Raw genomic sequence first — 143247 nt, 5'->3', positions numbered from 1 at the left:
CAGTAGTTGTGGCGCATGCGCTTAGTTGCTCCGTGGCATGTGGGATCTTCCCGGACCAGGGCTCGAACCCGTGTCCCCTGCATTAGCAGGCGGATTCTTAACCACTGCACCAGCAGGGAAGCCCTGGCTGTTTCTTAAGTCACTTTAATTCAAAAGAATCAATATGCCATTGAGGCACATTTGGGGGTGGCCGACTCTGGGCCCCACAACATGAATATATTTCTGCTGCAAAAATGTCAAACAGGGCTTCCCTGGTGGCACAATGGTTGAGAGTCCGCCTGCCGATGCAGGGGACACGGGTTCGTGCCCCTGTCCGGGAAGCTCCCACGTGCCGCAGAGCGGCTGAGCCCGTGAGCCATGGCCGCTGAGCCTGCACGTCCGGAGCCTGTGCTCTGCAACGGGAGAGGCCACAACAGTGAGAGGTCCGCGTACCGCAAAAATAAATAAATAAATAAAATGTCAAACAATATCCACCTTCTACTCAGAAGTATCCACTGTAGCCAATTTGGTATTTTGTGTATTTTGAGCCTTTTGTTTTGTGGGGAAGGTTGTTTTTGTTGTTTTCCTACACAGGATCATATTCTATGTATTACTCTATAACATGCTTTTCTCTTTTAACATTTTGTCTTGGCCTTATTTCCCTTTCCGGGTATGCAGATCTACTTTGTTCTCTGTAACCACCACATTCTAATTCCACTGTATGGGTGTATCATAGTTTATGGAAGGATTTTCCTCTGAATAAACATGTGGGTTGTTTCTGACTTTTTGTTATTACACCCAATGCTGTATGTGAAAACTATGCACAGTCAAAAAATAATTTCTCTAAAATAGAGAAGAGGAATTTTTGAGGTAAAGCATATACACATTTAAAATTTTAAGAGATACTCCCGAATTACCCTCCAAAAAGAAAGTTCAGGGATCTCCACTAAGCAGTGACATGGGTACAGGACTGCTATGTATGTACCTTTGGAGATTGTGGCCTAAAACTGATATAGTGTTCACAAGCAAAAAGAGGCATGCAAATCCATAGGATAATACAAACTCTAAAAAACAAATAAAGCACCATTTGCACTGCCATCGGGGATTGGGGGTAGAGAGAGAATGGTGAGCATAGAGGACTTCTCAGGAGAGCAGCCCCCTCCTCACCCTTCCCTCCTCCAGGCCCCGCCCCTCTTCCTTCCCATCCTCTGGTTGAATAAAGCAGCACTGAAGGGAGAGAGAGAGGACTTCAGATGGAGCAATGGAGAAGGAAAATTGGTCTGTGCTCTAACACAGACTTCAGGAGGCTGCCATCACCAGATCCCACGAACAAAGTACTGATGGCTAATTGTACGGACCCCAGTGGAAGTTTGCATTCCACCGGGCTTCTCTCTGGAGATGCTCTGTTCCTCAGCTTGTGATGTAATAATATCATGAGCAGCCTACTTCCCCAAGTCTTCCAGCCTTCAGACAGTACCCTTCCCTTCAATAACAAAATAAAATGGCTGCTTTTCCTACTTCACAACCTACGGCAAGGCCATCTCCCTCCCCAGGATTACTGTGGATTCCAGGGTTACTTATGTGTCCCTGGTCACTTCCTGTCCCTGTCCTGTTCTTGAATCTGCTACTGGCCTCTCTGTTCTCACACCTCTCTCCACACTCATCATCGCTGCTATTCCTTCTTTAGTTCTCCCACACATCAATGTTTTTCTGCGGTTTGTGGGTAAAGGAGAGGGGTCACAACACAGTGCTGAACAGGAAGCATTACAGCGAATACCAGGCATCACTCTTCTGAACAACTCCTTGACTGCAGTACCCTGGGGGGAGCCACTGGCTGAACTTCTCAGGCCCTGGACTCATGGCAACTTGCCAGGTCACCTCCTCTCTCTTAGGGGCCCTTTGCCATCTCCCCAGATTTCTTCCCATTTCACTGTCCAGGGAACAGCTCCTCAGTTCCCATTGCTTTCTTATTCAGCCCAGCAGCTGACCTCTCTTGGTCTTGTGGAGTGGTGGATAGGCCCCCTCTGTCCACATCGGGGCTCCGCTACTGCTGCCTGCATGGCCTTCGGCATGGTACTCATTCTCTCTCAGCTCCAGTTTCTTAATGTGTGACAGGGGTAACACCAGAATGTATTTAAAGGGGTTAGCACCGTCCCTCGTACATTTGTGCTAGGCATCCGTGACAGTACCACCTCTCACGCCAGGAAATGACCCATCAGGTCCCTTACTGCTCAAAAGGGCTGTTATGGCCCTGAGTTTTGCCCACCCTAGCACATCTGGCGGTTGGCTTTTGAAATATGACTTTCTTCCCTGTTAGTGGGTTGTAGGAAAGCTTCCTTTCAGCCTAGCTCCTTAGAGATGTTGCTTGTGAAATGTACTCGTTCTCGGGGGTTTCATGGTGAATATGGGAAAAGAGGTGCTTGGGCAACTTGAACTCCCTTCCTCCAGGTCACAAGGCAGAGATTCAGTGCAACCCCTCCCCTTGGCCCTCTGCTACCCCTCCCTCCACGGATGGCACCTGCACCCACCCAGGGGCTCAAGGAAGACATTTGGGAGTCATTGTGAAGCCGCCTTTCCCTTATCTCCGCCTGTCAGTCCCCCAGTAAGCCCTCGTTGGGGTTACCTACAGATTCTCTATACACCGCTCCGCACAAGCCAGGCCCATGCACCTGGGTCACTGCAGCCATCTCCCTGCTGGAATCCCTGCTTCCACTCTTGCCTTCCTACAGTCCATCGTCCAGCAGGAGAGCAGAGCCATTTAAAAACATGGCAGGGACTTCCCTGGTGGTGCAGTGGATAAGAACTTGCCAATGCAGGGGACACAGGTTCGATCCCTGGTCTGGAAAGATCCCACATGCTGCGGAGCAACTAAGCCCGTGCACCACAGTTACTGAGCCTGCACTCTAGAGCCCGTGAGCCACAACTACTGAAGCCTGTGTGCCACGACTACTGAAGCTCGCGCGCCCTAGAGTCCGTGCTCTGCAATAAGAGAAGCCACCGCAATGAGAAGCCTGTGCACCGCAACAAAGAGTAGCCCCTGCTGGCCGCATCTAGAGAAAGCCCACGCGCAGCAACAAAGACCCAACACAGCCAAAAATAAATAAATAAATAAAGTTATTTATATATTTTTAAAAAGTAAAAAATAATAACATAAGTCAGATCACTTCCCTCTCTTGCTTAAAACCCATCAGCGCTTCCTGTTGCCTTCAGAGCAAAATCCAGGCTCCACGGTGAGGCCCAAGGCCGTGATCCCACTGCTGCCTCTCCAGCTCCATCCCCCGCTGCCCTCACAACTTGCTTCCTTCCTCCTCCTCTAAATCCACATCCCTGGAACACTCCTCACACCTGGGCAACTCCATGGCTCCTTCTCAGCTTGCCAATTTCGGCACAGAAAGACCTACACTGACCACCCACTCCAATTTCTCTGCATCATCCTGCCCTGTGTACCACCCTCCGAGTCTCCCTCTACTCAGTTGTTACTGTTTTCTCCCCACAAAACTGTGAGCTCCCTGAGGGCAGGCGCTCTGTCTGTCTTGTTTGCTGTTTTGCCCCCAGCCCCTGGCACAGCAGGTGCACAGTATGTACTTATCGAATGAATGAGCAAACAGATGAATGAATACATCAACCAGGAAAATGAAGGAGGAAACCTCCAGGAGAACGTGTGGTGTGAGGAGACACTCCAAGGGAGGGGTCCCCAGGGAGCTCTCTCTCCACACAGGAGCCTGCTTCCTCACTGGGACACAGGTGTAGATCGGAGCCAGGAGCGACAGCCCTGAAGTCTCAGGGGCCTCCTGAGGCTTCCTGAGATGGGAGAGGGAACGGCTCTCCATCACTGAGAAACGCCTTGACTGCCGCAGCGAAAGGGCAGAGCTGCTGCCTCCAATGCTGATTTCCACACAGCGGCTGCCTTCCTCCACCCACCAGCGAGCCCACTGAGTTGCCGTAGCAACAGAGGATGGTGCCAGAGTCCAAATAGGGATGTCTGCATCTCCCAGCACATCTTCTGGGGAGGGCGAGAAGGAGGGGGGCCGGTCCACAGTCGTGCCCTGGCTCTGTCTGCCTCTGGTCTGTCCTGGTGTCTAAGCAAAACACCTCCTCTGCCCCTCACCCCCACATCCCTTGAACATCGGAGGAAGATCTCGCTTCAGAGCCTTCTCCTCTGTGTTCTCTCTCCTGCTGTGGAAGGCAAGGAAAGGGATGGCCTCATCTTTGTATCCTGTTCAGGCCCGCAAATTGGCCAGAAGAACAAAGGACAAGGGCTCTCTGCTGGCTCACGGCTCTCAAGACGGCCTTAAGAATGTTTTCTTTTTGGGGCTTCCCTGGTGGCACAGTGGTTGAAAATCCGCCTGCCAGTGCAGGGGACAGGGGTTTGAGCCCTGGTCCGGGAAGATTCCACATGCTGTGAAACAACTAAGCCCGTGCGCCACAACTACTGAGCCCACAAGCCACAACTACTGAAGCCCACACGCCTAAAGCCCATGCTCTGCAACATGAGAGGCACCACAACGAAGAGTAACCCCCACTCGCCACAACTAGAGAAAGCCCGTGTGCAGCAACGAAGACCTAACATAGACAAAAATTAAATAAATAAAAAAATTAATAAAAAAAGAATGTTTTCTTTCTTTTTTTTTTTTTTAAGAATGTTTTCTTTTTAAATACCACTTTGTTAGTCTAACTTGTCACGTCCTGGAGTTTTTGAGGCTCTGTTGGCTGCCTTTTTGGTATCCCTAAAGAAGCAAAACCTGGCTTTTACTCCCCAGACGTTAAATGCCCTTTGGGGAAGCTGCTGAGAAGCAGTTTGTGTCATTTGTCAAGAATGACAATAGTATCTACCACTCACTGAGTGTGTGACATGCATCACTTCTCTCAATCCTCACAACTGCCCTGGAGAAAAGGTATTATAGTCCCTCTTTACATGTAAGGAAACTGAGGCTCCCTCGTTCCTGGGGTCACACAGCTGCTAAGGGGCCAAACTGCGATCCAAACACTGCACTCTCAGATGCTGAAACCCAAGCCATTGGCCACTGCTCTATACTGGGAAGTACCAGCAGCTACAGAACATGACTACAGTGAGCTTCCCCAGCCTCAGCCAGCCCTCTTGGGTCCTCATGTGGCCTCATCCTGGCCACAGTGGCCAGCACTTGTTGGCTCAGGCCCCAAGCGGCATCACCCCCACAGGGATCTAACAGCAACTCGCTCAGAGTGGGAACAAAGGCAGCTTTTTCAGCCCCTTCTTTAGAAACCTTCACTCCACGCCGCAGAAGCAGCCCCTCGGATTGGCTGTTACCATGGCAACTGGCTGCTGATCTCTGTCCAATTATGTCAGCCCAGAACTGCAGTGCCTCCGTGTCCATTTCCTGCCCAAGCTTCCCAGCCCGCCAGCCCAGCCCCTCTGACCTCCAGGCAGCTTTGAATGCCTAGGCTTTCTAATTACAGCTGCCTTTCAGTTCCCTAGTCCTGTTGGGAAACCTTTGTAATCTGCATTGAACTTCTCCTCCCAAGAGCCCATTTATCATACCCAGCCTCTGGCTCTTTATCTGGGGTTTATGAAGCACTGATTGTGTTATCCAGCCTTGCCCCCAGCATATGTACTCAACCGACTTGCAGAGAGCTTGGACACACACATTTCAGACATCTGGGACTTAGTGTCTGGCACCAAGATCTTTCCGCTGCAACCATGACTTTGTATGCGGTCTACAGTGGCCTGATTTCAAGTCTGATTTCTTCATTCATTCATTCATTTATTCATTCAATGACTCATGAGCACCTACTATGTTCCAAGTGCTCGGGACACCATGTTAAACAAGAGAGAATGGAACTTTACATTTCCCCAGGGGAGAGGGGTGATAAAGTAAACAGGTAAACAAACAAATAAATATGATCTGCGGTATCTGTAAGTGTGGTGCAGATAAAGGAGCTGAGGGGCTCCGATCCTAGGCTGGACATTTTCCTCTGTCCTCATCTAAGTTCCCCACTTGCAGAGGGAGGGGCACACCAGATGAGGGGTGAGTAGATGGTGCTTGATGTCCAGTGGGCACTTTTGGATGCAAGTGGCAAAGACCAAACTTAGGGAGAAGTGTTCTTTAGGCAGTGACGCAGCTGGGGATCTGAGGTCTGAAAGTCATCAGGACTCCATCCCCATCTCTTGTCCCTCTCAGGACATCAGCAATCTTCCTTCCCCTTGCAGTGGCTTTTCCCACAAGATGGGAAGCGTGGCTGCTGACAGATCCTATGAGTTTTAATTTTCACAGCCTCAGTCATGGAAGACAGCCTGACCTCAAGCACTCTCCCATTCCCAGACCAAAACACCAAGGGGAGAGACTCATTGACCCAGGTTGGAGGTTCCCAGGCCTGGGCTAACAAGTAAAGGCCAAGGATGGGATCAGAGTACTAATAAGGGTTAGTGCTCTGGGGGAAGGCAGACCATCCCAGGGTCTAGACCACCCCTACAAAGTGAGACCCATCGCGGTGTGTGCCCCCTGCCACTCCCCCACCCTCACCTCACCCCACCCCTACTCCTGCTTTCATACCTTAATGGTCTAACTTCTGTTTCAGAGAGGCAGCTTTGTGGCCTGTACCCCAGTTCAGTCCCAGTTCTTAAGGTCACCCTCTGCTCTGGGGTCTTCTCTGCCCACCTCACCTGTGTCACCCTCATGTGGAATCCTAACCACTCCATGCACGAGTCCAGGTCACCATCAACACTGGGCAGGTACAGCAGGTTTTACTGAAGGTCTGGAGGTGACAGAGGGCGAACACCCCATAGCTCAGAACAAGACCAACTTGTGGTCCGTTTCTCACCATCTTCTATCCTTAGAGCTGAGACCCGAGGGTCTTATCTGGTTTCCCTCCCTCCTGACCTCACACCCCACCCCCAACTCACAGCAGGCGCCTGGAAATTCCTTATTACGTTCTACTGCAGAGGTATTCACCTGTCTGTCTCCACTCAAATCAGGTTCCCGTGCCAACACTGGCATATCCTAAAAACACATTAAGGTGCTTTGCTCAACTAAAGAATCTTCATGCTGAACCTACAAAGGACAGGAGAAACTTTGGAACTATAGTCACTGGTTTAACTTATCCACTCTCAAATGCTTAGGGCTCCCATTCCCAAGGACCAGAGCCAGGACAGGAGGTGGGGGCAGAGGAGTTCATGCACAGACTCTGATTTGGGCCCAGGATAAAGCGGTGTCTTCCTCGATGCGGAACCCTTGTCAGGCTGACCGGGAAAACTTACACACAGTGTATTCCACCACGCCTACTTTGAGGTTAGATGGGTTCGTGTTTTTGGATCCCTGAGAGTTCCTCCGAGGGGTGGGCTAGCAGGTCACACACTACCCAACACCCAGAAGGTGACACAGAGGAAGAACAAGTGGCTCCCAGACTGCAGAGGTCGGGGATGCTTCAGCAAGGGACACAAGATACCATTCAGGGAAGAGAAATAGTAATATGGCTCTGTTACCAAGCCTATCGCCCCAGAATCATACCTCTGTCCCTCCCTCAAACAGAAACCAACTACTCTTATCTAAGTTTCAGGAGGAAGCTACAAAGAGAAAAAAACAACTGGTTGGAACCAACTAGGCCCAAGATGGTGCAAGATTTGACTTCCAATAGACCTTGAGCCTCGTTATAGTCTCACTTAATACGTTAGCATGCTAAATGACACGCCCGCCAGCGCCAGGACAGTCCACAATTGCCATGACAACAACTGGAAAAGCCCATACAAGGACTGAAAAGGAGAGTTGGATTTCTGGGTCCAAACCACACCCCTGTTCTTGGATAACTCACGAATATTCCCTCCATTCTTTCCAATTTCCTCCCTTTTACCTCGACCCTCCTATATATTTGATGTCTCCACCCGAATTGGGTTGAGAAGTTGATTTGTGAACTAGGTTCCTGCTTCTCCATTCTTTGGCTGTTGAATAAAGCTTGTGCTTTTCCCGTCTCAGCATCAGTTTTGTATTGGCTGTGCGAATCTGATCGGAAAAAGAACCTCCCTGGCAGAGACAGGGGTCTTGGTCTGGGCTAGGACCCCAGCACGAGTGCAGTCAACCGATTCAGTAACAGATCCTCTCTCCCATGCTCAGTTACATTACCTTGCAGCTGAAAAAGTTCAAGTGCCTGCATTTCCAGTGCCTGCTCTTTTCACTCAATGCCATGGGGCTCAGCAAATGCTAGACTCCTAACAGGGTGTCTCCTCCACAGCTCCCTGTTGGATCTGTGAAGATTCAAAGATGACAGTCATCTGGGAAGCTGTGCCCTGACATGTTTCCAGCTGCCTGACGCTATCTCTGTGAACAATCAGAGCCCTCCCTGCGACCTCAGAAAAACCTGTGCAGAGGTAGACTGCCCACAAAGGGCACTCATGCCTTCTAGTGCCTTAACGTAGAGGCTATTTTTAATCTTCTGGAAGGATGAGGGACAGGGATGGGGAAACCAGCTGCCCGTTCTACGTCTGTCCTCTTCTCCCCCAGAGAGTTCATATGAGGAGAGTTACCAAGATCTTGGTGCTCCTTCCTTAGAAGGCTGGTTCCTTCTCATTAACTCAGATTTCCTGGAGCCTGGTCCTATTATGGACTCCTCCTGACTTCATGGTCTGAGCAAACTGCAGGTGGTTTCTGCAAATGCATTTGACTTTGAATCTAGGGGCTACGCTACATGGCCTTGAGATCACTTTCCCTCCTCACAGGAGGGAAGAGCACATTAGTGACATGGCCAGGAACCAGGTAACTTGGGTGAGCTGGTCCTGGCTCTGAGGAAGTCTGACTACTGCAAGCAGGTCACTTGCATCCTGGCACCTTGGTTTGCTCATGTCAAACGCATGGCTTGATAGTTTTCTGAACCACAGTCACTCATCTCCACCTTCATATCTTTTGTCACACTTGTGTATTACCTGTCTTATTATATACTTAATCTTTTTCTGAAAATTCATTAATCTTTATAACTTGGCTCCATGCTAAGCAATACATCCATGAAATCACATATTTACGGTGCTAGTTTTATTTTTTCGACTATGTGCTGAAACAAATATTTATTTTTAATCACACTCATCTGTATAATCCCTGAAACCATCCTGACTACCATGCACGTGGACCCCCCTTTGGAAACGCTGGATTAGAGCACCACTTCAGCTCCCAATGTCTTCACCCCTACTGTGAAATTCTAATAATCCCAAAAAGGAGAAGCAATTTCAGAAAAAAAAAATTATTCCCCAGCCAACAGCCAGCATGACCCTTCAAACAAAATTGCTGTGTCTTGACAGGTTCTCCTCTCCCATCACAGTTTACAGAACCCAACACTGACTCCAATTTCCTGAGCCTTTGAGGAGTCTACTGGGCCCTGGCCACTGCACTTCTCTTAGAGTTCCATGTGGTCACTGAAGGCCTCAGTCCCAAACTGCCCCAGGCCTGGCTCTGTGTCAGGTGGTGGGGTTGCTGTGGCCCAGAAGGAAATGGCCTTCCTTTCCCACCCCAAGTGACTGCAGGGTTGGCCTTTCATCCTAAGCAAGCGATCCCAAGGTTAGAGCAAGTCTTTGTTGGGTTGGCAGCCTCATCTGATGCCCTTCACACCCTCCGTGTTTCCTGGAACTCTTTGGATGACACATGGAGAAATTCACGGGGATCCTTGGCTTGGAACTCTCTTCTCTGGTAAGAAATTGGCAAGCGGCGGAAAAAAGAGCTGGGTAGCCAAGAGAGGGGCAACACAAGATGTTTCCCTGGTGAAAGAAGTCGTTCCTGACACCTGCACAGCGACACAAAAGCTGAACAAATCATCAGCCGAATCATCACGGTTGATCTTTCTCTTCCTTAGGGGTCCCCAAATCTGGCTGATCATCAGAATCATTTGAAGCGCTTTTAAAAATAAAGTAAAAATAAAGTTAAACGCCCTTACGCAGCAATTATACCCCTAGGTATTTACCTATGATAAATGAAAACATATTTATAGCAGCTTTATACATAATAGCCAAAAACAATCCTAAAAGTCCTCTCAGTAGGTGAAGAGAGAAACAAATTGAGGTACAAACATGTGGTGGATACTACTCAGCAATAAAAAGGAATGAACTGTTGATGTGATCCATGCAACAACATGGATGGATCTGGAAAACACTATGGGAAGCAAAAGAAACCAGATCCAAATAAGTGAATCCTGTATGATTCTGCTGATATTCAAGAATGGGCAAAACTCACCTATGGTGGCAGAAATCAGGACATTGGTGGTCTATGCAGGGTGGGGGTTGGTTTAACTTTCTGGGGCCATGGAAATGTTCTATATACATTTGTCAAAACTCATCCAATTATACTCTGAAGATTCGTGTAATTCGCTGTAGATAAATTTTACCTGAATTTCAAAACAAAACTAAAAAATATATCCTCTGACCCCATCCCATTCCTACTGAATCAGAATCTCCAGAGGCAGAATCTGGAAATTTATATTTTAAAAAACTCCCCAGGTGATTCTGCTACACAGCCAGATGTGGGAACCTGCGGCTCTAGAAGCTCTGGCTGACTCTCTCATTGTTTACCAGATTTGAGGAAGTTCTAGGGCTGTTACTAGAAAGAAAGACTAGCTATGATAATAGCTATTGCTCACGGAGCACTTATTATGTTCTCAAATTCTTCCAATAACCCAGCAAAGCAGGTGTCATTTTACAGATTAAAAAAAACTGAGAGCAAGAAACTTGCTCAAATCACACAGCTGATAAGTAGCAAAACCACTTAGCCCAGTCTTCCTTACTACAAGTACCTCATTCTTCCCACCATTCATTCATTCATTCATTCATTCAAACAATCAAAAACAAATAAGTATTGTGTACCTTCCCAGAGCCAGCCCATCTGCTGGCATGATGTTGTACCAACCTCCCTGAGAAGTCTCTAAGGAGGAGTAATGCGTGAGCGAGATGGAGTCTGTAAGGCAGCATTTCCCTTTGATTTGAAGAACTTGAGGAGGTAAAGGGATCCCAGGCCTCTTTTGATTTTAATTATTCAGGTGGTTTGGGGAAAGGCAGGAGGTTTATGGTTATATAAGCATTGCTAAAGGAAGCCTCTCTGTTGCTTACTTTGGGAACTTTCCAGAAGCTAACACCAATAGCAGGTCATGATAAAAATGGGTTCAAACCATTATCGGATTATGAATAATTCACAAGGTACCCCCTGTTACCCATTACATTTTGTTCTACATAATTGCCTTCTGGAAATCTGCTCCCAGTGAAGGGAATTGGGAGTATGCATGAAATTGAATATTTCTGCCTTTGACAAATAAATTTAAACAAAATTGTGAATTAGTTTCAGTCCACTGCTGCCTATCCCCTTTGAGTTGATAAGACTGGTCTTGTATCCCAGCAAAATAACTGAGCAAGGAGAAAAGGGTCTAGCTTCTTTGAAGGGGAAGTCAGTCCTAGCTCCTATTCATGGCAGGCAGTGTCCCAAGGGTTCTAAATATTGTGGAGGATTCAGGGTGGGATGGGGAGCTCTAGGTCTGGGGAGAATCAGAGCCAAACCACAAAATGAACTCTGGATGGTATGATGCAAAGATGGGAATGACCAGAATAATAAGAGTAATCTTTTCTAAAAAATTGAGATGTAATTCATCCTTTTAAAGTATACAAGTCACTGTACACCAGCCTCTGGCAACCATTAATCTACTTTCTATCTCTATAGATTTGCCTGTTCCAGACATTTCATATAGATGGAATCACATAACATGTGGCCTTTAGTGACAAGTTCCTTTAACTTAGCGTAATATTTCCAAAGTTCATCCATGTTGTAGCATGTATCAGTACTTCATTCCTTTTTATCGGTGAATAATATTCCATTGTACAGATATACTATATTTTGCTTATCCACTCATCACTTAATGGAAATTGGTTTGTTTCTCCTTTTTGGCTATTATGAATAATGCTACTATGAACATTCACGTACAGGATTTCGTGCGAACGTATGTTTTCAATTCTCTTTGGTACATACGTAGGAGTAGAATTGCTGGGTCATAAGGTAACATATATTCAATTTTTTGAGGAAGTGTCAAACTGTTTTCCACTGTGGCTGCACCATTTTACGTTATTACCCCCAGCAGCATACAAGGGTTCTGCCCTTTTCTAGCACTACCTTTCTCTAGCAATACCCTTACTTTATCTTCCTGGTCAAAATGCTATCTATTCTATGTACCAGTCACAGCTTATCTGAAAACCTAATCTACATTACTGGCTTCATGTGTCATCCCTCTGGACAACACATTCACAGTTTAAGAAAAGCTTCCCGGAGATACAATAATACATTATTCAGGACACGTCCAAATTCAAGACATCTGAAGCAGAAAGAGGATTTATTTGCTTATGTAGCTGGGAAGATAGCAGAGCAGCTTACAGACTCTAAGGGGGAGTTACAGGAACCAAAGCTTCAGCTTCACGGTGAATCAGTAAATCTCTCTCTCTCTCTTTCTCTCTCTCTGTTTCATCACCCCCACCTTTCTGAACCTCCCTTTTGTTTCTTTGGTTCCCTCTTTCCATGATACTCTCTCCATATCTCATCTCTGTAGCCTCATCTTGGCCTCATTCCACATCAGGTTCTTTCCATGTAGAAGAATGATGGCTGCCAGCAGTTCAGACTTACATCCTCCCAGCTTAGTAGCCCCCAGGGATAGTTTTAGATCTGGGGACAGGGACCCTCTCTCTCCCAGAATCGTGTGTCATGCCCATCTGGATCAATCATGTGTCTAGGAAAATGAAAGCTAATGTTCGGTCTACACTAGCTACCCCACCTACATCTGTGGCCAGATCAGAAGAAGGGGCATAGGTGGACTAGGGTAGATGGTGAGAGGGACATGCTGAGCAGCCAGAAATAATCACTGCCAATACCTTAATCCAAAGGGGAGGAGCTAGTGTTAGAAATTTCTGACATCATGGACATTCCAAAATCATAGGCAAATAGAAGGCCATTTGGGGCAGGACAACAACCCCAGAGCTTATTCTGTCTGTGTCTGGAGCCAGCCCTGGTCTGGACAGTCTCCTGGGGTAACAGAGGACACTGAGTCCCTGGAAAGCCAACAGGCACTTTTCAAATTATAGGGCAACACATATCACCGCAGCACACATGGGGACTGGAGCAGACCCACCACCTAACTTGATTACTGCCTCCTTAGCTATTTAATTCTGTTGCAGTTTTACTTTGTCCATATGAGTGGAACGGAATCTTTCTTAGAAAATGGAGGAACAACTTCAGTAAATGAAAGCATTTTCTACTTTACTCTCGGTGGGTTCCAAAATCTGAAAAGGACTCTCCAGGGACTTCCAAAACTTCTCAAATAAGGTTAAATGGCTATTAGGACCCACACATTCAAGAGACAAAATGAGCTGAATCCTTAGACGTTAGAATTGGAAGACCCTGTGGGGACCACCTAGTCCCCCCACTCGTTTTACACAGGGAGCAATTGAGCCCCAGGGATGGAAGAGGCCTGTCTGGTCGCACAGATAAGAAGTGGCAGAGCTACTACCTCCAGATTTCCCAGTGCATCATGCCCATTCTTCTTGACCAGGCCTCTTCTTGTCTGTACTCTCCCTTATGAGCACAGACTTAAATTAAAAAAAAAAAAAAGTAAATATGGCTCCAGATACATAGTAAGGGCATAAGAAAGAGGTGCTGAATGGTTGCAAAGACTTTCCAGTTTAGTTCACTCTTTGGGCATTGCAGGAACCCAGCCTATGCCTGGGGGAGGATTTCTTGCTGAAATCAGCACTGCGGGTACCATAATCCAGCTGTGAGTCACAAACTGCACAGGAAGCATTTTAATGAGATTTTTCTGAGTGAGAGAGGAGAGTCTTTACATGTGAGGAAGGGAAAGAGGTGCAGACAGTTTTGAAACTGCAATAAACAGCTGAAATCAACAGACTCCACCTGAGTACTTACCATGTATAATGCCCCGTGGGCAGAACAAAGACATTTCAGACACAATTCTCTCCTTGCACATTTACAGTCCAGTCTCCCAGGAGAGAAGACATGCTTCTGGGACGTGTTTTGGAGTGTGTGTGTGTGTGTGTGTGTGTGTGTGTGTGCGTGCTCTCACGCACATGAATTTGTAAGAGCTCTTAGTTCCTGTCTGTCTCAGAAGTTGCAAATATTTCTCTCCTGCTTTCGTCTTTTAACTTGTTTTTCTCTTCTGAAGTATTTCATTTTCATACACGATCATATCCATCAATCATTTCTTTTGTGTTGCCTACGCTTTTGTGTCATGACTCAGTATCCTGCTCTACTTCAGTTTTCTTCTAATTTTTTTAAAATAAATTTATTTATTTATTTTTAATTTTGGCTGTGTTGGGTCTCTGTGGCTGCACACAGGCTTCCTCTAGTTGCGGTGGGGGGGGGGGCTACTCTTCTTCTCCCTTCACAGAGCAAATATCCCACATAAATGGATGGAGACCGATGTGGGGTGACTGGGGATGTGGATTGTCAGCAAGAACAATGCTCTGCTAGCCCCATCCCTTTTTCTAGACCTAACCTGAGAGCATGTCTGGTCTCTCTAATTCACCTAGTTAGCACTTGCCTTCTCACAGATATAGCTTTCCTATCCTTGTTCCAAATATCTCCTCCTTGGGAACCCAACAGCTCTCCCTCTGCCCCAGAGGAACGAGACCTGCCTGTGCTTTTTTTTTTTTTTTTTTTTTTAATGAGGCTACTGGATATTTTCTGAGGGGTGAGGTCTCCTGATTTAAATATTTCTCTCAGGGCTTTTTTTTTTTTTTAAATATTTATTTATTTATTATTTACTTGGTTGTGCCGGGTCTTAGCTGTCACAGTCAGGCTCCTTAGTTGCAGCTCATTGGCTCCTTAGTTGCAGCAGGCAAACTCATAGTTGCAGCACGCATGTGGGATTTAGTTCCCAGACCAGGGATTGAACCCGGGCCCCCTGCATTGGGAGCGCAGAGTCCTAACCACTGCGCCACCAGGGAAGTCCCAACCTGCCTATGCTTTTGCATTATAGATGACCTAGTATTCTTAGGGAAGCAGTGCCTTCTGCACTTTAGATCTAGGAAGGAGTGAGTCTGTGTTCTAGAGAGGATTCTTTTCCCTCTAACCTTCAAACTGGCATTCACCAGTAAGAGGTTTTTGTTGTCAAGGGTGGGGAGGGGGACAATCTGGCAGCCTTCAAATCACACATCTCAGTCTTTTAACAAGCAACTCCATGGTTAGAAAAATTTTAAGGACATAGCAAAGATTTAATGGCAAGGGTGTGCATTATTTTTTTTTAATTGAAATATAGTTGATTTACAATATTGTGTTAGTTTCAGGTCTACAGCATAGTGATTCATTTTTGCTGTTGTTGTTGTTTTGCAGATTATATTGCATTATAGGTTATTTACAAGATATTGGGTATAATTTCCTGTGCTATACAGCAGGGGTCCCCAACCCCTGGACCACGGAGCGGTAGCAGTTTGTGGTCTGTTAGGAACCGGACTTCACAACAGGAGGTGAGTGGCAGGCAAGAGAGTGAAGCTTCATCTGCCGCTCCCCACCACTCACATTACCGCCTGAACCATCCCCCACCCCATCCATGGAAAAATTGTCTTCCACGAAACCCATCCCTGGTGCCAAAAAGGTTGGGGACCGCGGCTATACAGTAAATCCTTGTTGTTTATCTATTTTATGTATAGTAGTTTTTATCTGTTAATCCCATACTAATAATTTGTCCCACCCCAACCCCCCTCTTCCCTTCGGTAACTATAAGTTTGTTTTCTATGTCTGTGAGTCTGTTTCTGTTTCGTATGTAGATTCATTTGGACATAGATCTATTTTTTAGATTCCACATGTAAGTGATATTATATAGTATTTGTCTTTCTCTGTCTGACTTATTTCACCAAGCATAGTATTCTCTAGGTCAAGGATGCCCATTATAACATAGTTTATAATAGTGAAAAACTGGCAAGAGCCTAAAGGCTCAAGAGTAAGGGGATTCACACACCTATGGTTTAATCTTCAACAAAGGAGGCAAGAATATACAATGGGGAAAAGACAGTCTTCTCAGCAAGTGGTGTTGGGAAAGCTGAACAGCTGCATGCAAATCAATGAAGTTAGAACACACCCTCACACCGTACACAAAAATAAACTCCAAATGGCTTAAAGACTTAACTATAAGACATAACAACATAAAACTCCTAGAAAAGAACAGAGGCAAAACATTCTCTGACATAAATCGTACCAATGTTTTCTTAGGTCAGTCTCCCAAGGCAATAGAAATAAAAGCAAAAAAAAAAAAAAAACAGATGGGACCTAATAAAACTTTATAAGCTTTTGCATAGCAAAGGAAACCATAAATAAAGTGAAAAGACAACCCATAGAATGGGAGAAAACACTTGCAAACGATGCGACCGACAAGGGTTTTATTTCCAAAATATACAAACAGCTCATACACTCAATGACAAAAAAACAAACAACCCAATCGAAAAATGGGCAGCAGACCTAAATAGACATTTCTGCAAAGACATACAGATGGCCAATAGACATATGAAAAGATGTTCATCATTGCTAATTATTAGAGAAATGCAAATTAAAACTACAATGAGTTACCACCTCACACCGGTCAGAACGGCCATCATTAAAAAGTCTACAAATAACAAATGCTGGAGAGGGTGTGGAGAAAAGGGAACCCTCCTACCCTGTTGGTGGGAATGTAAGTTGGTGCAGTCACTATGGAAAACAGTATGGTGGTTCCTCAAAAAACTAAAAACAGAGCTGCCATATGATCCAGCAATCCCATTCCTGGACATACATCCGGAGAAAATATACATGCACCCCTGTGTTCATAGCAGCACTATTTACATAGCCAAGACAAGGAAACAACCTAAATGTCCATCGCCAGAGGAATGGATAAAGAAGATGTGGTACATATATACAATGGAATACTACTCAGCCATTAAAAGAACAAAGTAATGCCATTTGCAGCAACATAGATGCAACTAGAGATTATCATACTAAGTGAAGTCAGAAAGAGAAAGACAAATCCATAGGATATTACTTATACGTGGAATCTAAAATACAACACAAATGAACATATCTATGAAACAGAAACAGACTCACAGACATAGAGAACAGACTTGTGGTTGCCAAGGTGGTGGTGGAGGGGGAGGCTGGGGAAGGGAAGGATTGTGAGCTTGGGATCAGCAGATGCAAACTATTATATATAGGATGGATAAACGATAAAGTCCTACTGTATAGCACAGGGGACTATATTCAATATCCTGTGATAAACCATAATGGAAAAGAATATGAAATAGAATACATATATATGTACAACTGAAGCACTTTGCTGTACAGCAGAAACGAACACAACATTGTAAATCAGCTATACCTCAATTTTTTAAAAAAAAAGAATATGGGGTTTATTAAATTATGGCACATCCATAAACTAGAACATTATTTACCTTGTAAAACTATGCTGTAGATGAATACTCATAGACATGGACAGATGGGTACAGTACAATAAACTGTTAGAAAAAAATATAATTGTAGTATGATGCCATTTTTGCCAGTATACATACAGATAAATGTACAGATGGATATATGTATTTCAAGTGTTAACAGCAGTTGACTTGAAATGGTGGGTATGTTTATTATCTTCATTTTGCCTAAGTGTAGGTTCTACATATCTTCTAGGGGTTACCTTTAGAGATGGTATTGAAGAAAAAGGAACATGAGGAAGATTTCTGGCGTGCTGGGAATGTTCTAAATCAGTGCTATCCAAAAGAAATATAATGTAAGCTGCATATGTAAATTAAAATTCACAGGTGAAATTAATTTTAAGGATATATTTGTATTTAATATAATATATCCAAAATACTGTCATTTGGGTATTTAATTACTATAAACAAACCACCAATGACATATGTTCCCTTTTATTGTACTAAGTTGTTGGAAGTGTATTTTACACTCACAGCACATCTCAATTCCAACTAGCCAGACTTGAACTGCTTAGTAGACAGAGTGGCTAGTAGTTACTGTATCGAATAGTGCAAGACTATATCTTGATTTGAGCGGTGTCTTCATGGATATTCATATAAAAATTCATCATGCTGTACATTTAAGATATAAGCGTTGGGGACTTCCCCAGTGGTGCAGTGGTTAAGAATCCGCCTGCCAATGCAGGGGAGCCGGGTTCCAGCCCTGGTACGGGAAGATCCCACATGCCGCGGAGCAACTAAGCCCGTGAGCCACAACTACTGAGCCTGCGCTCTAGAGCCCGCGAACCACGACTGCTGAAGCCCGCACGCCTAGAGCCCGTGCTCCGCAACAAGAAAAGCCACCGCAATGAGAAACCTGCGCACCGCAACGAAGAGTAGCCTCCCTCGCCACAACTAGAGAAAGCCTGCGCGCAGCAACGAAAAGCCAACGCAGCCAAAAATAAATAAAATAAAGACTTGACCTTTAAAAAAAAAATCTTAAAAAAAAAGGTATAGGGCTTCTCTGGTGGCGCAGTGGTTGAGAATCTGCCTGCCAATGCAGGGGACACAGGTTCGAGCCCTGATCTGGGAAGGTCCCACATGCCGCGGAGCAGCTGGGCCCGTGAGCCACAACTACTGAGCCTGCGCGTCTGGAGCCTGTGCTCCGCAACAAGAGAGGCCGCGACAGTGAGAGGCCTGCGCACCGCGATGAAGAGTGGCCCCCGCTGGCCGCAACTAGAGAAAACCCTCGCACAGAAACGAAGATCCAACACAGCCAAAAATAAATAAATAAAAATTTAAAAAATGTATAAGCGTTGTATCAATACTTCAATAAAATAAATTTTAAAAAATTTAAATGAACCTTTAAAAAAGAGGGTTAGGAGACATATCAAGCAAAGAAAAGCAGCCTCTAGAGACTCAGCAGAGCTGAGCATTCCTCTCTGGGACCGAGGACACCATTCAGAGTTCCAGGGGCAACGCCCTCAAGTCAGCTGATTTGCCTACACAACAGAGGCTCAGCCCAGGGCCAGGCAGAGCAGGGCGAATCAGCTCCACTAAGAGAAGGAAGAACAGAAACTTGGGGAGAATGCCCTAATGCTAGTAGGAGTGTGGAGTGAGTCTAAAGGTTTACACACAGCACCTTCTAGCTGCCCTTGCCCCCAGAGATGAAGAGAATGTTCTGGGACTCATGTAGAGAAGAGGCGGGTGAGATCCCAACCCACTGGCCAGGAAGGCTCCCAAGGCCACAGCTGACCCGTGCTCCATGCAAGCCTGAGAGAATCTACCTCCATTCTGCTCTGAGCACTGCAGGTTAGGTCAGTGTTCCTGAGGTAGGGTACATGCACCCGATAATTTTAGTGGTATGTCGGAAAATTTTTTTAATTGTTATGTATTTATTTAAAATTGTGTGTGTGTGTGTAAGTACATGCGTGTATAATGGAACATAAAATCCATAACTTCATAGATAACAATTGGTTAGGGTAATGCTAAAGTTAAAAAAATGACCATAGGGAGTCCCCTGGTGGTCCAGCGGTTAGGACTCTGCGCTTCCACTGCAGGGGGCCCGGGTTCGCTCCCTGGTCAGGGAACTGAGATCCCACAAGCTGCATAGAGCAGCCAAGAAATAAAATAATAAAATAAAATAAATGAATAAAATAAAAGGTGACTGTAAATAAAAATATTAAGCATGTAACAACACAGATGGTACATGGATATAGCAGCAACAGCAACAAATTATAAAGTGGTAGGCAAATCTTTGAATTTTTGATCAACCACTGTCCCTCCATGAAATGATCCTGGAGACCCAGGCTTTTTGGGGTGGGGCAGGGGGAGGTACTTAAGGGACTGGTCTATGCAGGTGAATCAGGAGGAAAAGAAAAGCAACAGTTAGTTCAGAATCTCTTCAAGAGGCGTCAGAAATTGGCTGGTTGGAAGTCAAGAGACCATTTGCTAGAAAAAGCAAGACCTTGAAGGAAACACAGTGCAGGTTTCTCCAAAGGGACTCATATTGCGGTCATAGTAGAGATTCTTCTTCTTTGTTCCCCTGGGGCAAAGGGGAAAGGCCCCCACTCCTCACCCAGGCGGCATCCCAGAGCCATGCACTCCTGGGTCAGCAGATCTCCCAAGGGGGCACTTCCTGTCTGTGGGGTTCACAGGCAAGTGGCTGCCTGCAGGGCTGACCAAGGGCCAGGACAGCTGCCAGGATGAAGGACTGACAGAGAGGAAAGCCGTGGGGAAGTGCACATCCGTGAATATTGAATTTGTTGAACAAAAAAAGATAATGGACCAGTTCCCTAACTCTGGGTGGCGCTCTCTTTCTTAGGTCTATGAGTAGATCTGTTTTGGGAATTTGTCTTTCCTATCAATATCCCCAAAGTCCTTTCTTTCTTTCCTTTTTACCTGTTTCTGACCAGAATGCTTCCCAACTTGGATAGAACTACCTTTGGACGCCAGAGCTAAGGGTCAGGGTCCTGCCAGCAGAGCAGGAAGTAAGGGCTTTGTCTGCCCTTGAGTTCCTGGGGGCCACAGGGCCCGCTGAAGAGAAGCCACACACATACCCATTCAGCAAGCATGTGGGTTTCCTGAAGAAACCAAAAGGTTTCTTTTGGGTCCTTTGAGCCTAAAGCCTGTGTGTGGCACCTGTGGAGCAGACGCAAAGATTTCACCATCTTGTTCTTAATGTACTCAGTCCATCTGGGAGTAGAGAGGAGCAAAAGCATTAAAAAGGTAGAAGGAAGCCAAGAAGGAGAGATGCCTAGGAGTGCACTGAGGAAGAAACAAGCCAGGCTCACAGAACGGGGTGGGGGGTGAATTATAACCCTCCTCAGAGCTCCCAGCCATATGGATGGGCCCATGATGGTAATAATTGTTTCTATTTATGGACAGCTGACAACGTGCCAGGACTGTGCTGAGCTCTCTCTCCATGTGTTACCCCACTTAGCAGAGTGGCTGACAGCACAGGCTCTGGAGTTATTCAGTCAGCACATTTTATTAAGAGCCTACTATGTGCCAGGTGCTGTTCTAGGTACTGGAGAAACAGCAGTGCCAAGTCCAAGTCCCTACTCTAAGAAGTTACCTAAGCCAGAGGCTTCACTTGGACCAGATTTGGGTTTTAAACCTACCTTTCGCTAGATGATCGACCAGTAGCCCCTGTGGGCCTTAGTCTCTCCAGCTACGAAATTTAAAAAGAATTTACCTTAAAGGTTTGTGTGAGGATTAAATGAAACAAAACGTGTCAAGTTCTTAGAGCAGTGCACAAGACCCAGTAAAGGCTCAATAAATACTGGCCGTTATTTGTAATGCTTCAGGTAGGCACCCTTATTGTCCCCATTCTTTTTTTTTTTTTTGCTGTGGTGGTGAAATATACATAACATAAAATTTATCATTTTTACCATTTTAGAGTATATAGTTCAATGGCATTAAGTACATTCACGTTGGTGGGCAGCCATCACCACCATCCATGTCCAGAATTTTTTCCACCTTCCCAAACTGAAATTTCATACCCATTAAAAGTAACTCCCCATTTCTCCCTTCCTCTGGTCCCTGGCAACCACCATACTACTTTCTATGAATTTAACTACTGTTAAGTACCTAATATAAATGGAATCATACAATATTTATCCTTTTGTGGCTGGCTTATTTCACTTAGCATAATATCCTCAAGGATCATCCATGTTGTAGCATGTGTCAGAATTTCCTTCCTTTTTTTTTTCTATTTCTATTTTTTCAAACATCTTTATTGGAGTATAACTGCTTTACATTGTTGTGTTAGTTTCTGCTGTATAACAAAGTGAATCACCTATACATATACACATATCCCCATATCCCCTCCCTCTTGCCTCTCCCTCCCACCCTACCTATCCCACCCCTCTTGGTGGTCACAAACCACCAAGCTGATCTCCCTGTGCTATGCGGCTGCTCCCCACTAGCTATCTATTTTACATTTGGTAGTGTGGTAGTGTATGTATGTCAATGCCACTCTCTCACTTCGTCCCAGCTTACCCTTTCCCTTCACCGAGTCCTCAAGTTCATTGTCTGCGTCTTTATTCCTGTCCTGCTCCAAGGTTCTTCATGACCTTTTTTTTTTTTAGATTCCATATATATGTGTTAGCATACAGTATTTATTTTTCTCTTTCTGACTTACTTCACTCTGTATGACAGACTCTAGGTCCATCCACCTCACTACAAATAACTCAATTTCATTTCCTTTTATGGCTGAGTAATATTCCATGGTATATATGTGCCACATCTTCTTTATCCATTCATCTGTCAGTGGATACTTAGGTTGCTTCCATGTCCTGGTTATTGTAAATAGTGCTGCAATGAACATTGTGGTACATGACTCTTTTTGAATTATGGTTTTCTCAGGGTATATGCCCAGTAGTGGGATTGCTGGGTCAGATGGTAGTTCTATTTTTCGTTTTTTAAGGATCCTCCATACTGTTCTCCATAGTGGCTGTATCAATTTACATTCCCACCAACAGTGCAAAAGGGTTCCCTTTTCTCCACACCCTCTCCAGCATTTATTGTTTGTAGATTTTTTGATGATGGCCATTCTGACTGGTGTGAGGTGATACCTCATTATAGTTTTGATTTGCATTTCTCTAATGATTATTGATGTTGAGCATCCTTTCATGTGTTTGTTGGCAACCTGTATATCTTCTTTGGAGAAATGTCTATTTAGGTCTTCTGCCCATTTTTGGATTGGGTTGTTTTTTTGATATTGAGCTGCATGAGTTGCTTGTGTATTTCGAAGATTAATCCTTTGTCAGTTGCTTCATTTGCAAATATTTTCTCCCATTCTGAGGGTTGTCTTTTCGTCTTGCTTATGGTTTCCTTTGCTGTGCAAAAGCTTTTAAGTTTCATTATGTCCCATTTATTTATTTTCGTTATTTCCATTTCTCTAGGAGGTTGGTCAAAAAGGATCTTGCTGTGATTTATGTCACAGAGTGTTCTGCCTATATTTTCCTCTAAGACTTTTATGGTGTCTGGCCTTACATTTAGGTCTTTAATCTATTTTGAATTTATTTTTGTGTATGGTGTTAGGGAGTGTTCTAATTTCATTCTTTTACATGTAGCTGTCCAGTTTTCCCAGCACCACTTATTGAAGAGGCTGTCTTTTCTCCATTGTATACTCTTGCCTCCTCTATCAAAGATAAGGTGACCATATGTGCATAGGTTTATCTCTTGGCTTTCTATCCTGTTCCATCGATCTATGTTTCTGTTTTTGTGCCAGTACCATACTGTATTGATTACTGTAGCTTTGTAGTATAAAGTCAGGGAGCCTGATTCCGTCAGCTCTGTGTTTCTTTCTCAAGATTGCTTTGGCTATTTGGGGTCTTTTGTGTTTCCATACAAATTGTGAAATTTTTTTGTTCTAGTTCTGTGAAAAATGCCATTGGTAGTTTGATAGGGATTGCGCTGACTGCTTTGGGTAGTACAGTCATTTTCACAATGCTGATTCTTCCAATCCAAGAACATGGTATATCTCTCAATCTGTTTCTATTATCTTTAATTTCTTTCATCAGTGTCCTATAGTTTTCTGCATGCAGGTCTTTTTCTCCTTAGGTAGGTTGTTTTTTTTTTTTTTTGCGGTACGCAGGCCTCTCACTGTTGTGGCCTCTCCCGTTATGGAGCACAGGCTCCAGACGCTCAGGCTCAGTGGCCATGGCTCACAGGCCCAGCTGCTCCACGGCATGTGGGATCTTCCCAGACCAGGGCACGAACCCACGTCCCCTGCATTGGCAGGCGGACTCTCAACCACTGCGCCACCAGGGAAGCCCTTAGGTAGGTTTATTCCTAGCTGTTTTATTCTTCTCGTTGCAATGGTAAATGGGAGTGTTTCCTTAATTTCTTTTTCAGATTTTTCATCATTAGTGTACAGAAATGCAAGAGATTTCTGTGCATTAATTTTGTATCCTGATACTTTACCAAATTCATTGATTAGCTCTAGTAGTTTTCTGGTAGTATCTTTAGGATTTTCTATGTATAGCATCATGTCATCTGCAAACACTGACAATTTTATTTCTTCTTTTCCAATTTGGATTCCTTTTATTTCTTTTTTGTCTCTGATTGCTGTGGCTAAAACTTCCAAAACTACGTTGAATAAGAGTGGTGTGAGTGGACAACCTTGTCTTGTTCCTGATCTTAGTGGAAATGATTTCAGTTTTTCACCATTGAGAATGATGTTGGCTGTGGGTTTGTCATATATGGCCTTCATTATGTTGAGGTAAGTTCCCTCTATGCACACTTTCTGGAGGGTTTTTTATCATAAATGGGTGTTGAATTTTGTCAAAAGCTTTCTCTGCATCTATTGAGATGATCATATGGTTTTTCTCCTTCAATTTGTTAATATGGTTTATCACATTGATTGATTTGCATATATTGAAGAGTCCTTGCATTCCTGGGATAAACTCCACTTGATCATGGTGTATGATCCTTTTAATGTGCTGTTGGATTCTGTTTGCTAGTATTTTGCTGAGGATTTTTGCATCTATGTTCATCAGTGATATTGGCCTGTAGTTTTTTTTGTGTGTGACATCTTTGTCTGGTTTTGTTATCAGGGTGATGGTGGCCTCGTAGAATGAATTTGGGAGTGTTCCTCCCTCTGCTATATTTTGGAAGAGTTTGAGAAGCATAGGTGTTAGCTCTTCTCTAAATGTGTGATAGAATTCACCTGTGAAGCCATTTGGTCCTGGGCTTTTGTTTGTTGGAAGATTTTTAATCACAGTTTCAATTTCAGTGCTTGTGATTGGTCTGTTCATATTTTCTGTTTCTTCCTGATTCAGTCTTGGAAGGTTGTGCTTTTCTAAGAATTTGTCCATTTCTTCCAGGTTGTCCATTTTATTGGCATATGGTGCTTGTAGTAATCTCTCACGATCCTTTGTATTTCTGCAGGGTCAGTTGTTACCTCTCCTTTTTCATTTCTAATTCTATTGATTTGAATCTTCTCCCTTTTTTTCTTGATGAGTCTGGCTAATGGTTTATCAATTTTGTTTATCTTCTCAAAGAACCAGCTTTTAGTTTTACTGACCTTTGCTATCGTTTCTTTCATTTCTTTTTCATTTATTTCTGATATGATCTTTATGATTTCTTTCCTTCTGCTAACTTTGGGGTTTTTTTGTTCTTCTTTCTCTAATTGCTTTAGGTGTAAGGTTAGGTTGTTTATTTGAGATTTTTCTTGTTTCTTGAGGTAGGATTGTATTGCTATAAACTTCCCTCTTAGAACTGCTTTTGCTGCATCCCATAGGTTTTGGGTTGTTGTGTTTTCATTGTCTTTTGTTTCCAGGTATTTTCTGATTTCCTCTTTGATTTCTTCCGTGATCTCTTGGTTTTTAGTAGTGTATTGTTTAGCCTCCATGTGTTGGTAATTTTTACAGTTTTTTTCCTGTAATTGATATCTAGTCTCATAGCATTGGGGTAGGAAAAGATACTTGATACGATTTCAATTTTCTTAAATTTACCAAGGCTTGATTTGTGACCCAAGGTATGATCTATCCTGGAGAATGTTCCACGAGCACTTGAGAAGAAAGTGTATTCTGTTGTTTTTGGATGGAATGTCCTATAAATATCAATTAAGTCCATCTTGTTTAATGTGCCATTTAAAGCTTGTGTTTCCTTATTTACTTTCATTTTGGTTGATCTGTCCATTGGTGAAAGTGGGGTGTTAAAGTCTCCTACTATGATTGTGTTACTGTTGATTTTCCCTTTTATGGCTGTTAGCATTTGTCTTATGTATTGAGGTGCTCCTATGTTGGGGTCATAAATGTTTATAATTGTTATATCTTCTTCTTGGATTGATCCCTTGATCATTATGTACTGTCCTTCTTTGTCTCTTGTAATAGTCTTTAAAGTGTTTTGTCTGATATGAGAATTGCTACTCCAGCTTTCTTTTGATTTCCATTTGCATGGAATATCTTTTTCCATCCCCTCACTTCCAGTCTGTATGTGTCCCTAGGTCTGAAATGCATCTCTTGTAGACAGCATATGTACAGGTTTTGTTTTTGTATCCATTCAGCCAGTCTTTGTCTTTTGGTTGGAGCACTTAATCCATTTACATTTAAGGTAATTATCAATATGTATATTCCTGTTATCATTTTCTTAATTGTTTTGGGTTTGTTATTGTAGGTCTTTTCCTTCTCTTGTGTTTCCTGCCTAGAGAAGTTCCTTTAGCATTTGTTGTAAAGCTGGTTTGGTGGTGATGAATTCTCTTAGCTTTTGCTTGTCTGTAAAGGTTTTAATTTCTCTGTCGAACCTGAATGAAATCCTTGCTGGGTAGAGTAATCTTGGTTGTAGGTTTTTCCCTTTCATCACTTTAAATATGTCCTACCACTCCCTTCTGGCTTGCAGAGTTTCTGCTGAAAGATCAGCTGTTAACCTTATGGGGATTCCCTTGTTATTGTTTTTCTTACCTTGTATGTTATTTGTTGCTTTTCCCTTGCTGCTTTTAATATTTTTTCTTTATATTTAATTTTTGATTGTTTGAGTAATATGTTTTGGTGTGTTTCTCCTTGGATTTATCCTGTATGGGACTCTCTGAGCTTCCTGGACTTGATTGACTATTTCCTTTCCCATATTAGGGAAGTTTTCAACTATAATCTCTTCAAATATTTTCTCAGTCCCTTCTTTTTTTTTTTCTCTTCTTCTTCTAGGATCCCTATCATTTGAATGTTGTTGTGCTTAGTATTGTCCCAGAGGTCTCTGAGACTGCCCTCAATTATTTTCATTCTTTTCTCTTTACTCTGCTCTGCAGTAGTTATTTCCACTATTTTATCTTCCAGGTCACTTATCCGTTCTTCTGCCTCAGTTATTCTACTATTCTGTCTAGAGAATTTTAAATTTCATTTATTGTGCTGTTCATCATTGTTTGTTTGCTCTTTAGTTCTTCGAGGTCCTTGTTAAACGTTTCGTGTATTTTTTCCATTCTATTTCCAAGATTTTGGAGCATCTTTACTATCATTACTCTGAATTCTTTTTCAGGTAGACTGCCTGTTTCCTCTTCATTTGTTTGGTCTGGTGGGTTTTTACCTTGCTCCTTCATCTGCTGCATATTTCTCTGTCTTCTCATTTTGCTTAACTTATTGTGTTTGGGGTCTCCTTTTCACAGGTTGCAGGTTCATAGTTCCCGTTGTTTTTGGTGTCTGTCCCCAGTGGGTAAGGTTGGTTCAGTGGGTCGTGTAGGCTTACTGGTGGAGGGGACTGGTGCCTGTGTTCTGGTGGATGAAGCTGGATCTTGTCTTTCTGGTGGGCAGGACTGTGTCCAGTGGTGTATTTTGGGATGTCTGAGAACTTATTATGATTTTAGGCAGCCTCTCTGCTAACGGGTGGGGTTGTGTTCCTGTCTTGCTAGTTGTTTGGCATGGGGTATCCAGCACTGGAGCTTGCTGGTCATTGAGTGCAGCTGGGTCTTAGCGTTGAGACAGAGATCTGTGGCAGAGCTCTCACCGATTGACATTACGCTGGGTCAGGAGGTCTCTGGTGGTCCAATGTCCTGAACTCAGCTCTCCCACCTCAGAGGCTCAGGCCTGACACCTGGCCGGAGCACCAAGACCATGTCAGCCACACAGCCAGGTACATGGGGAGTTTCTTGCCTATTGGGAAGTCTGAGGTCTTCTGCCAATGTTCAGTAGGTGTTCTGTAGGAGCTGTTCCACATGTAGATGTATTTTTGATGTATTTGTGGGGAGGAAGGTTATCTCCACATCTTACTCCTCTGCCATCTTGAATGTCCTCTTCCTCCTTCCTTTTTAAGGTTGAGTAATATGCCATTATATGTATATACCATATTTTGTTTATCCATGGACACTTGGGTAGTTTCTACCTTTTGACCATTGTGAATAATGCTGCTATGAACACGGGTGAACAACTATCATTTCGAATCCTTGCGTTTGGATATACACCCAGAAGTGGAATTGCTAGTTCATACAGTAATTCCATTTTTTATTTTTTGAGGAGCTGCCATACTGCATTTCCACAGCAATGCACCATTTTACATTCCCACCACAAGAGTTCTAATTTCTCCACATCCTCACCAACACTTATTATCAGTTTTCTTTTTTTTATAATAGCCATTCTAATGGGTGTGAAGTGGTATCTCACTGTAGTATTTATTTATTTACTTACTTACTTAGTTATTTATTTAGCTGCACTGGGTCTTAGTTGCAGCACACAGGGTCTTCATTGTGGCATGTAGGCTCTTTAGTTGCAGCATGCGAGCTCTTAGTTGTGGCACGCGGGATCTAGTTTCCTGACCAGGGATTGAAGCCGGGGCCCCTGCATTGGGAGCACAGAGTCTTAACCACTGGACCACCAGAGAAGTCCCCTCATTGTGGTTTTGATTTGCATTTTCCTACTGGTCAGTGATGTTGAACATCTTTTCAGGTGCTTCTTGGCTATTTGCATACCTTCCTTGGAGAAATGTGTATCTAAGTCATCTTTGAATTTGAGCTGTTTGTGTTGTTGTTGAGTACAGCAAGGTGTTTTACACGAGTTTAGTCCTTTCTTCCCACAATGCTCCCAGAGCCTCCTCTTTATTTATTTATTTATTTATGGCTGTGTTGCGTCTTCGTTTCTGTGCGAGGGCTTTCTGTAGTTGTGGCAAGCGGGGGTCACTCTTCATCGCGGTGTGCGGGCCTCTCACTACCGCGGCCTCTCTTGTTGCGGTGCACAGGCTCCAGACGCGCAGGCTCAGTAATTGTGGCTCACAGGCCCAGTTGCTCTGTGGCATGTGGGATCTTCCCAGACCAGGGCTCGAACCCGTGTCCCCTGCATTGGCAGGCAGATTCTCAACCACTGCACCACCAGGAAAGCCCCAGAGCCTCCTCTTAATGCCCCCGCCAGGCACAGACTCAGGCCCCGCCTCCTCTGCTGGCCTACCAAGGCACCTCAGCCTGATAAATGAAACCTGCAACAGCAGCTAGACAAGAAATAACCAAATGCAGAAAGGAGGGAGGGGAAGACCAACTAAGAGGATAAACAAGTAGCCTCCAATTCTCTCAATCCGGTCCTTACTAAATTGGGCACAAAATACCAGTGCCTCAGATCCAAATGTGAAGTGAGTCATATGAATTTCACCTTTGAGCTTCACAAAGGGAATGTGTCTTTGCACATTCTAGGAGCATCCTCCCTGCATCCCCTCACAATGGAGCGGCAGCAGCAAGGAGCAGAAGACATAAGAAAAAGAGGGGCCTGGAAGGATGGTAGGTCCTGTGCAAGCAGCCTTTGGGGAGCAGAAACGTGTCTGGGGGAAGCAGCAGCAAGAGTGATTGCTCCCCCAGCACATTCTCCAGAGGTGGAATTTTAGAACAATAGTGTAATAAATAAGTTGATGTTAAAAAGGCAGTTGCAGCCATGATGAAAAGTTGTGTAGGGAAGACATGTGAGAGCAAAATCAGGAGACCTCCTAAAATGGCAGCCATCCATGAGCCACTTTTTAAGCATACTTGCTCCTCTGACAGTGACCCCAGCCTCATCCCAGGTTCCTTCCCCTAGACATTAGAATAAGACTATAGCTCTTCACCAGGAAACACTACATGCAGGTTCCCAGGCGCCATCTCTGGAGATGTGTCCTCAGTGGGTCTGGGGCAGGCCCTGGGAACCTGAATTTTGGCCCCGCTGCCCACGATGATGGCAATACTAATGGCTAGAGCCCATACCTCGAACCCCGCTGGCTACTCTCAGTGGCAGAGACTCCCCTGGGCTGTCCCCAGTCTGTGAGACAGCCACCATAGTCTCTATTCCCCCTTTCCCTTCCCCAGTACTGGGAATGATTCCTGATTTCCTAAACAGAAATGATTTCCTAAACAGAAAAATTAGGGGTCAATGACTTATTACCCCAAGACAACAGGATTCTTCCCTCCCCAAAAGAATTTGCTAAGGGATGCTTTCACTTTTCAGGTGCTTGCTCTTAGGTGTTTGTTTGCCAGATTAAGAGTGTGAGAAGTTTGGCAGATGGCATTCAGGGGAGAGGTGGAGAGCATTTAAGATCCATGGCAAACTGAACATCACTGAGCAATGAAGATAAAATGAGAATCACAAGCTAAAGTTACAGAGAGATAGGATTTGGTTTTTATACTTGTCAAGAACACACCTATTTGTAACCATAATAATAATGGCTCATGAGCTAGGCCCTGTGCCAAATGTTTTATTCATTAATTCATTTAAAAATATATTTACATAAGTAAACGTGTACAAAAATATAAAGAGGCTGTATTTACAGATGGTTGCAAGTCAGTCAAGTGGTATAGCCTTCTGTTTTAGCACTTGAGTTCTAGACAGCCTCAGGTTCCAGTCCTGGCTCTGACCTTCATTAACTGTGTGACCTTAGCAAGAAGGATATCCAGACCTCAGTGTGCTCATCTGAGAAATAAGGCAGCACGTACCTCACAGGACTGTTCATCTGATTAAAGGAGATGATACATGCAAAGCTCTTAGCACAGTCCCCGGCATGTGGTAGAACAGCTTATGAGTGTTTCTAATGGTTGTTATTATCATTGTTGCTGCCAGAGTAGAGTTAGAGTCCCCCATCCTAAAGCAGGGCAAGAGTTGGGTCTAAAGCCACTTCTGACTTCACACACTCCCACCAAGATACAGAGGAAATCCAGGGGATGCTTTCAGGCTAGTGCAGTTGCCGAGGTGGTACCAGAGCCACAAACAACCTGCCACCAGCATTCATGCTGGATAACTCCTCCTGCACACACAGTATGTCCTAGAAACTGCAGAGATCTGTAAGATAGATGGGAGGCCACTCTAAGAATTAAATGAGGTAGTAGAGAGCCTAGCACACAGCAGATATTCCATCATTATTAGGCATTGTTATTATCTATCATTTTGTAAGGTATCTGCTAGAGTGTCTCTAAAAACATGACTTCATTAATAATAATTCACATTAATTGAGTACTACGCCAAGAGCCATCTCTTGGGTCTGCATGCTCAATGCCTTCACCTTTTCCTGATGACAGCATCTCATTTACCTCTGGGGACCTTCCTCCCTCCATCACAGTCCTCTGTTCCTGACAGTCAGTAATAAATCGTTCCAGCCTAACCAGCCAGAGGTGACCAAGGACAAGCCTGTGGTCTGCTGGAATCAGATTTCTTGGCTCCAAGCAGTGAGGTGGGGCACTCCAGAGGACCCACAGAAGGATGGCAGCTCTTTTGTAAGTTTTGGGTTCCAGCTCAAGGATTCCAAGGAGGGTCAAAGGGAAGTGGGAATCAGTTCTGGACTGGTTGCTGTTTTGGACTCAGGATTGAGAAAAGCAGAGATTAACTAGGGATGGAGTGCTGTCATGAGGTGAGGCCACAGAGCAGTTGGTTATCTGCAGTAAGAGATGAGAATAGCAAACCAGGCTTTTGCTTTTGTCTTCTGTCAAAAGTCAGAAAGCAGCAGTCACCCAAAGAGAGGTCCCTGTGGCATTTCACAGCTGCTGCCTGACTGTGGGAGAAACACAAAGCTGTGGCTTTGCAGCTGGCTTTATTTCCTCTGTCCTCCCAGCCGGCTTTTTTTCTTTTTCAGTCCAAGCTGATTTTCAGCGCCAACTGTGACTTTGTACAAAGACACCCTTCCTCAAGACACTTGACTGTCATTTGCTAGAAAATTGTCCTAATGAGAATTCAATCCTCTGACGACTGTGACATGAAGGAACCCCCTGGAGTGTGCAAAGCCCAAACTGCAGTGATAGGCAGAACCCTGCCACACCAGCAGAGGTTGGAGCTGGGTCATCCAAGACAGAGCCCCAGGGGAGGCCGAGCTACAAGCCTCTGGTGCTGAGACGCCCATCACTTCCTGGCCTCTTTCCAGCCTCCCAGAGGACTGATTGTTTAGCTATTCTTTCCATTCTGGGAGCTATCCCAATCTTTATCCAGTAATCCTTGTTAAACCAAGCCACTGAGTTTCTATTGCTTGCCACTCCAGAATCCTAAATGACCTATCTCTGTAAGCCCTGTGTTGGCTGCTGGGGATAGAGGAATAAGATGCAGGCCCACCTGGATGTGCTCACTGACTACTTGTGGCTAAAGGGAGCGATTATTCTCATGACAAAAAGATTCTTCCTTTTGTAAAATAATTCACTCCTGGGTCCTCCCTTCCTCCTCCCACCCCTCATTTTGTAAACTTCACGATGGCTTACTCTATCCCCAGTGCCAGGCCTGCAACAAGCCCTCAGCGGATTCATTGAATGAATGAATGAATGGATGCTGTGATCATCTCCATTTCTGCTGATAACTTATTAGCAGATGCTTTCAATAAGTGGTAGAGCAGAGATTCAAAACCAGGTCAGCTTGTGTCTTCCCTGCACTACACCACACTGTGTTTCTCCTATTCACCTGAAAAATGAGTTCTCCTTTTCTTGGATAGGAGAAAGCCAAGGTACCAAGGAGAGATTCTAATATCAAAACATCACATTCTGATTTGGCAGATCCTCTAAAAGTTAAACAGAATTCCCACATGACCCAGCAATCCATTCCTAGGTATACACCCAAAACACTGAAAACAGGTACTCAAACAAGCACACACACACAAATGTTCACAGCTGCACTACAGCCACAAGGTGGAAACAGCCCCAAAGCCCATCAATGAATGGATGGATAAACAAATTGCGGCAGATGCACACAATGGAATGTTATTCAGCCATAACAAGAAACGAAGCACTGATGCATGTTATAATGTAGAAAAACCTCAAACACACATGCTATGGGAAAGAAGCCACACACAAAAGGTCACATATAGTATGATTCGATTTATATGAAATATCCAGAATACATAAATCCACAGAGACAGAACACATATTTGGTGGTTATCAGAGGTTGGAGGGAGGGGGAAATGGAGAGAAACTGCTTAACGGATAGAGGGTTTCCTTTTGGGGTGATGAAAATGTTTTGGAACTAAATAGAGGTGATGATTATAAAACACTGTGAGTGCACTAAATGCCACTGAATTGTTCACTTTAACATGGTTAATTTTATGTTAGGTGAATTTCACCTCAAATTTTTATTTTTTTATTTTTTTTTTTGCTGCACCATACGGTATGCGGGATCTCAGTTCCCCGACCAGGGATTGAACCCATGCCCCCTACAGTGGAAGCGTGGAGTCTTAACCACTGGACGGCCAGGGAAGTCCCTCACCTCAATTTTTAAAAAACCACATTCCAGGAGCTGTGCTGGCACTCAGGAACACCAAATGTTTCCCATGGCACCTATGCTTAATGCTGTTAATTGGTTTTTAGGTTGTGCCAGAGAAGCCCTCTTTTGGAGGCAGTATGGTCAAATGGCTGGAGTACAGACAGCCTTGGTTCAAACCCCAGATCAACTACATATGTGCCCTTGGGTGAATTTCTAAACCTCTGGTTACCAGTTTTCTCATCAGTGAAACTGGAATAAGGGTATCTACCTCATAGGGTTGTTTTAAGGACTAAGTGAGAGTATAATGCATGCAAAGCACTTGGAACAGTCCCTAGGACACGATAAATGCTCATTTAATATTAGCTGCTATAATTATGATGATGATCCCCTATAGTGGGTTCACTGTTTCCAACTCCTCCATTTTCAAAAGTTTTTGTCATACTCTCTCTTTTATACATTTTATGCTGCAGAGATCTGTTTCTGCCAGGAAAGGAGCTGTTCTCCTCAAAGCAGACTGACTCCCCAGTGAGGAGACCTCCAGCGATGAAATTCCAAGGATGTTCGGAGGGACCCTTCCTGCTTTTTATCTCCATCAGCAGTGGAGAGCTCCCAGGAAGTGAACTCGACACAGGATCATTACAGCGATCCCTGTTCCCTTTGGCTGCCTGTGCAATTTAGTGCACTTATTGTGAGCTCTGTTTCTTGGTCATTTGCTACGTGGGATGGCATTGTTCCCCTCCCAGCCCCAGGCTAGTTCCTGTGCTCTGTGGTGTGGAGACTTGGAGATGTGGGAAACATCCCACACACCTGGTTAGCCAGCCTCAGAGGTCCACCCTTGTGCAGACGGGTCACTAGGCTCAAAAAACATCCTGTCCACACCCTTAGCCTATCAAACCTGTGCCTCTCACCCATGCCCAGGTCACACATTCGATTTTTTAAAAATCATTGTTTTAAAAATAATTAAAAGTGTTCCATTTGCAAAAGGATATGCCCTGAAAAGGAAGCCTCTTCTGCTCCCTGCCCTTCAGCCTCCCAGCCTTTCAGTTCCCCTTCCCCAAGATCATCATGACTGTTTCTTGAATATCCTTCCACAGACAGTCGACACATATAGGAACATATATTTATTCCTCTCTCCATGACCCCCACACATATTCTAGCACAAATGATACCATACAGGGAATTTGCATCTTGTTTTTTTTTAAATTAACTATCTATCATGGTAGTATTCATATTAGTTCACAGAACTCCATCTCATTTTTAATGGATGCACTGTATTCCATTTTACAGGTACCCAAAGCTTTATCCAACCAGTTCCCAACTGACGGACATTTAGGTTGTTTCCAGTATTTGCCTTTAACAAGCAGGCTACAATGAATGCCCTTCTAGAAGGAAATGAGAATTCAATTTCCTTCTGTTGAGGTGAGGCTTCCTTCTCTTCCCTTAGCACTTTGCTCATAGAGTTGCCTGTACATACAGGACATGTCCTATATTTTGTCCTGCGTCCTGTATTGACTGTCAGGACACCATGAATGTCTTGCATTCAGCTTTTTTCAATAAATTACTAAAATGCGTCAGAGCTATTTTTCCTCCACAGTAACTGGTGCTTAAATCACTTAAATGGCAACACCAGCTGAAAAGCGTATCTCCACAAATAAAAATTCAACCTCTTATGATCTCCTGCAGGTTTAGCTGAGGGAAATAAAAGGGGAGACTGAGAATCAAAGGTACTTATTTTCATATTCAGGAAAGGAGAACACTGTTCTTTGGTCAAAGTCCCAAGCTGTGACCAGTAACTGCGATGATGAGAAATCACTTACGGTTTTTGTTCTGAAAATCAGCCAATCAGCGATACTCTCACTTCAGTAACTATGCTTCTGGATGTGAACAAATCCACCACCAAGCCTCTGAAAGCCAGCAAGTCAGTGACAGTCCCCACGCTCCTAGACGACAGCCAATCAGCAAGCGTCTCACTCCCAGGCCCGTGCTCGAAAGCCAGCCAGTCAAAGACAACCTTGCTCCAGGGAGCAGCTGAAAGTCCTTACATCCTTAAAGCCTTTCTCTTCTGAAAGTCCACCAGCCCCTGCGCCCAGGCTTCCCAAAACCTTCCATAAAATCAGCTCTGGCTTTGCTGGGGAGACTTTGCCTTAAAAGTGCAGTCTCACTTTCAGGCAAACAGGAAGTTCACCTTTTTTTTTTTTAATCAGATGTTAAACTCAATTTATGTTAGCTTGCAGTTGTGCAGCCCTTTCAAACTGGGTCAAGTTGGACCCAGTTTATAGTAAGTCAAGAGTTTGAACCTGTAAATGACAAATGCACTCTCACAGCTGTGAGATTATCAAATTCAATCTCTTTGATTCTTGAAGTGGTTTCTATTACTTTTTTTTAAACCTTCCTGCAATTTTTTTTATTGAGGTGTAACAGACACAACACTGTATTAGTTTCAGGTGAACAAAATATTTGATATTTGTAAATATTGCAAAATGATCACCACAATAAGCCTAGTTAACATGTCACCATACAGTTACAAAAATATTTTTTTGTGATGAGGACTTTTCAGATCTACTCCCTTAGCAGCTTTAAAATCTGCAGTAAAGTTGAACTGCAGTCACCATTACATTATCTGCAGTAAAGTTGAACTGTAGTCACCATTACATTATACCATTACATTACAGTCACATTACATCCCCATGATTTATTTACTTTATTGCTGGAAGCTTGTACCTTTTGGTCCTTTTCACCAATTTCTCCCACTCCTTACCCCCTCACCTGTGGCAACCACCAGTCTGTTCTCTGTATCTGTGAGCTTGGTTTTTTGATGTTGTTTTAAATTTCACATATAAGTGTAATCATAGGCTATTCTGTCTTTGTCTTATTTTGCTTAGCATAATGCCCTCGAGGCCCATCCATTTTGTTGCCAATGGCAAGATTTCATTCTTTTTGATGGCTGAATAGTATTCCATTGTGTAATATATACTGCATCTTCTTTTTAAAAAAATATTTATTTATTTTCTTACTTGGCTGCACCTCATCTTAGTTGTGGTAGGCGGACTCCTTAGTTGTGGCATGCAAACTCTTAGTTGTGGCATGCATGTGGGATCTAGTTCCCTGATCAGGGATCAAACTGGGGCCCCCTGCATTGGGAACATGGGGTCCTATCCACTGTGCCACCAGGGAAGTCCCTATACTGCATCTTCTTTATCTATTCATCCATTGATGGACAGACACATGGGTTGTTTCCATATCTTGGCTGTTGTAAGTAATGCTGCAGTGAACACAGCGTTGCATATATCTTTTTTAAAAAAATTGCTTTATTTGGCTGCTCCAGGTCTTAGTTGCTGCACGTGGGATCTTTGTTGTGGCATGTGGGAATCTTTTAGTTGCAGCATGTGAACTCTTAGTTGCAGCATGCATGTGGGATCTAGTTCCCTGACCAGGGATCGAACCTGGGGCCCCTGCTTTGGGAGCTCAGAGTCTTAGCCACTGGACCACCAGGGAAGTCCTAACATATATCTTTACGAATTAGTGTTTTCATTTTCTTCAGATAAATACCTAGGAGTGGAATTGCTGGATCGTATGGTAGTTCTGTTTTTAATTTTTTAGGAACTTCCATACAGTTTTCCATAGTGGCTGCACCAATTTACATTCCCACCAACAGTGCACGAGGGTTCCCTTTTCTCCACATTCTCGCCCACACTTGTCATTTGTTGTCTTTTTGGTAATAGCCATCCTGACAAGTATGAGATGATACCTCATTGTGGTTTTGATTTGCATTTCCTCATGATTAGTGATGTCGAGTATCTTTTCATGTACCTATTGGCCATCTGTATATCTTCCTTGGAAAATGTCTATTCAGATCCTCTACCTATTTTTAATTGGGATTGTTTGTTTGTTTGTTGCTATTCAGTTGTATGAGTTCCTTATATATTTTGGATATTAACACTTTATCAGAAATCTATTTTTCTGTATATATGAACCCCCAAATATAAAAGAGCAAGCATAACTTGTGCTGAACTTTCTGAGCAGTGAACATTTATTAAACAAGACAGAAATCCCTTTTGAAAGTTTCTGCAGTATGCAGTTGTTCATTTAATAAAAGATGAAAAATCAGACATAAGCCAGCATATATTAACAACTAACCATAAGAGATGTATGATTTCCTTAACTAACACTAAGGAAAGTGATAAACAATTTTTTTTTAGGAAAAATTCAGATTAAGCAGATAATACAATCACAGCAGAAATGTAATGGACTTCCACACCTGTATATCATCATCAGTCTTTCAGCTCAAGTAAGTGTTTGGATGGACTACCACCAGAAGTGTTTTCAGGTTCCAAAATTGCAAACGAATTTTCAAATGCTAGGATGAAATCTGCTGCCATAATAATATAATAGTTCCATTTATCACTACAGAGATTATCAAAGATCTAAATGTCTCACTCTTTTATGGCATTGCCAAAATGCAAATAATCACAGTGCAGAAACAAATTTTCCTTTGTGCAATATTTTTCTTGTGAAAAAGGCTTGCATATAAGGCTATTGCAAGTAGAATACCTTTCAGATGAGACTTCAGAAACAGTAAAAATTTCTGCAGACAGTCTCTTATTGAGTTAAGAGTTAATCACACACACACACACACACACACACACACACACACACGAAAACCAAAAACAAAGGGACACGGGAAACTTTTGGTGATGGATAAATCTATCACCTTGACTATGGTGATTGTTCCCCAGGGAATGCATATGCCCATACTCATCAAATTATACACATTAAATATATGTAGTATTTTGTATATATTTTAAAAAGTTAGTAGTGCAAATCAAAACCACAATGAGGGACTTCCCTGGTGGTCCAGTGGTTAAGAATCCACCTTCCAATGCAGGGGACACAGGTTCAATCCCTGATCAGGGAACTAAGATCCCACAAGCCATGGGGCAACTAAGCCCGCGCGCCACAACTACTGAGCCCGCACACTCTGGTGCCTGCGCTGCAACTGGAGAGAAGACCACGCGCCACAACAAAGAGCGCGAGTGCCGCTACGAAAGATTCCGTGTGCCGCAACTAAGACCCAACACAGCCAAATAAATAAATTAATTAAACCCCCCCCCCCACCACAATGAGATATCACTTCACACCTGTCAGAATGGCTATTACCAAAAAGACAACAAATAACAAGTGTTGGTGAGAATGTGGAGAAAAGGGAACCCTTGTGCACTGTTGGTGGGAATGTAAATTGGTGCGGCCACTATGGAAAATAGTGGCTCAAAAAATTAAAAACAGAACTACCATATGATCCAGCAATTCCACTCCTAGGTAGTTATCTGAAGAAAAGAAAAATACTAATTCAAAAAGATGTACCCCGGGCTTCCCTGGTGGTGCAGTGGTTAAGAATCCACCTGCCAATGCAGGGGACACAGGTTCGAGGCCTGGTCCGGGAAGATCCCACATACCGCGGAGCGGCTGGGCCCGTGAGCCATGGCCGCTGAGCCTGCGTGTCTGGAGCCTGTGGTCCGCAACGGGAGAGGCCACAACAGAGAGAGGCCCGCATACTGCAAAAAAAAAAAAAAATTAAATTAAAAAAAAATTTTTAAAATACAAAATATCTTCCCTCCTAAAAATAAAAAAAAGAAATTACATGTGCATCACAACCAATTCTAAGGTCATTGCTAATATCCTAATATGGTAAAAACATTTTTATCATGAAGCTGTGATTCACCAAAATATATATTTGTATTGAGACCACAGAAACAATTTTATCTTGAATGCTGGATATTTTAACTAAATTTATAATTGTGTTTACATTAATTTTGGATGTTTTACCTTTGGCAGAATGAACTTCTTAAAGCTTTATTTTGATTCCATGAATTGGTTGAATAAAAATCAAATCCCCATTGGAGTTAACTGATATACTTAAAACACTGGATGACATTGATATCAAACTGGCATTATTTAGCTGTTTGTAAGGTTGTTCTTTTGCCCATGGAGCCCACACATTAACAGTTATCACTTCTCTTTGGATATGTACAAGGAAACTTGGAATAAAAAATGAACAAGATTAAAACAAACTCACAGAAAAAGAGATGAGATTTGCAGTTACCAGAGGCAGGGGGTGGAGGGAGGGGGAGTTGGCTGAAGGTGGTCAAGAGGTACAAACTTCCTTTTAAAAGATAAATAAGTACTAGGGATGTAGTGTACAACATGATTAATATAATTAACACTGCTGTACGTTATGAATGAAAGATGTTGAGTAAATCCTAAGAGTGCTTATCTTAGGTAAAAACATTTTTTTCTTTTATTTTGTATCTATGAGATGAAGGATGTTCACTAAACTCATTGTGGTAATCATTTCATGATGAATGTAAGTCAGATCATTATGCTGTACACCTTAAACTTATACAGTGCTGTATGCCAATTATATCTTAATCAAACTGGAAGGAAAAATCTTTCCCAAATAAGTGCACCAAATACACATTTTGGCTGAATAACAATGTTTATATCAGTATTTGACCAAAGTCGAGGTCAAAATGCAATACTACAATCACAGAATGAACTTCTTGGATATCAGAATAAAGTCGAAATTTTATTTTAAAAATAAAGAGTTAATGAGAAATTTTTACTATTTTTGTTGGAGATAATACAAATATAACTTTTGGTGGATGTTTCCATAAAGGTACAAACGACGTTTATTCAAAGTTGAAGCAAAGCATGAATAATTCTATGGAAGGCGTTGGTGGTCCTGCCTGTGCTCTGCATAATGTGCTCAAGAGTACCTGATGTTGGGACTTCCCTGGTGGGCCAGTGGTTAAGACTCTGAGCTCCTAATGCAGGGAGCCTGGGTTTGATCCCTGGTCAGGGAACTAGATCCCGCATGCCTCAACAAAGATCCTGCAGTCCGTAACGAAGATCCCGCGTGCTGCAAATAAGACCTGGTGCAGTCAAATAAATAAATAAATAATTTATTTATTTATTAAAAAAAAAAAAAAGAGTACCTGATGTCTTTTCTTTTGAGATTGAAGTAACTGTCATGCAATGTTCTCCTACTTCAGCATTTACACTATTCTAACTAAGCGATTTAAAGCTTTTTGTGATTTTTTTTTGGCATTCAGTATTCTTTACTTCTCCACATTCAAAAACCACTGGCCCTCTAACAACTGCAGTTGAGAGAATCCTCCATTTATTTGAAGCACGGACATTATGCTTCAATTCTGAAGAAAAGGACCCCAAAATTCTTGTTGGCTTTTTAAATAATGCACTGAATGAAGTTTGTTCCTAGTTTTCAGTATCAATTTAGCGATAGGATTATGCAAACAGAAAGAAGAACCAACAGTGTTGCTGCAGTACTCCATTGCTTAAAGGAACTTGTTGAATGTGTTAAAGAAGAATTGATGGAAAATGTATCCCTTTTATTACCAAAGCTGTTTTTAAAAGGGACAACATTATGTAAGCAGGGAAATAAATTTCAGCCCAAAGTGGATAATTATTGCAGCACTTGTTATGATTATCTTTTGAAATGGATTTCATCCATTGACAAATTCAATTCTTTTACGTGGATGTTACTAAATACGCTTTTAGTGTGGAAACAGGTGGAATCATCAGGTGCAGGGTTGAAGAAAAAAAGAATAAACACTGATGACAATGCTCCTTTTTGTTTGTGCACATTTTAAAAAGTTATTGATCAAAAGGTACAATGTAATCCTGAAGAGTGGAAAAGCAAGTTATGCTGTGAAAGACTTTATTATGGGCTTCAACCAATGAAATTTGAAGAGTAATTCTCAGAGTTGTTAACTTTATGACAAGTTGTTAACTTTATGACCAGCCAGTTCTATATACTGGCTCATAATGCTAACGCTGAGCACGATTTCTCATTAGTGAATGTTCAACGGCCAAGAACACAATAAGTTAGACGTGACCCCTAAAGAAATCGTATCAAAATGTAAATAAAACACAGACTGTAACTCTGAGGAATTTTATAAGCAAATCCTGCAAAACAAAGATTAAGAGCTTCAGTAGTTGTGGCACGCAGGCTCTTTAGTGGCTTGCGGGCTCTAGGGCACAGGCTCAGTAGTTGTGGCGCATGGGCTTAGTTGCTCTGCGGCATGTGGGATCTTCTTGGACCAGGGATCGAATCCATGTCCCCTACACTGGCAGGCAGATTCTTAACCACTGCGCCACCAGGTAATTCCCCAAAATTTGCTTTTAGAATAAGTATGTCATGCGATATTTTTCTTTTATCTCAAAGTACATATGCACAGGCAAGTAGCCATAATTCAAATTTAACTGGATATCCTGTGTTTTTGTTTCTTAACTCTGGAAACAGTACTCACCCAGCCTCAGTCCATTCCTGCCTCTGATCATCCCTGTCTGTAATGCCACCCTCCTCCTCTTCAGCGACCAAACCCTGATTCTCTTTCAAGGACCATCTCAAAACCCTAGTAATAATAATGATCCCTTAGTGACAGCTAACTCAGTGCCAGGCACCGTTCTCAGTGCCTTACATGTATTAAATCATTTATTCCTCCCCTGAGGTAACTACTCTTGGCAATAATAGTCCATACAATAAGGTAGGTGTTATTTTTCCTATTTCATGGACGAAGCAATTAGTCAGAGAGAAATTGACTTCCCAGAAGTTAACCAATCGGTAAGTGGTAGAGCTGGAATTCAAAGCCAGTGTGGCTCTGGCATCCATTCCTGGATATGCCACCCAAGTCTGTCCGGCTCTGACCGATGTGGCTCTCTTGGGGCCGTGACCTGCTTCCCCATTTAACATTTGAACAACACAATCAAGCAGTTTATTACATTGTCTTCCCCTTGTGAAGGAGCCTGAAATTACTAAATTCGTTCATATTTCCCCATTTAAAAGGAATTCTGCAATAGCCAAGAGGTAGAAGCAACCTTAGTATCCATGGACAGATGAATGGATAAAATAATATAGTATGTACGTATGTATGTGTGTGTATGTATCTATGTATGTATGTGAGAACACTGTGCTAACTGAAGTCAGTTGCAAAAGTCAAATACCACATGATTCCACATATATGAGGGAACTAGAGTAATCGAATTCATAGAGACAGAAAGTAGAACGGTGGCTGCAGGGACTCGGGGCAGGAGGAAATGGAGAAGTTGTTGTCTAATGGGTTTAGAGTTTCAGTTTGCCAAGAGGAAAGAGTCGTGGAGATAGGTTGTACAACATGAATGTACTTAACACTATTGAGCTGGATGCTTAAAAATGGTTAAGATGGTAAACTTTGTATGTTTTTACCATAATTAAAATTTTTTTAAAAGAAAGAAGGAATTTCACCTTTGCCTTCTCAGCCTCTCCCCTCTCTTCTGCTCTCTAGGAAGCCAGTTTTGGGCAGTATCATGTCTAGGTTTTTGCAATGAGAGAGAGGAAAAGAGAGACACCTGGGAAGCCAAACCCAGGTGTCTGCATCAAAAAAGAGACATTTACTGTGAGGAAAAGAATGGAGGTAAGTTGAAGGACGGGCAAGGTAGTCACCTACTTTGGCTGGTTATGTGGGATGGGGTGTTGGGGCAGAGATTTTTTTAGTTAGGAGTTTAGAATGAGCAGTGGAAAAGGTTTCCTGGTAACAGTAAAAAGAATGAGGCAAGGAGAATTTTAAGAGGTGCTCTGGGTTCTGATTTGGATTGTCTTTAACATTCTTCTAGAGACATTACCAACAATTGTAAGTGTTTTGGGTTGCCGGACTGTTTCTTTGAATATAACTCTGGTGAAAGGATAGAAATAATAATATGAGATTAAACTATGTGAAATTGCCAATATTTAGTTTTTTGACCCAGAAAAATGACAATTTTTGTATGATTCAATCTAATAAGTGATATTTATGGAGCAGCTGCCACGTGTCAGGCATAGTTTCAAATGCTTTCCACGTGACAAGGTATTTTAATGCTCAAAACAACCCTATGAAGTAGCTACCATTACTCTCCCTATTTTACAGTTGAGGAAACTGGGGCACAGAGATTAAGAAAGTACCCCAGCTAATAAGTGGTTGGTCTAGCATCTGAACCCAATGGGCTCCAGAGCCAATGCTCTGAAACATGTGGGGCTTTGGTTTTTACGTGCAAGGTAGTGAGCTAGGTGGTATGGGAAATGCAAAGATCAGTGAGAAACAGCTACAGGGAATGAAGGTAAGACATGGCCTCAGATAATTAGAAAACAGCAAGTAACAGGAAGACAGGCTCAGCAGAAGCCTTGGCAGGGGATTCCACAGACATGGCAGAGGGCAGCACAACGTGGGAATGTGTGGTCTGAGGAATGGAGTCTCTGGTGGGTCAGATGACACACCTCCATGCACAGGGGAGAGAAACAGGGGTTGAATCCCCTGCTTAACACCTACCCCACCTATGGAATTTTCCTGAGTGTGTTATCTATTGCAGCATAACAAATGACTTTATAATTTAGCAGCTTAAAACAACAAATGTTTATTATCTCACAGCTTCTGTGGGTCAGGAATTCAGGACTGACTTAGCTGAGTGATTCTGGGTCTGGGTCTCTCATGAGATTTCACTCAATATACTGATCAGAGTGGCACACTTGTTGCAAGTGACAAACCTATACATTATAATCACCCAAAGTCCATAGTTTACATCAGAGTTCACTCTTGTACATTCCAGGGTTCAGACAAAAGTATAACCACGTGTATCCACCATTACAGTGTCATACAGGATAGTTTCACTACCCTATAACCTCTGTGCTCTACCTATTCATCCCACCCTCCCTGCTAACTCCTGGCAACCATCTTTTTATTGTCTCCATAGTTTTGCCTTTTCCAGAATGTCATAGGGTTGGAATATTACAATATGTAGCCTTTTCAGTAACACACATTTATGTTTCCTCCAGGTCTTTTCATGGCTTGACAGCGCATTTCTTTTTAGCCCTTATTGTAATTATTGCTTTCAGCCATTAAGTTTTGGGGTAATCTGTTATGCAGCAATAGATAACTCAATATTCTCCCAGAGTTTCCCCTAACTAGCCTCAGGGAAGAAAAGATATTATTTTTATACTCCCTCATTCATTCACCCAACTTAAACCCAACAGAGTATATTTGGCTTTGGACATGCTAGATCTAGGCAGCTCAAATGATGTCACAGGGCTTTGTATCACTTTTCTATTGTTTCTACTTTCCTCACTGGTAGCTCTAAGCTTTCCTGGATTTCACAGCTCAAAATTCCTGTAGAAGAAAGGTATCTCCCCACAATACCAGCATAAACCCCAAGGAAGACCTGAGTCATCTGCTGTAACAGTGAGTCATGTTTTTAATCTCAAGACACAGAAAACTCTACCAGCAGTGGCTTAAATAAATACCACACGGATATTTGTTATTTCCTTAGAGGAAGTCCAGAAGTAGAGGTCTAGCACTTGTCAAACATCAAGGACTTAAGTTCCTTCTATCCTCCACTCTACCTTCATGCTTATTGCCTCATAGTTATAATATGGCTTCCCCAGCTCCAGGCATCACATCTGCCTTCACCACAGGAAGGAAGGAAAAGGAACAGAGACTGCATAGATGAACTCACAAGCAAAAAACCTGGGGTGGGGAGGGACTCACAGTTCTTTTAGTTAGCCAACTTTAGTTCCAAAACAAGAGGATGGAAGGATGGGTATGGGTAACAGTTTAAACCGAGGCATGGAGTGGGAGGAGCCTGAGGAGGGCAGAAGGTTAGGGTAGAGAGTATTTCAGGGTTAGAGAGAGAGAGCTGTAAGGAGGGTAGGAGGAAATAAGGGGTATTGGTAACATGGCTAGCCATGCTATGATATGCTAACACAGTCAGCCATCAGTTTCCCCAGGAAATTGGTTCCAGGACGCCCACAAATACCAAAATCCATGCATGCTCAAATCTTACATAAAATGACACAGTATTTGCATATAATCTACATACATCTTCCCATATACTTTAAATCACCTCTAGACTACTTATAACACCTAATACAACGTAAATGCTATGTAAACAGTTGCCAGGCACAGAGCAAATTCAAGTTTTGCTTTTTGAGAACTTTCAGGAATTATTTTTTGAATATTTTCCATCTGAGGTTGGTTGAATCTGTGCATTTGGAACCACAGATATGGAGGGCCCACTGGTTTTCATTTAATGCTTACAACAGCTACATGAGGTCACTATTACGTAATTTCCACTCAATTCCCAAGTTCCAGATAAGAAAATGAAGAGCTGGAGAAGCTGAGTCATTGGCTTGAGTCACTCACTCAAGAAATGGATATTGGCAAGACCAGAATTTAAACCCAGGCCTTCCTGATTAGTCCGCATGCAAAATCAAGAGCCTCCAGGCTTAACAGACACCTGCATTGGTTCCCTACAGAAAGGGTAACTCTGGGGAAACAGACCCAATTAGGTCCCATGAAGTCACTTCCTGTACCATCTGAGGGCAAGTGCTGCAGACCTGAAGGTATCATCTGAAGTGTTTGGAGATTGGGATGGGAACCTCACTGTGAAACATCTGCAATCCTCAGGCTAAGATGAGATTTCTAACTGAATTTTAAAAAACAGAAAAACAAAAGACACCTACACCAACACTGAGGCCAAAGAACAAGTCCCTCTAACTGTGTTAGCTCCACCGCCCGGGCTCATCAGGGCCTCACCATTAGAAGCCCACTCTCTCAAGCTGCTCCGGAGTCGCAGCGAGGCCCAAGGAAGAGGCGAACCAAGTCACGGGAACTGCAGGATGTGGTTGCCCAGCTGACTGTGGACCACACGTGTGGTGTGTTCTCATTTCTGTAAAATACAATGTAAGGATATTCACGAAAAATCACTGAGGATGTAGTCTAACCTGTTAGCAATGATTACCTTAGGGTGGGAAGTAGAGGAGACCAGGGACCTACATTTTTCTCTAGTTCATACTGCTGCAAAGATGGATTTTTTTTTAAGGTAGAAAAAATCCAATTATATTTAAAACAAAAAAGCAGCAATAACTAGGTAAATAAATGATATCTAAAAAAATAAACTGAAGGCAGAGCCAAGCCCAGCCCTAGAGGAAGCGAGTCTGCTCTTCCTCCCGCGCCCCACCCCCAGCACTGAAAACATTGCCCCAGCCCCCGGCCTTGGGGACTGCATCTCTGGGAGCGACCTGGGACCCCCCCCAAGTCTCCCTCCTCCACCAAACCAGTCTCCAAGCCCCGCCCCCCACGGCTTTTCCGGGGCCTACACAGCCCCTGTGCTAAGAAAATGGGAGCCCCTGGCCCGCCGGGCAGAGCCCTCCCTGGAGCCGCAGCCCCTAGAAGTCAGCCCCGCGGGCAGAGCGCGGCACCGCGTGACCTGCAGCCACATGACCCACGCGGGGCGGGGCCGCCAGCGCAGTCGCTGCATCAGCCGCGGGAAGCGTCCGCGTAAGTGGGGAGCGGGGTCCGCGGGGACCCTCCTCGCGGGCGGGGGTCCGGGCGCTGCCCAGCCTCCGGCAACCTGGGGCCGGGACCCCCAGCGATCCGTTCGGGTCCCTCCCCGGGAGGGGCGATGGGATCGCCATTGGGGTGGGGGAAAAACTCCTGTACCCCACGGACCGCGGATCCGGCCACCTCAGCCTTGGCCTTCCCACTCTGATTTGACCGCAGTGCGGCGGGGAGGACTAAACGCCCTCCTTCCAGAGCGATTACCTTTGCCGCGTGTTCTTTGGGGGAAACAAGATCTGCAAAGCAAGGCAGGCCGCTGGGAGCGCCCCTCTCTGGTACTGAAAGAACACACCTCTCCAGGCCTCCACCTGCTCTAGTGAGCCAAGATGATCCCATGACCTCTCTATTTATTGAGGAAGAGTTCAACAGTAGAGTATCTAGCCAGGTGGGGGTTGTCGAGGGGTGGGGAAGGGGGGCCTGGGTCGAGCTGCAAGAGGATAGCCAACATGTTATATTGAATACTATGTGGTTTACATGCATCTTCTCATTTCACATTCACCATCATGAAATTTGTCAGGTAGGTGCTGTTGTCCCCATTTTCCCGTAAGAGAAAACAAGCTCAAAGAACTTGGGTCCTTAACCAAGGTCCTGCAGTTGATCAATGGAGGAACCGAAATTGGAACCCAGGTCTGTCCCACAGCAGCGCCTCCCGGTGGGTAGTGGAGGCACTTGGCCCAGCCTGTCAATGCTCTGTGAACTTCCCCTTCTGGGCTCAGACAGCATGGAGAGAAGGGCTTCTCCCCTCCACCCCTTTCTCCTTACCCCTTACCACTGATTCCTTTTGTCACCTACTCCTGCAGGACAAGATGAAGCTCATCATCCTGGACCACTATTCTCAGGCCAGTGAGTGGGCAGCCAAATACATCAGGAACCGCATCATCCAGTTTAACCCAGGGCCAGACAAGTACTTCACCCTGGGGCTCCCTACTGGTGCGTTGTGGGATGGGGAGGGTGGGCGAGGGCATTATGGGCTTATAAGGGGCCAGGTAGGTAGGCCCATTCAGCCAAGGGACTGCAAGGAGGGCTCTGAGGTACTGGCCCTATGAGTGAACGACTCCCCTGCCCCCGGACATACGAAAGAGGGGACCCAGCTTCCTCTGGGCTGGTTTGTTGCTGCCTGCTCCTGAAGAGTCCTGGAGTAGAAGGGATCTTGGTTAGGCAGGAAAAACTTTGATTTTTAGGCTATATCCTAAGCCAGCCCTGTCAGTCAAGTCTCCTTAACAGAATTAAGTCCTAATACCTTAAGGCATACGTTTTATGTAATGAATTAATTTCTCTTCTCTGCATCTAGAGTGCTACTAACTAAGCGCCATCCTTGGGAGAATTGAGAAGATAGTCACTCAACGCATTTTCTGTAAGGCTTAGTTAAACACAGGACCTAAGTGAAAAACAGTCCTAGTTTCTTTGGGGAAAAAATCAGAATGTTGCCTTTATGGGAGGATATTTTAAACCCAGTTTTTCAAGGCCAATGTTCTGATTCTTTCTTTCAGAAGTGGGGTGGATTTGCCTCAGTGACCAATCCACTATTGCAGGAGTCTTCAAGCTTTTTCTGTATATGGCCAAATAATAAATATTTTACACTTCACTGGCCATACACTTTCTGTTGCAGCTACTTAACTCTGCCCTTGTAGCTCAAAAGGAGCCATAGACAATCCAGAAATGAGCATGGATGTCCGCCGGCACTGACATTTGAGTTTATATAATTTTCATATATCATAATATTCTTCTGGTTTTTAAAAAGTTTTAAAGTGTAAAAACTACTCTTAATTTATGAGCTCTACAAAAACAGGCAGCAGGCCAGATCTGGCCTGTGGGCTGAAGTTTTCCGACCTCTGCTCTAGCGGTTTGTGGGAACAGTATATTCAGGTAGGTATCTGGTGAAACCACCAGCGTCTCAGACTGTGTCGGGGCTGTGCTAACATCCTGTTTTCTAACTGTGGAGCCACCCTGGGTCAGAGTCTGGGCTTCTGCTGAAACCCCTCCCCATTTCCCCATCGTCTGCAAAATTAGATCCAAGCCCCTCAGAGTGGTGTTCAGGGTCCTCCAAGACCTGGCCCCTTCCTGACTATCACACTTGAACCAGCACAGCATTTCCATATGGGTTCCTTGGAACATTCCTACTGTTAGTTGAAGCACCCTCAGGGCTCTGGGTGGAAGCCACAGAAGCCGACTCTGGCTAACTTAAGCAGAAAAGGAATTTATTGGCTAGATAGTGGAAGCTCACAGAATTGATGGGAAGGCTACACGTTTGGAAAATGGACATGATGAAGCTCAGGGGGAGGACAGGGAAGCTGTGTGGCTCAGCCATGGCTAAGACCATGTCACAGGGATAGGCTGATTATTTTGTGTGGATGGGGCTGCCACTGTCATTCATTCAGCAGGTACTTATTGAATACCTGCTGTATGCCAAGCTGTTCTAGGTGCCAGGGATACAGCAGTGAATAAAAAGAACACAAATTCCTGCCTTCCTAAAGCTTGAATTATGGTGGGAGAGACAGATAATAAACAAGTGAATTAGCAAAATATAGAGTATGTTAGATGGTGATAAGAGGGAAGGAGAAAAATGAAGCAGGGAAAGGGGCTAGAGAGTGTTTAGGCAGAGGTGGGAGTTACAGTGTTGGATATGGGGGCAGGGAAGGTCTCTCTGAGAAAGTGACATTTGAGTAAAGGCCTAAAGAGGTGAGTTAGCTATGCAGATACCTGAAGGAGAGCGTTGCAACAAACACCATGTGCAAAGGCCCTGAGGTAGAATTGCTTGAAGCAGGATTCCTAACTGGGGAGAGAGTTAGCCAGGGGCCAGGTTATATAGAGCCTTTGTTAGGACTGATTATAACTCAGAGTGAAATGAAAAGCCATTAGTGGGTTATGAAAACAATGATCTGATTTGGGTGGGGCTTTTTTCTTTCCATCTTTTCATTTTTAAAAGTTTCATGCATTCAGAAAAGCTGAAAGAATAGTACAGTACCATCTACCTAGATTCACCAATTGTTAACCTTTTGCCACATTTGCTTTCATCTCTTGTGTCTCATGTTCTGTCTGTACACACACACATACACGCACACATTTCTTATAAGCCACTGGAAAGCAAGGTCCAGAGATCCTGACACTTTACCTCTAAATCCTTTAGTACATATCTCCTCAGAATAAGGACATTCTCTTATATAACCACAATACTATTATAATACCTACGAAAATTAAAAATCATTTCATAATATCATCTAATATATAGACTATATTAAATTTTTTCCCCGAATTGTCCACATTTTTTTAGAGTTTTTAAAAAAAAATTAATCCCAGTGTCCAGTCAGGCTTCATGCATATTTAGTTTCTTAATCGACAGCAGTCCTCTTGCCTTTTTACGGGTTTTATGACTGACTTTTTAATGACACTCAGCTCGGGTTTGCTGCTCCGAGGGGAAGTCTTCCCCAAACCCACAGGCTAGCCTGTACCACAGCCGACATTACTGCTTCGTGTCCCCACTCCTAAACAGTGAGCTCTTCCAGGGTGGCTGCTCTGTCTCTCACTTCTCTGCATCCCCATCACGTACCTCTCACGTACTGGTTGCTCAGGGAATGTCATGTCAGTAATTAAGTCTGACATTCACTGAGGTGCTAATCACAGTCATTTCAATCATCAGTGTGCTGAATGCTAGGGATTCAGCCATGAACAAGACAAGACACAGCCCTTTCCCTCCTGGAGCTTACAGTCTAGGGGGGAAATAGGCATTAAACCAGCACTTAACGGATGGCAGTTGGGATTGAGCATTGGGCAGGACTTCAGATCTGATTTGTTTCTGTCAGGTCTGACAGGTTCTCCTGGTGGAGCATCCCTGATTCATTCCCGGGCGCCCTCTGGGCTTCCAGGAGCTGGGGGCTGAAGGGGGTTCATGGCTGTGGCCTCTCTTGCAGGGAGCACCCCACTTGGCTGCTACAAGAAGCTGATTGAATACTACAAGAATGGAGACCTGTCCTTCAAATATGTGAAGACTTTCAACATGGACGAGTATGTGGGTGAGTCTTGGGAGAATCGTACTCCTCCCCTCACAGGATCGGCCCAGGAGAGGACGGGGGAGGTCTCAGGGAACCAGTGGCATTTGGGGGTAGGCTCAATTGGTGGTACTGTATCTTCCAGGCCTTGGTTCACTCAGCTATGACATGAGGCTAATAAAGCTGACCTCATGGGCTGAAAGCATTAAGTGATATAACAGGTGTGGAAGCTTCTTGATCAGAGCAAGCACTTAATGAATTCCAGCATATCTCCTCCCCTGCCTCGTCCCCAACTCCATGCCATTTCTTTCCAGAACAAATGGCTGCAAAGGGGATCTGGGGTCCCATGGCTGGGGTGTGTGCTCCCCCTCACACCAGTGTCTGTGTCTGGACTTTCTCTCTACCGTTCATCTTCCAGTCCCCTTCCTGCCAAGTATACTGGGAAGGGAGCTGAGACTGGTGTCCTTTCCACTGATGAAAAGTGGCACCTTGGGCTTCTGTCACCCTCTCCACCTCCACCATCATTTTGTAATGGTTTTAATTGTGGTAAACTACACGTAACATAGAATTTACCATTTTAACCATTTTTATGTGTACAGTTCAGTGTTAAGTAGATTCACACTGTTGTGCAACCAATCTCCAGAACTCTTTTCATCTTGCAAAACTGAAACTATCCATTAAAAATCAACTGCCCATTTCCCCGCTCCTCAGGCCCCTGAAACATGCACTTTAAACACTGTTTTTCTTCTTAACTGAAAAAAATCTTTTTTTGGAAGCTCTGAGATAATTCTCTCCAACCACTTGGTGTTCCACTTGGGGTTCAGGCTGAGCAGGGTGTAATGGGGGGGTGAATGGTGAGGTGGGAGGCACAGGGTAAGGGGTGTTCTTGCTTCCTTTCCTGATGGGCCCAGCCCTCCCCCGCAGAGGCTAGCCCACCTCCAGAGGTCCAGACTGATCCTGGCCTCCAGCCATTCTCTTGTGAAAAGGAGATCAGAATGAGGGCCCAGGCCCATGGTCATGGGCACAAGGACACCAGCTCAGCTTACTCCGAGTGGCTGGGGGTGAGAGGGCTACTGCCCAAGGCTCCCCGATGGGCTCTTCCCTGAAAGTGTCTCTGGGGTCTGGGAGTATCCTGCCATCCTTGGGAGGGTGCCCTTGCTCAGCCTGGCATGACTGAGTGCAGCCATGGCCCCACAGGCCTTCGTCGAGACCACCCGGAGAGCTACCACTCCTTCATGTGGAACAACTTCTTCAAGCACATTGACATCCACCCAGAAAACACCCACATTCTGGATGGGAATGCAGCTGACCTTCAGGCTGAGTGTGATGCCTTTGAGGAGAAGATCAAGGCTGCGGGTGGGATTGAGCTGTTTGTCGGAGGTGAGCTCGACACCGCAGCAGATGTCCAGGGCAAACCCAGGGTGGCTGGAACATAGGAGAAGGGGACAAGACCCATGCCTGTCTGCAAACAGCTCCCTCTCTCTGCACCAGTGACAGTGGGGTCACTCATTAGCCTGAGGCAGCAGGGAAGGCACAGAGTGGGAGCCCTGGTGCCCTGCCCTGCCTCTGCCGCTCAGAAACTTTGTGATCTGGGGCATCTCCTCTTTCTGCAATTTGATGCCTTGTCTGTAAATCGATGGATTTGGATTTGGACTCCAAGATTCTCTCTATTCCTCAGATAAGGTTTTATGGATCAGTCATGGGACTTAGTTAAACATAATCACAGACTCATGTAGTTCCAGAAGATTCCACCATCAGCCCCTGCATGCTAAAAATAGCAATTGAACCCCAGAGAAGTTTTGTGACTTGCCCAGGGTCAGCCAGCCAGAGCAGTGGAGAGAGGGTGGGGACCTAGGGTATCCCGCTCTCAGGTTTATGCCTGTCCCTGCCCTGAGTTGCCCTCTTACACTTCCATCTGTCAAGGCCTCTGGAGTCCCCCATGGGGGGTGGGGGTGGGAGGCTGAAGTCGAACAGTCTTTGACTGCTCCAGATTTAACCCTTCTTTACTTCCAGGTGGGGAGGAAATGGCTAGGAGTGCTCATGTTCTGAGATCTTATAAACTTGGCAGCCCCTTTCCAGGCCCTGTGTATGTTTTCTTCGGTGTGACTCCATCCCAGCAGGGATAGAGAAGTGGCAGGAGAGAGAGAAGTTAGACTTGGATGATCTGGGGGCAGAAGCTTTTGGGATTGCTCCGTACTTAGCTTTCTGAGGGTGGCAGCAAGTTAACAATGTCTGTGTGTGCCTCAGCTAGAAAAGAGAGGGGAAGATCATATGCTTGGTTTTCAAGGATTTTTTTCAGACCCCAGGTGGGGAAGGAGAGATTGTCCGTTCTTGAAATCTTGGATCCCTGGGACTGACAGGGCTGCCCTGTCTCTTCTGGGCAGGCATTGGCCCTGACGGACACATCGCCTTCAACGAGCCGGGATCCAGTCTGGTGTCCAGGACCCGTGTGAAGACGCTGGCCATGGACACCATCCTGGCCAATGCTAGGTTCTTTGATGGAGATCTCGCCAAGGTGCCCACCATGGCCCTGACGGTGGGTGTGGGCACTGTCATGGATGCTAGAGAGGTAAGGGCACAAGGGGGGCTGGACTTGGCTTTTTGCTGTTAATTTCAACTATACAGGTACCACCTGAATCCATTTTATTAAAAATGAAGACATTGTAAATAAGGCTAAAATCCCAACTGACCCTATCACTGCCGTCCTTCCTCTCTGGAAGTAACCATTCTTCCCAGTGTGAGGTGAAACCTTTTCAGCACTGACTGCCCAGGAGGCCACAGGCTCCTGGTCTCTGCCTACCCAGCACCACTAATATCAGAATATGAATTTGTACCTGTCCAGGTACTGAGAGGGGCCCTCTGGTTCCCTGCAGTTGGTGGAGGCCACTGCTTGAAGGGAGCTCCCCCTGCAACCGCAGGATGCTTGTGGTTATAGCCCTGTGCTCAGGGAGTCATAAATGTGGAGAAGTGTGATTGAAATAGTGTCTTGAACTGAATTGAGTCTTTCTATAGAAATTTGGGTATCATTTGAATTTTTTGTAGTTCCAATTTCCTTACTTTCATTAGAAGCATTTTCTCTTCCTTTCTGATATATTCAGTGGGAAGCAGCTACAGACATTTTAGCTTTAGGTTTCTTTGCCCAAGTCTGTAAACAAACATGTAAATCATTGAAAAAGTTTCCCTGTCTAAAGTGATTTTTTGTGAAATAAGCAATGGCAGCAATTTCTGTTGGGTAACCTTGAATCAGTACCTAGGGAGGTCATTCTGCTGTTTTTGGCCTTGCATCTTATAAACACTACAGTTTGAGGGCTCTTCCTGTGGTGTGCAGAAAGGACCTGGGGATGGAAATCTGGAAATTCTTTTTTTTAAAACGAGCTCTGGGGTCCTGAACAAAGAGTCACATTCTTTCTATGCCTCTGTTTTCTCATTTCAAGAAAGGAACAGTAAATCCTGCTCACAACTCCATGGCAGAAGTGAATTACAATGAAAGGATATCTGGAATGCTGAGTTCTTTATAATCACTTTCTGGCACTTAACATTCTTTTTTTTTTTTAATTAAAAAAATTATTTATTTTATTTATTTATTTTTGGCTGTGCCTCACGGCTTGCAGGATCTTAGTACCCTGACCAGGGATTGAACCCAGGCCCTCGGCAGTGAAAGCAAGGAGTCCTAACCACTAGACTGCCAGGGAATTCCCACACTTAACATTCTCGATATTTTAAGTGTTGAGGGGAGTCTGTGCCTGTTTTACTTAAACAAGAAGCATTACTCCAAGTCACATGAGCAGGTCTAATACTCTGAACTGAAAGTGACCAGATTAAGGGGCAGCTTTATTGGCATTCAACCTTAGCAGCCACACAGATAACTCTCACCATTGCTTCCAAGGCCTCCCCGGAGGCGCAAATCAGGACCCGTCTTTTTCCAGTTTGCCACTGTGGAAACTCACCCAACCTAGCGGCCCCGGGACCCAGTGTCAGAACCGTTGGGATAAGGCGTGGGCCTCTGTTTGTACGGCACATCTGCTCCCAGGGCACTTTCACGGTCATCATCAAAGGTGCCAGGAGGCACTATCATGTGGTGGTCAAGAGCATGGACTCTGGGTTAGAAATGACCTGGGGCAAGTTACTGAAACCCCCATCACAGAGTCCACTCCCTTATCCTAGAATGTGGGGATAACAGTGCTCCCCATCTCAGGCTACTTGTGTGACAGAGCACACAGAGCGTGGAGCAGCGTGCCACGTGCTAACGACTTACAATGACACATAACAACAACAGTCCTTACGATTGTCCTGGGTGGCCACCAGGATTCAGGTGTCTAGACTCCCCGTTCCGCTGCTGCTTCTCCTCCATCACAGGCTTGTTTTCTGATCCCCAGGTGATGATCCTCATCACGGGTGCTCACAAGGCGTTTGCTCTATACAAGGCCATCGAGGAGGGAGTGAACCACATGTGGACCGTGTCTGCCTTCCAGCAGCATCCCCGCACGGTGTTTGTGTGCGACGAGGATGCCACCCTGGAGTTGAAAGTGAAGACCGTCAAGTATTTCAAAGGTGAGGGTGGGGTGGGTCAGGGAGTAGGTTGCCAAGTTCAGGTGTGCCAGGAGAGAGGAGTGGATCTAGCTTGCATGCTCTGGCCACTTTGACAACTATGATTTTAATAAAATCAAACCCTCCTCTCAGAATACAGTTTTCTCTTCCATCCATGACTATTTAAGGGTCCATTTCTAGAGACCTGTTTGCTCTGAGGAGGAGGAAAGAGAATGAAATGAAAGTGGTAGTTCAAGGGCAGTTTGGTAATCTCCTTGCAGCGATACTGAGCCTCAGGTTTTTTATCTTTCCAGATCTTGTACAGGCCTTTTCCTTGTAGTCAAGGCACTGAACTGTCATGCACATCTTTTTTTCTTCTACTTAAAGCGGACACTCACTGCTTTAAATAAACTTATGGGAAAATCCTCATTTACTGAGCAGGCAAATTAGGAATTTGTTCTTTGATGAAAAGATTTTTTTTTTTTTTTTTTTTTTTTTTTGCGGTACGCGGGCCTCTCACTGTTGTGGCCTCTCCCATTGCGGAGCACAGGCTCCGGACGCGCAGGCGCAGCGGCCATGGCTCACGGGCCTAGCCGCTCCGCGGCATGTGGGATCCTCCCGGACCGGGGCACGAACCCGTGTCCCCTGCATTGGCAAGCGGACTCTCAACCACTGCGCCACCAGGGAAGCCCAAGATTAACCTTATAATGGCCAACTCTCCTAGAGACGAATTTATAACAGTCCCATGGATTCTAGCATTCATTAGGAATAACAAATTCTTTTCCTATTCTTAGGGTGTTTATCGTTTGGGCCCACAGACGAAAGATGATGAGTATCAGTTCTAGGACAAAATTTGAGAGCTCCTGGATGTTACTGTTGATAATCATGGAACTCTGCCTCTACCTGCATTAATGACTTTTGTTTTTAATTTTTTGTAGGTTTAATGCTTGTTCATAACAAGTTGGTGGATCCCTTGTACAGTATCAAAGAGAAAGAAACAGAGAAAAGCCAGTCTTCTAAGAAACCATACAGTGATTAGCCTGTGCTAATCCTAGTGCCAAGTACCTCATTGGGACAGGCAGGTCTTTCTGGAAATTGTCTTTAGGAGGACAGAATTGTATTTCTTTAATCTAGTACGGTTACCCCAGATAAGTGGGTGAACTTATTATTCTTGGCTATGCAGCGTGGAGTCCAGTCATGGAGTTTAGCTACTTGGTTGTAACTTACTGTTAATCAGAAAAAAAAAAAAAAAAATCACTCCATAATTTTGATGTTGGCCCGACTAGGGGTTTTTAACTTTTTGCTCTGTCTCTGACACTGTTCACGTGTACAATACACTCCTGCTAGTAAGTTCTATCATTATGTGCACTGATTCTCAATTGGGAGGGAGTTAGGGGCTTATGTATATGGGACAAAACCTCTTTGGAGAGTCCTGAGAGCCCCTCTTGAGCAGGCCTGCCCCTTATTTGGGAATCACTGTTTTAGATTAAGGAACAAACACTCTTAATGTCTAGAACCAGTATAAGGAAGCGGTCCCTCTGGTCAGTAACAAGTGCCATGGGAAGGAAACTATCCCTTACTTTCTTTCCCCAGTTTTTACTGCTCTTTCAGTTGGCCTTTCTGTGAACTCAGAGGACTCCTTGAGGGAGGATTTGGGTGGGTAGGACTAAGAAGAAGGCTTTTGCTGATAAACTCAGAGCCTCAAGGGGCCCAGCCACGTCAAACTCCCCTCCATCAGGGACCTTCCAGCACCAGGAGGAAGGCGGAAACGCTTTTCCCACCAGAGCCCTGTGTTTTGTTCCAAGGTCTCACTGTGGCACCTCTCATACGTGCTCTTTCATAAGTCCACAGGGCCAGCAGATACTGTCAAGTTCAGCGTTGTGTTCAGTCAAGGTGATGGAGCCAGGGCAAGCAGCTTAGTTGAGTTAGAAACAACACACGAGTCACATGTTCTACATCCCTAAGAGCTGAGTGCCAAGAAACATACCAACTGTTTCTAAAGTTGCCTAATGTCCTTTCCCCACTGAAAATACCCTGCCCTTCTAACCCTCCCAGGTTCGTGTGGCATGGTCTGATGTTCCCAGAACATCAGGAAATACAGTGCTTTTGCTCCTTTATCCTTCACCCCTTGTTCACAAGCTGTCCACTGCTCTGCCTTCTTTTACTCCTCTGCCTTGATGGTTTGGATGCTGCCTCCTCCTCCCTATCTCTGTGCCCATTTGAAGCTGCTGCTGCCTCTATTTCTGGGAAAGACCTTTCGGAGCCTGGCTCAGGCCTCTCTTTAAGTGCTGTGTTTGGTACCAGCATTTCACCTTTAGCTTTTATACGTGATTGTGCTGTCATTCTGTCTTAAGCTAATGGATCAATGGACTTGTTTACAATATTTTCTATTAAATCCAGTATTTTCAAGTAAGATGTGTTGTTTGTGGACTTCCACCCCCAAAGGTCAGAAGCTGGTTTGGGTTGATATTTATGTATTTTGAGAATAGCCAGCGAGCAAAGCTTCATACTCACTCCTCACAGCAGCTCGGCAGGAAGTCACAATCATAGCAACTGTTGATCTTCTTCAATCACCCGAGGGGAAAATAATCAAAATATTTCATAAAAATGAAGTGCCTGTGTGAAAAAATGGTAGGAATGAACAGATGAGCAATAAAGTATCCGATTCTGGCTCTACTTGGCGTCCAAATGAAGATATGACTGTTAACTAGAATAAGGCAGATTTGTGACCAGGAGGGATGTATCAACTGCAAGGTATGGAAGACAGGTTTATGGTTTTTTTTTTAGTTAAAAAAGTCAATATAATGGAACATCTTGGGTCAACGTAACCAACTGAGGTATAAGTAGAAGTTGAAAGAAGGGTTTACTTTTTTAAGAACTGTATTAAGATAACTTACATTCCCATAGAATTCACCTGTTTTAAATATACATTCAATGATTTTTATTAAGTTTATGGAGTTGTACAATTCCTCACCACAGTCCCTCTCTATCATCCCCAAAGCTCCCTACTCCTACCCCAGCCCAGGTGACCACTCATCTACTTTGTCCCTATAGATTGACCTTTGCTGGACATTTCATATATAAATGGAATCATACAGCAGACATCTTTTGGATCTTCTTTGGCTTCTTTCACTAAGCATAATGTTTTTGAGGCTTACCCATATGACATGTAGCAAGCATCCATTCCTTCTTATTGCTGAAGAATATTCCATTGTATGGATATACCACATTTTGTTTATCCGGTAAAGAAGGGATTACATTTTAAGTACATATGTTAATAGGAAAAAAATCATATTAGAACGAAATGAGAAAGGATTTAGTGATGACAGCTAAGCTGGAGATGTCTGTATGAACTCAGGACCTTAAAAAGATCTGTCATGGGAAAAGAATCTTAAAAAGAGTGGATATATGTATATAACTGATTCACTTCACTGTACAGCAGAAAGTAACAACATTAAATCACCTATACGCCAATAAAAATTAAAATAATAATAATGATTAAAAAAAAAAAGATCTGTTTTTCCCAGGCCAGTTTCCCTGGTGGCCCAACAGCCATGTCGTCCTGCTACAACCAGCTCTTATGCAGATCAAGTGGGATGTATACTCCTGGGCCAGACTGGGCCTCTGATACCACTCAGGGCTTCTTGGAGAGGAGAAATTATATGTTTTGGGGGCAGGGATCACAGTGGGCCTGGAATATCTTGTTCCCAGAAAACAAGGATGCTTTCAAAAATGTCCGAGGCAGTACTGAGAGGACAAAGCAGCCTGTTTAATGAGACTCCTATTGGCCAGGTTGTGACAGTTTGATCAATAAAGAAATATTAAATACAGCTAAATGAAAGAAGACATACAGATGGCCAAAAAGCACATGTAAAGATGCTCACCACCACTAATTATCAGAGAAATGCAAATCAAAACTACAATATCACCTCACACCAGTCAGAATGGTCATCATCAAAAAGTCTACAAACAGGACTTCCCTGGTGGCACAGTGGTTAAGAATCTGCCTGCCAAAGCAGGGGGCACGGGTTCGAGCTCTGGTCTGGGAAGATCCCACATGCCGTGGAGCAACTAAGCCCATGCACCACAACTACTGAGCCTGAGCTCTAGAGCCTGTGAGCCACAACTACTGAGCCCACAAGCCACAACTACTGAAGCCCGCGACCCTAGAGCCCGTGCTCCGCAACAAGAGAAGCCACCGCAATGAGAAACCCGCACACCACACGAAGAGTAGCCCCTGCTCACTGCAACTAGAGAAAGCCCACGCACAGCAACAAAGACCCAACGCAGCCAAAAATAAATAAAACTGATTTTTAAAAAAAAGTACAAACAGTAAATGCTGGAGATGGTGTGGAGAAAAGAGAACCCTCCTACACTGTTGGTGGGAATGTCAATTGGTACAACCACTATAAAGAACAGTATGGAGGTTCCTTAAACTAAAAATAGAACTACCATATGATCCAGCAGTCCCACTCCTGGGCATAATATCTGGAGAAAACCATAATTCGAAAAGATACATGCTCCCCAGTGTTCATTGCAGCACTATTTACAATGGCCAAGACATGGAAGCAACCTAAATGTCCATCGACAGGAATATTACTCAGCCATAAAAGAAGAACAAGATAATGCCATTTTGCAGCAACATGGATGGACCTAGAGATTATCATACCAAGTGAAGTAAGTCAGACAGAGAAAGACAAATATCAAGATATCACTCATATGTGGAATCTAATTTTTAAAAATGATATAAATAAACTTATTTGCAAAACAGAAACAGACTCACAGATTTCAAAACCAAACATTATTATCAAAGGAGAAATGTTGGGGGGAGGGATAAATTAGGAGCTTGGGATTAACATACACACAGTACTATATATAAAATAGATAACTAACAAGGACCTACTACATAGCACAGGGAACTCTACTCAATATTCTATAATAACCTATATGGGAAAAGCATCTGAAGAAGAACGAATATAAGTATCTGTATTGATAAAACTGAATCACTTTGCTACACACCTGAAACTAACACAACATTGTAAATAAATCAACTATACTCCAACAAAATTTAAAAAAAATAAATAAATACAGCTAAGTGGAACAAATTGAATCTATCTGTAAAACCCCAAGTGTGACACTCAAAAAGGAAATGGTAACATTAAGTATACATGGAGTTGTATAGGAAGTTGTTCAGGAAGGGTGGATGGAATGTGCTTAAATTTTCATTACATTTAATAACAACAAGCAGCATGTTGACATAAATGGGTGTCACCTCTCCTATTAAATACGTCTGTTTATAAAGAACAGATGGATACAAGAGTCTAGCCCACTATCTACCCGCCCCTATCTATGGCTTACTCCCTTACTTCCTCAGGTCTTTGCTCAAATGTCATTTATCAGAGAGATCTTCCCTGACCCTCCAATATAAAGTAGCAATGCTGATTCTCCATCCCTCTCTGGGATAGTTTGTGATGCCTCCTTCCTGGGAACTAAAATCCCTACTGTGCTGAGATGCTAGTGAAGCATACGTAAGTTTCCAGTAAGACATATTGTGATAGAATCCTGGGTTATGAAATAATGGGTAAATAAAACAACATAGTAATTTGGATCTCAAGGGTGCCCTTAACACCAACTATTTTCCCCTAGTCCATTCGGTCTACTTAGAGAGACCTAATTCATAATGTCTCAAGACTCTAATCCCTTTTCCTCCAGTTCTTCTCTGAGCTGATGACCTTGAAAATAGAAGCAATCGGAAAGAATTTCCACAAGTTCCCACCATCACATACACCCGCCTGCCAGCCCTGCCCTCATTGTTTGCCCTTTTCTTGTCACCCTCTGTGCACTAGATCCCATCTTCTCTTGCCTCCTTGAGGGCATTGCTCCAGCAAGACTCTCCTCTCGCACCTACAGCATCAAACTCCTTCTTTCCTGGATCACCCCTACCAGAATACAAAGCAAGCTTTAAAAACAAATCTCTTTACCCTGTTTGTCCCCTCCTGTAATAGCTTCATTCTCTGATACCCTTTTCAATAAGCAAAATTTCTGGAATTACCTATACTCCGGCTCCAATCTCTCTCCCCTAGTTCTCTCTTTATTCTGGTATTCCCATTATGCACGTTACACACCTTTTGCAATTCTCACAGTTCTTAGATATTCTGTACCTATTTTTCTTTCATTCCTTTTTCTCTTTAAATTTCAGTTTGGGACATTTCAAGATATTCACATATCTTCAAGTGCAAGATTCTTTTCTCAGCTGTGTTCAGTCTACTGATGAGCTCATCAAAAGCATTCATTTCTGTTACAATGTTTTTATTTCTAGCATTTCTTTCAATTCTTAGAGTTTCTTTTGCTTACTCATCTGTTCTTGCATGTTGTCCACTTTTTCTGAGACCTTATCATATTAATCTGGGTTATTTTAAATTCCCATTATGATAACTCGAAAATCTCTGCCACGTCTGAGTTTGGTTCTGATGCTTGCTTTATCTCCTCAGATTATTTTTTTCCGCCTCTTAGCATCCTTGTAATTTTTTATTGAAAGTTGGACACGAGGTACTGGGTAATAGAAACTGAGATAAATGGGCCATTAATGTGAGGTTTTATGTTTATCTGGCTAGCAGCTAGGCTGTGTTTTAATGTCTCCTGTAGGTGTCAGATGCTTCAATTTTCTTCAGTGTCTTTTGTTTTTGTCTCCCCTGTTGTCTTTGGGTTTCCCTAGAAACTCCTTAAAATAGAGGCTGTGTCTTGCAACTCTTTCAAGAGCTGTAATCCACTGTTATAACACTGGAGCCCTATAGATGATATAGTATTAGGGAGAAGCATTCTATAATCTTATGGTTAAATCTGCTTTATTTTACTGGGCTAGAATCTCTGGGCTGAGACCTACAGAAGTTCCTTAGCCTTTTTTTCTCCCCACTTACGTGAGCAAGGAAGGCTAGAGAGGGCTCACACCATCCAAATGCCCTTCCCCTAGATCACAGAAGACTCCAGCAAAGTAATTTTCCTTGAGGGCAGGCTTCTGCCTGGAAGCAAAGCTCTGGGTGTATTTCCAAATGGTTACTCCTCCCACCCCACCCCCACCTCCTGGGGCCACCCGTTCCCCCAACAAGAGGGGATTCCTCTGCCATCTTCACAGTGGGAACATGATCCAGCTCCTGGAGGTAAAACCCACAGAAGCCTGGGGGCCCCCTAAGGAAAACTCCCAGGAGTTTTCTTGTTCCTGTTTTAAGTTGTAATAATTTGATACTTGTTACAAATTGCTCCCTAGAGTTTTAAACTCTCAAATGAATCCACACTCAGCGCCCTAGCAATTCATTTAAATCCTAATTATTGCCTCAAGCAACTTTGACTTTGGGTGAGCTGATCTGTGTTTTCTGCATTTTCCTGTCTTTCTAGTTTTTGTGGAAGTTTGCCCTGTGACCTCAGTTCTCTGATGGATCGAAGAAAAGCTGATTTTCAGTTTGTTCAGCTTTTTTTATTGTGAAGATACCCCATTCTTTCTCAAACACACTCCAGATTTTCACCTCCCCTCCAGGGAAACAGCACTCGTCAAGGCCACCAATGACCTCTACACTGATTGCCAAGTCAGTGCTCAGAGCTCATATTATTTGATCCATTTGCAGTACCTGACAAAGCCGACCCCTCCTTCCTTCAAATTTGACATGGCTTCCAGGACATCACACTGTGCTGGTTTTCTTACCTTACTGGCCACTCTCAGTCTCCTTTGCTGGTTCCTCCTCATCACCCTGAATTCTTAGCATTTGCAGTGTCCCAGGGCTCAGTCTTTGGACCTCTTCTCTCTTAAAACTCACTCTCTTGGTACTTTCATCCAGTCTCATGGCTTTAAATACAATCTATACATTGACTCCCATATTTATATCTCCAGCCCGAATCTCTCCCTTGAACCCTGGACTAGAATATCCAACTGCCTACCGAACATCTCCACTGAAATAACTATCAGACATCTCAAACTCATCTGTCCACGACTCAACTCCTGATCTTCACCGGCAAACCTCTGCTACCTATAGGTTTCTCCATCTCAACTATTCAAAAAGACCTAGAAATCGACTGTGATGCCTCACCTTCTCACATTGTATATCCAATCTATCAGCAAATCCTATTAGTTTTACCTTCAAGGAAGTACAGAATCTGAACATTTGTCAAGACTCCAAGTGCTGGTACACTTGTCCAAGCCATCTGTACTTTTCACCTGAGTCACTGCAGTAGTCTCCTAATTGGTCTGTTTCTGTCCCTGCTCACCCTGCTCCCCTGAAACGTTAAGTCAGACCCTATCACACTTTGCTCAAAGTCCTCCAAAGGCTCCCATCGCAGAGTAGAAGCCAAAGTTCACCCAAGGCCCTATGCAGTATGTAGCACCACCCACTCCCATCCCACCTCTTAAAATTCTCCCTTCCTCAGCCTGCTTAAGTCCTTACTGGCTACCACACGGTGCCTGGAGCCCTCTAACATGCTCCTATCCCAAGGGCCTTTGCCCCTGCTGTTCCCTCTGCCTCGACTCTCTTCTCACAGGTGTCCACAAGGTTCACTCCCACACTGCCAAGCCTTTGTTCAAGTGCTATGTTGATGAACTCCTCTCCACTCTTTAAGATTCCAACATCACTCTGCTTCCCCTAACACCTTATTCCTTCTCCCAGCTTCTCTCTGTGGTGCTTATTTTCTGATAAACCATATGATTTGCTTAGCGTCTGTCTCCTTCCACCAGAATTTAAGTTCTACAAGGGCAGGGAGATTTATACCTGCTTTAATCACTGTTACATTCTCAGCACCTAGAAAAATAGTAAGGCCCATTGTGAGGTGTTCAATAAATATTCGTTAAATGAGTAAATGAATACTAGGAAACGCAGTAGGTTACAAGAAGTGGAACAGGATCGAAAATAAGATACACACCTTTTAAGTTTATATGCATTTAGGTTATATTAATATTAGTTTAGTTTGTTGATTCAATGAAAAAAATTAAAAAGAGCCAAGGAAAAGCAATAACTGTGCTGACTTTATACTTACCAACTGTGGCATCAGAATCTCACTAAATTTTCAATGTGCACAATATCCTCCAAAGCAACCCCTGGCTCTGAGAAATATGGGACTACTTGGAGTGGTAAACCTTTGGGCTGCCTGAATAATTGTGCAAAGAACAGGCTATGGGTGCTGAAAGTTGATAGTACCATAAACAGCTTTCTGACCACAAACTCTCAACCTGGCCTGCAGGCCGATGTTTTTTTTAATGAGCCAAAGTTCAGGGAACAGACTATTTGGCTACTCTTACCAGTATGAGAGGGCACCACAGTGTTACAATTCCTTGTCTTACTTAGCAGCTTCAGCTATAACTTAATTTCTTTACTTCAGTGGTTGCAGGCAAGTGCTACTATCAGGAGTGACACTTTAATGTCACATCACAATTGGATGCCAACTATGGTTCAAATAGTTTTAAGTGGCCTTACAGTTTTTGGTAATACTGCTATTCCTGCCTTGCTTGTCTCATTTGATGCTATTCCACCTACCAAGGTGTGTAACAGACTATAATGACACACAATGAGGAAAATTAAAATCCCAGAAATAAACCTGTTTCTATAACAAAGTACACTCCTGTCATAACCAGTTATTGCATTTATAACATGGGAACTGTTGCCACCTGCTGGTGGTGCTTATGATAAAATTAATACTTGGTGGGCTCTCCAAAATTCCAGTCAAAATTTTAAAATTCCCTTCTAAAGCAGGCAACCACATGAATGGCTTTATGATTATCATATTTGATTAACTCCAATTTTTTTCTCTGAACAAAAAAGCAGTAAGTATATTAATGAAATTCTAATGTAAACAAGAACCCTCTACTACTAAAAAATGACTTTGCTGACAATGCTATAGGTCTGGGAGTACGGCTGCCAAGTGTTTTCTCCCTTACCCATCTCCTCAACAGGAAGGGATGTAGCCACTAGATGCTCACTCGTTGGATTCAGTATTTAGCTGAGGTGGCAGGCTAATCCTCTCACACTAGTGCAGAGCCTCCGAGAGTTCAGATGACCCACAAGTCTGATCAACTTGTCCAGTGTTTAATGATTTCCTCATGAAGCTGAGCAGGAAAATGACCATAACAGGCACACAGCCTAAAACTCCAGAGACAGCCAGTGTTCTCAAAAACACCTGATTCAAAGCTACAAAAAGACCTCAATCAAGAAAGAATTTCAGGGACTTCCCTGGTGGCACAGTGGTTAAGAATCCAACTGCCAATGCAGGGGACACGGGTTTGAGCCCTGGTGCAGGAAGACCTCACATGCCACATAACAGCTAAGCCCATGCGCCACAACTACTAAGCCTGCACTCTAGAGCCCGCAAGTCACAACTACTGAGCCTACGTGCCACAACTACCGAAGCCCGCGCGCCTAGAGCCTGTGCTCTGCAACAAGAGAAGTCACTGCAATGAGAAGCCCACACACCGCAACGAAGAGTAGCCCCCGCTCGCCACAACTAGAGAAAGCCCACGCGCAGCAACGAAGACCCAACGCAGCCAAAAATAAATAAATAAATAACTTAAAAAAAATTCAAAGGAAATTAACAGCAATTCATAGAATGAAATTTCAAATTTCCAAAAATTATACTCATTAGTAATTAATGTGTGCAAAAAATTTAATTGTGTGCCATTTTGCCCTATCAGATTGGCAAAAATAAGTTAATTTTAAAATAAAACAATAATTTTAAATGCTGGGGGGAAAAAGGCCTTCATGAAATGAAGCTAGATACACAAAACTCTTCGTTCTCTCATATACTTTCTTGATAATACCAACATTCCACAAACCTATTTATTTCACAGGTCATATAAGGGGTTACCTCAATCTTCCATTTTACTCAGAGACAGAAGTACTCTACCCAAAACTATACCATCTTAAAATTAGCTCGTAACTCATGCCTCAAAAATAAGCCCTATTGTCTTTGTGAAAATTAAGGGGTGAAGATTTTGTACCTAAGGAAGAAACACTCAGTTGAACAAACAAATCTTTAAGACTAACGACTTGTTGTGTTATTTATTTATTTATTTTATTTATTTATTTTTGGCTGCGTTGGGTCTTCGTTGCTGCGCGCAATCTTTCTCTAGTTGCGGCGAGCGGGGGCTACTCTTCGTTGCGGTGCGCGGGCTTCCCATTGCGGTGGCTTCTCTTGTTGCAGAGCATGGGCTCTAGGTGCACGGGCTTCAGTAGTTGTGGTGAGTGGGCTCAGTAGTTGTGGCTCACGGGCTCTAGGCTGCAGGCTCAGTAGTTGTGGCTCATGGGCTTAGTTGCTCCGTGGCATGTGGGATCTTCCCGGACCAAGGCTCAAACCCATGTCCCCTGCATTGGCAGGCGGATTCTTAACCACTGTGCCACCAGCGAAGCCCACGTGTTTTTTAAAATCATGGAGAAAAACCACGCCATTTGTTTCACGAAACTAAGGCTTCTTTCCTACTTCCAATACCTCATCAACATAATGTACAACAGCCTAAAATAAAATAATCTCTAGCAACGTCAACTAGCCCATGAACTAATAAAGAGCTTCTGAGTGGCTAGTAGTGAAAGATGAATTGAACTCCTATCCAGTCACTGAGAAGAAGCACTCTTCTCAAGTATGTACTGTATAATTAGTTGTTTTAATTTCCATTTCTTATCTTCAACTTATTCTTTAAGTTAACTTTCGTTCTTATATTAAATGTGCTGAATCGAAGTCCATGTAGTTCAAACAAAATATGGGTTCTAAAATCTAAGTTCAGTCACAAGCGGAGGCGCTGTACTATGACTTTCTTCTGCTCATTTTAAGAATATGTGTTATATACCATATAGTTTTTAAATGTGACCAGTTGCCTTGGTGACAGAACACAGAGCAGCAACTCTGCTTTAATTATAAGACAATTTTTAAATAATTTTTATTTTTAAGATTAAGCATCCTCATTGACAATCCAGAAACAGTCCATGCTCTTTGGATACACACACTTAAAATGGTTAAAAGTGATTCACCAATTTTCAATGACAAGGTATGAAAAAAGAACATGTTCACAGCTGCAGAAGAATTCCTCTGTCCTTTTTTTCCAAAAATCTTATTTTGCTACCAAGCCACTCACCAAACCACAAGGAAAGACAATTTTTCAAAAAGCCAGCAAAACCCAGAAACAAGGATCTAGGTATCAAGCCAAAATTATCCCCTGAAACAGCGCTGTTGCCAAAAAAAAAAAAAAAAAAAAGGATAGGAAGACAAATTTCCATAGCTCATTAGAGAAGCCCTTTAAAAAGAATTCAGAAAGTTAGGACTGGAACTATGGTGGTACAGTGTTCAAAACGCAGATAATTAAAGTTCAGTTTGCGGGCTTCCCTGGTGGCGCAGTGGTTGAGAGTCCGCCTGTCGATGCAGGGGACACGGGTTTGCGCCCCGGTCTGGGAAGATCCCACATGCCGCGGAGCGGCTGGGCCCGTGAGCCATGGCTCCTGAGCCTGCGCTTCCGGAGCCTGTGCTCCGCAACGGGAGAGGCCACAACAGTGAGAGGACCGTGTATCGCAAAAAAAAAAAAAAAAAAAAGTTCAGCTTGTTCGTCTTGGGAACGTATTAGGCTTTCTCCTATCCCAGCAGAGGAAACAGAAATATGAGCTGCTGGAGCTAATATTAAAATTGTCCTTACCAATGAAAAGCAGGGCAAGAGTCAACAGAAAGAATGCTGAACAGAAGACAAGTTGTTCTGAATCTAGGCTCTACTGCCTAGAAGAAACTGGTAAGTTGAATAGGGCTGAAATTCTTCTGAGCCAGTATCAATAAATTCTAGACTTGGCTCAAAACCAGTGGACTATAGACCACTAATAAATATATCAGGTGACCCACAGTGTTTGTGGTATCAAAAAATATTTTTAAAATTATCTATAAATTTCTATTCTGAAAATCAGATCAAAATGACACTGGGCCAGCCAATCAGTTATAGAGTAAAGGGCTTCCTCCAAAGAAAATTTAGCAGTAATTCAGGTTGGAAAGAATGTAACATGAAGTGAATAACATCAGGCTCTCGGTACAATTTTAATAAGGCTTCTACCCACCCCAGTTGTAAGCAGTACTACTGAGGGAGCTCCCACAGAATGTCTTAGAGGGATGTTTCTCAGAGATAAAAAGGACTATAAGCTTAACTCTTGACCCCTCTCTCCTTACCTAAAGCTTGGAGAAGAAAATAAATATTTAATTTTTAACTACTCAAAGCTTTGGGCACATTGTAATACTAATATTTTCTAGTTTTCATTTTCGGAACCTTTGGCTTAATATTTCCTCAATCATGTTGCAATGAAAAATGTCTGAATGTGCCTTAATCAGTAGTACCACATGAAAATATCAAACTTGTTCTTCCATATCTTCTACACAGGAAGAGGGAATCAATGGTACCCTAAATATCCTGCGAAGTTACTCTGTATACTTGACAAAAGATTAGGGCAAACCATTCCACTTCCATATCTTGAGCAGCAGAAGTTAACTAGTCTTCAAACTCATCTTCCCAAATAACTCCATTAACATCCACAGCATGGAACAACCTGGAAGCATAAAATAAGGTACATTTTAATACACCTGATAGAAACTGAATATAATTTCTTTCCTTTTCTCAAATATACTTTCTGTACTCTTCTGATAACATCTTTGTATATCTTTTCCTCTCCTTTAATCATTCCACTGGTGAGGGCTGAAATATGGGTCCCTTAAAGTTTATAGGAACAGGCCTTTTAAGGATCCAGACAACTCTCTAGGACCAAGCATAAACAATAATGGGAGATGGGTATCACGAAACTGATACTAAATGTGTACAATATGTGGAATAAGCCAAGACTGGAAAATTCAGGTGGTCTAGAAGCTGAACTCATTCAAAACACTATAACTTTATTACACGCTAATCACTCCATCCTCTCCATCTTCACTGTCCTTGCACTCTCCATCTATAGAATATTTTTCAGTTGCCAATTTCTTTTCCTCCCCTTATGTTACTTAAAATTTATGCAATTTTCAACACTATATTTCCAATGGTTCATGGGAAGAGCCTGTTTCTTCAACTTATCTTATAGTTTCATAACACCAATGATTGATTGTAGGTATTCCACAAATGTCTATTAACAAAGATTATCAGCTGATGCTGAAATTGGAGCTGGTGGAGAACAAGATATTCACATTGTGCCAAGGAATCACCCCACAGATCACTTACTAATAACAAAAAGAGAAACCTTACCTTTACAGTGGAACAAATGATAGAACTGAGCATCATACTAACAGTGAGACAGCCTGACTTTATGGATCTGATGTGGTACAACATGAAGTACATCACCCCTTATTAAGTATTCTTGTCAAAAATGTTACTCTAAATCTAGTCAAACAGTCTAGAGCTAACTTCCACTTTACAGGAAATAGAGAGGATAGAGAAACAAACTCAAAGGTACCATGGAGAAACAAAACTCCAGAAGGTAAGAAGTTATACAGGACAACAGCCTGGACTCCTCAAAAAGTCAATGCTCCCCTCAACACAAACAAACAAACAAAAAGAAGGTGGGCAAAACTTTTCTCCATAAAGAAACTAAAGAGACAGAACCAAATAAAGTGACTGAACTTGATTAGATCCTGGTATAATAAAACAGCTTCAAGAGATATTTTTAGGGATAGTTGATAAGTCTTAAATATTTTATTATATGATAGTATGCCATTGTTGTTAAATTTTTTGCAGTACTGTCGTTATATAGAAGACTTTTCTTATCTTAGGAAAGACATGTGAAAGCATGTAGAGGGACTTCCCTGGTGGCACAGTGGTTAAGAATCCACCTGCCGATGCAGGGGACACGGGTTTGAGCCTTGGTCCAGGAAGATCCCACATGCCGCGGAGCAACTAAGTCTGTGTGCCACATCTACTGGGCCTGAGCTCTAGAGCCCGTGAGCCACAACTACTGAGCCCACGCGCCACAACTACTGAAGCATATGTGCCTAGAGCCTGTACTCCGCAACAAGAGAAGCCACCGCAATGAGAAGCCCGCGCACCGCAACCAAGAGTAGTCCCCGCTCACTGCAACTACAGAAAGCCTGCGCGCAGAAATGAAGACCCAACGCAGCCAAAGATAAATAAATTAATTAATTAAAGAAAAAAAGCATATAGACATGAAGCATCATATTTCCAACTTAGGGTCAAGTAGTTCAGCAATAAATTTAGAAAACAAATATGGCAAAATATTACCAATTGTTCATTTTGGTGGAAGGTATCCTATTAATCATAGTCCTATCTTTTCTGTATGTTTGAAAATTTTCACTAAAAAAGTTGAGGAGGATAATAAATAAAAGAAAATCCCCAGATAGTATATTTTCATCATAAAACTCATTTTCAAGAAAATTCATACATGGGGGAAAATATATGAGAATTCTCTAAATAAGCAAAGTACTGAAGTAAAACTTTCTGGGCTTATGGTCCGCAAACCAAGTACCCAAAACTGCTGAGACTAGGAGTCTGTGTGTACGTACCGGTTAAAACATGGGGAAACAGGATCAGTGAAATGTTTATAAGGGTTTGCTCTGGAGAGAGAACCCATGCAAATCCAGCAGAAATACTGCATACAGCCGGTACATGTCATCTTGTTACATCCATCTAATTTCTGGTGGGAAAGACAGAGAAAAATATCAAGGCTACAAAAGCAAAAGAGAAATGCACATGACAAAATGATTTGGTACAACATTCTCCTTGTCTTCTCCCTTTTCTAATGCAGGGTGGAGATATACAGGTAACACACAATGATAACTATGAATGCCTAACTCGTTTGCATTACAAGTAAAATACAGAAAACACTTAGCAGGTGTTCCTACAATTAGATACTTAGCAAAACCTCTTCTGATAAACAGTAAATACAAACCAAACATGTATAAGTGAAACACATAGTTAGATTAATATTAAAATGTTTGGATTTAATATGTGGGATTTAAACTTTTTACGTAAATCTAAGTAAACATTTGGTACCAAGTCCCCCATTCTGTAAGAGCTGAGGCATGTCAGAAGTGGTTAAATAGAAGGCCAGTTTCCTTAATGGAGTAACTGGGGCATCACCACAAGGGTCAGCTCAGATATGATGGACTGGAACAACAGAATCAAATGCAAAGACATATTTCAATTTTGAAACATACTAAGATTTTGTCAAGAAGCAGTAGATGTATCTATCTATCTTGACTCAGATGTCTCCATTTCATAAGCAGGCACTTGTAAAACAGCTATTAAATTCCAGGGTATATAGTTGGGAGGAGAAGTCAGGCTTGATTCTTTTTTAGTCAGGCAGATGAGTTAAGAGTTGACTGGAGCTCGAGTATGGCCTCTTTATAACCCACTCAATTTTGAGGTGGATATAATGTGAGAACAACTGTCACCGTATGAAAGCACTTTGAAATGGGAAGCCTACATACATTTTAGGTCAATAACAATATTTAGTAGTAAATTTACATCGTCCAAGTTAAGAAAGTTTAATAAATACCAAAATGTGTTTTCTTAATTAGGCACAAAATTAAAAGGCTTCTTGAGGAAATCGTAACATGCTTGCAATTAGGTTTGCCTCCATGTCTGTCCCCAAACCTTTACCTCAATGGGAGTCCCACAACATGGGCAGCTCTTTGAGTTCTTTTCTAGCCACTCCTTACTTTCCATCTCTTCCAGTGCCTTCTGAATCACCCTCTTACCATACCTCTGTTCCAAAAACCTTTTATTGGCCTCATCTGCTTGCAGGTACTCATTTCGTAAGTCCATTAATTTCTCTAGAAAGTGAAATGGAAAATTAACTTTTATACAACTTGTAATGCTGACTAAAAACCATTAAAATTGGCCATAACCTTTGACTACTCAATAATGCTATTCCTGGGATTTCATCATAAGGAATTAATCCAAAGTAAAGTTACATATAAAAATGGCAAACGAATTAAATGTCCAAGGGAATAATTATGTGTGGAGCCACTTAAGATATAATATTTAGTTATTAAAACTTATAATTAGGATGGCTACAACTCAGTTAAAATACTCATTATGGAATTCAGAAAAAAGCGTATTTAGGTTGTAACTAGGTAAAAATTACACATGCATGAAAGACAAAGAACAGACAGGAATCCTCCAAGTAGAAAAGCTGGACTTGTTAAAGGTGGCAGAATAACAGCTTACCTTTTTCCTTTGCTTTTAACTTATTAATGTTGATATTTTTGTGCAACTAGTACAACTAGTAGTACAGTTTAAGACTGACTTATCTAAATGACACAAAGGTTGAAACAGATGCTGATTTTCTACTAAATCAGCATCATTCACCATTTGATAACAACAGGCCTACCAAATTAAACAAGAGCACCAGGGCAAAGACCAGCTATTCAATTCTGTATATAAAAAGAAGCCAGTGAATAAAGTTTACCACCCACAGGAAACGAAAAGTCCCTCCTGTCAACTTTTCCCCTTAATACTCTTCAGTCTGGTTTCTACTGCTTTATCACTTAACTCAAATGGAATGGGCAGCCATTCCCAAAGGCTTTAGTTGTAGACTTTTGTAGGCTTTTGCTCACAATTCTATTACCTTAATTTTTCAACACAATTAATTAAAGACCTCTCTCAACAATGTTCTAGCTATGTTATTAATTTACTTTCCTCACATTATTTAGAGGTGGACATCTTCCCTCTAAATGCAGTAGACATCTTCAGGGGCAGAATTCTATCTGCACTTTTGCTTCACTTGTGAATCCCTTCTCTGTGCTGTTCATTCCCATGACTCCATCACTTCTACTTAGATGTAGCAGACATGTATTTTTTTATCCTGTCACTTTTATCTCCTCTACTAATTCAAAACGTTTTTGTGTTCCTAGACATCTTAAGGACAAAGGTTACTGCTCTAATGTTCTCAAAATAATAAAATGATTAGTATATCATATATTTTGTATGGTAATATCAAATATATAGATATAGAGACTGAGAAAGAGGTTCCTAATTTTGCTGAAGCCCCCAAGTCTATCTTTGATTTCTTCCCCAAACACTGTGAAACACCCGAAATGTACTTCAGCCTCTCAATGATAAGGATACAGGAGTCTAAAGTAAAGGCTAACATTATATTCTGGTGAGTTCTCCATCCCATCTGCCTATAACCACTACAAAACTCTGCAACAGGCAACTGGAAGTACTGTATTTACTCATTCTCCGCTCAGAGTCCCTTCTTAGAGATAATGACACTGCTAACAATTAATAACTATAGTAATACTGGCATTACTAGTTACCATTTTGTGGTTTAAGACTTAAATATAAGACATAACACCATAAAACCTCTAGAAGAGAACACAGGCAAAACATTTCCTGACCAAAGCAATAGAAATAAAAGCAAAAATAAACAAATGTGACCTAATCTAACTTACAAGCTTCTGTACAGCAAAGGAAACCGTAAACAAAATGAAAAGACAACCTATAGGCTGGGAGAAAACATTTGCAAATGATGTAACCGACAAGGTCTAAATTTCCAAAATATACAAACAGCTCATACAACTCAACAAAAAACAAACAACTCAATGGAAAAATGGGCAAAACAACTAAATAGACATTTCTTCAAAGAAGACATCCAGATAACCGAAAGACATATAAAAAGAGGCTCATCACTGCTAACTATTAGAGAAATGCAAATCAAAACTACGATGAGGTACCACCTCACACACCAGTCAGAATGGCCATCCCTAAAAAGTCTACAGGGGAGGACTTCCCTGGTGGCACAGTGGTTAAGAATCCACCTGCCAATGCAGGGGACACGGGTTCAAGCCCTGGTCTGGGAAGATTCCACATGACGCAGAGCAACTAAGCCCACGTGCCACAACTACTGAGCCTTCGCTCTAGAGCCTGCAAGCCACAACTACTGAAGCCCGCGCACCCTAGAGCCCGTGCTCTGCAGCAAGAGAAGCCACCGCAATGAGAAGCCCGTGTACTGCAACAAAGAGTAGCCCCTGCTCGCCACAACTAGAGAAAGTCCGCGTGCAGCAACGAAGACCCAACACAGCCAAAAATAAATAATAAATAAATAAATTTATAAAAATAAATAAATAAATAAAAATAAAAACTAAAATTTAAAAGAAAAAAAGAGTCTACAGGGGAGTTCCCTGGCAGTCCAGTGGTTAAGGTTCCATGCTCCCAATGCAGGGGGCACGGGATCAATCCCTGGCCAGGGAACCAAGATCCCACATGCCACACATCAAGGCCAAAAACCCCCAACAAAATAACAAACAAGTCTACAAATAACAAATGCTGGAGGGGGTGTGGAGAAAAGGGAACCTTCCTACATTGTTGGTGGGAATGTAAATTGGTGTAGCCACTATGGAAAACTGTATGGAGGTTCCTCAAAAAACTAAAAATAAGAGTTGCCATATGATCTAGCAATCCCACTCCTGGGCATGTATCCAGACAAAACTCTAATTCAAAAAGATACCTATGTTCACAGCAGCACTATTTACAATAGCCAAGACATGGAAACAACCTAAATGCCCATCACCAGAGGAATGGATAAAGAAGATGTGGTATGTATATAAATACAACAGAATATTACTCAGCCATAAAAAAGAATGAAATAAGGCCATTTGCAGCAACATGGATGGACTTAGAGATTATCATACTAAGTGAACTAAGTCATAAAGACAAATACCATATAATATCACTTACATGTGGAATCTAAAATATGACACAAATGAACCTATCTACAAAACAAAAACAGACTCACAGACATACAAAACAGACTTGTGGTTGCCAAGGGGGAGGGGGCCTTGGGGAGAGATGGATTGGGAGATTGGGGTTACCAGATGCAAACTATTATATTTATATAGAATGGATAAACGACAAGGTCCTACTGTATAGCACAGGGAACTATATTCAATATCCTGTGATAAACCATAATGGAAAAGAATATAAAAAAGAATGTATACATATGTATAACTTAATCACTTTGCTGTGCAGCAGAAATTAACACATTTTAAATCAACTATATTTCAATAATTTAAATAAATAAATAAATACACAAACTAAACAAAAAATAGTTACTATTTTGCATTTTCCATACATTAGCCCATTCTCAAACTATGGTTAAGTACCAGTTTTTTTCCCTCACTCTGTCAAGGACCAGTACTTTTGCAAAATATAATCAAATGAATTTTTAGAAAAATGAGGGTAAAAAGACAAAAAATATAAGCCTAAATTTTTATTAGATTTGACTGCCATAAAATTTAGTCAGTGAATAGCGATAGCAAAATCATTATTAAAGTTTCAAACACTGACTCTCAATTTCTGTATTTACCTTGTCACAGACCAGTATAACAACTATAACAACTTTAAGTAGCACTACAATAGGTCATTTCAAACTTACAATAACCTTATGAAGTAGCTATTATCATCAGCCCTTTTAGTTTGAGAAAGACTAAGTCACCAAAGTCTAGTCAAATTGATGTCCAGGGCCCGATCCCTCAAACCTCAATCTAGATCAGAAATGGCTAACAGGTTTTACCTCCTGTGACTACCTCAATAGAGGGTGGCCTTCTGAAGCACTGTGTTGAGGAAGATTCTGAGGCCTCCCTGGGCTCACTGAGAAAGCACTTGATGACTGATCAAACATGTGTACAGTGGAAACAAGAGTGATGGCTTAGATGCTCTGCATCTGCCGACCAGGATCTACATTATTCCATATTCATAGACAGAAATTACCCTGTCATTCCTTCCCTGGAATGCTCCCCCTGATATCTGCGTGGCTTGTTTCCTTACTTCCTTCAGGTCTTTACTCAAACCACTTTGCCAGCAAGGCCTCCCCTGGTTTTTCTAAATAAAATCCAAAGCCCCTTCCCCTTCAAAACACTTCATAGCCTGTCCCTGCTTTATTTTTTTTTCCCTCTTCAGCATTTACCACCATCGAATATTCTTATTTATTTTGTTTGCCTATCTCCCCCATTAGAATGTAAGTTCCATGAGGGCATTTGGTCACTGCTGTATCCCCAGAACCTAGGACAGTAACTGACTCAAAAGTATGTGTTGAACAAACACAGAAGAACACAATTCTTCCAAACTGAAGAATTGAAGTGATGTCTCTTTTTATTTCCGGTGAGTGGGGGGAGGCGGGGGGAGCGCTGGGAGACTGAGTTCACACAGTTACAACCTACCTGCAGTCACCTTACATGGAGAAACCCCATGGTAGGTCAATCTGCATAAAGTACAGAAGGCAAAATTGCAGCTGGAACAGATGCCCATTGTGCAGCCAGGCTCCTGCATCACAGGCAGCTGGCAGGATGGGCGGGGGCAGTACACCACATCTGCCATCAGGTCCAAGGTAGACTGGAGGAGAAGGCGGTCATAACGGGCAAATAACTCTGCTTCCACTAGCTCTTTGACCTGGAGGGAAATAAAAAACATCACAGGTTTGATGATTTCCCAACCAGTTCTGATCCTGAGGAGATCCTTAGGAAGCTAGTGTAAACCAGAGGCACATAAACTAAAACTCTACCTTCAAAATCAAACCAAGTTATGGGAGGTCTACATCTTGACTGAGATGGTGGTTACATGGGTCTACACATGTGTAAAAACTAAGCAGACAGGGGGAAGGATGAGCTGTGACAGGGCGAGAGAGAGTCATGGACATATACACACTAACAAACGTTAAGGTAGATAGCTAGTGGGAAGCAGCCGCATGGCACAGGGATATCAGCTCGGTGCTTTGTGACCGCCTGGAGGGGTGGGATAGGGAGGGTGGGAGGGAGGGAGACGCAAGAGGGAAGAGATATGGGAACATATGTATATGTATAACTGATTCACTTTGTTATAAAGTAGAAACTAACGCACCATTGTAAAGCAATTATACCCCAATAAAGATGTTAAAAAAAAAAACAAAACTAAGCAGACAGTACACTTTAAATGAGTACATTTATGCCTTAATGGAGTTGACTGGAAAAAAAAGGAAACCAAGCAAGCTGTCTTTAAAAGTCTGTAAAACATTTGGTTAACTATTCTAAGAGATAACCCCTCCAGATCCCAACGTCACATAAAGACAGGGTCGTACTTCCCCCACCTAGCAGATATACAGAGTAAATCACCAGAATTACTTTACTTTTTTAACTGCTCATCCCTGCGGAGGACCACACATTCCAAAGCCAGCAAAGGAAGCATTTACATTTGCTTAAACTAAGATCATGGCATTCTTGATGGATACAATGGAACGACTTGTGGGCTGGCTCCCAGGCCTCAGACCGCCCTGAGGAGCCCTGTCAAGAAGCTCCTGAGGAAATGTCTCCCTTTGTGAGAGAGAATTAGGGGGCGGCTGTCAGCAGAGTAAAAGAGTTACCTGACCAGGCGTGGCCACTGAAGGGCACTCGGGTTCTGGGCAGTTGAGGCACTGAACTTGGCCATCTCTGATCTGGATTTCAAAGTAGTCCTTGAGACAGGCTTTGCAGTACACATGCCTGCACTCCAAGAAGTACATGCACTCACTACCCAGCTTCTCACAGAAGCAGATATTGCACAGGAACAATTTACTATTAAAGCATTTTATCTGTTGAGCCTGATCGAAGTCCAAGATTTCCTGGATCAGACTGGACAACGATTCCACATCCTGCACGGCTCTCTCGTCCACAACTTCCGCTTGGTCTACATCAGATCCAGCAGCTCCTCCAAAATCTAGCTCTGTGTTGGAAGAAGCTTGAGCCATCCTCCTCTGAACTTTTTTCTGAGAACCCATCTTGAGTTCAAAAGGAGAGACAATATTCAGATACGCTAAGGTCTCTTCTTTAAGAAACTGCATCCAGGCAAACAGGACCACGCTGCCGCGGTGTTCTTCCCACAGGTTGTCTAAGTGCTTGCAGAGAGCAGACAGCTAGGGGAAAACACATGAGGATGCTGGTAAGTTTGGAAAGATGACGATGCTGTCAACTCCTGATTTCCCTTGAAATCTTTTTAGGTCAGGGTTTTCTACCTCCTAACATGATTTTTCACTTCTGCGATAAACTGTGCTGCACAACAGCATCGGTGTTCTTATCGAAGCACTTCTTAAACTATTCAGCAACACGAGCCACAGTAGAACACAAGGTAGGAAGCTAAAAGAAGTATCATTAAAACAAGAGAAACAGCAAGACTCTACCAAATGCAGAACTAGGTTTACATACGAGCCACTGCAATGGGGGACTTTTTCTGTTCTTTATTTTTCTTCATGTTAGTATTGCTACCTCGTGTAGGAGAAGAGATCTAGTTCTAAAATGAACTATTTCTATTCCTTGGAGTCCTAGCCCTGTAGGTACCCTACAATAATGATTAGGAAAAGAACAGTTTAAAAATACCATCCAAACCTTAAAATTAATTCTTTCAGTCGTATCAAGAAGCCACCTCGTGCGAAAGAATCACTAACAGAATCTAACCTCAGAGTCCTTGGTATTCAGATTTACAAGCTGATTTTAACTAAGCAATCTGGGCTTACACCAGATCCTGGCTAATAGAGGGAGGCAGGCTGATATTGAATCCAGACATGATTATAAGCCCTTAACATGGTTTGGCTGCCACAGGCAAAGTTCACATTTCCTAACCTAAGCAACCAAAGTTTAAACTATTTTGACTTTTCCTCCTTAAAATTGGTCTGTTCATGGGCTTCCCTGGTGGCGCAGTGGTTGAGAGTCCGCCTGCCGATGCAGGGGACACAGGTTCGTGCCCCGGTCCGGGAAGATCCCACATGCCGCGGAGCGGCTGGGCCCGTGAGCCATGGCCACTGAGCCTGTGCTCTGCAACGGGAGAGGCCGCAACAGTGAGAGGCCCACGTACCGCAAAACAAAAAAAACCCAAAAAGCTGGTCTGTTCAATTTGAAAGGCAAATATAATTAGATTTTCCATTAGAAATGTAAAATATTTTAAAGTAGAGCTCAGGAATCATAAGCAGCTTTTCTTTTTAAGGTAAACATCAAAAAATAAGCCTTCCAGATGTAAATAAATTTTGTAAATTTGAATACCAAGTGAAAAAGGACCACATTCTCTCTTCCTTACGCTGTGTAGTACTATTCACTAAACCCTATACAGGCACAAAATTAAACACATACTGACTACTTCAAGATTGGACAACTAATGCTTTTATACATTTGCATGAATATGCTTATATGATCAACCAGAAACCTGATGAAATCTTTAAAATGTAATAAATACTAAAAGGGAAGCCTTGTTCGTGAGTATTGCTTGAGCTACCAAGTCCAGTGGAGAAGCCATTCTCCTCCATCCTCTTTTCTTCTCTAGTCCCTTCTCAAAAGAGGCATCTGGGATGTACATAAATGTGAGGAATAAGGGAGGAAGAAAGAGAAGAGCATGAGAGAGACTGTGTATATATACTGGAAGAGGAATAAGGGAAAATACTAGAAAACTAAACCCACTTCTATCTACCAACCAAATTCAGTGAGGGACAGGGCCATGAATCAACTTCACTATCAACAGGTGAAATTCATGATGCCAAGGAATCAGGGCCCAGTAACAAACAAGAATTGAAGGAAGGACAAAAATTTGATAGAGAACCCTACTGTAATTTTAGCCGTGTAACATAAAATAATGAATAACCCTCTTCTCCCCACACCCTAAAAGCCAGCATTAAGTAGATGCTATTTGGCTGGAATCTGAAACTGTATATGTGCAAACATGCATGGACATAAAGTATCAAGAGCTCTCTAGAGAAATGGGACTATAAATATCTAGATAATTCAGTCAACTCTCAGTGATCTAAATGTCAAACATCTTTGATATTCTTGGGCAAATCATCCACTGTCTTGCATGTGTTGCCTCTGAGACAGATATTAAAATGTAAGGTAAAATTCCTTTTTATTCTACATGTATTATTCTTTCTTAAAGTTTAATTTTGTTTTTAAACTGTAAGTTCAATTTTACAAAAGCACTCTCATCTAAAGATTAGACTGGTGATGAGCAGGGGTGGGAATGAAAATTACATGATCAAAAAGGAAAAACTGACAGCTGTTGCTTGAGGTCAAGTAACTCTGACAGCTTTTGTCTTAATACATCAGCCTATCAATCTTCATCATGACTTCTAGAAGAATAACTGCTACTGATCCATTATCTACCCCAGAATACATTATATTAGCTTCAAGCCATATTTATGTCTCAATCAAGAGTTGAGGTTGTTACTAGAAAAAGATATACAACCCAGAGGAAATGAAGATCATAATATAAGATCTCAAGCCTTAATGAGATATCTACAGGAATCATACACATTTCTATTTGTGTGCATTCACACCTATGTGAGAGTAGTCAACAACTCTGTTATTAATATACAGACTTTTAAAAATAAAAGCACTCTTACGTTTTCTTAGGAAATATTTATTATAACTACATTAGCTCAATTTTAGTCCTCCTAACTACAATTAAATCTTTCATTTAAGGAATGGATAAGAAACTAAAAAAAAATAAAAAGCAATACCAGGGCTTCCCTGGTGGCGCAGTGGTTGAGAGTCCGCCTGCCAATGCAGGGGACACGGGTTCGTGCCCCGGTCCAGGAAGATCCCACATGCTGCGGAGCGGCTGGGCCCGTGAGCCATGGCTGCTGAGCCTGCGCGTCCGGAGCCTGTGCTCCACAACGGGAGAGGCCACAACAGTGAGAGGCCCGCGTACATCAAAAAAAACACCAAAAAACAAAAAAAAGCAATACCAACATCTAACGAAAATGAGGAGGACCTTATAGTATCCATTACAATACAGATTAAATAGGAAAATAACAAGACAAAGAGAGAAACAATTTACTCGATTAAAAATTACTCCTACTGCAATTCAAAATGATTAATCGTTCTAATTACGCCATTCTTTTCTAAAACACCAAACATTTTCAATTTATTAACATTACAATTCATGAAGGCAAGGGAAAAAAAAATGACAAAATCAAACCCATTTGTTCTTCATGCACTGAATTCAAGATCATCAAGGTAGTGTTCAATTAAAGATGATTTTTAAGTTTCTAAAGATGGATAGGAGAAATTAAGTTTCGGGTCTAACCTGAGTTGGTGACAGCCATTTGCCACTAAGTGTGAATGAAGGTGGGGCGGAGGATGGATAATCTGGTGGCAGTTCAAAGTTCAGCACAAGTGGAGGCAGAAAGCAAATGGTGTATTCAAAGCCACTATTCTGGAGACACTCATTTGAATTGCCTGAACCAAAAACAAAGATTAGAAAGGATCAGTTGGTCAACACTTGAGTGTCCGTTACTGCTGAGCAGTGCTCAAGAAAAACGTAATGCTTTGGTTGAGGGGATAAAAACCCTCCCCCAAAGCACCTTCTATTCCCTAATGTTACTTCGTAGCCGCCACCTTAAAAAAAAAAATCTTGTAAGCCCTTAAAAAAATCTACTAAGCATCATGAAATTTAAAATGAAGATACACAACTTATTCTTGTATACACTTTTGAGTATAATTCCTAACACTAATGACAAGTAATAACACAATGTTTTCTTTTGTTGTTGTTTTACAGTAGATGATTAAAGACACAATCTAGAGAAAAGGACGTTTATTTCTATCAAAGAGCCATGACCTACTTAGACCAGCATGTGCCAACTACCCATGAATCATAGTTGGGAGAATTTGTGCCAGTACAAGGATCTCTTGAGGGCAAGACACAACACACAACACTCTCACAATCAAAGTTTCATTTTCAGTTATCACACTTAATTTGTTTACTCAAAGCCTTTATAGTAGAAACATTTTAAGAAAGTGTTCACAGATGACATCTGGTACATTGGTATCAAAAGTACCAGTTTTCAACTTTTTTCTGAAGCAGAAGGTCACAGAGTAGCAGCAAGTGTCATGTGTTTATGGTGGTTGAAAAGATTCTGGAAACCAAATAGTATTAACAACCACCATGGTACTTTAAGTCTTTCCAAGTGTTTTCACATATATTATTTCATTTTCTCTTTTATTATCCCTATTTAACAGCCAATGACTCATGGCTAATGAACTGCTAGTTAAGACGATTAGGATGCATGAAATATGCAGGATAATATCCGAATTCAGTGATCAAAAAGGCAGAATCAAATTGAAAATTGTTCACCCCCAGCTCAATTTTCAATTAAAAGAGAAACAGGCATTAAATCTGTAATACTACCATATATCACTAATGCCTATAAATACAAGATGATAAATAATTTAGGGTACACTAAGAAACTGAGAATAACCTTTATTTAGAAAAATCTGTTTAAGAGAATATTAACTAACCGCTCACAAATATCTTGAAATTTTGTGGTAAGTCCAAATAGATCCTGGTTTCTCCACCTTGGACAGACTCTGCTTTTCTAAATTCATCTCCATCATAAATACTCGCCAGGGCCAGCAATTCATCCTCCTGAGCTTCTCGGTCTTCTGACGACATTTAATTTTCTGAGGAGCTGAAGACAATCATTCAAGTCAGTTAAGAACAGAAAAGGCACAGAGTTTGGAAAAGTCTAGCGGCACTGTCCACGGCCCCCCCGCACACCCCCCAAAAAGAAAGTTCCTCAAAAACAACTGCAAAGAATTAATCAATATTCTCACTTTTCTGTCAAACTAAAAATGACAGGCATATCTAATATTCCAGTAGCTCTGCAACAGTAACAGCCTTTTCCAAAAAGGAGAGTTGTGTTTCTTTTAATTGCTGACTTTATCAGTTAGGTATGATTTAAGAAAAAAAGCACAATCAAAGAAATCACAAATTAGTTTGACTTGCCCACTGAACTTCGGAAAATGCCTTGCTCATAAAAGTAGTCAAAGTATACTTGATATGCTTAAAAATAAATGAATTTTTTAAATCCACAGCAATCTCTAGGACAGGTTTTCTCAATCTCTGCGCTACTGACATTTTGGAACAAACAATTGTTGTGGGAGGTTATCCTGTGCATTAGAGGATGTATATCAGCATCCCTGGCTTCAACCTACTAGATACCAATAGCATCCCTTTCCCTCAAGAGTTGTGACAGTCACAAATATCGCCAGACACAGCCAAATATCCCCCCCTTGCACAGGGAAGGCAGAAGAAAATTGCTCCCAGTTGAGACCACCCTACTCTAGAGAATGTTACAGGGACAGATACTATGTAAGACAGATAACTGAGGAAGTAGCAAAATAACATTAAATTTTTGAAACAATAATGAATTTTGTCAAATCAATTGTAACATTTATCATTTTTTAAGGTAACACCAACCGTGAAAATATGCTACAATTAAATTGTACAATGCTTTTTAATCACAGCAACTGAAAGATGCGCCACACTATCAGATAATTTAAATGTGCAAAAAATATGTAGTGAGAATCTACGAAAATTACTTTAATAAAACCACCACCAAAATTACCATTCTATCAATTAAAATACTGGACTATAACTGCATTTGCAAATATGCTCCCTCTTGGCTGAAATATTTTTCTAAACTGAAATGCACAGAATTGAAAAGTTAGGACATGGTTTTTCACATTATAAAATACTACAAAACTTAGACAAATTCATTTAAAATAATTCCATTTTCAAAAAGTACGTTTTTCCAGCAGATGATAACAGTTCTGCTTGAGCTGTGTCCCTAAGACACAGTGACATATTCTATTCGAGGTCAGTTAGTACCTGTTAATAACAACCAGAAGAAAAGGATATTAGCATTGCAGTCCGTATTTCAGCTCAGTTTGGAACTCACGCAAATCTCATTTATTCTCCAGATGATGGAGATGAGACTGCTGAAGCTGGATAAGAGGCCAAGATGTGGAACTCATACTAGGTATACTACAGAAATCCTGCCAATTGCAGAAAAAAAAATACAAAAGATGGTGTTAGGACCCTCTCCAAATTTAAATTCTGAATTTCCGTTACCATCACTTAAATCAAACACATCCTAACACACAGTCAATCCTAATCTACAGCTGCATATTACTCTCCTAGGTCAGCCTAACTGAGGGACGTGGTTGAACGGACATGTGCATGTCCCCAGTAATAAGAGCGCCCTTCTTATCTGACTGCCTTCAGCCCCAGGAGGAGCTGAGGAGAAACACTGAGGTCCTATGAGAGGACAGTACAGCATGCTCCCATAGCAAACGACTTCCTGCGGTTTTCTTGATTTTGTTTTTCCTTTCCTCTTCTGCTTCCTCTATTCCTTCACTTCCTATCCCCCTCCAGTTTGTCCTCTTGCCTGCTAATGAATTAATCCTGCCAGGGACACTCAACATTAGGTTAATTTAAGCAAGACAGCAGGATATTTGAAAACAAAACAATAAAAGCGCGCACGCACGCACGCACGCACGCACACACACTTTTAAGTCCTATTCTAAATGCTTTACCAGGCTTCTTAACTGGGAATGAAGGAGAAGGGGAGAGTGGTCCATAGATGGGTTTTAGAGAATCCTATGAACATCATAATATTATATGCAAAAAATATGATATAAAACCATAATTTTAAAACCAAATTCTCAGATGTGTGACTCCCAAATAAGCTAAGAATGAAATTCAGGATTAATTTACATTTACTGAGTAGTATTACTATGTACTATACCGTCTTTTCACATTACTTAATTGTAAACAATTTTACCAGGTGTAGTACATGGTGATAATGTAATTAAGCTTTTTGTTTCTTCCTGTTCAAACATTATACATGGGGTGAGATGAATTTATAGTTTCTGGTTTTAGATTAGTGTTCTCTACCTTGTCTGCATGGTAGAATCACCTGAGAAGCTACTTTTAAAATCCCAATACCCAGGTGATACCCCAGAGCAATTCAATCAGGCATCAGTAGCTATCCAAGCTCTCCACGTGATTCTAATGAGCAGCCAGGCTTAAGCTCTACTCCAAGCTGTTTGAAATCGGCAGCTCCTCATGACCTACCCCACCAGACCCCAGCTTCTGAAGCTGCCACTGGGTCCCAGTCCCTTAATTCAGATCGCTGACCTAGATTTCCTTCTGATTCTATCCATTCAGCTTTCAAGACCCATATCCAAAGCCCCTATTCCACGTAAAAATTTCCAATTAGATATCATATGTCTTTCTTTAAAAATCCAGCAAACTTTTCTACTGTAACTTTCCTATGATATTGTCACAACCCACCTTGCATTACAGTTCTTCCTCTGAACTTGCACTTCCTCTCCTACCAGACCGCATTAGCTCCTTAAGGGTGAGGATCAAGTCTTTTGCATCTGCGTATATTGTTCTCAGCATCTAGCAGTGCCTTACATTAGACACTGGAAAAAGTGAGAACTGAATTGGGGTGAGATGCAGTGTGCTCTTATGGGGGACTAGAATCAAGGTTCAGTGACAGCGTTGCCACATCCCACTAGGAGCAGGTTGGGTCGGTCGTCACAATAACCGTAAGAACAGTCACTTAGGGAGCTCTTGCCGTGTGTCAGCCATTGTGCTAAGCCCTTTAAATGCATTAGCTCGTTACAGTCCCACAGCCCCAGGGAGCAAGTCCTGGCCCTACTTCCATTATACAGAGAAAAATGACATTTTAAGTCCTTGCTGGCCCAAAATCACACATCTAATACATAACTAAACCTGGATTCGGACCACCCTGTTTCCCCAGCCGTAACACGGGAACGAGAATAAACCCCGGTGCCACGACACAAGAGAGAATTCAAGTTTAATATTACTTTTGGCAAACCGGAAACCGCTACATCAGTGAGGGAAGGCCCCTCCTCCTCCGGGTTTCCCTTGGGCCTGGGAAAATCCTACTCATACTCCCAGGCCACACCGTGCGGGCTCCAGCGCTGGGGTCTGCCCTGGCTCCGGGCTCAGCACGCCGCTGCCGGTGTCTCCACCGCTCACCGCGGGGTGTGGAGTCCTTGTTTGTGAGACTCACCTACAACTTGGGGGCAGGCCCGAGCCCTGCTACCTGCCCCGGCGCTTGGATACGGAGGGCGCTGCACGGGTGTGGGCCGGCCCGGGGCGTCCCAAAGGAGCAGGGCCTGGTCCTTCCCCTTCCTCCTCTAAGCGCCCCGTGGGTCTTAGCCGGGCCGGGCTGTGGGCGCCCAGTCCCGGGTCTGGGGAGCTGAAGCCCGCTGAGCAGTCCCGGCCCGGCCGCCCTTCTCTGCCTCGCGCGCCCGGAGCGCAGTCCCCACCTTACCTTCCGGCTGCCCCGCCGTGCCGGGCCCGACAGTTCCGCCCTCCACCCTAGCTTCGGATCCCCTCACCTCCACTCGCCGGCTCCGCCTGGAGACGCCCGGCTCAACCAGCGTACCGCCTCTTCAGTCTTCGGAGCTGTCAGCTGAGCGGCGCGGACCTGGCTGAGAGTCCCCCGCGTGAGAAGGGCTCGGGCCTGCCCCCAAGGCGGCTCTGCGCAGCCGCCTTGACCGCCCCGGCCCCTCGGCCGCCCCCCGCAGGTCAAAGGCGGCGCTGCAGGAGCGACCATCGTCACCCGTACCGCAGCCCTGCACACTTAATAAGTATGCCTCTGGAGAAGTTGACACAAATGCAGATTCTGGGGCCCCCTACCCAGGGGGGTCCTTTCAGTACTTCTGTGACAGTGTCCGGAAATTAGAATTTTTACCAGTCCCTACAGATGATCATGAGGCAGCGATCTACCGGGGGGCAGACGTTCCTATAACAATCCCAGACCTGCTCCCCCAGATAGACTACGCAAGCCTCTTCTCCCTCCTCGGATCCCGGCCTCAGAAATGCTGCCCATCTTTCTGGCACCTCCACTATGAAGGCATTCACTTATTGTTCATAACAGTAATAACTACCATGTTTACTAAGCATAGGATGCTTCAGGCCCTGTGCTACGTGCTTTATGTAAATTTTCTCTTTATCTTCACTGTAACCTTATGATTTCGGTACCATCTGTTATTCCCACTTTACGAGTGAGAAAACTGAAACTTAGAGAGGTTCAAGAATTTACCAAAGGGTACACGATTATTAACAGGCTGAGTGGGAGTTAAAATTACATGTCCCCTACCTCATGCCATATGCAAAAATTAACTCAAAATGGATCAAAGACCTAAATGTAAAAGGTAAAACTAAAAAACTCTTAAAAGGAAACGTTGGAATAAATCACGAACTTGGATTATGCAGTAGGTTCTTAGATATGAAAAAAAGCACAAGAAACGAAAGAAAAAGTAGATAAATTGGGTTCATTAAAATTAAAAACTTTTTTGGCTTCCCTGGTGGCGCAGTGGTTGACAATCTGCCTGCCAATGCAGGGGACGAGGGTTCGAGCCCTGGACTGGGAAGATCCCACATGCCACGGGGCAACTGGGCCCGTGAGCCACAACTACTGAGCCTGCGTGTCTGGAGCCTGTGCTCCGCAACAAGAGAGGCCACGACAGTGAGAGGCCCGCACACCGCAATGAAGGGTGGCCCCCGCTTGCCGCAACTAGAGAAAGCCCTCGCACAGAAACGAAGACCCAACACAGCCAAAAATATTAATTAATTATTTATTTTTTAAAAAGAACAGTTTAAAAAGAAATTAAAAACTTTTGTGCTTCAAAGGACATTATCAAGAAAGTGAAAAGACAACCCACAGAATAGGAGAACATATCTGAAAATCATATATCTGATAAAGGTTTAATAACCAGAACATATAAAGAACTCCTACAACTTGACAATAGAAAGACCAGTAACCCAATTTAAAAATGGGCAAAGGATCTGAATAGACATTTCTCGAAAGAAGATATACAAGTGGTCAGCAAGCATGTGAAAAATACTCAACATCATTAGTCACCAGGGAAATCAAAACCCTAATGAGAAGCTACTTCATACTCACAGGACTGCTATAATTAAAAGAAAAAAAACAAAAAAAACAAGCCCATAGATACAGAGAACCATTTGGTGGTTGCCAGAGGTAGGGGGTGGGCAAATTGCGTGAAGATACAGCTTCCAATTATAAAATAAATAGGTCATTGGGATGTTATGTGCACCGTGGTGACTATAGTACATAATACTGTATCGTACACGGTATTTGAAAGCTGCGAAGAGAATAAATCTTAAAAGTTTTCCTCACAAGAAAAAAATCTGTATGCATGGTGACGGATGTTAACTAGACTGATTGTGGAAATCATTTCTCAATACATACACATATTGAATCACTGTGATATACCTGAAACTAACATAACGTTTTATGTAAATTACACCTCAATAACAATTTTTAAAAAGAAGACAGATAATAACAAGTGTTGGTGGGAATGTGGAGAAATTGGAACCCTCATATGTTGCTTTTGGGAATGTAAAATGGTGTAGCCACTCTGGAAAACAGAGGTTCTGCATTTTCATTTTGTGCTGGGCTTCACAAATTACGATGCTGGTCCTGCACCCAGGAGAAAGGAAAAGCGAAGTGGGAAAAAAAATCGGGCACTGGAAGAGCTTATCTGACTGCCACAGAAGGGAAATTTTTGAAATGCAAATAATCAGCCCTAATTTTCTGTACTGTAAATCTTGACCATTACAGAACAGAAAACTAACTACCCCTGTAATGGACACCAGAACCAGAAATATACTCCTTAAAAACGTAAAGGAAGGAAGAAGACTCTCTGAAGCCATTCACTAATATCACTGTTCATGTTTAGCCAAAGGAAATAAAATCAAGAGAGAAATGCATGGCAACCGTACCGCAGAGTGCTTGGAGGTGAGACCACAAACACAGACAGAGACCTCCCAGATGCAAAAAGTGAGGGAGCCGAAGAACCAGGTCGGGAAATTCTCACAAAGTCGGAGTAGGAGGTGAATTGTGACATCACATCATGACTTCATGTCAGAGGTCACAGGATGGAGGGAATAGAAGGGAGGATTTCAAAGCAGTGTTAATAATTTGGATGAATGTTTAAAGTGGACTAAGCATTCAGAGTCCAGTTTGGAGGTCAGGATTGGATAAAGAGAGTTTTCTACTTAATTTTCTTTTTAGACTCCATAAAAATAACATTTTTGTATCTTTGGTTTTATGTGACTGGCGTTATGTCGTTTGGTTTTAAATTGAGCTATCCCCACGTGCCCAGCCCTTCACTGTGCTAAGCATTTTACACGCATTGTCCCATTTAAACACCCAGGACCCCATGACCAAGGTAATTTTATCTCCCCATTTCACAAATCAGGAACTTGAGGCACTAAGGGGTGAAATGATTTTACCGGTGTCATTCAGTGGTGACATATAGTATCAGGACCAATTCTGCATCAGTCTGACCCTCTCTTAGAGCCTGTGAAAGAACTAGGGTTTGTTGAAACAGAAATACAGAATAAAATCATTCTGGCTTCAAGAATTAAAAGGGGAGGCCCTAGGAAAGTCAGGATTACAGTTTATGACATCATGATAGGTGAGAATGAAGATACAAAGAGAGAGAGAAAGAGACCCAACGCCATACCCCGTCCCCAGGGACACTAGATGATGATGGAGTCTAGGGCTAGGAGAGGATGGGGTGTGTGACCTAGGCCAGAGGTCAAGACCCAGGCCATTGGGTAGAGATGCAGGAGTAAGTCACAAAATATGTCTGGTCTTGTAGGGACCAGCAGGCTTCCATCAGGAACTGCACTGCTTCCCGTCCATCACTGGCATCCAAATGGTGTCCAGAGACTTTGCTGAGCTCATCCCACCTGCCCAGAGGGGACAGCCTCCTTTTCAATGGCCACCACTCACAAGCACCCCTGAAACAAGCCTTGACGTAGGGAGGGGCAGCAGTGTGGAAGGGAAAGCCCTGCCCCAACTCTGGGACAGGACTGGACAGTGGTGAGCCCCACCTCATTACAGAAGTATCACTGCTGGTCTCCTGTCGTTATGTATTTGTTCACTCTGTAGATCTCAAAAAATTTACCATTATCACCTGGGAATCTGAAAAATTGGTGTTTCTTTAAAACGGGGGCTTCATCCTCAAAAAAAAATTGAGAGCTACTACACTAAAAGCAATTATAAATAATTAACAACTAGAGCGCTACTCATGTCCCATGCCCCACTCTAAATGTTCTGTATTGACTAACCTAAACCTGACAGTAACCCTGTAACATATTACCATCATCGTCATCCCTATTTTAAGGCTAAAGAGACTGATCACAGAGAAGTTAAGTGGCTTGCCACTGTCACACAGATAGGAAATTACAAAGCCAGGCTTTGAGCCCAGGCAATTGGAGTCCTGAGCCCACATTACTAACCCTAATGCTATGCTTAGATCAAGTTTACACTTTGCTCATGCAAAGTGCTCAGGTCTGTAAGGAGAAATAGCCAGACTACCTGTGTGGCCAGCTTCCCTGGTCAGCGTAGCTCAAACAATACCTCAGGTCATCCCAGGGTTATATAAAAACAGACTCGTAGAGAGGCTTGCGGTGGCTAACAGTATAAAAATGTTTTCTGTGCTTCTGATGCAAAAGGTAAAATTTGATTTACAATAATAGGCAAAGAATGATCATGTTTATACTTGCAAACTGGGACTTTATTATTATTCCCCTGAATAACAGTGAAAAGAGTTTTGTAACCCCAAGGTAACATGGCGCTGTAAGAAAGAAAGAGGGGTGAGATTTAGCAGCGGCGGCCATCATAAATCAGTGTATGGCTGTTTCTCTCGGAGCTCCAGGCTCAACTCCTGGCTGTCATAAACTTATAAAGGGGAGCCCCATGAGAATTTATGTAACGATGGCAGGACTCATTTTCCTTCCTGCAAGAATCTTTCTGAAGCAAGGTGAGAATTAGGCTGATTAGATTCTATGTGAAGAAAGAAAACCAAAGCAATGGAAAGGGGAAAATGTGGGTCAGCTTTAGCTATTTACCACCTCCCTTCCCAAAAAAACCCTGACCTTGTAAATGGAGAAGAACATGCTGAATTCCACCAAATCAATGAGTGGCTGGGGGCTTCCCTGGTGGCGCAGTGGTTGAGAGTCCGCCTGCCGACGCAGGGGACACGGGTTCGTGCCCCGGTCCGGGAAGATCCCACATGCCGCGGAGCGGCTGGGCCCGTGAGCCATGGCTGCTGAGCCTGCGCATCCGGAGCCTGTGCTCCGCAACGGGAGAGGCCACAACAGTGAGAAGCCCGCGTACTGCAAAAAAAAAAAAAATGAGTGGCTGGATGACCGAATAAATTAATGAATGAGTGTGATCCAGGCTTTCTCTGGGGTGGTTCTTCCAGTGTGAGAACAGTTCCATCCTAGAGTCACTGAGAAATGCTGAATACATAACAAGGCCAATCAACAGAGTCAGCCTCTGAATATTCATGCACAGATGATGCTCCCAGTCAATATGTTTGATTTTTGTGTTTACTGATAGATTTTCAAATTCACTGTGTAAACCAAAGTTCTAAAAATAAAAAGAAGAAGAGGAAAAATGAAAACAGAAAAGAACTTGTGGTAAGATCATACATTACTTCTGGATAGGATTGCCAGATAAAAATACTTATACTAAAAATTTTTCATTGTTTATCTGAAATTCAAATTTAACAGGGCACAGTGTATTTTTATTTGTTAAATCTGGCAAACTATTTCTGGGCTAATAACCCTATGTAGAAGAGAGGGCTGAAGAGAGTTATCTGGTGGACATGCCCACACCTGGGAGTCAGAAGGAAGGCAAACCAAAGGAGGATTCAGAGAAGCAGATAGAAGAGCCTGCAGAAATACGGAAGAAGAACCAGCTGTGCGCAGAGCATTGACACAAGCACGGGGGGAGGTGGGGACCAGGAGGATGCTCAGTGAGAAAGGCCTGATGGCTGTAGAGTTTGGCCCTTGCAAGGTTGTTGTTGGTGCTTCTAAGAAGTTCTATGTCAGTGGTTCTCAGTGAGGGTGGGGTGGAGAAGGGGTGCGTGGCAGAATGACCTGCAGTATATCAGAACCGAAATCTACATGCTGGAAGTAGCCCTCTCCCCCTCTGAGGATTGGGGAGAGAGACATAAGTGTTACCCTTATCAACTCAGAATTTATGTGGTCTGTTTGCGGGGGCCATGTTGTGGTTACTAAAGCACAAAATAAATTATAAATCTTTTCTTGCATTTATCTTGAAAACCACGAAGGTGATCCACAATTTACAACTATCTGTTGGAAAGTCCTTATCTTCAATCTACTTCCTTCACAGCCTCTGCCCGTTCTGTAGGGTACCTCCCTCCACAATATCCTCAAGCTTCAGCAATCCCGCACCCCCTCATCTATTTTTCCTTTTATTATGTAGATCAATTAGGCCTCTCTTGCCAGCAAAGAAGTCCAATCAACTTTCTCAATCCGGTCCCAAATGATCTGAAAGATGAAGCATTTTCAGAGAGGGGGTAATAGAGCTGGCAATTATAAAATTCTCTTTGGCAGGCTGCGAAAGAGAAAAGTATGAATTTTCTTGCCCTGTTCCTGGTATTTTGAAAAGCTTTTCAAGTGATCGTGATACGTGGACGCTTCTGAGAGATACCACTCTTAATCAAGACACAAAGCCTTTTCATTTCTTGAAAAGTCTTATTTCTTGGCAAATTTCTCCCTGCAAAGTGCATTCTTCTCTCTGCTCTTTGCCCAGAAAGAGGTGCCCTTGTGTGGGAATGGACATCTGTGGTCTGTCCCAACAGAGATCACAGAGTGCGGGCCAGGACCAGGTGACCCAGAACAGCCACTGGAGTCTCCCAGTCAATGGCCCTGGCTACACTGCCTCCAATTTCAACAAGGTCTTGCTGAAAAAAAGAGGCAGACCTTAGGTGGTCCAGTCACCTCCCCAACCAGAATGATCCTGAGGATGAAGCTTCCCAGTTTCATCAACACTGCCTTGGTGGGTGGTGATGACTATGGCCAGCGACCGGGCAGATTCACAGGGGGCCCTGGGGGTGAGCAGCCAACCCCGCAGGACATTCATAGGTGGGGCATGATCTTAGCCTTCCTCCAGCTGGTCTTCAAGTCCCCCAAGGGTCAGAGTCCCACCCTGCTGGTCTGACCCCTCAAGGTTCCTCAGGACACCAGGGATCCTCTGACCCCCCCACCCTTCTCACTGCACTCCCCGACCCCTCCCAAACAACGGACCCAAGTGTGAACAACCCCAAGGCTGGTGGTGAACAAGGCTTCACGCACCAAGCCCAAGCCTGCCCTCTTTTCAAAAAGAGGGAGGCTGTCCTCAGCTATTTCGGACCTATTTCAGAGGACTTCTGCTCCTTCAAACCTATTTTCAAAACTCAGGATGATGAAGGCTCTCCAGATAAACTCCAGTTTCACCCCCTGATGTGTGGCGGCTAAAGATCAACTGACCCTGTAGCCAAAAAGGAGGAGGAAATATTACTAAAAGGGGACCTCGTTCCCAGAGGTAATAGCCTTTAAAAGGTCTGGTTTGCTGACTTTGGACTCTTAAAGGGTTGTCTTAGCTTCCTGCCCCCAACGTGAGTAAAACAGAGAACAAGAAAAAAACCACCTACGAAATCCAAATTCAAAATTTTTCTTGGCCTGTGAGTCCATTTTTTACATCCCCGAATCCCAGTCAAGGCAACACACACACACACACACACACACACAATCAATGCCCTTTCCAGAATATAAATGTTAACACATGTAAAATCATGAATTCCATAATTCCTCCTGTGGGCGTTGGGTCACATTAGGTTTCCCACTAAGTGAAATGATTGTCACCTGGGTATAGCTCCTTCCATTGTGTTGTACGTAGCACAGGAACACGGGTCTGGAGTTGTGGACATTTGAGAACTCCAGCCACCCACCTCCCTGCCTCTGTGGCTTTCCTGCCTTTGGCCACCAGATGGCACTCTAGAAACGTTCTCAGCACCAGAGTCTCCTGTACCAAAGCTCCCCTGCATTACTCCCAGCTGGCCTTCTTCTTCCCTCTTCTCTGTTCCCTTTCAATCGACGTCCCAGAGTACAGTTGAAGGGGCTTTGTGGAGGGCAAATGTGCGTGATCTTGGGCAAGCTACCCTTGCTCAGCTTCTTCACTCCTATGGCCTGGTTGTGAGGGTGGCATGGGACGATGCAGGTAAAACACTCGGGACAAAGCTTGGCAGGTAGCTGCTATTCTCATCAGTCTGCTCAGACCCCTTCCAAAGCTCTGCATGGCCTTCAGGACAAGGTCCAAATCCTGAGCACGGGGTCCCAGGCCTTCCATCATCTGGCGGCCCCTGCTGACACCCCCAGCCCACCGTCCTCCTCCCCACTCGCACAGGCCCTCGTGTGGGACTGCGAGAAGCAAGCTCGCCCACCTCCGGCCTCTTCCATTCTGCTCCCTCCACCTGCTCGCACCTGCCCCCCCCTCACTCTTCCCCGTCCTTCAGGGTGTGTCCTCCAGGAGGAGCCTCCCCTGATCCCTAAGCCTGACTCTGGAGCCATCCACTGGACCCACTTCTTTCATTTTCCCCACCCTGGCTTGAGACTACAAGCCCCTTGGGGGTCACTTTGTCTTGCTCACTGCCTTGCACATAGTAGGATGAGTGAGGGCCAGACAGTGAGGCCGCCATGCAGGCTGACTGTCACCAGAGGGCCTGGGGCCCACGCTGGTTCCCCTTGCAGGGCAGGTAGCACTGGGCCCTCGCCCGAGATGAAGAAGCCCTGGGAAATGAGCCTTCCTGGCCAAGAAGGCGGAGGAAAAAACGTGAAGGGACAAATGCAAGACCATTTTTACCATTTGCATTCGAGGTATAAAGCCTGGCAAATAGTACAAGGTAAACTAGTCCCATGTAATGAGTGCTTTCTCTGTACCAGGCATTGCACCAAGCCTTCACTTGCATTATCTCATCAAATCCTTACCACAAACTCGGGAGATGGGTGACAGCCATGCTCTACAGAGAAGGAAACTGAGGCCCAAAGAGGTTATGTGACTTGTGCCACGTCTCCGAGCTATTGAGTGTTCTGTCTTCAGAGCCAGACTGTAGGAAACACCCCATTGGATTCAGGCCCCTTGCTATTGGGAAACCTCCAGGGGTAGAATATGAAAGGATAGGGTGTGGGAAAGAGAATACAGAGGGGAAGGGGGGTGCAAGGTGAGGCTTAGGCCAGGGAGGTCCTCAGTCGCCCCATCCTAATGGCCACAAGCCCCCTGGCCAATGGGCCTGATTGGAGTCACTTGTGTCCCAACAGGCACCTCCAGCCCCAAGGACTGAGCTGCCAACACCCATTGAGGGGAAGCTGGCCCTTAACTCCCATCACTTCAAAAGGTTTACAAACCTCTGGACTCAACCTCAAGGTACAGTGCGAGACTGGACAATGGTGGGGGCAGTGGATGGAGGAGGAAATGAGAAGCAGCAAGTCACCTCAAGGCCACCCAAGCCAACTGCCCACTCGCCCCCCTCCTGGCCTCACCTCTGTGACGGGACTCTTGGACATGAACAGCAGTGGGAAGAGAAGAATTGGAGGAAGGGAGGGAAAGGGAGAGGAAGGTGTGGGAGAGGGAAAGGTATAAAAACCTCCAAGACCAAGGAGCAGGAGCTGGGGGATTCCCCCCGAACAGGGGCTCAGGCTGGACCAGATGTGGAGAACAATGGGCCAGGAGGCTAGGGAGCCGGAAGGGAAGGGGGAGGGAGGCCACACCGTCGGGTCAGAAAGGTCATTGTACTTCAGGAGCCAAGGACACGGGCACTTTTGGCTCCTGAAGTATGTGGGCAGGGACTGACCCAGGGCCAGTGCAAGAGCCAGAGGCAGCCACAAGGTAGGCCAAGCTGGCAGATCACGCCACCCACCGCTAAGAACAACGTCATTGCCTACGACTCCGGGCCAATGTTTCATTTCATCCCCACGATTTCCTGCTGAGAGGGCTACTGTTGTTATTCCCATCTGTGCTCTTAAGATGAGGCCCAGAGAGGTTGAGTGACTTGTCCTACATGACCCAGCTGGGAAGTTGTGGAGTCAGGATTTGAACCCAGGCATTTTGGCTCTTATAGCCACTCTCTTAATCAGCGCTGCTTCCCATGAGACAAAAACGGGTGATGAGGGCGAAGTCAAGACTGAGAGGTAGACAAGTGTGGGAAAAAGGGGAATGGGAGAAGAATGACGGGAGATGACGGAAACAAAGAGAGACAAGGAAGGGAAGAGAGGCCAGGGTGTGACTTGCCCGGGAGGGGCTCAGGCTCTCTGCTCACTTGGCCACAGCAGGGGCTCCCCTCCCCTCAGTGGCTGCCTTGCCACATGGACGGCACCTTCCCATCCGGCCTGTCCCCAGCCGCATCCTCCTCAGCGGCGGGCCACTCAGCTTCATGGAAACTCTCTTTCTCTAATTGGCATAGAAACTCATAGCCCTCCCTTTTCCTGTAGGTGGGGTTTCCATAGGAAAAGGCTGCTTCTCTGTTTCCCCAGCCTAGCAACTGTTTGGAAGTCAGATCCCCACATCCTGCTCTACTGGGTCAAGTCCCTCCTGGACCGGCTCTTGTCCATCATTTGCTAACGGGGACCAACAGTGCCCCTGAACAATTTTCCTTCATTGGTCCTTGGACCCCTCAAATCTCTTCTGATGAAGATGGCCTCGCCTGGGAATTCTGCTGGCTCCATCAACTAATTATGGGACGAGGCTGTGCCAGCAGGTCTGGGGGCAGGAGAACAGGGCTAATCAAGCCCCCCAGGGAACACTGGAGGACTTGCCCAGCCTTCGAAGAACTCTAGCGGTTTCTGGATCTAGCCCACTCTGGCGGTAAGCATGATGCGACTTCTGCCACTTCTGCTGGGACTTTGGGGGCCAGGTGGCTACTTGTTCCTTTCAGGGGATTGTCAGGAGGTCGCCACTCTCACTGTGAAATATCAAGTGTCAGAGGAAGTACCGTCCGGCACAGTGATAGGGAAGCTGTCTCAGGAACTGGGCCGGGAGGAGAGGTCTGGGCGAGCAGGGGCTGCCTTCCAGGTCTTGCAGCTGCCTCAGGCGCTCCCCATCCAGGTGGACTCCAAGGACGGCCTGCTCAGCACGGGGAGGCGGCTGGACCGGGAGCAGCTTTGCCGGCAGCAGGATCCCTGCCTGGTTTCCTTTGACGTGCTTGCCACAGGGGATTTGGCTCTCATCCACGTGGAGATCCAGGTGCTGGACATCAACGACCACCAGCCTCAGTTTCCCAAAGGTGAGCAGGAGCTGGAAATCTCTGAGAGCGCCTCCCTGCGCACCCGGATTCCCCTGGACAGAGCTCTGGACCCAGACACTGGCCCCAACACTCTGCACTCCTACACCCTGTCTCCCAGCGAGCATTTTGCCCTGGATGTCATTGTGGGGCCCGATGAGACCAAACACGCGGAACTCGTGGTGGTGAAGGAGCTGGACCGGGAAATCCATTCATTTTTTGATCTGGTGTTAACTGCCTATGACAGTGGGAACCCCCCCAAGTCAGGCACCAGCTTGGTCAAGGTCAATGTCCTGGACTCCAATGACAATAGCCCTGTGTTTGCTGAGAGCTCGCTGGCACTGGAAATCCAAGAAGACGCTGCCCCTGGTACTCTCCTCATAAACTTGACTGCCACAGACCCTGATCAAGGCCCCAACGGGGAGGTGGAATACTTCCTCAGTAAGCACGTGCCTCCAGAGGTGCTGGACACCTTCAGTATTGATGCCAAGACAGGCCAGGTGATTCTGCGTCAACCCCTAGACTATGAGAAGAATCCTGCCTACGAGGTGGATGTCCAGGCAAGGGACCTGGGTCCCAATCCCATCCCAGCTCACTGCAAAATTCTCATCAAGGTTCTGGATGTCAATGACAACACCCCAAACATCCACATCACGTGGGCCTCCCAACCATCCCTGGTGTCCGAAGCTCTTCCCAAGGACAGTTTCATTGCTCTCATCATGGCAAATGACCTAGACTCAGGAAACAACGGCCTGGTCCACTGTTGGCTGAGCCAAGAGCTGGGCCACTTCAGGCTGAAGAGGACCAATGGCAACACATACATGCTGCTAACCAATGCCACGCTGGACAGAGAGCAGTGGCCGCAATACACCCTCACTCTTTTGGCCCAAGACCAAGGACCCCAGCCCTTATCAGTCAAGAAACAGCTCAGCATTCAGATCGGTGATGCCAACGACAACGCACCTGTGTTTGAGAAAAGCAGGTACCAGGTCTCCACTCGGGAAAACAACCTACCCTCTCTTCACCTCATTACCATCAAGGCCCATGATGCAGATCTGGGCGTTAATGGGAAAATCTCATACCACATCCAGGACTCCCCAGTTTCTCACTTGGTAGCTATTGACTCAGACACAGGCCAGGTCACCGCCCAGAGGTCACTGGACTATGAACAGATGGCCGGCTTCGAGTTCCTGGTGATCGCAGAGGACAGGGGGCAGCCCCAGCTTGCATCCAGTGTCTCTGTGTGGGTCAGCCTGCTGGATGTCAATGATAATGCCCCAGAGGTGATTCACCCCGTACTCAGCGATGGGAAAGCCAGTCTCTCGGTGCTTGTAAATGCCTCCACAGGTCACCTGCTGGTGCCCATTGAAACTCCCAATGGCGTGGGTCCAGCAGGCACTGACATGCCACCACAGGCCACCCCCAGCTCCCGGCCATTCCTTTTGGTGACCATTGTAGCAAGAGATGCAGACTCGGGGGCAAATGGAGAGCTCCTCTACAGCATTCAGAGTGGGAACGAAGCCGGTCTCTTTGTCCTCAGCCCCCACCTGGGGCAGCTGTTCATCAACATCACCAATGCCAGCAGCCTCACTGGGAGTGAGTGGGAGCTGGAGATCGTGGTGGAAGACCGGGGCAGCCCCTCCTTACAGACCCGGGCCCTGTTGAGGGTCTTCTTCGTCACCAGTGTGGACCACTTGAGGGACTCAGCCCGTGAGCCTGGGGCTCTGAGCACATCGGTGCTCACGGTGATTTGCCTGGTCGTACTGCTGGCCATCTCCGGGTTGATCTTGGCTCTGATTATGTCCATTTGCCGGACGGAGAAGAAGGACAACAGGGCCTACAACTGTCGGGAGGCCGAGTCCACCTACCGTCACCAGCCCAAGAGGCCCCAGAAACACATCCAGAAGGCGGACATCCACCTCGTGCCTGTGCTCAGGGGCCAGGTGGATGAGCCTGGCGAAGCTGGGCAGCCCCCCAAGCACGTGGGCAAGGAAGCGATGATGGAAGCAGGCTGGGACCCCTGCCTGCAGGCCCCCTTTCATCTCACACCGACCCTGTACAGGACTCTGCGTAACCAAGGTAACCAGGGAACGCTGGCCGAGAGCCGAGAGGTGCTGCAGGACACTGTCAACCTCCTTTTCAACCATCCCAGGCAGAGGAATGCCTCCCGGGAGAACCTGAACCTTCCCGAGCCCCAACCTGCGACAGGCCAGCCCCGCTCAAGGCCCCTGAAGGTTGCGGGCAGCCCCACAGGGAGGGTGCCTGGGGACCAGGGCAGTAAGGAGGCCCCGCTGAGCCCGCCGGCCTCCTCTGCAACCCTGAGGCGGCAGCGGAATCTCCATGGCAAAGTAGCCCCTGAGAAAGAGTCAGGCCCCCGTCAGATCCTGCGGAGCCTGGTCCGGCTGTCTGTGGCTGCCTTTGCGGAGCGGAACCCCGTAGAGGAGCTCACTGTGGATTCGCCTCCTGTTCAGGTACCTCGGTGTGGGCAGCTCCCTCTCTTGTCAGCCCCCCTCACCCGCCCACAACAGCATCAGACCCCATTACCCTCACATTCTTCACATCCATTCCTCAGGCTCACCACGCACTTTAGGATGCATTGGGTGCAGTGGTTCAGGGCACAGCTCTGGGGTCAACAGAATTTAGCTGTGTGATCCTGGACAGATGACTTACTGTCTCTGAGCCTTCGTTTCTTTATCTATAAAATAGGGATGACAGTAAGAGCATCTGCCTTGCAGAATTGTCCTAAGGATTTGGTCAGTTAATTCCTGTATGAGCACTCACTTAGAGTGCCTTGTGCAAGTAGACACAGAGCAAAGGTAGTGACTAAGAGTACAAGCTTTGGAGCAAGGCTGCCCAGGTTCAAATTCTGGCTCCACCTCTTCCAAGCTGTGAACCACAGGGAAGTCACTCAGCTTCTCTGTTGAAGTTGCCCAAGTTAACAGCACCCATCTCCCAAGTTTGCTTGAAGGTAATAAAGTGAATGTGCTTAAAGCCTCTAGAATAGCGTCTGGCGTGTAGTCAGCACTCAGAAAATGATTATGATGATTTCTGCAAAGCTCTTCTCCATTTCACCTGCCCTCATCTCATCTGGGCAACCTCCGGGTGAAGCAAGCCGGCATAGGCATCATTGCCCCCAGGCTCAGGGGCTGCATTTGACCTGCCTGAGACCCCAGAGCTTGCCAGCTAGGCCTATGGGATAGGACAGTGGAAACAACCTTGGAAATTGGGAGTTAGGCAGATCTAGGTTCCAGTTTCAGCACAGCCACTTTAGGAGCTGGGCAACATTAACATCTGAGCCTTATTTTCTTCATCTATAAAACGGGGATTGTGATGCCAAACTTAGCTGTGTCTACCTCCCGGGGGTTGAGAATTAAACGGGATGATGAATGGCTGTGTCCAGTGACCTAGGATTTACTGGACACACCTGGGAAAGCTTTTTCCGGGACGGTGTCTGATCTCACACCCGTATCAACTCCTCTGAACCCCAGATCATTTTCCCTGTGCCAGGCTGCCCGCCCAAGGCACACTTCTGTCATGAGCCAGGCTATCAGCTCATGTTTCCTGCAGAGCAAGGACACAGCTTCCTTCCCCCACCCCTTCCCCAGGAAGCCACCTCGAGAGGGCCCAGCTGCTCTCTCAGGAGTCCTGCCCTGGGCTCTGTGCAGCCCCAGAAGTTGCCCAGAGCCATGCATTCATTCATTTGTTCATTCATTCATTCACCCATTCATTCATCAAATGCTTATTGAATGAGCTCTTTGTGCCAAACACTGTGCTGGTGGTTGGCAAACAGAGAGAGCAGATAGCAAGCCCTGCGGGTGACCCCACTGGGGTGAAAGAGAGGAGGGTACCAAGTTGGGATCAAGTTGAGGGTAAGAGGCAGCTTGCCTAATGCTTGTCTTTCTGGTAGCACAGTGACACAGTGGAGTCAGATCCCAGTTCAAAGTCCAACCCTGCCTCTAATTGCTGTGTAGCCCCTGTGAGCCTCAGGTGCTACACCTGTAAAGTGGATATAATGGTATCTCTTTCCTTGGGTTACTGAAGAATGACATGAGATTATATACCACTGGACAGTTATTAAGTGCTTATCATAAGATCTATTCCTAAGTAATTTATAGACTTTCACTCATTTAATCCTCATAGCCACAACCAACACATGACCTGAGTCTCATTTTTATTCCCTTTTTTTTTTTTTTTTTTACTGCTGAGGAAACTGAGGGTCAGAATGCTTAAGTAATTCCTCAAGGCCACACAGATGGGAAGTGCAACAGGGGCAGATTTAGGACTTGAACCCAAGTCTGACTCCAGAGTCTGGACTCTAACTGTGAAATGACAGCCTGAATGACAGCATACAACTTAGGGTTTGGCACTCAGGGAGTTTCCCTGAAGTAGCAGCTGTCACTCGAAAACAGGGTGGCAGGTGCTTGTAGGAGGGTTTCTGGGCCTGAGCCAGGAGGTGGGAACTGCCCTGAGGCAGGCAATGGGACCCTGGCCCTCCCACATCACAGTGAAACCCCAGTCCTGGCCACCTCCCCTTCCAACTCTCCTCTGAGGTTGGCATTTTCTGTCTTGAGCTGCCCAGAGGGCAGAGGGACCCTCTCAGGGAAGAGGGGGGCTGGGCCCAGTTGGGAGGCAGACGCAGCATTTCTAGGAGGAACAACCCAAACCCCTTGACTCTGCAGAGCATTTCAAACTTTCAAACCACCTAATTAATCCTGACAACCCTGTAAAGAAGTCTGGGTGGTATTTTTAGATCCACCTTAGAGATGAGGAAACTGAGGTCTGAGTATGTCTAAAAACCTGCCTGACATCACACAACAAGCTAGAAACGCCCTTGACTTGGTCTGTTGCCTTCTCCCTCACAAGGGCCTGTGGGGCCTCACCCTGACGTCTCACCCACCCCTGCCCCATTCACCAGCCTTTCTGAAACGCCACCGTCTCCTCTGGCCTTTCAGCTTGAGCACCTTCTGACCGAAACTCCCTTCCTCCCTCACCCTGGCCCTCACCCTCTCTCCACTTGCCAAGCCCCTGTGGAACCTCCGGGTCTCAGCAGAGGCGCCTGGCATGTAGTACGAACTCAGAAAACATATGTTGAAATAAGTGAATTACTTCCCCCTGTATCCACAGCCCCACCCCGTAACTCCCTCCTTGCTGCAAGCTGGGTGAGGGGCCTTCCTCTGCTCCACTTGACCTCCATCGTTTCTCATCCCTGGTGCAACGCCCCATAGCAGCTGCTGTGTCCTGTCTCCCCTGACTGTCCTCCCTGGCAGACTGGGAACTCCCTGAGGGCAGAGACTGGGCCTTGTTCTCACTCTTACCCCCCCAGCAAGCACTCGGCGTGGCACAAACAAGCTCTCATTAAATACTTGTCGAGCGAATGAAAGGATGAATAAACGAATGATTCAAAGACACCCTTCTGCCTTCTGTACAACATAGTCTTACATCTGGCCCGCCAACAATGGCTCAGTCTTTGAACATCACTGAAGCGGGGGAAATAACACTTTACAATAATCCTTATCGAGGTTATAATACATTTACAGTCAGGACATGCCCTTTCCACCCCCGTCCCACCGCTTCCACCGGGAGCTGGTCTCCTGGGGGAATGAGAGTTGGGGGACAGGCCCAGAGGGTTCTCATTCTCTCTCTCAGACTCCCAGGTCCCGGGAATTTGTAGTTGACACATGGCCAAGCAGGGAACCTGTCTGCACACATCCCTGCCTCCGTCACCATCACCGTTCACCATCCCCCATCCGATCCACGAACATCTGAAGCTGGAGGAAAGACTATAAAAAGAAAGCGCCGGCATTGAGGGAAACATCCGGTGAGGAAGTGTGCTGGGTCGGAATTGTGTGGAGTCAACAGATTTTTCCTGTCTTGTAGCAAATCTCCCAGCTGCTGTCCTTGCTGCATCAGGGCCAATTCCAGCCCAAACCAAACCACCGGGGAAATAAGTACTTGGCCAAGCCCGGCGGCAGCAGGTAAGCTGCACGTAGCCCCCACTGGCTTCTCAAGCCCCCCACCAGCCTGCCCTCACCCTTGCAGCCTCTGTGCCTTGAGGAAGGGTGAGCACATCCCAGACGCTGCTCCCCTGGGAGACTGCAGCGAACAGCATCCATTCCCCCACCCAGGCATCCTGGTCCTGGAGCAACTGTATTAATAGTATTTACAGGACCCGAGTCACTAAGGAAGTGACTTCATCCCTGAGGCTCTGATTATCTATCCGTTCCCTGATTGCAGAGGTGCTGGGCTATGAACTTTAAATCTGTAACGTTTAGCTCTTTCTCTTGACCCTTAAACATAATATGAAGGCTCCTGGCTAAGGATGTGGGTGTGTGGGTGTGTTCCTTTGGGCCGTCCTAGAATTAAAGAGACCTCAAGAGGACATCTAATTTAACTCCCTCTTGCTACAGATGGAGAAACTGAGGCTCTACGTAGTTTGATCCAACCCAGCTATGTAAACTTGAGCAAAGCAAGCCTCAGGGATGCAGTTTCTCATCCATGAAACAGAGGTCACCACACTTCCTTGTAGTGATGGGGTAAGGATTTAATGATCACACGCATTCTAAGCCCATGGCCCAGTGCCTGGCACATGGGAGGTACACAAACAATGCTAAGTCCTTTCCCCTTAAAGTGACTTTGCTCAAGGTCAAATAGCCAGTGAGTGGCACAGCTGGGACCAGCTCTCAGGACACTGACTTCCGGTTCAGTGCTCTTGCTGTGACAACTTACAGTCTTTTTTTGTTGTTTTTTTTTTTGCAAAGATAGCTAGAAATAGTGTAGAGTAGCGGTGAGCACACACATTCCAGAGTCGTATCAGCCCGGATTTGAATTCTTACTTAATTTGTGGGGACCTTGGGCAAGCTACCTAATCTTTACAAATCTTGGTTTTCTCATTTGTAAAATGAGGACAACAAGAGAACCCCTTACAGACGTGAAAGGTTTGATGAGAAGGTAAATATACCTTGCAAAGCATATGTCTGACTCAGAGTAATTGCTCAATAAACATTAGTTGTTGCCATTACTTGCAAACTTGCTACCCCTGCATAGGAGCAGAAATGGCCACAGAAAAAAAGCAGCAAGGACCCCCAGGCCTTAAAGGGAGCTTTTCCAGATGCTGGGATGAGGCGCCAGGCCTGTCCCCACCATGCTAAGGTAGTACCAGGAACTGGCCTCCCCCAGGTGATAGAGAGGGTCTTTGGGAGGGAGGGGTCAGGGAGACAGCAAGAGACACCATAGTAGATTCTGAGTAGCTTTCGGATGCCTCACCTCTGCTGCATCCTCTATTGACCTGCTCTTCTGGTCTGGGATTTAGCCTCAAATAGGGAGGAAGGAACATTCAGTCACTCAGTCCACAAAGTATTTATTAAGCACCTACTATGTGCCGAGTCCTATTCTGAGCACTGGTGAGAGAGCAGGGGATGAGACAGACAAATATCCCTGCCCTCACTGGAGCTCATACTCAGATAGAGGGATGGAGGGGTGGAAGGATGACTGCATTGGATCACCCAAAGTTTACTAAACTCCTATTCCATGCCAGGTAATGAGAAGCAATGGAGGGACAATGGTGAGTAATATCAGGGCATTCATAGTCACTTCTGTTTGCTGACTGCTTACAACACTGTGCTAAGCTCTTTACATGCAACACCTCATTTTACCCCCATAACGCCCCATGAGGTGGGTGTTATTTATTACTCCCATTTTACAGACGAGGAAGCAGACTCAGAGTAGGCAGGAGGGCTGGGATCAAGTAACCCAGATTGGTCTGACTCTGAAGGCTGGGCTGTGGACCCACTTCCCTCTGTGGATGAATGAATGCTGGCATGAATAGAAGACTATTCATGAGCAGGAATGAATGAAACTATGTGTGAATTTCCTCACTCGCGGACTGTGTTGGCTCCCTTTGCAGGAGTGCAATCCCAGACACAGATGGCCCAGGTGCCAGGGCTGGTGGCCAGGCAGAACCAGATCAGGAGGAAGGGCCCTTGGACCCTGAGGAGGACCTCTCTGTGAAGCAGCTGCTAGAAGAAGAGCTGTCGAACCTGCTGGACCCCTACACAGGTAGGGACTCCCCAGGGTCACCCGACCCCGCTTCTGCCCCCATGGTACCCTCCTGTGCCCAGGCTTCAGAGTTCTGCTCCAATCCACTGCAGGAAAACAGCCATTCTATTTCTGGAGACTATCAGCAAAATTTTTTCACTTCCCCTGGAGCTTCAGATCTTCATTTGTTTAAAGATCAGATTCTACTTTGGTCATTCATTTAAAAAAATCATCATAAGAATAGTGAACAGTTACTGAGCTCTTGGTGTGTGCCAGGTACCAAGGAAGCATCTTATATACATTATCTCAGTTAAGCTTCCAAACAGTCTTTTCAGGTAGATATTATGAGCTCCAATTTAGAGATCAGCAAACTGAGGCTCAGAGAGGTAATACAGCCTGCCCTGAGTCACTTCAATGATTGAAGGGAAGCCATCCTGAGCCCACCTACCATCAGGGGACCTCTCTCTACCTCCTAAACCACTCATCTGCATTTCTTTGATGTCTTTAAATACCCTTTTACCCTGAGAATTCAAGAATCTGCCAGCTCCCTCCGCCCCCGCATCAGTCAGCCCCCTTCAGGTAACACACAGTAAGTCCAACCTACGCTGATTTTCTGTTTCTGTAGTTAATAATCTGCTCTTCATCTGGACATATTCTGTGCGCTGAAGGCATGACAGGGACTTCCCTTTCCTTGGTTAAAAAAATAGATGGCTAACTTTTATTGAGTGCTTTCTATGTGCTAGTCCCTGTTCTAATTGCCTCATGAGAAAATCTTCTGAGATAGGGACTATTCGTTATCCCCATTTCATAAAGGAAAAAAACTGAGGGGCCAGGGTGTTCAGTAATTTTCCCAAGGTTGTGCAGCCAATGGTTATTAACCCAGGCAGTGTGGCTCTAAATTAAAATTAAGTAAAATGAAATCTAATTAAAATCAAGTAAAATGAAAAATTCAGTTCCTCAGTCATATCAGCCACATTTCCGGAGCTCAGTAGCTACGTGTGGCTAATGGATATTGCTTGGGACAGCACAAATCTACAGAGCTTTACAGGACAGCATCGTCTAGAATGCGGAGCTGTGAGGTCCAATAGAGTAGCCACTGGCCACATGTGAAAATGGCTAGTACCAATGGAGATGTGATAGAAGTATAAAACACACTCCAGATTTTGAAGACTTAGTATGAAAAAAGAATGTAAAATATCTCATTAATAATTTTAAAAATACTGATTATGTGATAAAATGATATTAAATATAAAAAACTTTTACAAATTAATTTCACCTTCTCTTTCTACTTTTTAAATGTGGCTACTAGAAAATTTCAGACGACCTCAGTGCCTTGCATTATATCTGTGTGCACCAGCTCTGCGCTGGAGCCTGTGGGCTCAGTTCCCATGTGGTCCTGCTTCCCCACAGCACAGAGGGCAAAGAACACAGGGAGATGGTAACAAGTGGTGTGACGAAGAGCGCAGCAGGGGTAGAAGTGCCTGCGCTGCTCACAGGGCTGGACTGTGATGAGGCTACTGGGGAATGTGCCTGACACTGGGGTCTTGGCTGCATCAGATAAAAGCCCCACCTGAGGATGTGATGATGACCATATTTTACCGTTGCGTGAGCTCACTGAATGCTTACAGCCACCTGACAAGATAAGTGCTACTATTTCACCACTTTGTGAGCGAAAAAGGAGGCTCAGAGAGGTTAAGCAAGTTTTTCAAGGTCACAATGCTCATAAGCTGCAAAGTTAGGAAATCAAATCCAGGTCTGCCCAGTGCCCACCTGCCGCGGAGTGAATTCATCATCACATTTCAGCCATTCTCCTACACTCCACTGATTTTCTCATTCCAAGCTTCATTCCTTCCAAAGCTCTCTGACCCTTGTGCAAGGAAAAGCCTGATTCTGTAACACCAAAAGAGTTCTAAACTTATTACCCCAGAGTCTCAGGGAACTTAGGTTTACATTCCCCAAATGTCCAGGGTTAATATTTATGTCCATTCAATCATTCAATAAACGTTCACTAAGCCCCAGGCGTGGGCTGGACCAGTCGGGAAGGGGCATGACCCTGCCTCACAGCCTGCACAGCTCCACACTGTGAAGGCAAGACCGAGACTCATTTATTAGTAGAAACAGCATTTACTGTATTTTGCAATAACTTTTCAAAATCACAAAAGTAATATTTGGTTAATATAGACAAATGTAGATAAACAAAAAGAGAATAAATCATTTCTGCCCAGGGGTAATTTCAGTTAACACTATGACGCGTCCCCTTCCAGTCTTTCATTCTATGCACAGAATTTAAAGCAGGGTACCTTAAGCAAATATTAAATACATGTTAAAGCAGATGTTGTGCTTTTTTTTTTTTTTAAAGACACACATTCTTAACCACAAGGCCTATAATTTCTTCCCTCTGGCTTGGCCTCTATCATTGGGCCTGGAACTAGTTTTCTGAGACAGGATTTTCTGTTGAAGAGATGGGAAAAGGAGAAGTGTGATGGTGGGATTTGGGGCCTGGGGGACACTTTTTCACCGCCCCGGCCCTTCCCTGGGACAGCTCTTAGGCAGCCAGCCCCTTCACACGGTTTCCTGCAGCTTGAGAGGGGAAGGTTGAGGAGTTGAGAGCATGGGGCCAGGAGGCAACAGTACAGACCTTAGTAGGCCTGGGAAACCAGAGCCACCTAGCATCCAGGGGGAGGAAGGGCCAGCTCTTCAGAGAGTGGGTGCAGTGGTGCAGTGACAGGGGGCTTCCAAGTCATCAGACCTGGGGGTCAAATCTGGGCTTGGTTGCCTAGTAGCTGTGTGACAACTTCTTGGAACTTCAGTTTCCTCATCCATAAAATACTCTTGACTTCAAAGGTTTGTGTGGAGGTTAAATGAGATAATTATGTAAATTGCCTAGCACAGAAGTACTTAATAAGTGGTCACTGTTATTATGAATAGGAACCGAAGGCAGCGCCAAGCCAGGAACTCCAGCAATGGCTAAAAACGGGGATTCCCCCACCCCCACCCCCGGCATCCTCAGCTAGTGGTGTCCTGAGGGAGTGAAAATCCTGGCTGTACAGGGATGGATGAAGGACACCTAAACCTGAAACAGCCCCACGGACCGGGAGATGCTTTAGAAACGGGCCATTTCTAATTCTAGGCCTTCCTCCTCCCCCTGCCGCATCCTCACTCAGCTCACGCGCGGACATCAGTCGCTGCCTTCCTGCCCGGAGCGCTTCCCTGTCAGGGCCTCTTCCTTCCCGCCCACCTCCGGCCGCCCCATCGGTCCCCTCCATTTCCCTTTCCTCCTTTGTCCGGCGCCCCGCCCTGCCCACGACCCCACCCCCGCCCGCCATGGGCTCCGCCCTCACCGCGTCCCTTCCGCCCCTTGCAGGCCTGGCCCTGGACCGGCTGAGCGTCCCCGATCCTGCCTGGATGGCAAGACTCTCTTTGCCCCTCGCCACCAACTACCGTGACAACGTGTTCTCCCCGGACGCTGCGACCTCGGAGGAGCCCAGGACCTTCCAGACGTTCGGCAAGGCGCCGGGGCCCGAGCTGAGCCCGACGGGCACGCGGCTGGCCAGCACCTTCCTGTCGGAGATGAGCTCACTGTTGGAGATGCTGCTGGAGCAGCGCCCCGCCGTGCCGGTGGAGGCCGCCTCCGAGGTGCTGCGGCGGCTCTCAGTCTGCGGAAGGACCCTGAGTCTAGACCTAGCCACCAGCGGGGCCTCGGGCTCGGAAGGCCCTGGGGGCCGATCTGGAAAGAAGGGGGCCGAGGGCAGGACCAGCAGCGGCGGCAGCAGCAGGGACCTGTGGATCCAGGAACCAGGGGCCCCGGGAGATGTTAGGAAGCCCAGGCCCTGAGGACTCTGGGACAGGAGGTGGTTTCTCTAATCTTTGAACTCACTGACCAGAGGTGGCCTGAGAACTTAAGGTGACCAGTGCTGCCCCACAGAGGAGGCAGGAGCCCCAGGACAAACAGCGGGCTGACCAAAGCAACCCCTTGTTAGGGGCTGGCTCTGCCTGTGGATTTTTTGGAGGAGGAAGACAGTTGGCCGCTGAGATAAGTGTTTGCTGGCAAAACACATGTAAGAGCACAGAGGGTTCATCCTCCTGCAGAGCGGATGCCAAGGAGTGTCACAAGCAGGAAAGGATGGCCTGGGTGCACACTGGAGGGTGTGGGGGGCTGGATCCTGGGGCACCAGGCAAAGCTCTCTGACCTACTAATAAAGGAAAAGCAGTGGCTCGTTATCCTGTTTGCACCTGTCGAGAGGGAGGATGGAAGAACAGAGTGAAGGTTCTTTGTCATCCAGTCCCTGGCCAGAGGGTCATGCGGGGCCTGGACAGGAGGGTGCACAGTGTTAGGCAGGCAATGATGGACATGGGTACTCTTGACCCCTGCTCCTCTGCTGCTGCTACATTATCAAATAATCTGATTCTCAGCTGGAAAATTAAGGCTAAGAAAAGCATGACTATAGAGCATTAACACGAGCCAGACACAAGTCTTTACAATAGGATTTCATTTCATTTCTCCACAGCCCTAGGAGGGGAGGTGTTATTATCCCCATTTCACAGACAAAGCCATGAGACTTGGAGAGGCTGAGGGTCTTGCCCAAGATCAAGCAGAGAGAGGAGGCAGAGCCAGGAATCGGAACTAGGCTTGTCCAACACCAAAACCCATGCCCTCGACCTTGACACTAGACTGCCAGCCAAGGAAAGGAAAGGAAGAGCCCCCATAGGTGAGCTTTTGCCAGTAGCAGACTTGCCTGAGATCCCCTCAAGAAACACAGTTGAAAAGAACATTTCCAAAGCCACTCAGGCCTTCACATCTCTGCTCTTCCAAGCACATAGTGAGAGGGACTTGGAACTGACCTGATGCAGGGTGGGTGTCTGCAGACTCCTGTCCTTTCCCAGCAAGCAGCCCTTCAGGTACAAAAGTCATCTTTCCAGACCCAGCAATCGTGAGTAAATCTTCCTCTGTCACAGCAGTGAATTCAGGCCCTAGAGGACAGTGTGTGAACCGGGTCTATGAAATTGACACTGACAGCAGCAAACCTTCCAGGAGAGGAAGGAGTGAAAAAAATAGCAAGTATTTTCCCAAGGCTCAGCCTTATAATTTCCCTGGAAATTTCCAAGCAGTCTATTCAGCTTCTCAGTAATGTGGGGCTTTCTTGGATACTAAAGGGAAAAATTCCTTTCTGTGCCTCTCCTTTTGCCCTTTTTCTGGAGCTCAGTACACATGTTCACTGTCCACAGAAATGGGCCAATCATACTCCCCACTAGGGATAATGAAAACCATCCACACTTGGAATGCAACGAGGCATCATTATTCCATTATCCCATTTTACAGATGAGGAAAATGAGGCCCTCATAGTGCTTCAGGAGCTTCAGGAATGCTTCTGGAGCAGGGTCTCTAGGTCTCTGATCATCACTCCGAGGCAGAGTAAACTCTTTACAAGGTCTGTGATTTGCAAGCTGCTGGGTTCCCCAAGTCAATGAAAGAGGCTGGGGGACACCAAGCAGGTAGGGTCTCCAACCTGACCAGCCAGGTACCTGGCACAAGGCAACACTTGATGAATACTTGTTGAATGGAAGAATAAATGAATAAATGGGTAAATAGATGCTACAGGAGTCCCTTTTCTCTATATTGGAGCTCCAGGTAAGACTTCCTTAGAAAAGAGAAAAAAAAATGTTCCATTATGTGAAGACAAAGTCGGAAAACCACAGCACTGGAGTAGGCAGTGCTGACCCCCAATTACTAGTGGATTTTCAGTGCAGAGCTGATGTTGGGAGGTGGAGAGAAGAGATGGGGAGAGGTGACCTAGGGAAACTGGAACCAGGGCTCGCAACTGGATCACTGCCTCACTCTAGTTCAAAAGTCCTAAATCTTGGACCCCCTGAATGCCAGGCGAGACTTTGTGTACAGGTGTTTTTCTAGGCAGAAGATACGGAGTTATCAGATTTTCAAAGGAACATGTGACCTATAAAAAGATAAGCAGCACTGCTCTCAGTCACTATCTAAACCTCCACAGACGTGGGCAATTTTAGTCACAAGGAGTCTGAACATTTTATAGCCAAGGAAATGGCAAGACAGAAAGAGCTGACTGGCCCAGAGCCACATGGCAGGCTTGTGACAGGGCTAGCATCTGCATCTGAGGTTCAGGATGATGTTCTTTCTAATACATCAAGGGTTCTTAACCTGGGGTTCTTGGTTGGGCTTCAGGATCTAAGAAACTGCTGAACTGCATGCAAAATTGGGAAGATGTGCATTTTTCTATGGGAAGGAGTCAGTGCTTTCATCTGATTCTCAAAGGGGTCTGTGACCTAAATAAGATTAAGGCCCACTGTGATCCTCTATTCCCCGCCGAACCTGGAGAACTCATGGGTAGAGCTGTTCCTGTTCTGAGGCAACCGACCTTTGATCAGGGCGGGGTTGTATGTACGTGAGGGTTAAGTGCTCTCACCCGAACGTTGCAACCCCTCCAAGTAGGCTGATGCCAGACCTTATACCCAATAACCGACTGAGAATGAGACAGTGTGCATGCTGACAGAACTGAGTCTGCTGAACAGAAAGGTTACAGAAACTTCTTGACATAAGCCGAGATGTCAGAGCTGAGACCTTGGACGTGCTCAAAACCGTTTCCACCAAGATGGGCTCTGTCCCCCGGGAGACTGAAGGAGCTGGCGAGCCAGCGAGCACTCAGTTAAATGTCGTCTTAATTTGGAAAGCGCAGAGGGACATTTTTTATCAATAGTCAGCCGTCCTCCAGCACCAGGAGGGCAATGCAGTGCTCACTCGGAGCCTGGGGGCCGTCCTGAGATTGACAGGAAGCCTCCTTGTCTGTGGCCCAACTTCAGCTTGGCAGTTCACTGATCCCTACCTCTCCGCTGACTGAAATGAGTGAGATGGCAACTACCACCCTTGGGACTCTGGAGAGAACCAAATCTCCAACACGAGAAGAGAGGACAGGGGAGGGGAGGGAGGAGTTTTAGCACAGGCTCAGCCTGGCACATAGTGTGTACCTAGAAAATAGATCAGTGTTTTCCAGTCCCTACTGAGTACTGGGCACAATATAATGGGTCTGGGGTGGGGGGCACGATCAGAAACGCTCATTCAACAAACATTTTATATTTGCTGAGCAATTACTACAGGTCAGAAGTAGCACTAGGAATGGCAGTCAGGGGAGGGGTATACAGAATCATTCATTCAACAGATATTTTAAAGCACCTCCTATGTTGCTGGGTAGGTTTGGTGCTGGTGTCCGGTGGAGAAAAGACAACGCATAGAATCCCTCATTCACTGAATGAATATTTACTGAACATTTACTAAGTGCCCTGCCCTGTATTAGTACTGAAGATATAATGAACCAAACAGCCTCATTCCCTCCACAGTGTCAGGGCTCCCTGAAAACAGCATCTCCGGATGAGGAAACTGAGGCAGCAGAGCCTTGCGCAAAGGGCTCATTGCTGAGGGCATCAGGGCTCGAACCTCGGGTCGTCCTGACCCAGGCTGGCCCTGCTAACAAAGGCCACCTCCCTAGCCTCCCCTCACATTCCCTTTCAGGGCACTAACAATGAGTCATTAATAACGGAATTTTAATGGCAAAAGCACAGCAGTTCCAGGGTCTGCGAGGAAGCCCATCCCCTGGGCAGTACAGAGACCGTAGGGACTGAACAGCGAGGATTCTTGGCCCCTTGACAGCATTTCTCTCACGACTCTTCCATCCTTCCTGCTCCACAAGGAGAGCTTAAAAATATCCTCCCTCCACATTTGGTACCCTAAATTGGATCAGCACTTAACTTATAACGACGGAGAGGGAGGGAGAACCCTATTTGGCCATCAACACAGAAGGCCCTGGGTCCCCGGACTGTGCGAACTGCCCCCCTGCCCCAGGCATGGCCAGAGGAGCCCATAATCGGAGAACCCCAAGTGACAACAGGAGGGGAAGAGGCTGGCAAGTGGAGCTCCATGGGAAGGCAGGAAGTGACACTTTACTTTACACAGAGGGTGCCCCCGGGAAGGTTCATCAGCGATCTGCAGGGAGCCGGGCTCTGCGCCCGACTCTATGAGGGAAGCACTGGGTTAACCAAGTTCTTTACTGCAGGACTTCTTGGAACCTTGAATATGCTGACGTGCATCGTGCATCTATAAAAAGGGGACGTCTAGTACACTGTTTCCCAAACTTATTTGACCACAGAAATCTTTTTTTTTTTTTTTTTTTTTGTGCAGAGATTAGTGCACTGCACAGCTTAAAAACCGGAGCTTTAACCAATGTGTGTATTGAGCCCTTACCTGCATGACGGGACCTTGTGCTAAGTGCTGAGGATACTGGAATCCAAAGACAAAGTCCCTGCTTCCAAGGAGCCATCTGTGGAAGAAAGCCACATGAGGGGACCAGTGGGGGTGAGGCCAGTGTGCAGGGCAGCCCTGGAAAGGGAGCAGAGGGCAGGAGAGGCGCTCGAGCTGGAGGAAGCTTAGGGCTCCAGCAGTGAGAGGAAGTTGCTGGGAAAAGTGTGATGAGACCACTAGAGGCTGGGGAGGGGGGCGGGCAGCAGACAGGGAAATGTGGACAACTCCCCTCCTCAAATCCTCCCCGCTTTGAGCTGGCCATGCTGGGTGGTCTTTCGCATTTGGACAGTTCCTAGGGGGTTTGGGCCTCAGTCCCTCCCACCCCCCGTCCTCAACCACATCTCTGCTATTGAACTTGGGCTAACATCCAGAAGCCGGGGAACAGCTATGCACAAATTCAGTAATTGGAATCATTAGCGTTGACTCAGAAATCATTTCTTGCTATGTCTCTCTCTCGGAGAAGCTTTTAAGACCCTTTAAATTGGTTAATGGAGAGTTTAGAGATGAGGATGGAGCCTCGGCTTTCTGCTTCCCCTGCCCATCTCCCTGGCTTTCCCCAACATACTCAAGGGCAAGAGTGATGAGACAATCCAGTATCAGTTTTATTAAACTCCCATCCATTTCTGGCACAAACCTTTCACAAAAGAGGATCTCAAAATCTATACTCTCCTGCTCCAAGACTCCAAGGGCCCAATTGCCATTTACCCCCTTGTATCGGCAGGACGATAGTAACGCTTTCACCTAAAATTACAGTGAGAACTGTGCAAAAAAGAGCCCTGGGCCAGGAGTTGGGAGGCTGGGGTCCTTGTCCTGGGCTGGTGACTCATAAAGCCAGGTAACCATGGGCATCACTCTGCCTCCTCAGGCCTAAGTGAGCACCAACGTCCTTTCCGCAGTGAAATGCCCTACATCAGCCCTGGAGGGTAGGAGGGCAGACACCGCTGCCCTTGGTCTACAATTGAGGAAACAACACAGCAAGTCAGGCCACTGCTTCAAGGTGACGTGGCCAGAACCTGGATCTTTACACACTTTCTTCTTCTGTACTGTGCTGGGCAGGTACTTAAGGTTCTTTGGGAAGGCGGGTGAACATCTGGCCTCTTCTCTGGGATTCAAGTTGTGGTATCTCTCTGAGAACTCGCAGGCTCCATCTCTAGGGCTGAGTGAAGTGCGAAGGTCTGAAAAAGTCAAGCAGCTACATCAGGCATTTAGACACTAAACTCCTTCCTTCCAAATCAAAGGTGAAATGGAGACAGTCGGGAATCCATTGGGGATGAACAAAAGCGGACGTCATTCAGCGTTTCCTGAGTTTTAGGCATTCATGAAACCACCCCATGACTTCTGCCACCTCTCTGGATCTGTGCTCCCCTTTACGCAATGTCACAACGTTTTTTCTCTACTTGATTCATTATTTTTAATATCTGTGACACTATGACATGCTAATCGCATTTTTATAATATATATTAATATACAAACACTAAAATTTAAAAATATTAGTTTGAATACTACGTAAAATCCTCTGGTGAAGCACTGGAGGCACACACATCAGACGCTGGCAAAGAATGATGTGGTCTAAGCCTGAGGAAATCGAAGACTGGCAAGGGGGACGGGAAGGGATTTGCTCCAAGGCAAAGGCTAAGGCGAGGACCAGGGTCCCTGGACCCTTCAGTAAAGTTTTTCACAGGTCACTGAACGAATCTTTTTTATGCACAGCACAGAAATGACTGTGAATGGGGAATTCCCTGGCAGTCCAGTGGTTAGGGCTCGGCGCTTTCACTACTGAGGCCGCGGGTTCAATGCCTGGTTGGGGAACTAAGATCCTCACAAGCCGTGTGGCGTGGCCAAAAAATGAATGTGTCCACTGCCCATTTGTGAGGCTGAGGCTACCAACTAGGGGAAATGGTCAAAGTCATTTGTTAGCCATGCACTTGAAATTGCTTGGGAACCTGAGCCCCCATGGAATTTCTACCCTGTAAAGGGATACTGACACCCTGTTTTTTTTGCTGCATCCCATCTCCTCCCTGCCCGCCCCTCCCCCCAGCACCAGTGAGAGGTACCAGTGACTGCATTTTATCTCACCTTAGCCAAAACCCAGTCTGACGAGACTCCTTTCCAAGGGGTAGGGGTGTGGGAGAACAGCCCTGCTGGGGGATCCGGGGCTGGCTCTGAGACGAGCGCTTCTATAGAGGAGGCCAAGGTTCCCTGTGCTCGAGGCATGTGGCAGGCGCGAGGCTCCTGCCAGCAAGGTGTTCAGGCTGCAGAGGGAGGGGCTGGAAAACGACTTCAATCCTCTCACTGCCAGCTCGCTGGGCCCCGGGGCTGCGAGGAGAGGCGAGAGCAACTCTTACTCAGGCTGTGTTCTTAGACTCCTACTTTGGAGCAGGGGCTTCTTAAAGGACTTGGTTCCCCTGGCACTACTAACCCAGGTCAGCCCGAATGAGTCAGGAGTGAGCAGGGCTCCCAGAGCCCTAGATGGTAAGTCAGGGCACGGAGGCAGCCCTGGGATGGTGTCTCTCCTGACAAGTCATTGGAGTGACTACCATTTATTCAACACCTACTGTGTGCCAGGCTGTGCTAAGCCCTTTGCTGTCATCTCATTTAATCTCAGTGCGGTGGCTTCTCTTGTTGTGGAGCACGGGCTCTAGGCACGTGGGCTCAGTAGTTGTGGCTCATGGGCTCTAGAGCACAGGCTCGGTAGTTGTGGCGCACGGGCTTTGTTGCTCCATGGCATGTGGGATCTTCCCGGACCAGGGCTCAAACCCGTGTCCCCTGCATTGGCAGGCAGATGCTTAACCACTGCGCCACCACAGAAGTCCCATCTCATTTAATCTTTACAATCTAATGAGTTTTCAGAGGTGAAGAAACAGAGGTGCAAAGACATACAGGCCAAGTTCAGGAATGGAGCAGGGGTTAAAACTCAGGTTTGATTTGTCTGACTCAAAAAGCTGTGCTCGTTCCCACCAATGGAGCAGAAGTAACAAAGAGACCAAAGGCTACTGCCACCCCCTTCTCCATCACAGGGTACTGAGCTCGGGGAGGCACCTGCTGGCTTTGACTCTCATCTGTACCTGCTGCCTCCATGGAAAAGAGGGTCCGCAGCCTCTCCTGGGCAGGCGCATTCCCCAGAGCTGCTGACTGCTGGTAGCATCTCACAGCCTCTCCCAGATTCCTCTGCACACCAAGGCCCTTCTCATAGCAAATTCCCAAGTGGTACCTGCTCTGTGAATCCTAAAGGAGAAGACGGACAGACACACAAATGCCCACGCATGCAGGACTGAAGAACTGAAATGCTGGGGCAGGAGGAAGGTGTAGCAGTCAGCAGGCCAGTGCTTCACCCCTGCAGGGTCAGGCCCAGCTGCAACCCTCCCTGGACCAAGGAATCTCAACTGTGAAGAGCCAGAGGCCCAGAACAGAGGACACAGGGATCCCTCCACCCAGGGAGCTTCCGGCCGGAGCAGCGTGGAGGCTTCTCGTGTTGAGGATGGTGCTGAAAGTGTGCAGAAGTGAAGGCTGCGGGAAGCACTTGGCCCTGCTCTGGGAGCCCAGGGAGTCGGGCTCCTATGTTATCCTGAAAGAGCCAGGAGCAAGGGTGGAGGCTGGGCTTCCGAAGGCCCTGAATGCCTTCCTGATCTCCACCCAGAAAGCTACAAAGCATACGTTACAGAGAACATGTTTCTCCTCCTTTGAAACGTTAAAAGGCTAATCTCTTTGTCCCTGGCTCTGGATCCTCACTCCCCTCTCACTGAGAATTAGGCTCCTGGGAGAGGCAGTATCAGGTAGGGAGTAGGAGCCCAATCTCTACAGCCAGACGCCTGGGTTCCAATCTTGGCTCCACCACTTACCAGCTGTGTAACCTCGGGCATCATATTCTGTGTCTCTGTGCCTCAGTTTCCTCATCTGTAAAGTAGGCATAATAAAAGCACCTACCTTATTACCCTGTCGTGAGGATTAAATGTGTCAATATGTGGAAAGTGCTTAGATTAGCGTTATTATTTTCACACCTTTAGTTGCCCACATCATTCATCTCTCCCTCTCTGTAATGAATATTTTCATTATATTCAATCTCCCAACCATGGTTCTATTTCTCTTCTACCCTCTAAAGAGTTTCTGTAACATGTAGGTCAAAGTCTATGTAATAAATATGGTGGACTCATGGCTACAGGCCAGCTTAGGACAGTCAGGCCAAAACACCCATGCTGTTATGTGTGTGTTACACAACATCCCTTTGTGCACTTCTCCTGGCGTGCTGGGTGACTAATGCCAGCCAGGGTGCCCCCAGGCTTGTCCCACACATGGTCACACAACCCACTGAGCCCAAGGAAGACTGGGGCTCTTTCATAGAAAGACAGGCACAGAGGCAGGTACTGTTTGATGACATTGGTCCCCTTTTGATGGCTACTGCAGATACTTTGGACAACACAGAGTGAAAAAGGAGAAGTATTCTGATGCCCAAGAGTTCAATAACGCTATCACTGTGTTGGCCAGGAAGTAAAGAGAAGCAGCAGCCCCTATGCTGGGAAATTCTAGTGCATGGCCACTGCTGGCTTTAACCCAGGGCTCCTGGTCCTTTAAGATACAACTCAAAAAATATACTGGTCAAAGACACTTGAGGATACAGCAAACCCACAGATGCCTTTTCAGTAATTCACAGTGACATAAAGCTCTAAGATTTCCTGCATTAAAGATACCTGTTTAACAAAGTATTTCCCAAATCCATCTGACCATTTTTCCCTCATATGATTTATAAACGTTCCATGGAACTAATGCTCTGTGGAACAAACTCCATGCTGCCTGGATGCCAACCCCTAGGTGACAGACAACCAGACATCCTCTACCCCGCCAAACTGCTCAATGTCTTCACCTCACGCGTCTTCTGACTTCCCTGGACTAAGCCACTTGTGACGATGCACCTTCCACGTGTACACTTTACAAAGCACTTTCACACTTATTATCTCAGATTTTGATCCTCACGACAACCCTGTGAAGTGGTAGACAGGTCAGGCAGGCATTAGTATCCCAATCTTAAAGATGAGGAAGACAAGAAGTGACCAGCCCAGTAGTATGCTAGTAAATGTTTAACAACCAGCTCTCCAGGGGAAGAAGCCCTGTTTTGTAGCATTTGGCAATTCTAATGCTAATGCTCTCCCTGTAGCTGATTTCAAGCTAACAATTCTCGCAGGCTGGTACAAGCCAGTGCCAGCACACCACTGGACCTGTCCAAGGGGCACACAGTAAGTCAGCAAGAGTTAAGGCTTGAAGCCAGCCCAATGCTCTTATCAACCGTCTCCTAGGCACAGTACCAGTTCCTAAATCCCTTCCTTTATCAGACTTGATCCCCATCATGCCTGGATATGGACACCTCATACCCCACTGTTGGCTGCAAGCCAAAGATATTTCACGGCTCTCTGCTCGTCCAGGTATGCCTCCTTGGTGAAGAGCACCCCGAGAAAAGCTTGGGCCTGTGGTCAAGGAGGAAGGAAAAAGGTATCTTAGTCACTGCCAGGCCCCACCTGCCCCAAGTGCCCAGGAGTGACCCCACCAATGGCACTCACCTCTCTCAAGCCTGAGTCTGCAGCATGCTTCAGCATGGACACTGCCCTCTGCTGCTCAGGGTCCCACGAGGAGGCTGGATCCTGCAGCAGGCACCTGGCATAGCGGTACTGAGCCAGGTTGTGGCCCTGGCTGGCAGCCAGCTGGTAGTAAGAGGCTGCCTGGGGCAAAGGGAAAAACATCCAGTCAACGGATGACTCTGTATGCTGCCTTTTTATGGAGTGAAGTGTTTAATTAAATAACACATAATCATTATAGATTAGTCAGAAAATACAGAGAAGCCAAAAATAGAAACAAAATTCCAAGAAATCCTGCCTCCTAAAGATCATTCTCTGTTAACATTTTAGTGTACAATCTTGCAAATTTCTTCCCCCCCGTACTGTATTTATTAACATATATGCACAAATATGTTAATATACACTCACACACATATATAAATGTGTGTGTGTGTGTGTGTGTGTGTGTGTAGGAAGAAAGGGAGAGAGAGAAAACTACACTCACTATCTTTTGTAACCTATTCTTTTTCATTTAACAATACACCATGAATATCTTTCCCTGCAAATAAATATAGATCTAGCATATCATTTTTAAGGCCCACATAGATCTTATTAACCAATTCTCTGTTGAAGGAACTTCAAGTTTCTTCCCATTTTTTGGCCATCGTATACAATTCTAAGAAACTGTTATATATAAATTCTTATATATAACATCTATGCATACTTATACTACTTTTTAGAATTAATTGATCCCTTCATCAAGGTAACGTTCTAGGTCGTGAGGATACAGCTGCAAAGAAGAAAGACAAGGTCCCCGGCCTTCCTGTGTTTTGAGTCTAAATTCCTAGAAGCTGGAGACTTCTTTTAGTTTTCCCTCCGGGCTAGAAGAGAGAAGCTGGACTTTCCCAAGCCCTGCCCACTGCTCATTTCTGGAGGTCACTCTGGGCGGTGCAGCACAGGCCATGGGCCTGGGGGCAGGGAGGAAGTGTAGTACCTTGCCGAGGTCCCTGGGGGTGCCTCTGCCGTGCTCGTGACACAAGCCCACATTGTACTGCGCTTTGCTGTAGCCACGGTCTGCTGCTTTCTGGAAGTAAGAAAAGGCTGCCATGTAGTCTCCATCCCTCATGTTCTCTGTCCCTGTAAGAAAGCACTAGGCGTAAACATAGCTTGCTCTGTGAACTTCCCCACATTCTTAGTCAGATACCCACATGCTCCTTCCTTTCTTTTCTTTTTTTTTTGGACACTTCGCATGCACTTCCATCCTCTGAATATTTCACTGGTTTGCCATAGGTATCAGTGGGTTCTGCCCTCCTGTACACCATCCTCCTCTTGGTAACAACATCCTAATTTCCCTTTGGGAACAGCCCTCCCCGCAGTGCTGTCAATCAATGTGCCTGCCCTCTTCCCAACCAATGAGACCCTCTCTCAGGAGTCTGAATCTTGATCTGGCTGCAACAGGAAAGAAAACAGCTTCCGCAGGTTTATTCTGATGGCAGCACTCTGAAGACGCTGTTTCTCAGTTACTGCCGCATGCATCCCTGGAGCTCTCTGATTCCTGTCCTTTCTGAGGCTTGGCAAGTCGACAGATCCCAACAGATTCCTTTTGTGCTTAGGTTAGCCAAAGTGGTTTTAGGCTGCTTGTAACCAACATAACATAACTGATTCAGCTGACACTGTCAATCTTGCTTTGTGAGAGAATATAAGAAAGAGAGCTCAGCTCCAAAGCCCATGTTCTCTTTATCATCCAAACGAAAAGGAAAACAGGGAAGGGGCTGAGCACAGCCTACTCTCAACTCTAAGCCTTTGCTCAAGCTGTTTCTCCTGCCTGGGATACCTTTTTCTGCCTCTATCATCAGACCTTCCCAACCTGTTTCTGCTCTAGAATCTTCAGACCACACTCAGGCTTTAAACACGCTTTCGGCACTTACTTCACACACAAGCCTTTTTCTAGGAACTGAACTGTTTCAAGAGTACAAGCCCTGTCTCCTCAATTAGACTGTAAAATCCTGGAGGCAGAAGCAGAAAAAGAATGTAGAAGAAATAACTTTGCATAGGGTGAAAGCTCTATACAAATGCAAAATATGATTATGGCTTATGCTCCCTTTGTGTTCTGCCACAGTGCTTAGCACTTGCTGAATAAATGAATATGCATATGAAGGAAGGAATGGGCAAGAAAATTCGCGGAAGACTGTCTGCCCATGAAAAATCACAAAAAGCCAATGAGGCAGAAGCCGGGCTCCGTTCGGCCAGCAGTGAATGAGTCACCTCCTGGCTGCCTGAAAATTCACTGTCAAGGGTTCACAGAGCCCTCTGTTCTTGAGGAGAAGACTCGAGAGGGCACAGGATCCCACCCTGTCCCCATCCCCCACACCGATCCTCTGCCTCTAACCTAAACCAAGTCACCATCATGTTTTGCTTAGCCATCAGTAACAGCTCCAATCTAGTCTCCTGTTTCCCCTCTGGCGTTCCTATGACCTGCGTCTGTCTACACAGCAGGCAGAGAGATCTTTGGAAAAGTAAATCAGATCACATGACTACCCCCACTTCCTGCTCCGGCGTAAAACACTCCAATGGCTTCCTGGCTCACTCAGAAGCACCACACGCCACCACGGCTCAGAAGGCCTGATCTGATCTGGCCCCTGCCTGCTTCTCTGACTTCATCTCTTTCTACTCTCCTGGTGATCGCTAAACTACAACCACGCTCATCCTTTTCTTTGTTCCTTTAACAAACAAAACTCAATCCTGCCTCAGGACCTTTGCACTTGCGGTTCCCTTTACTTGGAAAGCTTTCTCCAGATGGAAACAAGACTGGCTTGTTTTTGTCAGTCTGGTCAAGGATCTTTCCATCCGCGAGGCCTTCCAAATCAGAGCTGCTCCTTGCCCAAGTCACTAATGCATCCCCCTGTTTAATTTTCTCCATAACATTTATCACTATCTGAAATACTCTTTGTTTTTTTGGGGTTTTTTTTTGCGGTATGCGGGCCTCTCACTGTTGTGGCCTCTCCCGTTGCAGAGCACAGGCTCCGGACGCGCAGGCTCAGCGGACATGGCTCCGCGGCATGTGGGATCTTCCCGGACCAGGGCACGAACCCCTGCCCCTGCATCAGCAGGCGGACTCTCAACCACTGCGCCATCAGGGAAGCCCTGAAATTCCCTTTTTTATTTGTTTACCAGTTTGCTGTTTTTCTCTCCCTCAACTCACATGGAAGCTCCATGAGAGTAAGGACTTTGTCTTGTGAATCACTGTACCCCCAACACCTCAACTAAGACCTAACCAAAGGTGAATGCTTAATACATTTGTACTGAATGAATCCTAGCCTCTCACTCACTTGCCCACTAGAGTCCAGGAGATGCTGCTGGCAGTCTGGGTCTCCATATGAGAAGGCCTGAAAGAAGCCAAGTCACTGCAGAGAATAGGACAAATGGTGGAGAGGAATCTGGAGTCTCCAGATGTGGGTAAGGAAGGGCACTTGAGGGCCTGCTCCAAATCTCAGGAGCCTGTTCTTGCCTAAGTGCGGCAGAAAATTCAAGGTGTCATTCGAGATTTATTTTCTCCTTCTGACATAGTAACCGAATTTTCAGGTAAGCACATGGTCATTCAGCTAAGGACTCTATTTTCCAGGCTCCTCTGTGACTAGGTAAGGCCGTGAGACTTCATTCTGGACAATGATTTGTGTAACTTTTAGGTTGGGGAGGAGTGGTCCTTTAGTTTTCCCACCTTTCCCTTCTAGCTAGCTAGAATTTGGATATGAGGCAAACTGAACCTTGAGATGGGAGCCCATTTTAAGAAGGGCAGAACCATCTGACTGAGAATAGGTCCCTGACACCACTGTGCCACCAGGCCAGATTTGGTCGACCTACCTGGGAGAAAATAAACTCTCTCTTATGTAAACCACTCCCTGCCCTGACTCTACTTGACCTACTGCATACCCTTTCCATTTTCCCATCCACCCTTCTTGAGACAGGGTCCACCCAGTTACCCAGGAAGTTGAAAGCGATGGAAACACTGAGCTGGAAGAGCTGCTGAATGGAAGTCATGGCCTCCTCGAGGGAAAGACTTTTTGATTTATCTTGTTCCTGGGGAAGAAATATAAAGACTCATCATGGGACAGTTCACTGGGATTGCCACCTGTCTAGGGGAATGTTACGGGATCCAGGTGGCCAAATCTGGACAATACCTGCTTTTCGCCAGTGGGCTGAGGCTGGGCTGGCTTTGCCTTGGACTTGAAGCTACTGCTGGCATGCAGGAAGCCGGCGTCACTGGGATCTGCAAGGGAAAAGGCAAAGGAGGAAGGTGTTAGTTCTCCTTTTCTCTCACTCCCCCAGTCCACAGAGCCCTCCATCCAGCACCACTGCCAGGAACCAAAATCATTCCAAATTGCCCCAGAAAGCATGGGGGCTCACAGGAATGACAATTCCCCAATGTGGTATATGCAGCAACAAATGTCCATCTGCCCAACTCCCCACCCCGCCACCGCCTTCTGCTGATTTTAGGAGGTGAGACCATACCTTCCTCAGAAGCACCCTGAAGACCAGTTGTTCTCAAGGAGCTGGGTGAAGAGAGGCTCTCAGGCCGAGTGGAGGGTTCTTCCTGGCCCAGCCTGAGTTCCCTGAGGCCAGTGTGCCTGGGAGCCGGGCTATCAGGGCTGGGCAGAATGTGTCTCCGCAGTGCTGGAAAGAGCCAGTGAGAGCGGTCACATCAGAAGGGGATAGGTTCAGCCTGCTGGGGCTGACTGAGCCCTCCCTGAGGCTTCGCGGACCAAAGGAAGAATCTAGAAACTGCTGACACATGTCCTTCACATGCCTCCTCCTCCATTTCCTTGGCTGGCTTCCCTCCGCAGGGGTGGAGAGGGGCCCACATTTATGCTGATCCCCACACCCCAAGCATAAATCGCTCCTTGGCTTGAATTCTTCCAGTCGCAGGGAGGGATCTACTTTATTCACTGTTCTAGCCCCAGCACTTAGCACTTAGTTTGATGGTTAATATTGATTATGATTATAATCATAATACTAAGGGCAAGAACTTAAACCGCTACTTACTGAGCACATACTACATGCCAGGCACTGTTCTAAGTCCTCGACATGTATTAACTCATTTAGTCCTTCCAAGAAACCTGTGGGGGTAGGTTTTATTATTTCCCCATTCTATAGGTGAAGACACTGAGGCACAGGGAAGTTAAAAGTGACTCATCCAGGGACACCAAACTAGTATGAGCAGTTCTGGGCTTGAACCATGACAGTGTGACTCCAGAGCCTTAATCACTGTGCTGCATTGCCTCTGTACCACGGCGCATGATGGCCATTCAATAAAGATTCACTTACTGATGAATGACTGACCAGAGAATGACCTAACTGGCTGAGGAGTGGGCAGGAAGCCACTCCTAGGATCTAAAATGACCTGGACCCCTGCGGGGCTCTGTCAATGGAAGGGGAGGGGAGGACATGGGAGGGGCCTGGAGGACAGGCGTGGCCCACACGCTGGGTGGACAGACCTTCCTCCCATTCCTCTTCCTCTGACTGCAGATAGGAGAGGCAAGGAGCTGCTGACGGCTCTTTTCCTGAGGTGTGTCCAGAGATGTTTCCTGGCCCAGAGAAGCTCCCAGCCCAGCTCTCCTGTCCCCGGGACTGAGAACTCACAGGAGCGCGGGTGCCTCAAGGGAGATGAGAAGAAACGGTCCAGAGGACTGCGCCAAAAGCAGCGCTCCGCTCGCCGAGGTCCTGCTGGCAGGGACGCCTGGAAGTGGATCTGCCTTGCCAGCTGCAGGGCCAGCACGGCCAGGGTGCCCTGAGGAAGACAGCACTTCAGGGGACACAGTTCTCCACCAGTCAGCTCCTTCAGTCTCCGCCTACATCTCCAACATCACTTCCTCGAGAAGTCCTTCCTGACTCCTGGCTGTAGCCGCTCCCCCACAGCGCACTCTCGTAAGCACCCGAACTTCCCCCATGGAGCCCTGATCACACTGGTACTTAAACAGCCACCTCTACAATTACTCATCAAGGTCTGTCTCTCCTGTTAGTCTCTAAGCACCACGAGGGAGGAACCATGTCTGTTTTGCTCACCTATGTATCCCCAGCGCCTAGCAGAGCACTAAGATACAGCACTAATAAATACATGCTGAATAAACGCCTGAGCGAGTGACTCAATAAACAAAATCTAAGCAGGCAAAAAGATAACACGGCAAGTTTGGGCTTGGGCACACGTGCAGCCAAACGCAGACGGGTCAGAGTTCCCCATCAGGCTCCCTCCTTCTCTAGCCTGGCACAACTCCTCCCCCACCCCAAAGCCACCCCACCACACACATTCACAGCTACAGGCTTGTCGTGGGTGTCTCTTCTCCAACAGGTCTGCAGAAGACCTAAGCTAGCTCCTAGCCCAGTGACTGCTTGGTTTTCCCTGTCCCTTCCTGTGTTATGCACGAGAAAAGACACCCAAATACTTATTTGTTGCAACAGGCACTGTATACAATGGCAAACAAGACAGACGCAGTCTCTGCCCTCATGGAGTACATACCTTCACTGAGGGAGAAAGACGACATCCAAGTACACAGAGAAATAATATAATAACTACAAATTATGCCAAATGCCGCTAAGGAAACAAATCAAGAGTTTACACAGGGCATAAGAGGGACTCCTGACAAGACAGGAGTAGAGGAAAGCCTGTCTGTAGAAGTGATGTGTGTGCTGAGACCTGAAGGAAGAGAAGGTCCCAGCAATGTCAATAACAGGGACACGTATCCATATCACTGGAGATAAGCTTGTGCTCAGGCCCTTTCACATAGGCAGTAGTGACAGAGCTGAGTGATGGCATCAGGACCCCTGAGATGCAGACCCAGTTTTAGAAGGACTCACTATAGGATTGCCCTAGGGTTCATATCTTCGACAAAATGGGAAAACACATCCCTCTCCAGGGTGTGTTATGCCCCTAGGCCATAGCTCCCCAGAGAGAAGTGTTCCTGGCATGGACACATTCCAGTCTCAGCTCTGCTGATGACACCAAGTTACAGATGAGACAACTGAGGCTCAGAGAGGTCAAGCCACTTGCCCAAAGTATGCAGCATGAAAGTGAGAGGGATGAGAAGTGATGGAGACAAGTGTGACGTGAGTGCCAACTTCATTTAAAATATCTTATAAGCAGAACCTAAGAGGCAAAGATTCTGCCTTGTTAGACCTCGTGTTACTGAGCCTCTGGCTTTATAGATCAGATTTAACAAATATTTACTGAGCGACGATCATGGGTCAGGATATGTACTATGTGCTTTTACAAGCCATACTAGGTATAGCAACCAAGCTGCAGAGCATAGTAGCTAAGAGCACGAGCTCCAGAGTAAAATCTGGTTCCTCTACTGAATAGCTGTGTGACCTTAAGAGTGTTACCTAAAGTTTCAGAGCCTGAGTTTTCTCATCTATAAAATAGAGATTATATTTCCTCTGCAAGATTTTGTAAGGATTAAATAAGATGATATATATAGATACATTAATAAATTAAAAGTTAGCTATTTAGTATTATTTAATTATAAGATTCAGGAAGGCAAGAGTCATATCTACCTTGTTCTCTGCTATGTCCCTAGTACTTAGCAAAAAATGCCTGGCTCAAAGAAAGTGTTAAATAAATGTTTACTGAATGAAAGGAGGAATATATACATGGGCAGCAGGGGGAAAGGGAGTAGCAATATCTCCCCAAATATGCTCCAATGCCATGAGTTACTCAAATTTTGAGTGTGGCCACAATGATGCCCTAGCTCTTGTTTCTAGGCTATACTTTCATACAGGATCATTCTCATCCACACTGAAGGACAAGGACAGGGCTGGGGAAACCTTACCCATGATATGGCATCCCACAATGTGTTCCGGGAGTCACGGGCAGACATCCACTGGAAGGCAGCCTTCCATCCATGGGACCTTGGGCCCTTGCTTGTGCCTGGGCCATGGTGGCCAGACCTAGAAGATGTAAGATGTAACAGAGGCTATCAAGTTCTGTCCTAAGTGGGAGTAGAGGGAGGCTAGGGGAGCACATGGGTGACGGAATGGCAGTCTTTCACCTGTCGAAACTGGGCACAGGGACCAGCAGGTTGGAGGAGGTAGCCTGAGGCCCATCTGGGCTGGTGGACTTGGAGGTCACCCCACGGAGGCCAGGTCCCAGCAGACGGGGAAGAGCTGTGCAGAGCAAGGATCAGTCACTTTGATATGAGCGGGACTGAGGCAACAGTGGCCCCATCAATCTTCCCTCTGACCCTTGACAGAGCCCCACGCCAGGAACCGAGGAAACACTGGCACCTGCTTCTGCAGAGGTTCTTAAACAAGGATACATACATGTGGGGATCTTTTGCTTAGTACAGATTCCAGCGTGCCACCCCAGAGCCAAATAAACTAGGATCATTCAGGGTTGAGCATCAATATTTTGAAAAAGCTCCCCGGGTGATTCTGACGCCCTCCTAGGGCTGACAACCACTGTTCTAAAATGACCACACATTCATACACAAACTCTCGCTCCATGTTTGTAGCTCTTTGTCTCTAAATCGCGCCTCTTTTCATTGGCTCCGCCTACCCCATGGGCCCCGCCTACTGCACTGGCCTCTACTCCTCTTTCATGAACTCCGCCCACCATCTCCGGGTACTTGGCTCCTCCCCCTTCCAATGGCTCCACCCATCTCCTTGGCTCTAAGTTCCACCCTCTTCCTACTAGCCACGCCCACACCTCAAATTCGAACCGCCCCTTGACTCAGAGTGCAGCGCGGCCCCTAACGACCCCGCCTCTCTTCCGCTCTAACACCGCCCACTATTGCTTTGGCTCAGTCCTCCGGCCCGCCCCCTCCTCAGTTCCAAGTCTCAGCTGCCGCAAGACCCGCAGCCGAAGGCCCTTACCTCGGCCCAGGAGTCCCGGGAGCCGCCACATGTCGTCGCCAACACCATAGAGCTCGCAGCCGAAAGAGCGCGGCCAAACCCCGGGACGGCGGCTAGAGTGGCCTGTGTGGCGCCCTCGGAGTGGCCGAGTCCCCAAGGAAGCTCACCGCCAGCCAATTAGAAGGGGGCCCAGCCGGAAGGACGGCGCTCAGCGAAAGGAAGTGGGAGGTGTAGGCGTACTGGGGCTGGCGGGGAGGTGAACTTCAACAAGGGCACGGGGATGGGGGCCTGGCCTCCGGTGGAAGAGGTGTCATTTGCTGCCGGCATAAGAATGGGGGGGGGGTCGTGCAGAGGAGGAGGGTCGCAGGGGGCGAAGCTGAACCGCCTCAGAAGAAGGACCATTGAGAAGCGGGGCGAGAGCGGCCTCGGTGGTGCCAGACGACCTTGCAGACACCGTGGAGACTCGAGGGGGAACAATCTTCCCCAGGCCCCGATGCTAGAGGAGGTGGGAGACACCAGGCCCAGTGGGTGGAGGAGAGGAACCTTAGGGTCCGACGGAGGAAACCAGTAGTACGAGCTTTCTGCCCAAGGCCATCTGCTTGGAGTTGCCCGACTGGGTAGGCGATGATACCTGCGAGCGGGGTTCCGATTCGGGGGGATCCAGCTCTGGCTCCAGCTTTGTCTCACCATGTAGCCTCGGGCCGAGCCCTTCCCTTGTCTGGGCCTCCGTCTGCCCAGTAATAGGGTCAGATGGAGTGAGGTCGACTGGTCCTTCCTGATTTGACAAGAACAACTTGAATTGCTGCTTTCAAAATACCAAAGAGGATACTGGCCCCTTCCCCGCCCCCACGCCTGTTAATCAGAGCTCTCATCTTCAGACCCAGCCAGAGTTATCTGTGTATTCTTTTGTTGGGCAAAGACTCCGTCCTCTTTCCCCACACCTGAATCCGTGAAATAAAGGAGCTCAAAATCAAATATAAGTTGCTTACACTTTCTCCCTCCTCCTTTCTCCCAGGTAGTGACTTCTGGTTTGATGGAAGTCTCTATCTGGGGTAAAAGAGTACTGGAGGTACCTACTTTTAGACCCAGGCATGTGTATGACAGTGGTATTAATTTGTTCAGCAATTTTTGAGCCATATGTCAGCCAGCATCCTAGAATCTGAGAAGACCGAGGAGTAAGGAGCATTTGTAGCCTCCAGGAAGACATGATCCAGTGTTTTAAGAGTGGCCTCTGGAGTCCCACAAACGGTTTGAATCCCAGCATTTGCAGCCTCCAGGAAGACATGGTCCAGTGTTTTAAGAGTGGCCTCTGGAGTCCCACAAATGGTTTGAATGGTTTCTTACTTCCTGTTATGTATTCTTGGTCAGTTTACTTAACCACTTTAAGCCTCAGGTTCTTGATCTATAAAATAGGAAAACGGATACGTCATGCAATTGTTGTGAGGCTTAAACAACACATTTAAACTGTTTAGCATAGTTCCCGGCACATGGTAAGAGCCTAACGAATGTAAGTTGCTATTAATGGCAGTGGTAGAGGAGGTGAGTACGCAAAAGGTATAGATATGTTCCAGGAGAAGCAAGAGCACTGGGTTATGGGATACCATGGAAGGATTCAGAAAAGTAGTTGCATTTGAGTTGGACCTTTAAATTTGAGTAAGAATTTACCAGGTGGAGAAGGGAGGAAGGTATTGCAAGCAGAGGAAGCAATAAACAAAGGCCCAGAAACGTGAATATTGGGAAACTTCAGAAATACCCTTGGCTTTGGGATTTGGGGCAGCCACCTTTCACATTCCTTGTGTTATTGTGTCAAAATAAAATAACAAACATGCTGGTTCAGCTCTCTTCCACCTCCCAGCATTTCCCAACTGTTTGAGCCCTCACTGCTCTCCACGTTTCCCAATTCCTGTAGCACTTAATTTCTTACCACACAATTTAGCAGTAATTATATGTTGTCCTGTTATTTAATTATCTCATTTGTGTAAGTCTAGTCTCCCCAGTTCTCTCCCTCAGGGCAGGGATGGCATTTTCCCATTTTGCATCCCACGTAAGGCTTGACACAGAAGATATTCAAACAATACACGTTGACTTGACTGGACACTTTGTGCTGATGATTATTACAGACAAGACCACCAGACCTCAATCCTGGGATTTACCGATTTGAGCAGAAATGTATTCATTCCGCATACATTGAAGGCCCTCCATGTTTAAAGCGAGTTAAAAATTTTTGACGATGATGTCTGTTCCTATGTGTAAAATGGCATTTTGATGTCTCTTGTCCCTAGAAGCCTGTGAATGCTAACAGACCATTTGAGTGAGGGGTACTTGGCTAGAGCAGCTGGAGTCCTCACTGACTGACACACCAGATCACCTGTTCAGTGCTGCCCAGAGGAGCACCATCGGGGATCACAACTTTGTTCCCTTGCCTTTAGCTTCTGAACTTGCAGGCCCGAACCATTAGCCATTCCCTTCTGCTCCCAACGTTGTTCTGTGTTGTTGGCTTGTGGCCCAAAGTCAATCTGACTCAGTCCTTCTACAAAGGTAAGCTGTCTTACATCGGGAACTTACTGCCCAGATGTCCAGTTAATCACCTTTTGTTGATGTCATTGTATACTCAACACAGTGAGTGGTCTAGACATTTGTTGTTGGCTTCGCCTTGTAGACATTCTTAATTTGCATTCATCAAATATATGAGAGCTTATTCTGTGCTGGAGAATGTCCTGAGTGTATAACAATTTTTAAGAATAGAATGGTCCCTGCCTTCATGGAGAAAATAGTCTAGCAGGACAAACATTCAGTAGACGATTGAAATCCAGAATGGTCCTTTAGTTATGTATTGCAGCATAGCAAACTCTCCAAAATTTAGTGGCTTAAAACAATCATTTTATTATCTCTTGCAGTTCTGTGAACTGACTGGGCTCAGCTGGGCAATTCTGCTGGTCTCACTTGGGGTCTGTCATGAGGTGGCAGTCAGATGGCAGCTGGGGCTGGAGTCATATGAAGGCTCAACTAGGCCGCTTTCTTTCTCCGTGTAGTCCCAGGGCCTCTCCATCTGGGTAGCTGAACTTCTTAAATAGTGGCTCAGAGCTTCTAAAAGTACAAAAGCTGAAACTGCCAGGCTTCTTCAGCCTTAGGCCTGGAACCTGCTCAGGGCCACTTCTCCCACACTCTGTTGGTTAAAGCACTTCACAGGGCCATCCCAGCATCAGTGTGGGAGGGGAAGACACACAGGCACGAATACAGGGGAATGTGGTTTTTTTGTGGGGAAAGAACAGGGTGCTATTGGAACACCCAGGGGAAGCTCATAACCTAGGTATGGAAGTCAGGAAGACTTCCTGGAGGCAGTGACTTCTAAACCGATGAACCTGAATGAGGAGGCCTGGGAACTAGCCAGATGAGGAAGGGAAGGGAAAAACAATTCAGGCAGGGGAAACAGCTGGTACAAAGTCCCAGGGAGGCAAAGAGCACAATTTAAGATCAGTGCAACTGTAGCTAGGGTAGGGGATGGTGGAGGGGGTGGTATAGGATAGCAATAGCCCTTTAGTCTGGAGAGGTAAATGGGGCCAGATCATAAAGTCTCTTTTTTTTTTAACTTTTTATTTTATATTGGAGTATAGTTGATTAATAATGTTGTGATAGTTTCAGGTGTGCAGCAAAGTGATTCAGTTATATATATATATATTTTTTTTTTTTATATTTATATATATAAATGTATCTATTCTTTTTCCAACTCTTTTCCCACTTAGGTTGTTACGTATTATTGAGTAGAGTTCCCTGTGCTCTACAGTAAGTCCTTGTTGGTTCATAGTCTTATATAGCGCCCACCGCCCACCCCCCCACTCCCACCCCATGTCTGGACTCTGTCCTGAGGGCGTGAAACATCAAAGAAGGAAGGAGGGGCATGATCAGGCCCAAGGGATGCTAAAAGGCTCTTGGCTGCTGTGTGAGGGATGGTTTGGAGAGGGTCACGCCCTCATTTTCACCCTGTCCCTTCTAGCCAGTGACCTCACCTTCATCGCTGAGAAGGCTGAGTCATTATCACAGCACTGATACCAGTTCCTTTTGCTTTTTGTTAGTGGGAATTTGTATCATTAAAAAATGCAGACTCCTTTGTGCAAGTTTTTGATTTTTTTTTTGTTTTGTATTAGAGAAAAAACCCAAAAACATGTCATAGAAAGCCTGCTATTTCTGGTAGCATCTAGACATGAGGCTGGCCAGGTGGTCAAACAGTTTATGCTTAAGTGTGAACCGTGTTAAGGAAGAGCCTGCCTGCAAAAAGCAGGGATCGTGCCAGGCTCAGTGGATTCTACCCCTCACTTAAAAAATGGGCTGCCTGCCGGGACTTCCCTGGTGGTGCAGTGGTTAAGAATCCGCCTGCCAGTGCAGGGGACACGGGTTCGATCCCTGGTCCGGGAAGATCCCACATGCCGCAGAGCAACTAAGCCCGTGAGCCACAACTACTGAGCCCACGAGCCACAACTACTGAGCCTATGTGCCACAACTACTGAAGCCCACGTGCCCAGAGCCCGTGCTCTGCAACAAGAGAAGCCACCGCAGTGAGAAGCCCGCACACAGCCACGAAGACCCAACACAGCCAAAAATAAATAAGTAAAAAAAATAAAAATAAAAAAAGGTCTGTTAAAGGAGCGCCTACTCTAGTAAAAACGTCACTAAACGGCTTATAACAAAGCCCAGCAGACCCCACACACAGCTCTCTACCCTCTAGTCCTGCTCCCTAGAGGCAACAATTTTCAACTCTAAAATTTCTAGAAGCAGCACAGAAGAGCACTGGAATGGGACTATCTGGCATCCAACCCAGCTCTCCCACTTACCGGCTGGGTGACCTTGGTCAAGTGAATTATCTTTTACCTTGGTTTCCACATCTGTAAGATGGGAATGATAATTGTACACGTCTCATGAGATAACACATAATTGCCTGGCCCGTGGTCAACAAACAGGAATGTGAAGAAGGATCTAACTTGAAAGCAGCTGTGAGCACAGCTGTGGATGTTTAGCTGCACACTGTACAAATAAATGTAAGCCATGAATGTGAGTTGGAGGAAATGACAAGAACACAGAAGAGGTCTGTCTCTTTCCTTTGTTCTAAGGCCAAACTCGGTATTTGCTCCTAGTCCCATTCCCTTCCTGTCTCTTCTAGAACCTTGTCTCTATAATTATCCTGACCCTCAAGACAAGCATACATCTATTAGTTTTTTTCTTTCTATGAAATATACACAGGCCTTTCCTTTCTTGGGGGGGAAATCCTTTATTTCATCCTCCTGCCCTTTACAGCTACCATTCTGTTTCGTTCTCCCTACTGCTGGATTTCTTAAGTAACACACACACTGCCTCCCATTCCTTCATGACTCCCTCACTTTTCCGCCGGCTCCCAGCCTCCATCGCTACTCTTCTGACACAGCTGTCACCAGGGTCATCAAAGACCTCCTCATTAACCATCAGTGGGCCTTCGCTCAATCAGTCTTGACCCAGAGCCCTTGACTCAGTTGACCGTCCACTCCTTAACTCTCACATACCAAACCACCTCGTCACCCAACCCTTCCTTACGGCCGTCAATTGTATCATTTCCCCAGACCATTCAGGAATAAACCTTAAACCCAGGGTTGGCTCAACTCCTTTCTCTGCCCACCCCCATATTACTTTTGACTCTTACTGCAAATGTGAGAAACTCATTGAAGATAGCTTTTTAGAAAAATTTTTATCAGGATATGGAGGAGTGGGGGATAGCTAATGGACCCCAAAGGTAGAATGCATCTGGAACCCAGGAAAGCCCAGGACTGCAGACTCAAAGCCAGTGATGTGAGTCCTCTCTCTCTAGCTTGCCTCCTGGATTTCTCGTGATCGGCACCCCAAAGGTGTCAGACACTCCCACACCCAGCTAGTCACCAGGTCCCGTAAAAATCACCATCTTTTGTGTCAGCCCCTTGAATCTGTCTCCTCTCCAGCTTCCCTTGTACTGCCTCTCCCATGTCTGTTTACCTCCTGATCACTGTTTCTGCCATTGCCTCTTCCTCCCGATGCTGAGTACAGCATTGCCCACATTTCAGTTCTCTGTCCATCACTCTTTTCTTGACCTTCCTTCTGGGCGGCTGACTCCTAAACAGAGTAGAGTGGTTAAGAGCTTGAATTCCGGAGTCCTAATGGCCTGGGTTTGAATCCCCCACCACTTTGTTTTTGGCCGCGCCGTGCAGCCTGTGGGATCTTAGTTCCCTGACCAGGGATCGAACCCTTGCCCCCTGCAGAGGGAGCACGGAGTCTTAACCACTGGACTTCCAGGGAAGTCCCTACCACCACTTTCTAGCTGAGTGAACTTGGGCAAGTTACCTGAATTTTTTGAGCCTCAATTCCTCATCTGTGAAATGGGGATAATACTGGTCCCTTCCTGACAGGGTTGATGTGAGCATTCACTGGGCAACCACACATGAGGTGCTTAGCACAGCTCCCTGCACACAGAAAGGACTCGATAAATGGCAGCACTTAACAGCCTTACCCTTGTTCTCTTTCCTGAGTTCTAACATCACCTGCTAGTCTCTTCCATTAGATGTCCTGCTGTGACCTCAGATCCACCTGTCGGAATACTCCAGCCACTGCTGGAAGATGCAGCTTTCTGAGAACTGGAGGGGGGTGGGTGCTGAAAAAGAGGGGTGGTCTCATCAAATCCTTGAAGGAACCCTGACCTAACCTCAGCCACGCCCCAGCAGAGAAGACTCTGAAGAGCAGTTCCCCTGTAAGCCTCCAAAAGCTTTGCTGGCTGTTTCTTGGAATCTGGGAGAGCAGGCAGGGCCGCTGTTAAGAGAGCAAATGAAGGATGTGAATCCAACCTTTTAAAAAAAAGCCCCGGGGGTGTGGTAGCAGGATCAATGGAGCTTCGAGGTGGGTGTGAAAGGTGAGAGCAACACCCTTAGGGTGCTGAGTTGGCTTAGGCTGGGGCCTCCCTCCAGTGCTGGGGTTTGGCAGCACAGAAGCCAGAGGTGCTCCTGTTTTCAGCTGAGCTGTTGCAGGTCCCCCTTGCCGCCCTGTGAACATTCCTCATTAAGCTCTTGTGCGGAGCAGGGCGTAGGGCTTTCACCTGCCCCTCAGCCCTGCGCGCCCACCTCCCTCTCTGCCGCTGGGTGGCGGGATTTCTACTGGCAAGAACATGGTGAGGGGCAGTGCCCCACTCTCAGTGCAGAACCAGAACTGGGGTCGTGGGCAGGGAGGGTAACCTCACTGAGAGCCCTTTGCTCTGAGGCAGAGTGGCCAAGTAGTTGAGAGCTCTGGCTTTGAAGCAGAATGTGCCCTCTTTGAATGCCACTTCTGCCATGGCTGTCTTTGTGATCCTAGGCAAGTTGTTTAACCTCTATGCTTCAACTATACAATGGGGATAGTAATAGGCCTATCTGACAGTTGTGAGTTTTAGTAAGATAATGCAGGAAAAGCACGAAGCTTAGTCCACTTAGACCACCCCCCACACACCCTGTGCTGTCTCCACCCCATCTGTGTGTTGTGTTGTCCTCTATTTACATGCCTGTCTCTGCCATTGGACTATGAGCTCCAGTAGGTCAGCGATAGAATTATACGGTTCTGTGTCCTTGGTGCCCAGCTTAATAAATACATTTATTGTTGGAAGGAACTGGTAAAACAATATAGAAGATTCAAGATTCCCTCTGGCCTCAGAGTCCTACCATTTCACCACAAATAGTGGGCCTACGTCGGTCACTGTCCTGGGGGCTGGGGATACCACAGTGAATGCAATAGGATGGGCTCCTGGCCTCAAGAAGTGAACTGTCTAGGGAGTGATGGACATCAAACATATAACAAAACTGAAGATACATTACAACTGGGAGCATTGCTAGTAAGAAGGCAAGGCTGCTATGAAAGTATAGAGCAGAGACTATGTTTGGGGGAGGGGAGAATCAGGAAATTTCCTGGAGGCAAGTAAACCGAGGCCCCAAGAACGGGCAGCCTGGAGCGAAGTGGAAGGTGTAAAATAGCCTTCCAAGCAGAGGAAACAGCATGTGCAAAGGTCCTGAGGTGGAAGGGAGTTAGGCTGCTGGGTGGAAGACAAGGTTAATGACTGGAGCCTAGTGATGGAGGGGGTCAGTGGCTTCTCCAAGGCCACAGAGCTGGAAGCATAGGTTATGCAGAGCCTTGTAGGTTATGATGAGAATCTGAGCCTTTAACCTGATGACAATAGCTAACATTTATTCAATTTCATGTATATTTGTACTGAGTTGAGTACTTTATGTGTGTTTTCTCATTCTCTTTGCACAATCCCCCAGGAGGCTGGTGCTATTATTCCCATTTTACAGATGATGAAACCCTGGCTCAGGGAGGTTAACGTGTTCAAGGTCACCCAGCTGGCTGTGGCAGATCTGGGATTTGAACCCAGACATCAGCATCCCAACGCCTGCCCTCTTAACTCCAGCGTGGCCCAGCCTACGAACTAAGTGTGATCTTTGATCCGTGCTGCATCATCCTCAAAGCCTGCGTTCTAATTTCACCATACGTCCCCGATCCTTCCCCTCGGAACTGGGGGAACCCACGCAGAGGCCCGCCCTGGTGAGATGAGCTCCCTGGCGGCCGGCCGTACAGCGGGTGGTGGCGAGCACCGAACCTCCTCAACGCAGGCCTCCAGCCACGTGACGGGTCTGGGCGCCGGCGCTGCGAGCGCGGAACGCGGCCGCAGTGCGGTGGGCGCTGGGGTAACGCGCTCGCGCTGCCGCGGCAGCTGTGAAATCTGGAGTACCGGACCCCAGAGAGCCGTGGGGGTGTGGGGAACGAGGGGTGCCGCTCCGCGTCCGGCAGGGGGCTCTCTCTCCCGGAGATCTCGGGGCCCCGGCAGCCCGGATCAAGTTCCCTCCAGCCTTGAGAGGGAAAACAGCGTTCGTTTCTGATTTAAAAAATGACTGTTTTTTAAATAGGCTTCATTCTTCCTCTCTGGCCTCTCCCAGGGCCAGAAAGAGGCAGAAAGCGACACGGAAAATCCATTCCAAACGAGCAGCCAAGAGGAGACACGGCAGCTCCCAGATGTTGATGTTTTGTTTTTTGACATAAATCTTTGCACTCATATGGGAGTCTTTTCATTGATTCATGTTTCCATCTGCTGAATTTCCTTTTATTTATTTAATACGGCTTTTGGGGGAAATCTTGCTCCGAAGCTCTGGAGGAGCATAAACGGTGGCAACCGCTGTACCCCTCCCCGCTCCTCCAAACCTTGGTTGCTGGGGGAAGGGAGTGAGTGGCACCCTGCGGATAAGGCTGCTGCATGTCCTCCGCTTGGGGAGCAGGTGCCCTAGGCCCCCGTTAACGTGGCTGTTCCCCTGCTTGGTGCCTGCCAGAGGCTGTAAACCCGACAAAGAAATGGCAGGAGTCACACGGAGTCTCTGTTCCTTCTCCTTCCAGCCCACCCACAGTACCACGCTGCCTTCACGCCAAAACACTCTACGTCTGACAGTGGCTGTCCGCATCAAATGTATTAAAGAGTATCTCTTCCTTCCCCGGCTCCTCTGCCCACCCCAGGAGTGATTCTTAGTAATTAATAAGAGCTTCACCTCTAGAGTCAGACAGCCTGAGTCTGAATCCTGACTCTGCTCTGTATAGTGAATTCCTGAACACCTTAACTTCTCTGAACCTCAGATTCCTCATCTGTAAAATGGGGATGATTATTCTTTCTTTCTCAGATACAGTTACACTTTACAAATGAGACACTGAGGCTGAAGGTAGTTTAGAGATTTTCCCAACTAGGACAGAGCCAGGACATACTCCTATGTCTTTCTGATCCTCACCCTATTTATTCACCCCCAATCTTGCACAGCTGCTCCTCCAGGTTTCCCAGAATAGGCCATCTGTGACAGAAAGGGGGTACCCTCTTTTCCATGAGGCAGAAGAAAAAACTAGAAGTTATGGTTCAGGAAGTCTGACACCTTAGAACAATATCTATCTAACCTTAGAACATAGGCCCAGATTTGGGAAGGACCTACAGGTCATCTCATCGGGTCTCCTACCTAATCCATGCAGACTTCCCCGACAGGTACAGAAAACTCACGTCCTTACAGCCCCTCCTATCTGAGGGTGCCTCTAGGTATCAGGAGACCCACAGACCCTTGAATGGGACCATTTGAATGTAAGAAACATGATTTCCACAGACCAAGCCCCTTAAGACCCCTTGTTGCTAAGGCCCAAGGCTGTATCTTCAGTCCTGAGTAGAGGGGAGGGATTACTCAAAGTGTGAGATTATTCCATAGTACATCCTTTGTGAAGCACATTCCTTCCTTACGTATATCCCACCCAGTCCAAGCTCCTCTGCATGTGCTACGTGGGGCTCTCCCTGCAGGGCAGGACATGGCTACATATCTGGGACTCTATGATTTGGTTCTAAGCTCACTCTATAGGAGCACATGTCCTTAACTCTTCATCCACACATGCTGTTTTCTGGAACTCCCATATATGGTAAACCGACATTTATGATGCCTCTGTATGTGCTCAGTGCCTTACAGGAAGGAAGCCTCAAAATATGATTATTAAAGAGAATCGGGGGCTTCCCTGGTGGCGCGGTGGTTAAGAATCTGCCTGCCAATGCATGGGACACGGGTTCGAGTCCTGTCTGGGAAGATCCCACATGCCGCGGAGCAACTAAGCCCATGAGCCACAACTACTGAGCCTGTGCTCTAGAGCCCGTGAGCCACAACTACCGAGCCTGCGTGCCACAACTACTGAAGCCTGAGCTCCTGGAGCCCGTGCTCTATAACAAGAGAAGCCACCGCAATGAGAAGCCTGCGCACTGCAACGAAGACCCAACGCAGCCAAAAATAAGATAAATTAAATTTTAAAAAAAAGAAAGAAAAGTTTGTGAGGTCCAAAAAGGAGAAACAACCCCAATACCCAGCTATAATGAATGGAAATATAAATGGTTGTATTTCATACAGTGGAATATACAGCAATGAATATCAATTAACTTCAGATACATGAAACAACATAAATGAATTCCACATAGATTCATGATAAGAAAAAACCTCAGAAGAATATATATTGTATTATTCCATTCATATATAGTTTAAAAATAAACAAAACTATACGATTTAGGAATGCATACATGGGTAATAAAACTATAAAGAAAAACAAGGGGATGTTTATCACAGATATATGTAATAATAACACATAATCTATTGATATTATAATATTAATTATAAGTATGTTAATATAGGGGACCAGTATGGGTTAAATGGTTCATATACATGTTTTAGACATCTTCTGTATATGTTGTATTCACAAATAAATTTCTAAAGCATCACATACCTACTAGGGTCCTGTGAGAATTGAATGAGGTAATACATGATGAAAGCGTTAAGTTCCATTGCCTGGTGCACAGTATGTGCTCAACGGAAGTGACTTTTTTCATGTTGAGGGAAATATTGGGGGCCTTGGAGAAATGCCATATAATTAGCCAATAATAAAAATTCTAAAAGGCCCTGGTTTTTCCTTTGAGACACACTGTCTTCCTATTTTGGTGGTATCTGGTATGTAAGCATAAGTCTGTGGGGGCGGGGAGGCGGTGGCTGATGGATGTAGGGTTAATTGACCGTCGTAAGCTTAGTGCGGAGCTGGAAAACTTCACTCTCCTCCTCAGAGAAGACACAGAGGCGAGGGTGCCTCTAGGGAGCCTGGACGGGAGGGGTAACAGCAGTGAGGAGAAAACTGCATTTTGCAAGCCTCATATGAGAGGTCCAGCCAGTCCCAGGGATGTCTCACCTACACCCTCTCGACTGCACTGTGCTTCCTGCAGTGTGGTTGAGGCCTCAGAAATCAGCACGGGCGACAGTAGGATGGCTCAGGCCCAGCTCAGCGACAGTGAGGGAAGCCATTCTGCTGACTGTGTTCTCTAAGGCAAGGTGCAAGCAGCCAAGGCAGGAGCAGTCGCCCAGCCAAAAGGTGCTGGGATCAGCCAGGAGGCTGGGAAAACCTGGCAGAGTCTTCCAGCCAGGAGATGCCAACAGCGGTGTACACCTCTAGATGCCACGTCTGAGGGTCCAAGAACGGAAACTGCTGTGCCCAGGCTTGGCCAGGAGCTCCCTAGCTGTGCCTCCCCATGGGGAGCCCAGTCTGAGGTCCTAGAGAAGGCCTTTCCCAACCAGAGTGTGCTGATTTCCACACCAGGGATGGATACACTGCATCATGCGGTGGAACTCATGGAGAGAAGTGAGTTTAAACCTTGGATGCATTACATAGACTGTGGCTTCTTGAGCTAGAGACTCCTTAGGATTTCCCCCTTTTATTCTGACCCCTTCTAGTTAATCCAGTTCAGTAATTCCATTCACCTGATATCAATTAAGCACATGTACTGTCCAGGTGATTTTTCTAAATGCTGGGAGTATTATGATAAATAAGGAAGACATGGGTTCTGCCCTCAGGGAGTTTGCAGACTCGCTGGGTGGGGGCGGGGGGCGGTGCAGGAAGAGCTGCGGGAAAAGTAATTCCAGTTATGAGGTGTATTAAGAAAGGAGAAGCTCGGGTCCTATGGGAGAGGATCAACAGGAGGTTTAAGACAGTATAGTGATATTTCTCAAAATCGGTACCTGTACCTGCGTCAGGTATCTAAGGTACTTGCAGAAAATTCAGATTCCTGGGCCTCATGGCAGATGCACTGAGTCTAAGGCTCTGAAGGTGGGGCCAGCAATCTGCTTTTCTTTTTTAATTGAAGTAAAATTTACATAACATACAAATAGCCTTAAAAGCATACATTTCAGTGACATTTAGTGCATTCACAATGTTGTGCAATCACAACCTCTATCTAGTTCTAAAATATTTTCATCACCCATCAAGCAGTCACTTCCCATGTTCCCCTCCCCCATCTCTTTGCAACCACTAACCCACTTTCAGTGGATTTACCTATCTTGCATATTTTAAATGAATGAAATGATACTCTCTCTATATGACATTTTGTGTCTGATTTCTTTCACTTGTCATAATGTTTCTGAGGTTCATCCATGTTATATCATATGTCAGTACTTCATTTCCTCTTATTGCTGAATAACATTCCATTACATGAATATACCATATTTTGTTTATCCATTCATCCATCGATGGACATTTTGGTTGTTTCCACCTTTTGGCTATTGTGAATGTTGCTGCTATGAACATTCACGTCTAAGTATTTGTCTGAGTACCTGTTTTCAATTTTCTTGGGTATATACCTAGGAGTGACGTTGCTGGGTTACGTGCTAGTTCTATGTTTAGCTTTTTTTTTTTTTTTTTTTTTTTTTTGCGGTATGCAGGCCTCTTACTGTTGTGGCCTCTCCCGTTGCAGAGCACAGGCTCCGGATGCGCAGGCTCAGCGGCCATGGCTCATGGGCCTAGCGCTCCGCGGCATGTGGGATATTCCCGGACCGGGCACAAACCCGTGTCCCCTGCATCAGCAGGCGGACACTCAACCACTGCGCCACCAGGGAAGCCTTATGTTTAGCTTTTTAAGGAACCACCAAACCATTTTCCACAGTGGCTGCACCATTTTACGTGCCCACCAGAAATGTACAAGGGCTCCAAAGTCCTCAGATCCTTGCCAACACTTGTTTTTGTTTAGGTGTTTTATTTTTTGTTTTGTTTTGTTTTACTATAGCCATCCTAGTGGACATGAAGCCGTATCTCACTGTGGTTTTGATTTCCATTTCCCCAATGACTAATGATGTTGAGCATCTTTTCATGTACTTATTGGCCACTTGTATAATCTTCTTTGGAGAAATGTCTGTTCAAGCCCTTTACTCATTTTTACATTGGGTTATTTGTCTTTTTGTCATTGAGTTGTAATGAGTTCCTTATATATTCTGGATACTAGAACCTTACTGGATCTATAACTTGCAAAATGTGTTTTCACTTTCTTGATGGTGTCCTTTGATGCACAAAAGTTTTTTATTTAATGATGTGCAATATATCCATTTTTTCTTTTGTTACTTGTGTTTTTGGTGTCCTGTTTAAGACCATTGCCAAATCCAGGTCATGAAGATTTACCGTTATATTTTCTTCTAAGCGTGTAATAGTTTTAGCTCTTATATTTAGCCTTTTGAACCATATTGAGTTAAATTTTGTGTATAGTGTAAGGTAGGGATCCAACTTCTCTTCCTCCTCCTCCTCCTCATCCTCCTCCTTCTTTTTGCATGTGGATATCCAGTTGTCCCTGCACCAACTGTTGAAGAGACTATTCTTTCACCATTGAATTGTCTTGGCACCCTTGCTGAAAATCAACTGACCATAGATATATGAGTTTATTTCTGAACTCCCAGTCCTATTCCGTCAATCTATATGTCTATCCTTATGCCAGTACCACACTATTACTGTAGCTTTGTAGTAAGTTTTGAAATCAGGAAATGTGAATCCTCCAACTTTGTTCTTCTTTTTCAAGATTGTTTTGGCTATTCGAGGTCCCTCCATATGAATTTTACAATCAGCTTTTCCATTTCTTCACTGAGTCAAAGGCTCTGAAGGTGGGGCCCGGGAATCTGCTATTTGAATTTTTGAAAATTGTGGTAAAATATACATAACATAAAATTTATCACCTTAACCATTTTAAGTGTACAGTTCGATAGTGTTGAGTATACTCACATTGTTGTGCAACCAATTTCCAAAATTTTTTCATCTTGCAAAACAAACTCTATAGACATTAAAAAAACAAACAAAAAACCTCCACTGTTTCCTCTCCTCCCAGCCCCTAGAAACCCTATTATATTTTCCATCTGTATAAATTTGACTGTTCTAAATACCTCATATAAGTGGAATCATACAGTATTGTTTTGTCACTGACTTATTTCACTTAACATAACGTCCCCGAGTTTCATCCATGTTGTAGCATGTGTCAAAATTTCCTTCCTTTTTAAGGCTGAATAATATTCCATAGTATGTATATACCACATTTTGTTTAGTCATTCATCCATCAACGAACATTTGGCTTGCTTCCACCTTTTGGCTATTGTGAATAGTGCTGCTGTGAACATGGGTGTATAAATACCTCTTTGAGACCCTGTTTTGAATTCTTTTGGGATTATACCCAGAAGTACAATTGGTGGAACATGGTAATTCTATTTTTAAGTTTTTGAGGAACTGTCATACTATTTTCCAAAGTGGCTGTACCAGTTTACATTCCTACCAACAGTGCACAAGTATTCCAATTTCTCCACAACCTAGCCAACAGTTGTTATTCTCTCTCTCTCTCTCTCGTTTTTTTTTAATAGTATGAGATGATATCTCATTGTGGTTGATGACTTGCATACGAATCTGCTTTTTAAAAAAATAAACTTTCTATTTTGGGATAATCTTAGATTTACAGAAAAGTTGCAGATAGCAGAGCTCCTGTATATCTCCCATTCAGTTTCAGTTTCCCGTAATGTTTCACCTTATGTTACCATGGTACTTTGTCAAAACTGGGAATCTGCTTTGTAATAAGCACACACTGACACACACACACACAGTGACTCTTACATGCACTAAAGTTTGAGAGCCATAGATCTAGGGGTCAGGAAAGTCCTTCCAAGGAAATACATTTCAGCTGTTACTTGACAGATGAGTATAAGTGAGTAAAGAGAATGGGGTGTGATCCAGGCAGAGGCAAAAAATTGTGCCAAAGCCTGGAGGTAATAAATAACTTGGAGCATTTGAGGATAATCATA

General features: G+C 45.3%; 4 protein-coding genes across 17 annotated transcripts; 2 read left to right on the top strand and 2 right to left on the bottom strand.

The window, feature by feature from the left end:
• The first annotated feature begins 46158 nt into the window (after positions 1–46158).
• Positions 46159–57446, top strand: GNPDA1 (glucosamine-6-phosphate deaminase 1). 3 transcript variants are annotated; one of them, XM_079917263.1, is made up of 7 exons: positions 46159–46376; positions 47237–47366; positions 50345–50446; positions 51620–51802; positions 52807–52991; positions 54799–54973; positions 55888–57446. In XM_079917263.1, exons 2-7 carry the CDS (start codon positions 47243–47245, stop codon positions 55986–55988), a joined length of 870 nt encoding a protein of 289 aa, XP_079773389.1. In that variant the 5' UTR covers positions 46159–46376; positions 47237–47242; the 3' UTR covers positions 55989–57446. The 3 variants fall into 3 exon arrangements, with proteins under 3 accessions (XP_079773389.1, XP_079773390.1, XP_079773391.1); XM_079917264.1 differs by lacking the exon at positions 46159–46376 and adding an exon at positions 46416–46711; XM_079917265.1 differs by lacking the exon at positions 46159–46376 and adding an exon at positions 46803–46821.
• A 7945-nt stretch (positions 57447–65391) lies between these two features.
• On the bottom strand, positions 65392–110168 carry RNF14 (ring finger protein 14). Of its 8 annotated transcripts, none has more exons than XM_079918821.1 (9): positions 86093–86219; positions 83544–83710; positions 82172–82341; positions 80961–81112; positions 77281–77808; positions 76106–76334; positions 71544–71716; positions 70445–70575; positions 65402–68490 (listed from the first exon to the last, which is right to left on the bottom strand). In XM_079918821.1, exons 3-9 carry the CDS (start codon positions 82323–82325, stop codon positions 68433–68435), a joined length of 1425 nt encoding a protein of 474 aa, XP_079774947.1. In that variant the 5' UTR covers positions 82326–82341; positions 83544–83710; positions 86093–86219; the 3' UTR covers positions 65402–68432. The 8 variants fall into 8 exon arrangements, with proteins under 8 accessions (XP_079774952.1, XP_079774951.1, XP_079774947.1 ...); XM_079918822.1 differs by having other exon boundaries at positions 82172–82353; positions 83574–83710; XM_079918823.1 differs by lacking the exons at positions 83544–83710; positions 86093–86219 and adding an exon at positions 109736–110168.
• On the top strand, positions 96130–109721 carry PCDH12 (protocadherin 12). The gene is made up of 4 exons (XM_079918817.1): positions 96130–99330; positions 102737–102834; positions 104763–104914; positions 108258–109721. Exons 1-4 carry the CDS (start codon positions 96451–96453, stop codon positions 108725–108727), a joined length of 3600 nt encoding a protein of 1199 aa, XP_079774943.1. The 5' UTR covers positions 96130–96450; the 3' UTR covers positions 108728–109721.
• On the bottom strand, positions 109784–127764 carry DELE1 (DAP3 binding cell death enhancer 1). Of its 5 annotated transcripts, none has more exons than XR_013827853.1 (13): positions 127619–127764; positions 126796–126910; positions 126577–126694; positions 124394–124541; positions 123266–123427; positions 122935–123023; positions 122737–122833; positions 119751–119893; positions 118763–118921; positions 118577–118669; positions 116279–116438; positions 113157–114388; positions 109784–109864 (listed from the first exon to the last, which is right to left on the bottom strand). XR_013827853.1 is itself a non-coding variant. In XM_079918818.1 (13 exons), exons 1-12 carry the CDS (start codon positions 127647–127649, stop codon positions 115291–115293), a joined length of 1554 nt encoding a protein of 517 aa, XP_079774944.1. In that variant the 5' UTR covers positions 127650–127764; the 3' UTR covers positions 114254–114388; position 115290. The 5 variants fall into 5 exon arrangements, 1 of the variants encoding a protein (XP_079774944.1); XM_079918818.1 differs by lacking the exon at positions 109784–109864 and adding an exon at positions 115290–115529 and having other exon boundaries at positions 114254–114388; XR_013827854.1 differs by lacking the exon at positions 109784–109864 and adding an exon at positions 117053–117107 and having other exon boundaries at positions 114260–114388.
• Between the last annotated feature and the right edge of the window lie 15483 nt (positions 127765–143247).

The sequence above is a fragment of the Stenella coeruleoalba genome (genome assembly GCF_951394435.1).
Source record: "Stenella coeruleoalba genome assembly, chromosome: 3".
Taxonomy (NCBI): domain Eukaryota; kingdom Metazoa; phylum Chordata; class Mammalia; order Artiodactyla; family Delphinidae; genus Stenella; species Stenella coeruleoalba.
The sequence above is the reverse complement of the archived record's forward strand: the minus strand, read 5'-3'. Positions and strand labels throughout refer to the sequence as shown.

Bases quoted from the DNA above. Each gene is read 5' to 3' on its own strand.
- PCDH12 (XM_079918817.1), top strand. From the start codon at position 96,451: ATGATGCGACTTCTGCCACTTCTGCTGGGACTTTGGGGGCCAGGTGGC. The intron at 99,331-102,736 runs GTACCTCGGTGT...CCTGTCTTGTAG, and splicing joins TGGATTCGCCTCCTGTTCAG to CAAATCTCCCAGCTGCTGTC. The intron at 104,915-108,257 runs GTAGGGACTCCC...CGCCCCTTGCAG, and splicing joins CCTGCTGGACCCCTACACAG to GCCTGGCCCTGGACCGGCTG.
- RNF14 (XM_079918823.1), bottom strand. From the start codon at position 82,325: ATGTCGTCAGAAGACCGAGAAGCTCAGGAGGATGAATTGCTGGCCCTG. The intron at 81,113-82,171 runs GTTAGTTAATAT...TTTTTGGTTCAG, and splicing joins TTTCAAGATATTTGTGAGCG to GCAATTCAAATGAGTGTCTC. The intron at 70,576-71,543 runs GTAAAGGTTTGG...CTTTCCCACCAG, and splicing joins GTTGTGGGACTCCCATTGAG to AAATTAGATGGATGTAACAA.
- DELE1 (XM_079918818.1), bottom strand. From the start codon at position 127,649: ATGTGGCGGCTCCCGGGACTCCTGGGCCGAG. The intron at 126,695-126,795 runs GTGAAAGACTGC...TACATCTTCTAG, and splicing joins CCTGTGCCCAGTTTCGACAG to GTCTGGCCACCATGGCCCAG. The intron at 116,439-118,576 runs GTATGAGGTGTC...CTTCTCCTTTAG, and splicing joins GGCTTGCAGCCAACAGTGGG to GATTCACAGAGCAGGTACCA.
- GNPDA1 (XM_079917263.1), top strand. From the start codon at position 47,243: ATGAAGCTCATCATCCTGGACCACTATTCTCAGGCCAGTGAGTGGGCA. The intron at 50,447-51,619 runs GTGAGTCTTGGG...ATGGCCCCACAG, and splicing joins CAACATGGACGAGTATGTGG to GCCTTCGTCGAGACCACCCG. The intron at 52,992-54,798 runs GTAAGGGCACAA...TCTGATCCCCAG, and splicing joins CTGTCATGGATGCTAGAGAG to GTGATGATCCTCATCACGGG.